This window comes from Micrasema longulum, unplaced genomic scaffold (assembly GCF_059751315.1).
Source record: "Micrasema longulum isolate JH-2025_06_02 unplaced genomic scaffold, ASM5975131v1 h1tg001025l, whole genome shotgun sequence".
Classification (NCBI taxonomy): Eukaryota; Metazoa; Arthropoda; class Insecta; order Trichoptera; family Brachycentridae; genus Micrasema; species Micrasema longulum.
In genome coordinates, this window is record NW_028278213.1 from 1 (window position 1) to 144,179 (window position 144,179).

Consider the following 144,179-nt stretch of genomic DNA (forward strand, 5'->3'; position numbering starts at 1 on the left):
GTTACCTTGGTATTATGATTTAAAAAAAATGTACTGTACTAATTTCCCAGAGTAATAATCCACCACCGGTTAATAGTCACCCATACGGACAAAAAAAATCTACGATTATAGACCACGAAGTTAGTTACAGTTTACAGCAATACAACGGGCCGTAGGTACGAGAATTTCAAAAGCAAACTGAAACCATCCGTTACACGTTTGTCGTTAAACTGGAAACCAAACCAAAACTTTAGAACGCTTTAGTTCTATGCAATAGAGCCAATGGGTTTCTATTTAATCGTGGGTGAATTATTATTCTGAGACTGAATCTATGTAAAGATAATATACCGCCTTCAAGAAGGATTCATACGTATGTACAAAAAATGACAGGTAGGTAGGAACTTCAGTATTCTGTCATTTTTGGTGATATATGGAAAAGTACAAACGAGTTATTTTATTTGAATTTGAGCAAAATAATTCTGGAATGGTTATTAAAATGTACCGAGATGAAACCAAATGGAATCTCTTTCAAGGAACGCAGAACCCACCCTCACTGGAGTCACATAATTCAATATCAGATTACATATTTACGTCGGTAGGTACACGAAGTAAGGGATTAATAGCATAATACAAGGAAGATTTCATTATAATGAACCATTAAAATTAACGTTCGTCATTATTTAAAATGATTAAACCTTACTTGAAAATTGAATAAAACAATGGAGCCTGAATTAATCACATATGAAATTTATCCGATCCCCATTATCGTTAATAATGGTCGTACATTAATAATGCTAGCAACCCTCAAACTTCCACCCGTTATTTGTTGGTGAACTTTTACAAGTATGTCACTTAATATCCGACGAAAACTTGTATAATCGCTGGCTTGTATGGGCGGGCACGCCATCAACTCTGAACCGTCAACACAGTTCAGAGGTCTAGAACAGTTTTTTCCTCCTTAAACGTGCGGTTTTCTTACATAACTACCCTTCTTGTTTGTTTGGGAAGGTGCGTCTTTACCTACTTGTGCGCTTCTCGAAGATCATTGGATTTAAATCCTCTCCTTAGAGTGAAGTCTAAAATATTGGCCTTTTCGAAGGAAATTTGAACCTTAATTTGTTTCACTAAGCTTGAACAAAGCTTAAACCTACATATTTTGAAAGAGCCTATAATTTATACAGTCGTTGTAAAATTATTTATAGGTTCTTGAATAATTACAAAGTAAATGTGATTTGAATATTAAAGGACTTGTCAATGAAATTACATAGACGAGGATCAGAATAAACCCACATAAGATAAATGAAATACCAAATAATTGAATACTATATAATATGAAAGGTACGATGAAATACTGTACCATAATGTACCTAAATGTATTATAATTATATATTTTTTTATTTTTTTTTACAATAAACATAGTAATAAAACAAAGTAAATATAAAAAATAAAGCACAATTACATATCAATGAAATACATATTCATAGAAAAATAGTAAACAAAAAATCCCACAACGGCATGGCCTGTTCGTGGGTATACAAGAAAATGTTAATGAATTTTTGCTCTTATAATAAATAATGGACAGTTATAATATTTTCGTATGACATAAGAAAGAAAAAATAAAATATCTTGTAAAAGATAATATGGTATTTTTTTATAGTACTTAAAAAAAGAAATGAAAAATATTTTTAAAAAACACAAAATTTTTATTTATTTATTTATTTTTTACTTTTATTAACAAAATTGATTCATAATCATTACCTTTCCGCTCCTAATGGTGCATGGGGCATTGCATTGGTAGACCAATTGAAGCGTATCCTAATCATTTTTGTTACAAGAAGGTGAGATGATCAGTCTTACGCTTCAGGTACCAGTCCTGGGACCCTTTTAAATAAATATTTCATGTAAACCATGTTTGGATCTTCATGTAACAAAAATAATCAAGATACGCTTCAATTGGTGTACCAGTGCAATGCCTCATGCACCATTAGGTGCGGAAAGGTAATGATGAATGAATTTTAAAAATAAAAGTAAAAATGAAATAATATTAAGAATACATTAAGGTACATTATGGTACAATATTTAATTGTACCTTTCAGGGTAGAAGAAGTAAGTAGAAGCTAGGTGGAAGTAAAATGGATTGTCTCACTCGTCCATACCAATATTGAATCTACTGCTCCACAAGTGTATGGCCTATGTTAGGTTTTTGTTATTTTCATTGTGTGTTTTGTAATATAAGTAATATAGATGTACATTGTACCTTGTTTTTAAAACTGTCTAAATATTTGTTAATTATCTTCGTTTTTTTAAGTAAGTCTTCTTTGTTTATTCTCAAATGTAATTTAAAAAAAGTATATTGTTAAGTGTCCTCGGCACGGAAAACCCCGGTAAGATCACTTTATTTTTATTATTAATTATAGTTTGGAAGCAAAAAATATGAATAAATAAATAAATATTTTCAAAAGTTACACATATTTTTTTAAGAAATAGATACTTATTTTATATTGACATCGATTCTGCCATAACATTTTTTTGGTAATTAAAAAACTAAATATTTCAATGTTTCCGATTCACCAAAATATTTCGATTAAGGAGTAACTTTTTTTAGTCACAAATACCCGTGCCGAAAATTGGTAAAATGAGAAATAAGTTGTGGTAGAGCAGGGTTCGAACCAGCCGATCCGCATTCTGCGTCACCACCCACGGCACCACAATCCGTCTCAATTTATATAATATTTATTTCAGTAAAGTTATTAAAATATTATTATAGTATTAATTGTCAAACAAAGATATGCAAAATAAATAATTCAAATAAATCGGATATAACATATGTTTTGATACATTTTTTATATATCAAATCTTCAGAAAGATAAATCATATGCCTTTTGTCAAGAACACTAGAATATAATGTTATCTCATCTTCATCTTTCCCTTTCCGCATCTAATGATACATAGGACACTGCATTGCTTCACCAATCGTAGTATTTCTTGATCATTTTCGATAAATAAAGGTAAGATGATCAGTCTAACGCTTCAGGTAGCAGTTTAGAGACTATGAAATATTCTAGTGAAAAAACACAATTTTAAGTAAATATTTAATAAATCCATCAACCATGTCAGGAATCGAACCCGAGACTTCATATATGGTAAACGCGCTGACCAACGAATCAATGACTCAACGAGCTCGAAATAATGTTAACAATGAGTTTATTTATAAAATAATAAAAACGCGAGTCAATTATTAAATACGCACGAGGAATTACATTTTTTTTTTTTATCATTTAACACAATCGACGGATTATTGTTATATTTTTATTTTAAAAGAACATATTTTTAATATAAAACTACGTAAACAAGATAATGTTGTTATAAAATTGAGTGGTTAGCAAGTTTTAAGCTTATCTATGAAGTTTTTGCTAGTCAAAAATTCTAAAAAGTTTCGGATTACATTAAAATATTATAAAATTGTCGTTGAAAAGTTGAAATGGAAATTTTTTCCAGGAAATAATCTATATTTCATATTTCACGCAATCTGTATTTCGATATGTTTTTTTCCCATTAGGGTGGAGAGTTCACCATTTGGCTTGTTCATAATCAAACGTAGAATGTAAACGGTTTAATTTTTTAGTTCGAAACAAAACAAAGTTTGAAATATACGAGGCACTAACAGCTCGAGTTCACAACAATGGCATTGAAATAGGAAAATAAAACATTTTGTGACAAAGTGTTCACAATATTTCCTTCATAAAGCAAAGAGTGTAAACTCGAACAGTTTTAGAAAATAAATCGAGCTTTTCTTAAAGCAAACTCTTAGAAATAAACCATTTTCCAAATCCTCAAAATTATACATTTTTCAGAAATCAACTTTAAAAGACATTTTTGAATTTATTTGTTTATTTTAAATTTGAAATAGTCATCTCTTTATGATCGTGCCACGAACTACATGAAAGATAAACGCTCGAATAATACGTCACTGGTTCTTAGATTTTACAATGTGCAATGTGTGTGTAATGTGCTATATCTTATTAATAATGCCGATACTCTGAACTCCAATACAAAATTAATACAACCACTCACCTTACTCTGGAATTTTCCAAACCTTAGTAGCAAGTTCCTTTCGCGGCAGTCTATATTGGATGTTGGATAAATAAGGCACCTGATCTTGATTAAGTAATGCACGCGACAAGACGGTGGGTTTAAAACCCCACTTAAACAATTAACTTGAAGAATAAACAAATACTGCACGGTGCAAGGATCTATAATTACTTATTGTAAAAACTTGAATATCTTTAAATGGCTGAGCGTATACTAAATTATATGCACTCGCGTTGACAGTTCGTACCTCGTTACCGAAGAAAGAAATGATAGTTACCCACATGGTGAGATTGTAACATTTTTAATAGAGTTGAGTAGGTAATTTTTAATTGACAACTAATCTACCTTTATTTAGTTGAGACATTTTTTAAATTTAATTCTTGGAGGAAAATTATGTTTTAAGTAGTAATAAGCAAATTATATTTTGTACTTAATACGGTATTATTCGCTCGATGTCGACAAAAATTATCGTGCGAGAATTGGCAGCTATTTGGCTTATTTATTTGGGATCTCCAGTGAAGTGAGGCAAGGCTGCGTCCTCGCCCCGTTTTTATTCATAACATTTTATCGACAAATTTTATCGTATGCAAATTAATGGCACCTGACCGAAGCATGAAGTTAACTCCTAAAGTGTTGCGACTTAAAGTACACATAAGATGCGTTTTTTTCTAAAAAATCTATTGATGCGGAAATTGTTGACAAACTGCAGGAAAACTTCAGTTATCTGGATCGTAATATTAAACCAAAAAGACCTAAATAATGTCTAACAAATCCTGTCTTGACCTTGATCAGACTCTATAGTAATGGGCGAAGGATTGAGCTTGACAGAAGAGATGGGCATTTCGTTTTTTTTTTATAAGATTAGCAGTAACAGTTACCGTTTTACAAATTAAGCTTGTAAAGGCGTTAAAAATCATTTAAGTGCAGTGTGCGACCTATCCCCCCATAAATGTTGAAAAACAATGGTTTAGTGAAATGCGGGTTATTTGCTCCTAGGTTTTTTAAGTTCTCAATTAAAGTATATAAAGTTTTTTATTTTGGCTTCTCATTTATTTTATCGCTTGAAACTTTTCGTTAAGAATAAAAAAAAACAAAAAAAAAATTACAGAACGTTTTTTCCGTTGCTCAATTTTTGGTGATTAAAAAACAGAAAATTACTCATTTTCTAAAACGTTTTAGAATTGTTTAATTTTTTATTTAACCCGTTTTAAAGGAACTTTATTTTATGGAAAAACATTGTTTTATTTTTTATTTTTAAAGAAATAACCCGCCAAGCCTTTATTTTGAGGCTTGTCAGTGGGTGAGGTAAAGAGGATATGGAAGAAGTTAATGAAAAATACACCACAATACCCAAACCAATTGAGAAAAAAATATTTCTTTGATTTTTTCTTGCAACTGGCGGGAAAAGAACCCGCGACTATTTTATTTGATTTATTTTAAAATATTTTTTAGCTTAAAACTTTTATTAAATGCAAAAAAATTTTATATTTCACCGAATGCCATTTCATTTATATGCTAATTTTTTAATAAAAAAAAAAAATTCAATTTTCATATTTTTGCTAAAACTAAAATCCCACCAAGCCACTTTCAGTAGATTTCATGCGTATATGTGTGAACACTTCTGCCTTGGGAGATAATAATACGATTTGGTAGGTATTGTGGATAAAGATTTGAAGTTTGAGTTTGAAGGGCGGAGCGCGGTACAGAGTGTGGCGGGCGTTGAATTTTTTGCGCGAGGCAAAATGTTTTTTTTAATCTACATTATTTAGTTTTTTTTTTTTAAACTATTAAATTTATTTAAGTGGACTGTTTTAGGTGTTTTAGGAGGGTAACTGTTTTAAAACAGCAGTTGCATATTTTTTTACCACCTCTACTAGACAACATTAAATAATTGGGAGATCACATAACTGAGGATGTTAGCATGCACAAAAAACCCACCTAGGATTTGCTGAAGAAACTTTTGATACGATGCACGCTATTTTGAGCTCTAGTACAGTATATACTCGGTCAAAACAAAATGCGGGTTATTTAACTTAAGTATAATTCCAGTACTCCTATATGTGTACAAATCTTGGAACCTTACCAAAACTCAAAACACTATACTTCTGAGTTTTGAGAGTAAGTACTTGAAGAGAAAGAAAGTTATAAAGAGGTTCAATTTTATAATTAACATTGAAGTCCAAGAACAGATGCAGAAACAGAACTGCAGAAACTGCTCTTAGAACAAGAGTTTTGATGGTGCGGCAGTAGACCTGGCCAGGACACATGCTGCGGATGCCTCAGGAGAGCCTTAACCCAAGTTGCCTATTATCGTTCCACACCTACGGACTTCCGCGGTCCTAAAAAGTCATCCATGACGATTTTTCGACTTTGGTCAGCAGAGAAAGCGAAAGTGCTGGCTAACGATAGGGTCTCCTGGAGGCGACTGGTGATGTCTACATGTTTCACTTAGGAGCAAACGTAGAAAAAGAAAATAAGAAAACGAAATTACAAAATTAAATTTGTTGCAACAAATTTAGAAATAATCTTCCTTATCTTGTAACTATTTATAAAGTTAAATGTGTAGTCTTTTCAGTTTTACAAATATTTATATATGAAAGTCTACAAACATGAAATTGAAACTAAAAACATTTGTTTTTGTCCAGATGGGCAGGTGAGGAGAGGGCAGGAGGCGTGAGGATGGCGGCATGGCGGGCGCGCTGTGCTGGCTGCTGTGGCCGCTGGTGCTGGTGCCTCTGTTGCTGCCGCGCGCCGCTGCAGGACCCCGCTACAGCTCGCGCATCGTGGACACGCAGTCAGGTCAGTACATGCAGGGCGGGAGGGCAGGGCGCCGTCTACAGCGGGCTGTAGTTGGAACTACAGTCTACCTGGAACGTTGGAACTTGCACAAAACGGGAAGGTAGAAAAAGGCTGGAGGCGTGAGGATGATAAATACGAATATGGGTATATAATAACGCCTAGGCATAGTTACAGAATAAGGAATGGTTTAGTCAAGATTCTTACTCATAAACCTCGCATAAAGTTATACTCGATGTAGAGCTAGAATAGCGATCATAGTGGTAGTAAAGTACTGGAATAAGTCTGCGATCTGTCATATGTCACAATTTTCAGTAGTAAAATGTATTGTTTAATATTTATCATGAATTTAAACAATCAACAACATTCTATCTTTTTAGAGATTTTAAAGTGAAATATCGTTTATACACGTAAAAATAAAATCAAATTTTCAAAACATTCAGATATTTTTTATTTAGCAGATGTTTTGGTAATGACCCTTTTTATATTTTGCAGTATTAATAATTAAATATATTTATTATGTTCATCGTTTCCTTTCCGCACCGAATGGTGCATAAGGCACTGCACTGGTACCTCGATCATTTTTTTCATTTTTTTTTACATGAAAGTAAGATTATAGGTAAGGAAAGAAGGACTATGAAATATTCTAGTGTTAAAATACATTTTTAAATAAATATTTCATGTCAACCATGTCAGTAATCGAACCAGAGACTCTTTGCATGGTTTGCGAATGCGTTGACCACTACACCACGAGGCCGACAACTTATATTACATAGTTAAATAAAAATAAATACACCCAATTGTCTAATTATTTATGAATGGCATGTTTCGGTATCTAACGTATCATTTTTATGACCAATGTCAATTTGTGCGTGGTGTAATATTTATGAATTAGCTTTTGCAATTATTAACATTGAATATTCTCTTTGAAAAGTTTCATGACACCCCAAAATATTGTTTATTTGAAGTTTATAAATAAATTTGTATCGTTATACATTTTGATCGACTTGGATTTATTTATTTATCAATATACACAGCACTTAGTGCCTTTTACTTTACAAAAATGATGTATTGTGTAGAATTAAACTCAATACAGTAGGTAGAAGGGGGAAAAAAAACACAAAAAGTTTATATTTACATATTATATCACAATGGTTTTATTCAATGAATACGCTAAAATATTGTGTAAAAAAAAAAAAAAAAATCATTAAAAGGAATAAAAAAATTTAAAAAAACATTAAAAGGAATATGAAAATTAAAAAGTACGAAATATGTTTTTTCATTTTTTAAAAAGCTATTTAAAAAATGACAGGTAGGTAAATCTTTAATCACAATTACATTGAAAAAAAAATACAGTATTTCGAAATCTAAGCTAAGGAAAAAAATGATTTTTTTTTAAAGTTTAAAATAAGAATCCGATAAACATAATATATGTTCACTAAAATATACAAAAACTAGATAAAAAGTAAAGAGAAAGCAATTAAAATTTTTAAAAAATGTTAAAGGTCCATAACTATAGCTTGAAAAATGTAAGTTACAGTTCACCATCTTTACTATAATTAAAAAGAGTTGATTTATATAAACTATACTTTATGTTAAATATATCAGCCACGTCAAAATAGTTATTGCCGAGTACATGAAGTCGATTCAGAATAACATTGTACGAGTATATCGTTCGCGAATTGTTGCAACTAAACGGAGGTACTTGACGAGTCATTCTTCCTGGTACCTTAAAGTTAATGAGCGCTAATAGATTTGAGCAGTCCCATGTAAAGTTAACAATCTTAAATAAATTCAATAAATCTATAATTTTTCTTCTCTTGGTTAGTTTTAACAAGTTCAAAGTATTTAATAAGAAATCATAGTTAATAAATTCACATCTGATTCCGAATTTTAAATTTTTCGTCAGTTACGCTTTGTTTAGTTTTTTTGTTTTGGTACTCATAATGAATAACGTATTAATGTTTGTAACAACACATACACACGCAATTTGTTCATATATGTACACAAAGTTTTGCGTTGTCAAAAAATAAACGAAGGAATAAGGAAAATCTAATATCTAAAATCTTTTTTAAAAATAAAATTTGCAAAAATCATTTTCTCAACGAAGCAATTAATTTCATCGTAAAGTTACACACATATTTTGGGTTCACACAGGTATGGTAGGCCTGAGGGCATTGAGCAAAACATTTCACTAAATAAGCTAACAAATTTACTGACATACTAAATTGTAAACAGTAATCATGTCACGTTAACCTTTTGAGTTAACATAACCTCATCTAAAATTGGATTAAATTCTGCGTTCAATTAAAATTTTGTTGGAAACAGTATTGCAATTAACATTTTGGAATATATTACATCAAATTTGATTGAAATAACATACGAATTCAATACGTTTTATGAACATTTCCAAAAAGTTTTAAATTAACGCGTAATCTTTTTATTTTTATCTTTATGATTGTCTAATGTCTAATAAACGTAAAAAGACACGATTAAAAAAAAAAGGCTCATTCCTTCAATCCTTCAAAGTAACTTTTTTATTACAATTTTAGACAAGGAATCAAAAAAACAAAAAGACAGAGTTAAATTATTTGTCATTTTTATAAAAAAACAACCTTTAATCTTGAATAGCCTTTTTGTTTCGCTTTGTTTATTGCGCTTGTTTTTGTGTCTATATAAAACTGGAATACAGAAGGAAATAAAATGTTGAAGTTCTTTAAATAATATTAAAACGGAATATTTCTTCAACAATGTTTGAGTATGTCCAAATACTTGCAGACTAGCTGGATTTCCTCCCTAGGAAGTAATTCATATTTAAATTTATTGCAACAAAGGGAACACATTTTTTAGAAGTAAATATGGAAGTCTAGGCATTTACAGGGCTTAAAACTTGTCATCGGATGGTTTAAGTGGCCATTTTACACACTGAGTAAATGCCCTGTAAATGCCTAGACTTCCATATTCCCTTCTCAAAAAGGTTTTCCCTCTCTGTTGTAATATTTCTTACAAATTTTAATAAAATCAATTTAAAATATATGGAATATTATTTTTTATAAGCGTTTTCAAAGGTCAAAGGGGATTTTCGTAGTTGTAATTACTTATTTTATAATATTGTTAATAAATAATACTAATAAGCCTGGCATTTTTTATAATTAACGTAATGTGTAGCGAAAAATAGGGAAATGTTAGGTTTTTTAAAAACATTTTTAAAGTAGTAAAGGTCTTTGAAATACTGTCCAGAAAATATTTTTTTTGCAAAATAGTGAATGTTGGAGTGTCTGTAAAATGGCCACTTAAACCAGCCATTGACAGGTCATAAGCCCTGTAAACGTCTGGGCTTCTATATTCCCTTCTTTATGGTATTTTCCATCCCTGTTGTAATTTGTTAATCTTAATGACTCCCGAGGGGGTAAAATCCAGTCTTTTGTCTACAAACATTTGGAAAAACTCAAATATTGTAATAAAACCAACTGGTCCAAGAAGAAGTTTAAAAATCGGGTAATTTTTTTCAGGCGTTTCCTAGTATGTGAAATAATTCAGTCAAATGAATCTCTTCACAGCAATAAAAGTTTCAGCTCTTTAACTTCCCTAAAATCAACAAATGGAAGAATTGAAGAAATATGGATGTTCAAACATAGGCAAAATGGTGAATGTTACAAAATGTGTAAAGTGGCCACTTAAACCAGCCATTGACAGATCATAAGCCTTGTAAATGCCTAGACTTCCATATTTCCTTCTTTAAGGTATTCTATTCTCTATCCCTGTTGTAATTTGTTAATTATTAGTAGCATAAAAAATATGATGAAATTTTTAATTTTTAATTAATTCAAAAACGGGGATTCCATTAGCCACGCCCTAATGCGTCACGATTTATGTTTATTTGTTCCTGCCATTTAAATTTGTCTAGAACATTGTCACAAATCTTGACGTCACAACTGTCAAGGCCAAACATGTTGCATTTTTCTAGCGACGTCTTTTAAAGTTCCTTTTTAAATTTAGGTATGAAAACCTTTCTCCACTAAATCCATAATTATTTTGAAAATACAATCACTTATTCTAAATCCATTTCATATATTTTTATCGGTAATCATAGTTTGTGATATTTCCCTATTAATTACATGTGAAAATTGAGTTACATCGAATTAAAAGTTTTAAAAACGTTTTTGACGAATCTAATAAAATAGTATAAAGTTGGGCGATCTTAAGTTTGAAATTATTGGCACCCAGGAGCTTTTGAAAAATAAATTAATACATCCCCTTCTCCAAAGGGTGTGGCATTTAAAGACCGCGACTGATTTTGACAGAGATGATAAAATAATAAAAAATATGATAAGGAAAACGTATGCCAAATTGTAAGGGGAAATCTTGTGAGAAAAAGGAAAATTCACGGTAGGAGGCGGGTGTCGACCATATTTCACATCCCTCGAGGCGGGAGTAGAGTTTATCCAAGCTAGATGTGCTAAAGAACATAAATCTCTTCATTATTTGAAGGGATGCCACATATATCAAACCCTTATTTTTTGACTTCATTCGTTAGTTTCGCAAAGAACGTGGACACATTAAATTGATATTTTCAAAACACCGCCGAAAAATTATTACAACGTTACATACTGGTAGCTTTTCTCCGGATCGTATGTAGAATTTAACATAAGTTTGGATCGCGGACTTGGAAATGCTATACGAATTGTCACAAAAACGTTATTAAGTGGCAATATGACCCTGAAAATTTATTACAACGTTACATACTGGTAGCTTTTTTCCTGACTGACGTAAGTATATACTTTTATTTCTATTGCTTTATAGTCAAATTAAAGAGATAATTTATATGCCAATATTTGCAGTTGATTGTAAATTATTTTAAGTTTGAAATGAGTCAACGTGGTGAATCAAAATAAAGATTTAAAAATCGTAATCGGGAAATTAGTTTATAAAAAAAAAAACAATTCTTTAAAATAATAATTTTATTTACAAATCAAGTTATTCTAAAACTTATGAGAATGTGTTGTGGGATAGCAATTTGATAAATAGGTATTTGAATATAATTTTGATTGGTTATTTTGTTGTATCGTGTTGTGAAGTGATGTATCGAGGAGCTATCTGGCGCATATCGCATTTATGGACATGGTATGGACAGAATTACATTCCTGTGGCATAGTGTGTATAGAGCAATGTATTTCTGCAAATCCATATGCGTCAGATTCTTTCCAACAGACCATTCTCCGACACGACCCAACAGTGTCTTAATTTTTTAACTTAACCGTAATTTATTTATTTTTTTTGTAAATTTTAACGTACACAAATTCATCGTGTAAATGAAATTTATTAATTTCACTATTGTGAAGCAGGTAGATCAAGTATCATATGCCTTTATTATTTAAAGCTAATTGTTTAGATATTTAACTGTAATAAACAATAATAAATAAACATTTAATACGCAGTTCTTTTCGTTAAAATAAATTCACACCCAGTTCTCGATAGTAAAGAGTTTGACGGTAAAAGATTGATCAATATTTAAACGATATTAGAAACACGAATTTCCTCTGCGGAAAAAACATATTTGTGAAAAGAGCAAAAATATTTTTGAGACAAATGTAAAAATAAACAGTGGTTGTGACGACCAAAATCGATAAATAGAAATAATAACAGTCTCGTAATACGGGGCTAAGTAAAATGAACATAAAAGTGGACGTTTGATAGTAAAAACGCGGTCGTGGTTCCTCGTAGTGCTAGAGGTCCGAAGTTCGAAGTTTGTCTTCGCTCTACAGCACTTGACCATAGTTTTTTCAAGAATAGTTATTTTCGATTAGTTAAAAATCGCATTGTTATTTACAACTTTAATATTTCGTTTTTAAGATTCCTCATTTTTTTAGAAAACTCCTAAATCAGTATATTTATACAAATGAGAGTATTATAAGCAAACTTAGAAATATATCTCCTCATAATCATCATTCCATGTCCGCTCCCTTGCTGCTAGTTCGAGCATATGGTAATAGCAATGAGTTATCATGCATCTCTTTCAGCTGGCAGCTTCTGTGCGTTCTGCCAAGTCAGATTCACGTCCCGTAGTTCTGACATTAACTGCCGACGAACACTCAGCAGCGGACGTCCATGACGTTGAGAACCTGATGCCTCGTAAAATAGGAAAGCGTGTTTAAGGCTCTTGGGAGGAATCCGCAGGACATGGCTGGACCTTTATGCAGGATTATATTGAGATGAAGACCATTAGGATTATAAAAAAGAACGGTGAAAGGACGCAAACTTGACGAACTCTGGTGGTAACCTCAAACCAATCTGTGACAACATCGTTAATTCTGATCCGGAATTCGCCACTAGAGTTAAGGTCTTTAATAAGTTTGGTTAGTTTTATAGGCATCCCATGTGCTTCTAGTATTTTCCAGAGAGTAGGTCTATGCGGACTATAAAATGCTTTTTCGTAATCTACGAAGCACAAAAACAATGAACTATGAAGTTTTTTGTTCTCGATACTTACTCGCAAATAAAACTTCTGAAAATGGGAATCGAGTGAAGATAAGTCCGTTTCGTATTGTGATGGTTGACGTATTTGCCTACAATTTTTGATGTTTCGGGTTCGATCTCTGTTAGTAGGATGTAAAAAAATAGTTTAAAAGGTGGTTTTACTCTGCAATATTTTATTGTCGCAGGACTGGAACACAAGCATTTGACTGATCATCTTATTTTCCATGTAATAATATTGGTAATGATGCAATTAGGGTACCGATGCAGTGCCCTATGAACCACTGGGAACAGATATGGAAAGAACGATAAAATTTATTGGATATGGTCACTACAAACCGTGGAAAAATAAAAAAATAAATATGGAAGAATGTTTATCTTAAGGAGAAAATGACAATGATATGAGTATTTTATCATTCATCTATAGTAAACATACTTTCCAGAATTTGTGTATCTGGGAAGTGTGTTTACTAGGGGTGGAAAGACAGAGAAAGATATTGAAAGGAGGGTGAGTGCCGGAAACAGGGTAAATATGAACCGGTGCACTGAAATCTAATTTGGAAATCAAATCGCAGGAGGCAAAACTAGTTGTTCACAATGGAGTTCCAGTGCCAATTCTAATGTATGGAAGCAAAATATAGAATTGGAAAAATAACGATGAAAGGTTAAATGCTGTCAAAATGCGAATTATCAGGCGAACGTGTGGTAAAACGATGTATGATACGTGCACAAATGTCGATATCCGTGAACTGTGTAAGGCAGAGATATGCATTATTGATGGAATCAAGAACAAGTTTGGACATGAAGAGCGAATGAACAGCAAAAAAAAACAGCTAAAAAAATCTACGATGAGAATGTTGACGAGTGCAGAAAACAAGGGAGACCGAGAAAGCCATGGTACGATCAAGTCCATCAAATACTTGAAGATGGACATCGAGAAGATGTATGAATGTAGAGGAAGCGAGGTCTTTATGCAAAGACAGAGTGACATGGCATTCTATCCTCTCTGCCTACCCCTACGGAGAAACGGCCTGATAGTTTGTTGTTGTTGTTGTCTGTAAAATTAAAATAATGAATTTTAAATGCACGATGATGTTTTGAAAATACCATTTTTTTAAAGTTGTTGTCTGTTTAATCATTATAACCATGCATTTTAATTTAAACAATAAATTTTACGGCTTTCCTTGAAAGAAAGTTAACGGAAATAAAACATTTCTACATATTTCTACAATGTATATTTACATAACACGTATTATACATGCACAGAAATATCAATAATAAATAATAAAGTTTATGAGATATCTCTACATGAGAGAGTGCGGGTATTATCCTTGGCTCTACCCGACCAAGTTTCTCCAGGGTATGCTTGGCTACAACAGTTTAGAGACTAGAAAGAATGTATTTGACTACACATTTTTATCAATTTATTGTTGCGCGGTATGATTGATAATTCTGATATTACGATGAGCATTGGTATGTTTGTTCCTGATAATTACCTAAGACAGCGTCAGCATAGATTGTTTCATATTCCGATATTCAGGACCAACCTGCCTGTTGGAAGGGCTACCGCTATGCTGAACAACATCGCTCAGGATATTGATCTGTTCCATGTATCCGAAGAGGTTTCCCGGAGCAGGATTCTCCTACTACTTTGACACGAGTCTCTTCCGTGTATTTTTTTTTCCTTTTTATAACATATACGTATTGAATATATGTTTGTAATGGAAATGTTATATTTTAAATAAATGAATTGAATAATAACAATCATTAATTTTTCAACTTTTCTTTCAATAAGGCCCTTAATCTTCCAGGCTAGCTGTTACAATTTCTTTCTTTTCATCACTTAACCGCAGTTAATTTGTAGTTAATTTTACTAGGGTGTCTCCTTAGAAGAACGTTTATGGGAGCTCCAAGTTTTATGTTCGGATGTTTGAGTAAATTACGGCAATCATGCACCATGATCTTCTTAATCCTCAGCACTCATCATTGAACTCCCACCGTAAAGTTTATTACGATTTTTTCCTCTCCGTTGTAAAAATAAAGAGAGCGATGATTATGAAATACACAGTATTTGTTTCACGATTTTTTGAACATTGAAAAAATCAATTCACTTAAGGATTCATAATAATGGGCCAAATGTATTTTTCATAACTTCCTTTCGAAACTACTTTCACTTGCTGACACGCCCCAAAATAGAGGCTCATTTGACGAAATGTTATTAAATATTTGTATAATACCACTTACCGACTTTTCTATGTCTACCGGTTTTGGGACGCACCGATCTCTTTGCTAGAACACCAATTGAACTTAAACACCAAACCTACTATACACCTTCACCTTTGTTAATATAAAAATACAAATATAAAACCAGCATGTCGATTTGAAACCACATGCTTTTAGTAGGCAACCATTATATGCATTATTATATAATTATTTTAGTTGCTGTAATTTTATTTTAAAAAACACTCAAATTTAAATTGAATATAAAAAATGTGATATTAAAATTTACAATGATCAATTAAGTTTTAAAAGATTTCCTGGGCCAGTTTTGCTATGGGAAGTTAAAAGTTCTTGTCAATTTTATCTAGAAAGCTAAATGAAATTTTTTGTATGAAAAATAGAATATGCTGATAATTTTATTTTCCAAACATGTTTTACTAAAAGCTTTAAATACTTTAAATTTTTATACGAATACACACTTTTCCGTACATAAACTTTAAATTCACTCTATACACAGTCAAAAATAACTCCCATTTGTTAACTTCCCATTGTAATCGGAGCCCTGGAGGGGTCTGGTTCACATGCTTTAAATAGAAGTTGAATGTTTTCCAGAGAAACAATGTGAAATATTCTGGTTTGTGTGTTGATATATAGAACTTTAATAAATATTTTTTTGCAGGGGCGATCCGTGGTATAATCCTGGAGCCTCACTCGCGGCACTTGGAGCCCGTGGAGGCTTTTCTAGGCGTGCCGTACGGGGCCGCGGGCCGCCTGCAGCCCCCTCGCGCGCCCCCGCCCTGGCACGGCACCCGCTTGGCCGACTCCTTCGGGCCTGTCTGTCCTCAACGGTACCCTGATGTCTCCAATAGGTGAGGATAACTGTACTTAACCTAATGAAACACAATATGCCAAGGCTACCAGCTTACTGAGAGCCACGTGGGGCAGCTTTTCTAGTTTGGCAAATAATTATTTTTCCTCGTTTGTGGGCGCAGCCAAGGAGACTTAAGTTCTCAGATATGGTGTATGGTATAGGATGGGCAAACTGTACCTAACCTAAAATCCCTTGCAGAGAAATAAATGAATTCTTAGATACTTGCATTGGACATGTTCTTTGGACATATTTCTGTCTGGAGAAAACTATTCTCCTAAGAAGAGTCAAAAGGACAAGGTCGCGTGGAAATCAACCGACAAGATGGAGCGGCCTAGTCACTGAATTATCAGAAACATCACTGACGAACACCTATAGAAAAGCACAAGACCATTCTAGATGGAGAGAGACTATGCACAGACGAGCCATGCCTGGAGTCAGGCGTAGTCACCATCCTCTGACATGAGGCAAATATTGAAGAGTGAGACTTGCATCTGCTGTCTAAACTGAACGGTTGTACGTCTGAGTTGCTGTTGTCCCTTCGACGGGAGGTGGAAACTCACAAAGCTAAAAAGTAGTCTAACTCAAGAGGCAAGACGGAGTTTTTATTGTTCTTTAGTTCCCGCTTTGTCTGCTCTGCTGATTTTACACAAAATTATACCTTCTGTTATTGTAAGGACAATTAGGGTTATTTGAGGGAATTTCGCGTGAGTTCGATAGGGTCAAGTGAGGATCTGTGTTAGGACTTTGCCAGTATTGTACGATAATCGTATCCCTCAACTGACAACTCGGCTGCAACAATTGTTTCATGTTAGTTTTCCACACACAAATAACAATATCTTTTCCCAGAATCTTAAATTATAACAACAACTTTTTTTCTGACATCGAAATATATTTTCTCACTTTACTACAACTATGAAAAAAATGCTAGAACCTTAATTAAAAAAAATAATTACTATTTTATCTAACTAGAGCCATTTAAAAAGGTTAAACATGATTTTTTTTTTGTATACTTTCATATAATTATTATATTTTATTTATTTTCTCTCGTTTGAAGGAAGGAAGGCTGATTTGAGGTTATTCCGTGTGCATCCACTGAAAGTATTTTTTAAAGACAGTCAACAAAAAAAAAAAAACATATTATGTTCTTTGTGAATTAAACGAAGTGGGTTTGCTTTTTCTTTTTTTTTGAGTTGTATTTACTTATATACAGAAAACTTTAATTGGCCTATAATTTTGGTTTATTACAATAAACAGTTTTTTTATTTGGCTATTGTTTCCTTTTAATAAATTAATTGAATAAAATAAAATAATTTAATGTACTATGTGCTATGGAATTATCAGATTTTTAAAAAGCAATTATAAATAAATAAGGGTCTATAAAACACTGTTGAGTAAAAAAAAAGATTGTTCTTATTAGTAGCATAATTTTTTTATTTTTATATTTATAATTTTAAATTCCCGCGAAAACGGTTCATCGCATTAGCCACAACCCTAATACGTCACGATTCAGTTATATTTGTTTGTTACCGTTTAAATTTAAATAAAACGTCGTAATAAATCTTAATATCACAATTTTCCAAGCCAAACATGTCGTGTTTTTGTGGATGCGTATTTAAACAATATTATTTTATAAATTTTAAACTTAAACATTTCTCCTCAATACCCACATTGATTTTGAAAATACGATTCATTTGTCTTAATCCATTTAACACATTTTTATCGGTCATTGTAGCTTGTGATTTTACTATTGTTTTTGTTTCGCTGATTGTTTGCCAATTTCGCTGTTTGTATTTAGGCTAATTTTCAAATGTTTCCTATAGGTAAAAGGGTTCTGTTTGATTTTTTATTTTGTTTTTATTACTAAGTTCCTCTTATTATCGAGGTGAAATCCGAGGAGTATAACCAAAAGCCCATTTGGAACTTACACTGTATTCCTTCACTGTCGCGCAGAAAAATTATAATAGAATAAACTGAATGTACTGATTATGTGAATTTGATCGATTACAAATTGACTAAACTACAGATAGGGGTACAATAAAAGCTTTTTAAGTTTCAATGATTTGTAATTTTTTTGATTTTATTTTTAATAAGCTACATATATAAGTTTAGCTAAACTAATTTAAAAAAATAAAACTATGATCAGTTTCGAGAAACGGGTTGGCGCTTTCATGAAATTTTTTTTATATGGGTCTCGATTACTCAGGACTTGTAAGGAAATTAAGAGATCTTTTATTGTCCGTACGGTAAAATCTAATCTTTAGGATAAAAATGTGGTAAAAAGTATCTTTGTAATATGTTCCTAAAACAAAATTATATGAATATTTTAATTTCATACAGAAAGGTAAATTTTACTTTATAACATGGGTGAGGAGAAGAGTACATGGAAATTTAGGCATTTACAGGGCTTACGATCTGCCATTTGCTGGTTTAAGAGACCACTCTATACACTGAGTAACATTCTAATGACAGTGGGTAAAGTGGTCACTAAATGGCTAGACTTTTATGTCTCCTTTTCAAAAATGTTGTATTTCTCTGTTAAAAGTTAATCGTAAGAACTTTCTAAAGAATCCACTCCATTGCTTGTCTACAAAAATTCAGTTAAACGCTAAATGTTTTTGAATATTACTTTGTAAAGATACCCCTTTGTAATACGGGCCCTGGAGCGTTTGCAGTCCTCCACCTCGGCGTCACCTAACTGGCCGACTCTCTGAGGCCCATATTTTTTCAGCTGTTCCTCGATATCTCGCATTAGGAGAGATTTTTTATCCACCCTAGAGGTTTGAATTTGAATTTTTGGTGAAAATGCATTTTTTGGGATTAAATAGTTGTATACTCTTAGGTATTAATTTTTTCAAGGTGATTCTAAACGAAAATATGAAATTTATTATTCATAGATGGCGCTTTTAATTTTTTTTATTGAAAAATGCCGTTTTTACGTTTATTTTTAATTGAAATTTTACAAAACTTGATTTGCGGAAACTTAACACCATATTGATTTACAATAACAATATAATTTCGGTCCTTTTCACAAAATGGTGTACAAAACAAAAAATAAGATAATTTATTTTTGGTTTTGTACATCATTTTGTAATTTTCGATAAAATTGTTGTAAATAACTTAAAAACATGGATGTAATAGATTGTGTTATCGTAAGAATGTGCCCTGAGGCTACAAAATGAATATAAATTGCATGAAAAAAATAACCCAACTTAATAACAATAAAAGAAATTAGGTGCACTTACGAATGTCAATCTGTCAAAATTTGAATGCTATTTTAAGCCAAATTATAAATTATAAATAGAAAAGATTTTCAGCAATTAGAAAACAAAAACCCAACATTATTATTTGATTTATTATAAAATAAAATATTAGAAAAATTACTTAGTTTACTAAGTAGAACTTATACTAGTAACATGACAGAGATTCGTCTCTTTAAGACTTAATATTTCATTTGTATGGGATAAATATAATGCAAGTTAAATTGAAATACTCGTAAGATCATTGTAAAGTGGCTGGTTTTTTTTCTTTGTCAAAAGAGTATAATCATGCAAATTTCTTTAAAAAATAAAACTTTTGCTACAATCTTATGTCTAAAATCAAAATTAGCTCGTTTCCAAAATACCCCGTAAAATTAAGATTAAATACACTTTGACTGAGTTTTCATCCCGCGATAAAAATGAAAAATTCAATGTAATCAAATTATTTTTACAACAAATTGAGTTGGGTCTCATTATAATTCTATCCATGCCAAAATATCTCATCAATCGCAGGGAAATGAAAGACTTATTTGAAAATTTCTCAAAACGTTTCGACGAAAAAATACCTAAAAAACGATCGAAAACGAAAATTCAACAATCATTGTTAAATGAGATGGCTTTTTATTGCGAATGGTAGATTATACCTTTGTTGTACCTGTAGTATATATTTAATACAACGTTTCTAAAGCTATTCACAATTTACTTTTAAAAAAAATATTTTGAAAAGCTTCGACTGATAAGTTATAAATATTTAAATGACTATTTTTATGTGATATTACGCCGTTTAATATAAGTTTTCAATAAAAAAGACGTTTTACTTGCTTAAAGCTTTTTAAGACAAATGTATTTACGAAATTATGAATCGTTGAAATAATAAGGAAGTTTAGTGGTTTTTTTATATTTTTTTATTTGTTTACAGACTGTTATACTAAGCCAAGATTTTTTTTGTTAATTTTTATATACCTATCGTATTATCAGCGCCATGATTTTTTAAAAGTTTTGTATTTCTGAAATAACTCCGCGTGTGACATCAGAGGTTCTTTTCCACATATTCTGGATCAGTTCTGCCCATTGGTCTATTGACAGCAAGCCAACCGGAAATCTTGCTAAACTCTTTTATAATTGGTTGATTCGTATGGACCAGTGCTGTCGTTCAATGGTGTTCGTTTTTATCAAAATATTTTTTAATATTTTTTTTGGCACATTTTCAGGAAAATTTGAAGTACAATTTAATGCTCCAATTTTTACCGCGCTCAAGTAAACATTTTTTGTATCCAATTTCCCGTAGGGCTAAAGTTCCTCATTGATTACGTGTTGTAACGGAATGATTCATTATGAATCAATAGTAAGTGTGCTTTTTGAAATAAGCTTGAATATAAAAAAGAACAAAGAATTTACAAAAAACAAATTCCCTTTAGAAAGGAGAGATTGATTAATTACAAAATAGAATAAAAACAATCCACTTGCAATAAATGTCACGACGTAATAATTTAATGAAATGGGATAGTATTATATGATGTCATCAATGTTCTGTATTTTGTTTTTGTTCAATTATTGGCTTTTAGTTATGGTTTTCCCGGTTCGACTTTTTATCTTTATTTTATTGCTGTAAAACAGCGTCTTTTCATTGGTTAATTATAAATGTATTTATTCAGAAATATAGACATAATACAACAATGAAATATATTTTATTTTAAAGACTTAAAATATATATTTATATTTACATAAACCATAACGTAAAAGAAAAAAAACATACTTGTGAACGTAAAGGGAAGTAACCTTAACAGGTTCCAGAAACCTGGATGAATAAAAAAAAAACATTATTACTAAATTATTTAAATCTAAAATATGAATTACAAAAAAAAAAAACAGTTTTATCAATAGGTGTTACATTAAAAAAGAATAACGTAAATAATGTTTTATCAGTTCTTTGAATATTTTGTATTTTTGACTGTACCTTTTATTTCCTTTGTTAATTTTACTATTCTTCTGTAAGTATAACGTACGTTACTAAACATATTTAGTAACATTATTTTACATATTTTTTGTACCCACTAAGTCTAGAGTTTTTTTGGTGGGTCAGAATTGCGTATTACATGTAAAATATATTTTTAAAATACCATTTAACATAATATTTACTATAGAGTACTAAGGACGTATTTTTTAGTATGATTTTTTTTACAATGGTTTTTGGGAGAATATTGAACAACTTTGGAATAACGCAATTAAATATTCACTCTCGAAAGACTTTTGTAATTCGGGAAAAGACCAAGAAATTCTAAGTTCTCAATCTAGTGTTTTGATTGTGGAAAACTCTTTTTTAATATTAAAGATCAATAAAATGATCAATTTCTAGGCACAAAGTTGTTTTACCGGCAGGACTACATAGATTTAAAAAATATATACCTAAGCCCATATGTTTCGCCTCACAGATTGCGTTATTTGGTACAATACCCCTTTACAGTCTCACCTGGAAATCATAAATTTTATCCATACTCTAATGGAAGGCGAGACCCCAAACACGCACTCCGTAAGATATAATCGATTCAATGAGCGAGATAGATAGTATATTATAACTTAATGTCTCGAAAAGTAATATACTTTTTGTTTCATAAATAATTTTAAACTAGTACTTAATCTGCCGCAGATTTCATCAAAATGAACATCCCAACTCTAAATTAAGAATGAAAAATTGATCTTAAATATTTAAGGTTATTGACAACATCCATAGAAAGAAAATTAGATTTATTTGATTCTATATTTGAATTTGAATAAAGGCAAAAATTTATGTGAGCTTGTATTTTGATTAAAAAATTTAATAAGTTATGTGTGGTGAAGAAACATTTTTTTTTAATTATTAAAATAAAGTCATGGCTTATTTTCACGTTTTCTGACTTAAATCAAAATTTACAAATAAACGTTCAATGAACTCAGATTAATTATTAAGTGCACTTGTGCACTAAATTTACATATAAAAATTGATTCATTATGAGTTCGTTAAAACGGAAGACATAAAATTATAAAAAAATTGTTTGATGACACGATTCCGCCTCGTCGCAGTTTCATTATAAAATAAGAAGTAAGTTAATCGATTCAGTATTTGAGGAATTTCCATTCTTTGATGATTAAATTTGTGATCAAAGGCTTGCGGATTAAGTTCAGGAAAAGCTAGTTAACTGATATACGGAAGCAAAAACACGTTGCTACTATTGAAATATTGTCAAAGTGAAAATGTTTGGAATTCGCTTATGTATGAAGTAACATAATTTCATAGCACACCTGTACTTTTATATAAGTGCGTAGGTAATTACTAATTTCTTTGAAGCGTTATTGGGTATATGCTTACAGGAAAGAAGTTGTTAGAATATAAGCTTTTGGGATACGAAATTAATATCCACAGCAACATACTGCATGTAGAGCATTTTCTTAAGTTAGTTATTTTCTTATATACCCATACTTTAATATTACTTGAACATGCTATAAGAAAGTTCATCGCTCCTAATTTTCAAGAATTTCTTGAATGTTTTAGCGGATGATATTACTTTTTCATAAGCGTACGTCTGAAACTTATGGAGGAATTCGGATTATAACCTAAGAACGCATATTTTGAAATGGGTTGTAGCTCTGTGGCTAGAATCGCGGATTCACGGATTAAAGATCTGAGGTTCGCACCCTGTTCTATCACAATTTGGTTACTATCAATTTTTTAATAAAGAAATATTTAAACTTTGTTGAAAATGGCCCCCAAAATTTAAACGTTCGGGTAAATCCTAAAAAGGTAAATGTTTTTTTTTTGTATTAAGAAAAACATTGATTGATTTGTGTGTAGAATGAAATTATTAATTTTAAATATATATTTTTTTATATTCAACATTATTAATTTTACATTAAAATCATTATAAAACATTAAGATTAACTAATTAAAATTACTCTTTCATCCTTTATTGTTAGTACATGATTATTTGGATGCATCGCGTCAAAGATTCATTGTCCCGTCTTCCGCACCTCTAAACTGACACGATTTTGATGTTTTTTTTTTTAAAGAGTACCAAAATAAAAAAAATATGCGTATTTTTCGTTTTTCAAAATTATTAGTTTTATTAACTTAATTAGATTAAAGACGACAGATAAAACTAGACGCTTTTTGGGTTTTTGGATGGTCCTAGCTCCCATAAGAAACATTTTATCAAAAGAGCAAAACAAAAAAGACACGCCATTGGTAAATATCAATTGAGTGTAAATAAAATCATTTCTTAAGGGTCATAATCCAAGGAGAAAATACGGAACTACGTTTGTATGACGAAAAGTAAAAAAACCTTTACTTCAAATGTAAAAAATATTTGTGTGAAGATAAGATTTTGGAATTTAAATGAAATATTAAAAAAAAAAAATGAAAATATGAAAAAAAATGCTCAAAAGTAATACGAATGCTGATGCCTGAGGATGCGGTGGTGGACCTAGCTTGAACACGTGCTACGTAATCTACGCATGCCTCAGGGGAACCCAAACCTAAGTTGCCTGTTCTTAAAACCCGTGGGCTCACACCGTCCTAGAATGCCGTCGATGACGATATTTCGACTTTATCTGGTGGAAATAAGGGGCGCTAGATTGACGTGGGGGAAGCGAGAGTGCCGGCTGGCGATAGGCTCTCCTGGAGGCAACTGGTGATGTCCTCATGCTCCAGTAAAAAGTGGACGGAAAAGAGAGAAAAAAACAAACAAAGCCAAATACTGTTTTTTTTTATTGGGATATTATTTTGTTTTAATCAAATGCATCGAATGTTATTATTTGCCTCATATTTTTACTTCAATTGATGCAGTTTGAAATAAACATTTTTTGATGCTTTTAAGTAGGTTTTTGAGAAAGGACGTGAACATTAATATTAATGAAAAAAAAAGCAATATTATCCATTTTGAATCTAGAAAAAAATGTCACAAAGTAGATGCTTACATAAATAATGAACGACAAACTGAAATTGAATATGTTAAATACTTAGGTCTAACAATAGACAGACAATTGACATGGACAAATTATATCAACAATTTAATTAGCAAAGTGGCGACTTTATCGAGTCTATTTTTTAAAATCAAAAACTTTGTTCCAATAAGAGAAAAAAAAAATGTATGAAGCCTATGTAAAAACTAAAATATGTTTTATGCAACTACTGTGGGGAACAGGAAATCAAAATGACATAAACAGACTACAAAGACAGCAAAATAAAATATTAAAGTTAGTGTATGATCTTCCCTATCTAACAGCAACTAAAGAACTTTTTGAACAAACTAAACAATTAAATGTAACTGAACTCTTTAAACTAGAATCTTAAAAATTTATTTATAAATTAACCACTGATGTGATTGCAGACGAAGAATTAAAACTTGAAAAAAACTGTAGTAAACATGAACACAATACGAATATCAGAAAAATATCATATGGAACCCTTTAAAACGAGAAAAGGACAATCGAGACTAATAAACCATGAACTGAAAATATATAATAAACCACCAGACAAAACTAAACAAAAGACTCAGACAACCTTTACAAAAGATGTTAAAAATATTATTATTAACAGTAGAATGTGAATTTAAAAAGTAAAAATATTTTGTTAAATGTATGTAACCCGTAAGGGTTTATCAATGAAAATTTAAATAATAAAAAACAAAAAAAAAAGAAAAATAGTTATACAACCAAAATAATGTCATAAAAATTCAACGACCTAATATTAAAAATATTAACATAGACTGGAAGAAAAATAGAATGGGGGAAAACTTTGAACTAATGCAAATGTTATGTCGTACAAGTACCTGAAAATTCCAAAACACTACGGAGATTTCCATTTTGAAAGGGATCTATTGTGCGTACAAATAGCGAGAGGCATTTGGTGCGGGTTGTGCGTTGTTCTTTTATCGTCAGAGTCAAATGACCATCCGAGGAAAAGTAGAGACGAGGAACACATTCTTCTTGAAGATATAAAACATTTCACCCCACTGCCCGAGGCGAGACTACCCAGACAAAGAATGCGGAAGGAAAGTTCCAGAAACGACTTTTCAGATTAAGTTGCTCATGTTCCGGGGAGCACTCGAATAATCCCGCGCTTAACGTGAGTTGAGTTACACTGATTTCGTTTTACGCACAACTGAAGGTCCGACTTTAGAGGGAGATTACGACTTGAATAATATAACTATACATCATGTAACTTTGCTTCTCTGACCGCTTTAAAGCTCTCATGGAACACGTTTTGCGTGGTATTAAATAATGTTTATTGCGCAACTTTGCGTTAAATATGACGGAAATTCTAATTGACTTGTTTGTCAATAATAAACACAAAGTTTTACATTTATTTTTTTTAATTATTAATATTTTCAAATAAAAGACTTTTTAAGAAAAAAAAATTTTTTTGAAAGAAATTACTTTTTGCTCAATTTTTTATTTTCTTGTTTCGTTGACTTTTATAAACAACCAAAATTAACTTTCGTCGATTAATTAAAATATGATTATACAGAAATTCAACCAAGTTATACAGAAAGCAGCCAGTCATAGACTAGTGAAACTGAGATAATGACACTTTTGTTAAAATGGGAGAAAAATCGAATCTACACAACAGTTTGAATGTTTTCGACTTTTGACAAATAATAATCAATGAATACATTAGTTTTTTGATATCACAAACAAGAATTTAATTACGTATCAGACTAGTTTTAATGATTTTTAGAGTACCGTAAAAAAAAAATGTGCTTTGGTTGTTTTCTGCAAATTGAGAAATGCCGTTTTTGTGATCGACACTATTTTCAGAAGGTGATTATAATAGTTTTTTGTACGAAAACGACCTGACAGTTTTAAGCAAAACATAGAATCGACTTGACTGCACTCGATAACACCAAAATGATTTTTTTCGAAATTGTGGACTGGCTGCTTTCTACACAACAACGTTTGATTGTTGTTGGTAAATTTATAAAAAAAAAAGTAGTTTCTGCAGATGACCACAATTACCTTTGTGTGTCTGTGATGTTACATTAGTCTACATACGATACAAGACTTGATATACATATGTCTCTTATGTTTTAAAATGATAATGTTTTTTTTTTAATCTTCAAATATACATTTTCACACTGGATTTGGAAAATTTGTACGACTATTCTGGATTTAAATTTAAAAAATGTTTATCCATATTACGCGAAGAATGAATGTGGCGTTAATAAAGCGATAAACATGTTAAAGAGAGCACGAAGATGGAACTCATAACAAAGAAGAAAGAAAGGCTGTTCTGTGGCTGGTGTTTATGTGAAACAGATTCAGTCGGTTATTGATAGTGATGACAGACACACGCATGTAAGACGAAAGGAGTATTTAAGATTTCAAATTTATTTTGTTAAATCAGGGCTTCTTAGCAGTCTCAAACCTAGGGATTGGTTTTCAGCAAAGTTCTGTATCTCGTCTTCCATTGGTCTTTATTTTCTACAGCCCTCTTCAATTCGCTAAATGTAGCTTAGTTTAATTTTTCGCACACTTGCTCTTAAAAATCCCGTCGGAGGCGCTTCAAATCAGAGCTAAATTATGTATATTTTTATGAGTTATGGAAAAGAAATTATTAAAAATTATTAGTTTTTGAAAAAATTGTTTGATATAAAATATCACATAATGTAAATAATATTGTAAGTTCTGCCCAACATGGCTTCATGTCGTCAAAATCGACTCTCTCTAACTTAATTTTATACGAAGACTATATTTCTAAATCGTTTTTATTGCAGAAGGAAGTTGATGTAAATACAGATTTCAGTAAGGCATTTGATAAGGTGAATCATAAGATTCTCGTACAAAAATTATCAATGTTTGGTGTAAGTGGTCCAATGCTGTGTTGGTTTAAAAATTATTTGACTGAGAGAACACTTACAGTGAAAATTTGTGATACTTTGTCAAATCCTTTTCTTGCTACTAGCGGGGTTCCACAGGGATCGCACCTGGGAAATATTTATAAATGATATAGTTGACATATTTGAAGAAATCGAAGTATTATTGTTTGCGGATGACATGAAGATTTTTAGGACTATTAAAAATGTTGATGATTGTGCTATATTGCAAAATAATTTCGATAAGTTATCTGTATGGTGTTCTATTAACAACCTTCAATTGCATATAAAAAATGCCATATCATGAGATTTTTCAGGATAAAAAATCCTATTTTATTTGACTACTCAATCGGTAACACCGCATTGGATTCAGTTACTGATATGCGGGATTTGGGTGTGATTTTTGATCAGAAATTGTCTTCTATCAGTCACATTAATGATATTAGTAGTAGATCTTTGAAGACGCTTGGGCTTATTTTGCGCATCACTGAGGACTTTAAAAATATAAACACTTTAAAAATTTTATACACCTCCTTGGTGAGAAGCATCTTGGAGTATAATTCTACAATATGAAGCCCTTATTATGCCTCTCACCAAATTACCATAGAAAGAGTTCAAAATACGTTTTTGAGATATGTTAATTTTAAATTAGGAATACGTAATGAATTTCTTAACTATGAATATTTATTTAATATATTCAATTTGATTAAATTAAGGGTCAGGAGAACTATTAATGATTTATTAGTTCTATTTAAAATCGTTAATTCAGTATTGGACAGACCTGAAATTTTGGCCCTCATTGGTTTTAAAGTACCAGTTAGAGTGACTAGGCTAGTACAACTTTATCACTGCAACAATCATATCTCAATATATTCTAGCAATTCAGTACTGAATCGTCTACATGCGCTGGGTAATAAAAATTCGAATTTGGGTGTCATATTGTTATTGAAATTTCCAGCTTATAAACAATTACTTGTAAAGCATTTTAGTGTGGAATAAATATTTTAATTATGTTCTTTCTAAGTATGCATTGGAAAAGTTGTTACTGTATATACTCCACTGTAAATACTTATGTATGTATGTAATGTAAAAGGTACTTGTACCGTTAATTCTTGAAAATAAAATAAATAAACAGTGTGTTTTCATGTTTTTTGCTTTCAAATGTCTCAATTATAGAATTTTCCGTCTTTTGCTTATGAAAACACGATGTTACATCACCGTTCGCAAAGTAATTATTTATTGCAGGTTGCAAAACGTTAGTTGCTCAAGTGACGTTGACATTAAATATTCAAATGAACTTATTTGACTTACTAATTAATAATTAGCAAATCTTGTTTGTATTTTATTAACACATAAAAAAAGTGATAGATTTAAAGTTTGTTAAAGATGAAAATCATATTCTTTGCGGTTTAATGGCTAAGATGCTTTACTCATACATCGAAGGTTCCAAATTTAATTCTCGGTGAATACACAAAAAATAAAATTTGATTTTTTAAAGCGTGGGGGTTTCGTGGTGTAATTAATCATTGTGATTGGCCCCCTGGCCTGTTGCAGAGTAAAAAACAATCCCTACAAACAAAACGTTGATTTTTACAACATACAAAAACTATTTTTGAGGTTAGACGAACTAAATAATAATGTTTTAATGATTACTTTAAAAATGTTTTTTTACTAATGTTTTTTTTAAATCAAATTGTTGTAGACGCTTCATGTGAGTAGGTACTAAATTTGAGCTTTTAAAGAAGTTTTGAAGGATTTTTACAGTAGATATGTTAATTTATCGATTAAAAAGGCCAACAACAAATCATGATAGGCACAGAAATGCCTTAATTTTAATATTGACTTCTTTAAAAATATCTGTGATTAGCAACAAACAAATGGTTTGATCTCCATAAAAAGAAAACAGTCACTCGATGGAAAAATCCGAAAATAATTTCTACGTCGCAAAGGGTTTAATTCTCCATACCTCTATTTCCAAATGTACATATTTCATATTCGGGGCAATAACAGAATTGTTATTGTAGGGGATAAATTCTATCTAACCTCAAGAATATCCGCCTAATATCTCCTTTGTAAGTCTCGCGAAGAACAATACTCCCTCGGTAGGTATTTGTTAGGGACTGGAGATACTATCTTGTCTTTTACTATTGTCTTCGGATGAATGCTTGTCCAGGTTTTGTATGAAACATTAGAAACAAGGTTGACATTTGCCAGATTCAGGAAATCTATTCAATCGTAGTTAGTTTTTTCGGAGGATTCGAGAAGGTGAATTGTTATTTCTCATTCGTTTTTGACAAATTTCACTCAGAATAACAATTAGAATGACAATGGAGTAACATGTTACTTGATAAATTAAATAAAGTGATATAAATATATCGTGAATTTTGGGGTAATGTATGATACGTTATTTTAAAAATATATGCCAACATTTTAAAGTATTTTTGCGGCAAATATTAAACGAGACAGTTATTTTTGTCAAAATGAAATAAAAAAGTTGGCAAGCATAAATATTTGGGTTATCATAATATTATAAAAGATACATTTGAAACACTTTTTAATAACAAAGGCAGAATACAAGTCACGTTTTAAGCGTGCGAAATATGCAAACTGACTATAAGTACTGTGGATGTAAATACTGGCATGTGGTAAAATGTTTAAAAAATACGAACGGTAAGAAAAAGAAGCAAAGTTTACTATAAAAAAAATAATATGTCATATTTAAACACAGATAATTATATCGAAACATGCGCGAAAATGCTAAATGTCTTGGCCGTAAGCACAATAAAGTCTTACAAGGATTAACATATTACAACAGAGATGAAGAACATTTAAGAAAAGGTAATATAGAAGTTTATGTCCATGAAGAAGTATAGGAATTGAAAAAATAACATTTTCAGGCGTTGCCTAGTATGTAGATGAAATAATTCAATTAGATGAATCTCACCTGCATAAATAAAAGTTTCAGCTCTTTAACTTCGCAAACATCAACAGATGAAAGAATTGAAGGAATATAGATGTTCAAATATAGGCAGAATGGTGAATGTTACACAGTGTGTAAAGTGGCCACTTAAACCAGCCACTGACAGGTCATAAGCCCTGTAGATGCCTAGATTTCTATATTACCTTTTCTTAAATGTTCTTCATCTCTGTTGTAATATCTTAATTATGTTAATATATACAGCTCCCCAGGGAGTTGAATCCAGTCCTTGTCTACAAAAATTTGGACAAACTGAAAATATTGTTCTTACAAGGATGTTAACATCTATTTTATAATAGTATATATGAAGAATATTACAAAGCCAATAAATAAATACGCGTATTTGTTTTGCGAAATTTTCAAATAACATGCATTTGTATTGAGTTAACCGGATAAATAATTATTCACTTAGTCATTAAAAATTATTTGTTCATATACCTATAACAAAGGTGTTTTTGTGCATAGTATAAAATACCCAACTCACACGTGGTCGGATAGTCTACTCCGTCTTAACAAACTGAGTTTATTTGCAGTAAATGAATTGTATTTTAAGATCATATTTGTACAAAATTTTACATCAGTTATAATCCCGAAGAGGTTTTGACAAAAAAAAAATCATCAAGGGACCGCAAAATAACAATATTAAAAACAAAACATTAAGAAGGTAATATTGTGTTTGTGTTTTAAACTTTAAACAAAAAACAAAATATTAACAATTCTTAGAAGTTTTTTTTAACTTTGTCTTGCAAATCTCTATCAACGACAATAATTTATTCAACGCCTCTTCAATTTGTGAGTCATTTTTACGTATTGCAAAAAATATCAAACTGTGTAAATGCTATCTGTTACTTAGAATTTGTACCAAACTTCATAGACTTCATTGGCCCTGTATGAATTTCGTTTTTTGATTTTGGTGATGATTGTAATGATTTAAATTTGTTGCAGGACAATGGCTCTCACAATGATGCCAAAAGCTCAGTATGAACAAGTTAAGAAGATGGTTCCATTACTCACCAACCAAAGCGAGGATTGTCTGAACCTCAACATCTATGTTCCTGGAAGTGGTAAGAAATACTTGTAATATTACCATAAGATACTTTTGATTGATTTGGTGTTTATTTTGTAGAACTCCATATTTAAACTTATAATATTAGAAATCAAACACGGATTTGTTATCTGTTATTTGTTATCACGGATTTGGATCTGTTCAGTAGACTGAAATCCGTGTTTGATTTATAATATTATAAGTTTTCATAAGATAATACTTCAATTATACGTGAGTGTCTTATTAAATTTTCGGTTAGTGGTTTTTATACGCCAAGATTGGAGCATCGATGAAACATAATGTCTGTATAAGATAATTATGATGATGGTTAGAAGTAGCTTTGTAAAATTATATCGATGACGTACAAGTTTGCTTAATTTTATCACAATGATTTGCGAGTATGAAAAATATTCCACTTTACTGTGTATACATAAGATAAGAGCATTCAATAAGATCGTAAGATGACATATCGTTGGCGCTACTATTGAAAAACCCATGTAATGTTTAGAAAGCACCAGCTTTCATATAATACGTGTCAAAATTTCTTAACAATATGTGGTTTAATTAAAAAGTTGTAGAACTAAATGTTATTAAATACTTGTGTACAACTACTTACCGACTTTTCTTTGCTTACCGTGTTGTAAAGTGGGTTTTGCATGTTGTTTTAATAGATGTCCCGACGAAGATACGGGTACGTCTCGAAATTGATGGGCATATAAAAGTCGCTAAGTAGTAATAAACAAACGTTCAATAACATTTAGTTGAATTTCTGACCCCAAAGTCAAGAGAAAATACGGGAATACGTTTGTATGTAGAAAAGTAAGACCGCGTTTCCACTTAAGATAAAACATAATTAAGTATACTTACAGAGCATCCTTCGAAATGATTTTACGTAACCATATAAAAAGGTTCGGTATTCTTAAACAAAACCATCGACCTATTAATATACATAGACGCACCCGTAACCCTATATTATTATGATACTAAACTCATGCCCAAACGCTCTGTCCTGTCCCACGCGTAAAAGTAGGAACCTAGGTACTTCATAATAATAATAATGATAATAATATTAATAATAATAATAATAATAATAGTAATAATAATAATAATAATAATAATAATAATAATAATAATAATAATAATAATAATGTTTGAATAATTTATATAGCGCCATTTTTGTGAAAATCACCTCAAGGGCGCTGTACAGTAAATAAATAAATATTTCAGCCCGTTTTGCAGCTACAGAACGCATGGACGGTTGGGATGATAGTTCCTTGTCTCCAATTACGATATATAGGAGCTAGATAACAGCACGTCTTGCAGCTACAGAGCGCATGGACAGTAAGAAATCTAGCCCCTATTTACATTTTTATTTTTAAACATTTTATTTGGCAATGAAGTTTAAAGTTTAAATGATATTTTAAAAAACGAAATAAAAAGCAAATTTATAAAAATAGAAGTTAGATTATAAGTCTTGCAGCTACTGAGCGTATGGACGGTTGAAATTTTTTGACCCCATTTACTAAATTTAGATATTGGATAGTTGATAACATTTACATAATATGATAGATAACATCACAAAAAGTCTTGCAGCTACAAAACGCATCGACAAATGGAATTCCAACAATATAAGAATGACTTTAAAAAGTTAACAATAACAAATAATAAAAAAACACAATAATAATAAGAAGAATTACAAATCGGAAAAAAAATCGTGTTCTAATATTGAATTTAAGTAGGTACCTAAGTACTAGTTTATGTTTGAATTCCAAAACATAAAATAATTAACTTTCAAATATACAATTCTTTTTCTAAATGTCAAACTCGGTTATTCTACCAACATGGTTGCAGTTTATGTAGGAATGCAATTTTCAAAAATGTATTAAATGTGAGTTAATATTATTTTATCATTACCGAAAACACATTAAAAATAAAAAATAAATGGTTTGAAATTATTAGGAATTTAAGTGAAGAATCTTATTGGAATCCATAATAAACGAATGTTGTTAATAAACATTAAAAAAAAACTTTTTTAATACACAAAAAAAACTACATCCTTCCATATTTTTTGTACATGCATTCTCGTCAAATGCAGCCCTGGTAAACGACGAATAAAACATTTACGCGCCTTATTTTTTTTCTGCTTAACAGATTGAAGGTTTTAAGCAACAACTATGCCCATAGCAAAGCTCATCATTTTGCTGAAAACCGAACGTAAATCATTCCTTTAGTTATTTAGGCTATTGAGGACACACATACAAACATTGCCTTTTATACATATAAGATTCTAAGAAGTTATTGAGCAATGTGTTATGATTAATATTTTGATGTTTGATGTTCGTTTACAGATTACTTCTGAGCATTGACTTGCGTAAATAGTAATTACAAATCACTTATGTGTATTAAACTATGTTTTTTGTTCCAACTGAAACGTTTTTAAAACAACTAGGATTAAATTTGTAATTCCAAATGGTATTTTTATTCCTAAAGATACACATTTAGTGTACAAGCGAACCTAAACGTTCAAGCTTTTAAGTAAAAATTCTCGATGGAAGTTCATTGTAAAAAAATAAAAGACGAGTGATACTCTAATCCACAAATTTGGGAAAACCAGTTTTACCAGTTTCATGAACTGGGTTTCCCGAATTTGTGGATTAAAGTATCACTTGTATTTCAAAAGCGAAAGCGCTTTTTGGTCAATTAATAAAATAGTTGAACTAAAACAAAAAGTTTGATTAATATTTTATATAAAAAATATTTTTATTTATTTTATTTTATTATCATAAACGGCAAATCTGCATTTTACTAAAAATTATAAAACTAACATATTTGGCTTAATATTTAAATGTATTTTTTTAAAAACATAAATTTCTTTATACTTTGGCGGCCTCTGTGGTGTAGTGGTCAAGACGCTTGACTCACGCACGGAAGGTTCCGGGTTCGATTCCCGGTGAGAACACAAAATTTAAAATGGGATTTTTCTCAAGCCTGGGTGTTCTGTGATGTAATTCACCGCTGTAATTGGGCCTCCTGGCCTGTTGTGGTGTAAAATAATAATAATATACCTTAGATTTATAAAAAAAAAATAAACCTAAAAGTTTTACAAGATTTATATTTAAAAAAAAAACCTAAAAAATATACACCATATTCAGTAGAAAATTAAAATAATTCAAGAATAAATGTAAAAAGCAAAATTGAATAATAAAAAATTCTACAGTAATACAACAAGAAAATCATAAGTACTGTTTCGTACAGCTGGGCAAAGTAAGCAAAAAACTGTATATTTTATGAAATGCATGAATAAATAAATATAATTACCATTCACCATCTTTAAAAAAGAGCAAAAGGTTAATTCTATAGGAACAATACCCTACACTAAATATATCAGATACGTGGGAATAACTATTGCCGAGTTCATGAAGTCTGTTTAATACGGCATTACAAGTATACACTGTCCGTGAGTTGTTGTTACAAAACGTTAATAATTTATGTGTATTTTCTAGCAAGTTTAACGTGGGAGAGTAGTCTTGTTAATTTCAAACAATACGTATTTTTTCGTATGCCCACTTCTTTATATAAAAAAGTTATTTTTTGCTTCCAAATATGTATTTTAATAAACAGGGTTGGGAAACTTTTTAAATGTTTAACGCATCTCCACAAAAAGTATTCTTTCTCGTTAACTCTTAAGATAAAAACAGAAATACCATTTTAACAAATATTTTTATTAGTACAAAAATAAGTAAGTTTATCACAAAGTATTGGAAATCGTCATTTCCGTATAGTTGTTAAAAGTCAATCAGCACGATTTTCTGTAACAAAAAGGGGCAAACGTAGAAAAATAAACGGAAAAGGCATTAAAAGTATTTTTTAACGTAAACATGTAACGCCATTTTATGTAAAGACGCCATTTTTATTTCAATGTTGTCTTAATGTTAATAGTAAAATAAGTGAATTATTTACAATTCGTTGGAAATGCCCATAAAATGTTTAATGATTCGCTAAATCATGAGAGGCCGTACCTATAAACTTGGAATAAATTTGTGCCCAGGGATAGCAGTAGAATAAGAAAGGCTGTGTGAAAAATAAACATCTAATAAGGTCATACTCAGCATAGAGCTGGAATAGCGTTTATAAAAACGTATTCAATGCTTACACCTGGCTTCGCGGTGATTTTCACCCCCTTTTTAATCGATGGGATAGGCCCGCGATCTGGCATTTATCAAAAATTTTGTAGTCAAATAGGTTGTATTTGTGTTAAATTTATACTTTTTTGTAAACACGCGTTCCTCTCAAAGATTATTTGAATCATCTCAATATTTATTGCGTATAGGCAAAATAGTGAATGTTACACAGTGTGTAAAGTGGCCACTTAAACCAGCCAATGACAGGTCATAAGCCCTGTAAATGCCAAGACTACCATATTCTCTTATTTAAGGTATTCTCCATCCCTGTAATTTGTTATTATTTATTTATTTATTAAATCATACAAAAAATATTTTTTTTGTACTCCCAGGACTTGTTAATCTTAATTACTCCCGAGGGGGTGAAATCCAGTCTTTTGTCTACGAACATTTGGACAAACTCAAATATTGTAATAAATATATTATTATTTATTTCAACATAGCATTTTTTTCTGTGATAATTATTCTGTCTTAACATGGACATACCCTAAAAAAATGAGATTGAATTTATAAATTGTGAATTAATTTAAAATCAATCAATTCAGAAATTAATTACCATTAACTACTAACAAGAAGGAAGTTAATTTAATAATTTATGTTGAATATGCATAAATTGTTTAAAGCATTAAACAAAGAAATTAATTTTGTATGAAATGTTGAGAAACTGCAAATAATAATTAAAAATAATATAAATTGATATAACGATTCTTTATTTGTATCGTAAAACAACAGACATATGTTTGGCAGTGTGAATATAATAATGTATAAGAATACATGAATGTCTAATGCCAATGTAGTACTATGTAAGTAGATATAAAGTTGAAGTTAAGGGCTGTGAGCTGTGACCCAATATAAGAGCTCACCGGAGGGTGTATCCGTTTTGCTCGCGGTGGGGTTTAAGCTGTCGTGATAGTTAATCGACACCTGGCGAGGGCGGGATGAGTTGATAATATTATGCAATGCTTATCCCGAGAAGACCTCTCCACCTGATTATGTATGCCACACGGAACTTAGTTAGGGCCCCTTCGAGCTGTACCTACATAATTCCCACACTTCAAGTCCGACGTTCAACTATTTGCAAGGTTCGAGGGATATATTTTATAATTTATTTGATATAGTGCAAAACTTGCGTGCCTCTATATTATTCGAGACTGCTTTCGCTTCATTTATTCTCTCTCTTACCTCCATATTTTCCATCACTCTATATTCTAGGCTTCATTTCTCTGGAAATAAGCTTTATGTAGTTTCTTCCTAATTTTCTTCGCGCAACATCTTACGAAGATTGAAGGAGCGCTGAAAGAGAAAAAACTTTTCCAGGGAATCACTCTTCCCTTCCACGGAATTAGGAAATGTTCTCACACATATTCCAAAGATCAACATATTTACTTAAACAAGTTTTTCGATGAAGATGCTTGAAATAGAAAAAATCGACATACACATAGACGTTTTAGTAGCCTTTGGGAAATGAAGGACAGTGTATAAATATGCTTTTATCGTGAAAGTTTCTAAATATTAACTAAATGTCATCATTTTATTTCCAAACATAATGGTGCATAAGACACTGCGTTGGTACACCGATCGCAGCGCATCTTGATCATTTTTGTCACATGAAGGTAAGATGATCAGTCTTACGCTTCAGCTGCCAGTCCAGTGACTATAGATGAATCGGGTTGTGGTCCTGTGGCTAGTGTTGCGGACTCACCCCAACTCGACTTTCATTTTACAACTCGTTGAAAATGGCCACCAAAATTGAAATATTTGTGTAAATTATAAGAACGCTAATATTTCTTTTTTTATTTTAAATAAAATATATATATATATTAGTGTAAAAATACTTTTTTAAATAAATATTTCAAGTCAACCATGACGGGAATCGAACCCGAGACTTCTTTGTGGTAGGCAAATGCGCTGACCACTTCACCACGAGGCTGACATAAATTTTTAATTTCTTACTTGCTTACTTATCGGGTCCGGACTTAAGACCTTGCTACTCCAGTGTGCAGCGACAGATATTGCCTTGTCAGTGGCCATCCTCGAATAATTATCATCACAAGTTAACTGGATTCGTAGACACCGCAGCAGATGAGGATCATCTTGCACCTCTCCACAATCGCAGTTCATGTCATCTCCCTCCAGAAAACCCCACCTCCTTTGTATTTGCACCTAGACACTCTTACTTTAGTCTATTGAGAACTTTCCACGTTGGGAAGTTCAACTTGTGGGCAGTGTTTGTGCCTTCAGATGGCATTATCCAAAGCTTATCACCAAGTTTCCCTCTCCACAGATCCTCTCTGATATTTTCTGCAGTGCAGAGGTCTCCAAGTCAATTGTGACTTTGAGGAAACTCCTTCTCGATCCCAGTCTCGGAGGAGACATTGGATGGTCGTAAAGGGAGTGTCTAGGGTCATGGGTCTGTTTGTGTCTCTCTTTTTTCTTTATAAGTTATGAAAAGTTTTATTTTATTTTGATCCATCTTGTGTCAATAAAACAAAACTTTTTTTTTACTACCTACTCGTATCATATTGTTAACGCTAGGGTGTGAATATATTTGAACTATGTATGTTTTTCTCATTGAGATATAATACAAAGAGATAACACTTCATACAAATTAGAGCTAAAAAATCATCCCTAAAGGAAATAGAATGCATCCCCAGCGGAGGGAGTAAGTGCTTGTTTGGCAAGCAAAACATGGAGTTCATTAAAAAGTACTGACTGTTTACATCGGTCTACTGTAAGTTCTTTTCAGTATGTCGCTCCTTTCCACATACGCGTTACCTTTGTTTGTCGTTTTGCTTAGCGCCCGATTAACTGAGTAGGACCGAGATAGGAGATAACTCAGAAATTGTAACATATTAATAAGACATTTTTTGACATTGAAATAGCTATTTTAAACAAGAATTGATTAAGATAAGAACATTACTTGCCGGTGAAAGGTTATACTATCGCTTTTCCAGATCAATTTGTGCAGTATCTTAGCGTACATATTGGCATTTTAGTAATTGTGAGGAGAAAAATAGCCGGAGAATTCTCGCAATAGGCTAAAATTTGTTGTATCAAACATATGCTAACTAACCGCAGGTTAAAAGACCATCTTTCGAACGCTCATGCTTACTCTAGTGACATATCTTAATAGTTTTTCTTTCATTTCCCTGTGGTGATATAATAGGTTTGGAAGATAAAAATAATCAAGTGATTAAACAATACATACATAAGGTTTCTGAGAATAATCTAGGCCAATTTCTTTATTGATAAAATATAAAACTTTTTAGTGAAATGAAATAAGATGAATATTTGAATTTGGATTACCTTCATCAGTTTTTATGCCCATTAAAATTATTTCGAACTAAACAAATTAGGCTTTAAAAATTAAATCGGGTTGTGGTCTCGACCAGACACACTACGAGTAGCTTGTGTTGCGGACTCACGGGGCAGAGGCCAGAAGATCAAACCCCACTGTATCTCAACTTGATTTCCGTTTTCTAAAAGTGAGTTATTTGCAACTCGTTGAAAATGGCCACCAAAATTGAAATATTTGTGTAAATTATAAGAAGAAAAAAAAGATAAAATACGTTTTACCCACACTTAGAGAATATCTTCGAAGAATATTTTTCTTTTAACCTTTATCAGCACCTAGGTGCACAACGCACTTAATTGCACAAAATGCAGCATATCTTACGGTGCGGAGATACGTAGGCTTTAGTTTAACCATTATTTTTTTTATTTAAATAAAATTGCGTCTTTATAATTTCCAAAATGTTTAAATTTAAATTCTATTCTCAAAAAAAAGTTTTTAAACAAAGTTGAAGTAAAGTGGGGTTCGAACCTTATACCCGTATGCAGAGACAAACCTTAAGGTGAGGAAAGTACATTCTATTGTCTTCACCTTCGGGTTATTCTCCGCATTTGAAATTAGAATGTACTTTCCTCACCTTAAGTTTTGTGGTGAGGAAAGTACATTCTATTGTCTTCACCTTTGGGTTATTCTCTGCATTTGAAATTAGAATGTACTTTCCTCACCTTAAGTTTTGTCTCTGCATACGGGTATTAGACTTCAAATTTGTGAGTCTGTTACACAACTACGGGACAAAACCCGGTTAAAAAGATTTGTTGTTTTATTTAAATTATATTAAAAGTAACCCTTAAAAAATAGTAGCCCATCTTGTACATCACAAGGAGTATTAAAATAAAGCAATAACACATAGAATAACGATGTTACACTGGTTCATGCCGTTATAACAAAAAGGGCGTAATTTCCAATGATCCTGAAATGTAAATTTTTGTTTTACATATTTGAAAAAAACCATAAACTTTATTTACTTTCGAAAATACTCAAATTACGTATATAAAAAAAAAGTAATTATCATGGTTTATTAACAAAAATAACATTGTCATTTTAAAAAAATATTGGCCGACATGAAATAATGTTGTAATATCAAGAGGAAAAGAGCTATTTCAGTGTCTTATATAAAAAGGCGTAAGTCTACAATTTATTTGTTGTCATATAAATTAAGGTCGAAATTTTATTTATTCAAAAATACTCCCGTTATATGCAAAAACAGTGTTATTTTTTATTTTATTTAAAAAAAATTCAAGTTACGTCTTCATTAAAGTTTCTTCTTCGGCAAATTACAATGCCAATATTTTAGAAAAAAAGGGATAAGCTCTTTTTATTTGTCCGTTTTAGAAATAGTATTAATTTTTAGAAAATCTAACATAATCAATAGCAAACGAGTGAAGGCGTATATAATAAAATAAACAAAAAAAACATAATCAATAGTTCAATAACACAAGTAAAACGGATAGAGAATTTACACTTTTATAACTTTGTAAGGCAATTTGGAATACAATTTAGTTTCAAACACTTTCACTTTGAAATTCACTAAGGTATGCGTTCGAGTCAAGACGAAGTGTGAAAAGACGATAGAAGTTTGGTGTAATCTATACCAAACGCGTTACAACTTGAAATAGAAGTCCACAAAATATATATTATAGGTACGCGTGTGTATGGAATTACGCAAGTTCAAATAAGTTTTCATCCAAGTAAAGGTTTCATATGTTAAAATAAGTGAAAAGTTGGTGTGGGATTGTTTAAAATGGATTACTTTCTTGACAGGTATTATTTTGTGAAAATAAAGTAGAAACTTATCTTACGTACTATTAACATGATTTAAATTTATTCAAAATAACTTGAAAAAAAAAAAATTAAATAAATAAGGGGTACATTGAACTATTTTTATTCCTACCATGTAAAGAACGCGGAAATATGACAATGTTTTTTCAAAATCAAAATGTGTTTACAAATTACAACACAGGTGAAAAAACTGTAAAAGAAGGGAATAAGTCTAAAGTGCATTATTTTATTGATCTTGGACTGGTGCCTGAATGGTATGAATGATCACGTAACTTCTTTCCTGTAACAAATGACCGAGATATACTGCGTGTGTTTTTCTAATGCAGTGATCTTTGCATCATATAAAATATGATTATTTTTCGAAAAAGTATTGTATTATTCTTCAAAATTTCAATCGTATTTTACAAAATGAACGTCGAAATAATTATTGCAATTTCACATACCACGATTAAATAATGCACTTATTATAATATCACTTTACTTTTCAGCATCTAGAGGTGTTTCACTATACGCGGACTGATTCTATGCACCATCGTTTGCGGATAGGGGTTAGATGATGATGATGATTTTATGGATACCCTTGACCGAAAATGCAGTCTGTCCGTTGGAAATATTAGAACCAACGTCGAATTCTATTCACCTCTGTCAAAGATTCTCAAAACAGTTCATAAAATCTCAGTAAACAGTACTGTCGATGTGTGGTTCCGCAAAGGCGAGCGAGCATCCAATAATCAAGCTGTGTTATCATTCCTGCGTTAATAATGACACATTTGATATGTCTGCCTAGATCTTTCCATGACCATGTCTACCATACTTTTGAATAGTTTCTAAGATTCTAAGGCTGTATTTTTTTTTAGTTTACGATTGTTTGGTTTAAATAAAATAATATTTATCACCATTATAAGCTCGACAGCCTACTCTACTCTTGTCGGTCTACTGCTGTTCTTCTCCAGTTCCTCGTTTCCAACATTATCGTATCCGTACTGATGCAGACCGTTCATTGCATTTGGGGCCTTCCTAGTCTTCGTCGTCCTTGTGGCACAGAGAGAGTTAGGCGTTTAATGGGGTTTTTGCCGTCCATTCCAATTATCTGTCAAGCCCACCTTGAGCGCTTCACCTTGATAAAGTTTACTACATCGGGTGCTCCATAGATTTTAATATACTACATGACGTTAAGGCCAATCTATCAGAGCTTTCATGAGCCTGTTGATTGGTTAAAAAAAATGAAAAAGGCTGATCTATAAACTAACCTATAATAAATAATTAAGAAACTCAACAATTCGTGATGTAGTGTAGTTTGTAATGTAATAGAGAAATATCACATACCACGAATACCAGTAAAAACATGTGAAATAAATTTAGAAAAGATAATTGTATTTTTAAAATCAATATCGAATAGGGAAGAATTGTTTTCTTTTATAATTTAAATAATTAGAAAATATGTCTTCACAAAAACGTTACATGTTTGGCCTTGACAATTGTGACGTCAAGATTCGTGATGATGTTCCATTTAAATTTAAACGATCAAAAACAAAGTTCAAAATTTAACCGAATCGGGACGTTTTAGGGGCGTGGCCAATACAATGAACAGTTTTCGCAAGAATTTGATATTATCAATAGAAAATATTTTTTATGCTAATAGTAAGTACAAATAGACTAATAAATACCGTCGGTCTCGTGGTGTAATCGTCAGTGAGTTTGCATACCATGCAAAAGGTCTCGGGTTAAATTCATCGGATTGATGTTTTCTTCTAAGGTAGAGATATTATTTTATTTGATTGCAAGTATTTAAAATGGAATGTCAAAAATAGGAAAGTGAGTGTTCTCGACACCTCTTTTTGATCGCGTTCAATCGAGGAAATAAAGCTGCAAAAGCTGATCGCGACATTTGGGATGTGTAATTTGGTGTTAACATAAATTTTGGCTTTTTTTTCCAAATTAAGAAAACAAGCGGACGTAATAAAAAATATACAATAAATTAGTCAATAATGATTTCTTCTTTATTATTTTACAGAAAATCAGTCACTAACTCACATCATCTTCACTGTGCTGCAAAAATTCGTGAGCAGCTTTGGCTTCTTTATTACCTCGATTGAACGCAAACAGAGAAAGGAGCCGAAAATACTCACTTTTGTCTGTTTGATATTCCATTTTAAAGGATAATAATCAAATAAAAAACGTAACGTATAGGCAAATACAACAACTAAAAGAACAGAAAATTTTCATTCGAATGACATGTAAATATATTTTTTAATGCTTTTGGAGCTCATTTTTAAATATGGAATAAAAACAGACACAAAACTTAATATATTGACAATACAATGCCAAACCTTTTTTGTGGTATTTGTTCAATTCACTGTTAAAATATGAAAAAAACACTTTATCGTCATAATAATTGCTGTGTTTTTAGAAAAAACTGAAGTTTGTGGTTTATCTCAAAAATATAAATTGTAGAGATTCTCAAGTGTTCTCCTAAGAATCAAAGAGTAAAACTGCATTCATAATTCAAAACAGCAAAATTTAAACTTACGACGGTGTACTTTTGGGAGTGGAATTTGTGATATGTTTATTTCGTACTTTGGAGACAGCTTTAAAATCCTCTGCATTCAAAAGATAACCATTTTGTTGCGTAAGGTATTCGAAATATACTTTTTCATTATGCTGAAACAGCAACACGGTACAAATCTGCTTTTTTGTTGCGAGAGCCGATTCCAGTAAAATCAACACAGTTCTGCCTTTTTAGCAAAAACAGATAGGTACAAGTACTTCCAACGGGTCTGAAAAAAATCCGGAGAAGATTAAATATTAATGTGAAAACGATGTGACACAATTCAAACATCATTTTACAAACAAACATTACTAATCAAATAAAAAGTTTTTGAGTATAGCAGGTGTTCATCGAAGATAAGGAAAAAGAAAAATCGATCGTGGTTTTTTATTTTATTTTATTAGGAACAAGCTGAACTCGGCGATGCTTTGATATTGATAGATTTGAGTTGATACTTGTATACATGAACACAATTGAAAGTTTGATTTCAATTATTGTATTTAGTTAAAATTAAATGATTACTCATACATTGATACCTTTGTGTTTCGGATTACATAAATTGTGAGGATATGCGTTGACAGGGAGTTTTGAATAACTATTGTGTGGCTGTAATGTTACACTAGTCAACATGGGGAACGAGACTTGATATATCTCTCTTATTTTTTTAAACGATGAACTCGTATTTTTTGAAATCTTCAAATGTACATTTTCACACTGGATTTGGAAAGCAGAATTTGTATGACTATGCTGGATGTAAATACAAAAAATATTTATCATTACTACGCGAAGAATGAATGTCCGCTAATTCAGAAACACATATGTATAAGAGAGAGCGCGAATATATAAATCATAACAAGGAAGACAGAGACGCTGTTCTATGGCGGGTGTTTTGTAAAACAGATTAAGTCTCCAGTCAGTTGATCACATTTAAGGGGGATGCACGCGCGTAACATGAGCGGGGTATTTATGATTTTTAATTTATTTTGCTACAACAGGGCTAAGTTTTATGTTTATTTCCATAAATTGTGAAAAAGGAATTATTGAACAGTATGTTTCAATGTTTTTTTAAATTTCAACTGTCTAAACTTTGGAATATTCCGTCTTTTACTAGAGGTAACACGATGTTACATCACTGCACGCAAATATATTATTGACGACAGTCTTTTAAGAGTTAATGGGTTTTTGAAAATTGTTTTTCTGTCACTGTCTTGCAGATGCCTCCCCGACACTGTGTAAAAAAGACAGCTGCATTTCGGACCTTTTATGCCTAACTATAATAGGCAACATTGACGTTTCGATGTCCCGTTTTCCGCACGTCAAAACTGACCCAATTTTGTTATTTTTTTAGACAAAACATGATATTTTTTTTTGTATGGGTACGTCTTGAATTTCTCAAAAATAGGTATCATACTTGTATGCCGTGCGCCCGAAGACAGCGGATAAAACTGGGCATTTTTACAGGTTTTTTAATGGTTCTAATTTCCATAGTAAACAATTCATCAGTAAAGCAAAAATTTTGAGACGCGGAAATGGTAAATATTTAAAGTGCCAAAACCCAGGGTGAAAATACGTTTTAATGAAGAAAAGTCAGACCGCGTTTCCTCTCAAGATAAAATATTATTAAGTATACTTACAACGTTTGTTTTATAATGTTTTTACGTAACCAAAAAAACGGGTTTAGTTTTCATAAATAGAGCAACTTTCCGTTAATAAGTAGGAACTTAGGTCTTTGTTTATGATTGAATTCCAAATCTTAAATTTAAGTATGTACCTAAATACTTGTTTGCGTTTGAATTCCAGAACATAAAATAATTACGTTTCAAATAAAGAATTTTGTTTGCAAATGTCAAACTCTGCCTTTCTCACCAAGAGGGGTGCATTTTTTTCTACATTTCACTGAAAACCAAACGTAAATTGATCCAGTAGTTATTCAGTCTATCTAGGACATACACACAAACATTGGCCTTATATAGATACAAACAGATGCATGGGTTACAATACTTATCTACAGATAAACAAAAAAAAAGACAATTCGTCATAAAGTTTGACATATGAGCAACGAGTCAACGTAGCAATGCGACAACGTGAATCGACGATTTTAATTACATAAACTCGTAATTAAATCATAAGCCATTACAACAATATTATGGATAACAAGTAAAAATCACAGAAATATCGAATAAAATATGTCAATGACATATTATTTTGTTAAAATTTCAATTGAAAAATAATATCATACACCGAAGATACGGTTGTTTTAGTTGAGTAAGTTAACTGGAGTAAATTTAGTGGATAAATTAGTAGTGGAGTAATAAATAAATTGAAATCATGGTTTGACAAAACTGTATTATCTTTAAATACGGAAAAGACAAAAATCATCAAATTTTTTATAAACAAAACAAATTTAGATTCATTAGTAAAATTAATTTATCACCAAAGTAATTGCAACAAAACTAACTGCGATCTTACACGTTCAGTACTTGATACAACAGATAAAATTAAATATTTCAGTGTATACATAGAACAAAAAATTAAAATGGAAAGACCATATTAATGAACTAGTTGAACGAATTAGAAAATGGATGTAAATATTTATTAGATTAAGGAATATTTTTAAAAATAAATAATTTAAAAAAAGCTTATTACTCAATTGTACAATTTTTGTTACAATATTATATTGTAGGGTGGAGTGGTTCATATGCCAATATATTAAACCCTCTTAAAATATTACAAATATTAATTTTTAAAAGAATTCGAAATATTTAAGGTTCATACAGTAGACACTTTTCATAAAATAAGATCTTTCATCCATATACATAGAAAATAAAAGAATGTGAGATGAATAAGTCACCCAGATACCAACATATTATTAAAGTTCCTAAATTCCACACAAGTCATGGTCAAATCATTGTCTTCAAAAGTGTAAAAAATTATACTTATCTTCCTAATGAACTAAAAACTATTAAAAGTATAACATATAAATAAATAAATTTAAAGTTAATCCAAATAAATTTTTTGAACACGTGTAAAAACATTAAATTTTAATTAGTATAAATATATTATTGTTTTATATTTTTTTCTCATGTACTCGTATTAAAAATATATAAACTCTTTTAATAAACAATAAGCAACAACAACAGTATAAGTCACTCTTCAAGCGCAAGAATTATACCCGTATGCAGAGACAAAACTTCAGGTGAGGAAAGTAAATTCTAATTTTAAATGCAGAGAATAATCCGAAGGTGAAGACAATAGAATGTACTTTCCTCACCTTAAGGTTTGTCTCTGCATACGGGTATTAGTCTCTTTTTTGGAGAATTACACTAATAACATTTACTAGACTAAGTTCATGCTTTTACCAGCTGAGACAGATTAAATGCTTACGCAAAAATTTGCCAGTTGATGCCGCTCGTCAATTAATAAATGCGTTTGTAGTGTCTAGAGTCGATTATTGTAATGGTATCTACACAGGTCTACCAATGAATAAAATGACTCGCCTACAGGCTGTATTAAATGCCGCAGCGAGACTTATTTTTGAAATCTCTAAATTCAGTCATATCAATCCACTACTTCGGGAATTGCACTGGCTACGTTTTCCACAGAGGGTGGAATACAAACTCTGTTGGCTTATGTATAAGTCACTGCACAACTCTGCTCCAGAATATCTAAGGGAACTCTGCATTCCAGATGAACTAGCTGACAGACGTCTTACGCTTAGATTAGCTACATCTACGTCGAAAGGAAAAGTTATTATACCTCTACGCAAACAGCGCACTAAATTCGGCGAACGTGCATTTGCGGTCGCAGGCCCTACGCCATGGAATGCTCTCCCAGTAGAAATCCGAAACTGTGAGAGTGAAGTGATGTTTCGTAAGAAATTTAAAACCCACTTGTTCTCTAAATCATTTGAATAAATTCTTAGCATGTGGTGGAAAAGTAATATGAAAAAGTACATTATTTTTCTTAAATTGAAAAGTTAAAATTAATTTAATATCTTTATATAATCACTTTGTTAGGCGCCCTTGAGGTATTATTATGAAAATGGCGCTTTTTAAGTTATCCATAATTATTATTATTATTATAGATGTGTAAAAGTAGTTATCTTTAGAATTTTTTTAAAAAATTGTCCCTTTTATGAAATTTATTATTCAAAATAAATATGCAAATTATTATGTATTTATTCAATAATATTTTTGAATAAGAAACGTAAATAATAAAAAATATTTAAGCCCATAGAAAAACATAATCAGTATTGAAAACATACAGACTGAATAAATAAAAAAAAAGATATTGGTAAATCGAATGAAAACACATAAAAAATAATAACATTTAAAAATATAGATGGTCGTGAAAGTAGAACAACGACGCATGTGATGTTACTTTTATTTTACATGAGAACGTTGGAACACAAATTATGAAATTAAACATTTTAAAACTCGATAAGAACAACAGTTTATCCTTTGATACTTAGGATTAGGTATACGATGTATTTTTTTAGTCAAATTTGAAATATAAAGCCGTCATAAAATCTTTTTAAGATCAAATAAAAAAAAGTCAATCTCGTCGTTGTTTTACGATCATGTCAAGATACTGTAAGGAGACATTGAAACTAACTAAACATTTTATATATTTTTTGTTTAGACCCGTCGAAAGTACACGTTATGTACTTTTATAATCGTTAAGTTAAATCAACTTTTTTATAAACGCATTAGCTAAAATTTTGACTAATATGGTTTATGTGTGTGTTGTAAACATAGTACTGGCCTTCCCTACGCATGTAGATGCTCATAATATCACTTAAATGGTATGGGTTGCGAGCTGGGCTAGTATCAATCGTATAAAGGCTTTCCTTCCATAAAATAACCCACAAATACCAAATTGGTCCCGACAATTGAAAATTTTGTCTTCTAGCGGACAACAAAGGGTCTCTATTCAAGAAATATTAGAAGAGAAGGACTATAATGAAATAAAGAAATAAATAAGATACAAAATTTGTGAGACTGGAAGGAAAAATAAAATATAAGAGAACACTAGATAACTGATCCCTTCACCCCGAATTCACCGTCTAATTCAGTCAAGAGCAAATAAGACCCCACCAAGAAAAGAAGTTGCTTACGAGTAGGCAAGTTTAATAAAATAATTACTTAAGTAACATTCTAAACAATAAACATGAGAAGCTATCTAAAGTGCTAAATTATATGAATTGCATGGCCATCGGAATCATGAAATAAAAGAATATTTTGGTAAAGAGTGTTTGTTATAAAAATAATGATAACATAATTATATTTAAATAACATGATCAATAATTCCAGGAAAACATTTCCTTTCAACCAATGAAGAATTCACATCAGAAGATACTAGTGAATAAAACCATAATATTGACAGTTGGGAGTTATACATTTGAAAATTGCATTAGTAAATATTTTTTAAACCAAATCAATATTCAAACTCAAATTTGCCAATAAAGAATACAGAAAATGTAGAAATTACATGAATGTAAATTAATCTGGAGTTTATTATATGAATAAAAGACGAGTGATACTTTATTTACAAATTTAAAATATCCAGAAACCAGTTTCATCGCCTTCACGACATCTTCGATTTGTGGATTAAAGTATCACTCGTTTTTGATTTATATTATAAATTACAATGAACTTCCATCAATAATTTTCACTTACAAACTTAGATGTTTTAATCTGGAGTAAAACATTCAACTCATACAAAAATGTAACAAGAGTTTATATTTTTTTTTTTCAAATAAATTAAAGAAAAAATTTGCACCCTAAAAATATAAATAATAATAAATAATAAACTGTCTTAAATCAAAGAAACTCTAAAAGATTATTGAATTATCTAAATTTATCAAATAAAATGTATTTTATAAATAAATAACGTTCAGATAGAAACTAAAATAATATCATCAATTTAGTTCTTCTAGTGCTTTTTTTTGTGAATTCAACATTTCATACATATTTTATAAATTATGTAGGAATTTATTCCTAGAGTTAAATTTCGCTTTCTAATCCTGTAGATGACTTCTTCCACGTCTCCTGGGTAATTATTAGTTAAATGGGTTTGCCTTCGAAAACGTCTAGAATATTGAGTGGAGATGGATTTTTTAAATGCAAATTATTATATCTTGTTGAATATTTGACACATATTGTGATAAATGCATTCGTCATCTCGCAGAGTAAATTATATACATAGTTTAATCTTCTAAATGTTAATATTTTGAGGAGTGCAATAATATGGTATAAAAGTGAAAGGTTGGGGCTAGGTTTTCACATGGATTAGTAGGGCCGGTTTAAATAAAAATTACACAAAATATATAAAAAATCGATCTTGAAGCTCGAGCGATAGCAAAAAATAAAATAACAAGGACTCACGTCAAGTTTTGACGCCCTACGGGTTGGTTTGGGCTTACATCTCCTGATTTGAGATGGCCACGATGCGGTAAAGATTTGGAGATCAGCTCTCCAAATTTTGATCTCCTTTGTCAACGGATTTTTTGAGAGAAAGAGAATCGTCCCGTTTGGTTGTTTAACCTTAGTTCGGAATTGAAATATCTGACAACATTGTGCCTTAAATAACAAAGCTAGTTGACATACCGTACCTACGAATAAGAACTTTTCGTTATAGTGCGTATAAAAAATAAATGCAAGTTAATAGTGGTACGGGTCTGAGGTTCAAACTTCGCTCTACAACAACTTGCTTTCCATTTTCTAACACAGTTATTTACGACTAAAAGAAAACGGTTCTAAAATGTAAATATGTGGGTAAATCATAATGATGTATATATTTTTAAAACAATTTAAATCATTATTCGATGAGTTGATTAACATATAACCACCTTTTTCAAAACAATAAAAAAACAAACAGTATTTGAGACGCTTATTTAAACATAAACAGAAAAGTTTATGTCAAATATTATACAACAATAGTATATTAAATATATTAAAGTAATAATGCTTTCAAAGAATCACTTAATTACCCCCCGGGCCCGGAGACATAGCTGTCTATGGAACTACCAACCAGCGGCCCCTGTTATAGTTTTAATTAAATTTAAATACATGTAATTCAAATACATTTTCATTATAAAACTTCATAAAATTATATATTTTACACCAGATTTTCTTATATGCATTCAAACAAAACTTATATTCTTATAATTGTTATTACCTTATATTTAAATGATTTTAATTTAAATTCTTTCATTTACATAATTATATAAAATCATGATTTACAACCCCTGCTTACACTTGTATATAACATAGAAATTTGTTTAGTCTCCCACCAGTCTGACGATGTCGGTCACGACGGAACCTGGTAACTGGTAAAAAAAATATTAAAAAAATATAAATGAAAGTTGAATAAAACTATAAAGTATTTTTATTATTATAATTATAGTTTTCTGTTAAGAGATTACCAAAACATTTGCATTTTCTTAAAAGTTTTCAAGTGTTCCATAAAATTGTAAAACAGGACCCCTAGAACGGAAATCTACCATGCCTACATAATATGTGAGAGTCGGCTTTAACATCATTTAAAAAAAAATAATATTGAAATAAAATAAATAAATAAATTAGCCATCGTTGTTCCATTTGCGAAAAGTTTTTTTGTTATCCACTAAACATATGAAGGAAATATGTTTATTCTCTTTCTGAATATTCTATGGGTAAAGTGATATAATAGTTGTGGGGAGGGAATGGCCTTTCTAGTTTTAAACGAGGGAAGAGAGATTTTTTCCGAAACTGTTAATATTTACCTTATACCCATATTGATATCGTGGATGTGGCAGCCGGGCCAGGTTGCGTACTGTGTACCAGTATGTCAATAAATTTAAATATTATTTTAAAAAAATGGTTGAACCCCTTTTTACATTTTCATGAGTCCCACAAGACTCTTATTTATACCCGTATTCAGAGACAATACTTAAGGTGAGGAAAGTACATTCTAATCTCATATGCAGAGAATAACCCGAAGGTGAAGACAATAGAATGTACTTTCCTCACCTTAAGTATTGTCTTTGAATACGGGTATTAGGTCCACATTTACTCCCCATTTTTATAAATGACATTACTACCGTGGTATTGCATTCACGAGTTCTGTTGTTTGCTGATGATTTTTAATGGATGATTGCCACCTTCTCCAGTCGGATTTAAATAATATATTTGATTGGAGAACTCAGAACCAAGTAAATTTTAATGTTTCTAAATGTTATGTTTTATCATATACAAGGGCATTAAAAACTTGTTTTATGCGGTATTGTATGGGAGTGTGTTCACTTAAGCAAACTGTCTCTGTCAAAGACCTGGGAGTTATGCTTGATGGCACTGTCTGTGACAATGGGCGAAAAATGTTAGGATTTGTTCTCCGAATAGCTAAGATGTTCTTGAATACTCGTGTTTTTAGGCTTCTTTATAACTCATTGATGCGAAGCAGACTTGAGTGTGGCTCTGATCTGGGCGCCCGACAAATTGAAGTGCTCTGTTATGCTGGAGATAGTTCAAAAGAAATTTCTGAGGTATCTTAACTTAAGGGAGTGCGGATACTATCTGTGGTTGTACCCGTCTGACTTCATATTGGGAATGCTTGGCTACAATAGTTTAGAAAAAAGAAGAAATGCATGCTTGCTTATGTATATTTTCAGATTAATCCGTGGTATTACGATCAACAGAGGTATAATTGAGGGTATTTTACTTTATGATCCTAATAAAAACCTTTAAATAGGCAGCTCAAGCTGTTTTATCTTCCTGCTTGCAGAACCAACTGAGCCAGTAGGAAGAGCAAAGTCTTTACTCAATCGTATCTCTTCAGATATCGACATCTTTCATATTAGTGAAAACAAGTTCAGAGAGGAAAGCATCCCTTTTCTATAATTGCGGGGTATTTTTATTTAACCATCTACGTATATTAAAATTTAAGTATAAATTTTTTCATTTTATGTATGCCTTGAAATATTATACAAATGTACATAAACTTATGTAAAATAAATAAATTGAAATTGAAAAATCATCGTTACACTGGTTAAAGCGAATAATTAAGTATGCAAAGACATTTTATATAAAAAAAAACATAATGTAAATGTATTAAGCTTTTTTTTAATATTACAAATGTTCAAATTAACGTTAGTTTAAAACAAAAGCATTTGAACTTTTGTATTTTGTTTGATTTAAAAAAATAAATCTTATAATTTACAGGAGCATTTAATTTTTTAACTTTTTTCGATTGGTCGTAGGTAATAGCACCAGAAAATGGAAACTAAGCTGTGTTAGATCTTTGTGATGGGAAACAAGCTTTAAGGATGTACATAGATTCAATGGAGCTGATTTTGAAACAGTAACAAATGTGATTTTACAAATAAAATAAATAAATGTCATGGTCAAGCACTTGTCAAGTTTTGCAAGTGAACAGCGTAATAAAAAACTTTGAAGTATTTTGGATAATCTTTTTAAAGATTCTTGCCATATTCGCTCTGATGTCCTTCATTCTTTTGATCATATCTTTTCTTCTGAGGCGTAAAATATTTCAGGAGGTTATGCCTTCTTTAACTCGCTTTAAGCTCTGCATGTTTTAAAGTTGCGAATTCAGTTATATAACTTCCTTAGACGAAATTTTTCTTTGAGGCAAAAAGGGCCTGCGAAATTGCCAGCGACAAAACTTGATTCAAATTGTGTTAAAGGGGAATTTCTGATTCGCCGAGACAATACAATTACAGTAATTCACAAACAAGCCATAATAAAATTTTCAATAAGAAAAACAGTCTGTGAACTCAGGAGGAAATTATTTTTGTAATAATGTTGGCATTTATAAGTTTATAACTTTGCTTTAAAATATACTTTTTATTTGAGTTTAATTTGTAGTAATTAACACTTCTCTATCAAACAAATTCACCCATTGTTTCTTTAATGATTAAGTATTGCCGTTTTTAACATTTTCCAAATAAATAACCCTTTTTTTATTTTGTATAACTATGCATTTGTGTTTTTGGAGTATTTTTTGGTCCTTCTACAACATTATCAATTATTATATTTTCTCAACTCAGCTGGGATGCAGTTTTTGTACTCATATTAAAAGTATTAAAACAGTATCTCATACTACGGAAAATTCTATTTAACAAGTGAATGGCTATTTTTTAATTTTAATTGTATTATTTTACTCTATTTTTTTACATTAAAAAAAATTCTTCAATCCATTTTTATCAGGTTTTGTTGAGTTTTTTTTCTTTTTAATAATATTTTTCAAAGCATCAAAAACTGAATAATATATATTAGTTTATACGTATTCAGTACTAAGTCTGTACTCTTTTATTTGATTATTAATTAAAACTAATGTCTGAGCACCCAATGCCAAACTATTATTGAATAGGTTATCGGGACAAAATATATTTAAATACATAGTTTTCTTTATAATGTATTAATATTGTAATAATGTGTATATTTTATTGAATTAAGACTGTCGTTGATGGCATAAGTGGTAAAGTTCCGTAAAGTATAGATAATGAGAGCTGATTTTTTTTTTACAGGTAACCGAGGTGTTGAAGCCCCCTATGCCGTGTTGGTATGGGTGCACGGAGACTCCTACGAGTGGGGCTCCGGTAATCCTTACGATGGCTCTGTTCTGGCCTCGCATGGACACGTCATCGTCATAACTCTCAACTTCAGACTCGGAATTCTAGGTAAGTCAAACGAAACTTAAGTTTGCTAATAACAATTTTAAAATATGCACATTTGAACAACAATGAAAAAGTATAATCTTTGTTCATTGATTTAAAAATTTATTGATCGTGTGGTTTCATCTCCCATCTTTGCTGATAAATCTTATGAAAAAATGACGAACCGTAGTAGATGGTTTAAAAAATACAGTAAATCATCAGTATTACTATTATTCTCCTGTTCTCACAGAGTTGTATATGTATAGTAAAATCCACTGAATTAAAATAGGAAATGCAGCATTCCTTGATCATTTGTTACATAAAGACAACATTTACAGTTCAACCAGTCTGTTGTCAAATATTTTAGTAAGAATACGGTTTAAATCAATATTTTAAAGCAAAGTTATCGTAAATTAAACTCAAATTTCGTGGACCGCCAAAAGCGCAAATTACTGAACCACGAATAAACATTTGTTTTTTGTACTTTATATTATTTAAAGTTATCTTTATTGGTATCATATTACCAAAAAACATAATTTTATATTATTAATATTTAAAGAATTAACTTTGTGGTCAAAAATTTAACTGCATGTTATAAAATATTTGTATAAAACCACTTATCGACTTTTCTATTTCTACCGGTTTCTATGTCTACTGGTTTTATTGGTGTCCTGACAAAGAGACGGGTACGTCTCAAAAACTGTAGACAAAGAAAAGTCGGTTAATGGTCATATACAAAAATTTAAAAGCATTTAGTAACATAATTTAATGCCATCTGAGACAAATTTTCTTGACTTTTATAGAACTTAACAATAAAACTCACGAACGTTGCTCAAAATAAAATTAAAGAAATCAAAGGAATTTTGTCAATTAAAATGAACAAGAGAAAGAGTATACATTTTAAATAAATACAAACTGAAATAAATCGAAGATTTAACATAAATTTACAATTAAATATAACATAACGCAAATAAAAAAAAAGCATAGCATCCATCATCGCGTATTGAAAAAACATCTTTTGAAAAGAGAAAGAATGAAAATACATTTAACTGAAAGAAGAATTTAAAGAGGGTGAAAGAAAACAATTATTTAATATAATCCGTCTAACCACTGAAGCATTTTAGAAAAAGAGGCTTTTATTACCCGACCCGAAGTAATAGGGGAAACGGAAGTTGTGTGAGGAAACAAATATTTTGATTTTATTTGTCCAGCTGATGACATTTTTTTTTTTTAATGGCCTTCAAACGTAATTTCAAATTAAAGTGAAAAATAAACTGGGTGCACAACATTTATTTGGGTTATACACAGTGAAAAATAAATTTAAAATAAAACAACACATTTAAGAAATGACAAAATTTATTTTATTTTTTATTAAGATTTACATACATACATATTTATATATATTAAAGAGAAGAGAAACAAGAAGAGAAAAAAATGTTAACAAATCACATATATTTATAGATTTTTTTCACATTTGCTATTCACAATTTATTGCCCAACTAGACAATAGCCAGTTCTAAGGGTAACTAATTGTGAATTTAATGGTTTGCTATAAAACATAGCAATTATAAAGTTATACAAAAGTAAAATTACACTTTTCATCAAAGAGAAATAAGAAATATACTTAATGTTGAATTCACTGGATAGCCTAGAGTACACATTTTTTTTCGTAGTCCTGTGCAGCAATTACCTTGGTTATATTGACTTAAAACGTATTAAATCTGTTTTTGGTTTTCAAAGAACAACATAACATTATGTTTCAGTGAAATTTATATTTCCCTTAACGTACTTTCAAGGGGGAGTACGTTAAGGGAGAGAATACCAGTCAAAATAAAATATGATCCTACTCCAAAATTTTTTAATACACGTGAATATTAAACAATTTTGGAGTAGGATAAAATATCTCAAAAATGCACGCAAAAATAAATAAAAAATGTTAAAAATAGTATTCATTTTAAAATCGTAAATAATGACGTCACTCATTATATCTACGTGTAGTATTTCCGGTTTCCGCTTTAAAGCCCCTGCAACGTTTTGACCATAGAAAAAAAGAGTATTATTTGACATTTCAACCAGAGATTATGTCAACTTTCTAGGTTTTTCTAAATCGAAACGTTCGTAAAAAAAACCTAAACATAGAAATGAGCAAATTATGATCAACTAAATGAAGTTATCTAAGCAATATTTCATAGATTCTTGTCAGGTCAGTGAAAGTAAGAACGCCAACCGTTTCATGACGTCACTACTGAAAAGTGACACACTGATTACAGTCATTTGGCGCGGTATTTGATAAATATAACTTTAAAATATCATATCTTTGTAAATAACGCACAAAAAAAAAAAAAAATACTTTTGCTTAGTTAAATAGTACGATAATAGAAAATAAATAAATTAGAAAACAGTGGAATTCCTCATTACTGTGGTTTAAATATAAATAAAATTGTGATTTACTTTGTCGGATCCAATATTTAAAATCAAGGAACTTTAGACTGATTGAGAAATTTGTGAATAGAGAGACCTGAACGCCATTTGGGCTTCTATTTATGATATTTTGATGTACTCCGAACATAGGCGCGTATTTGGTGTTACCAATAGTCTTCATAAAAATTCAACAAAATATATGACAAAAATGATAAAAAACATTTTAAAGAAGGGAATGTAGAAGTCTAGGTATTCACGGAGCTTAAATCTTGTAGTTGGCTAGTCTAAGTGGCCAATTTACACACTGCATAACTTTCATCATTCTGCTTATGTTTAAACATCTATTTTCTTTAAATTTTTTGATCTGTTGATCTTGCAAATGTTCTTGTAAATGCCTATGCGTCTATATTTCTTCCTCTAAAATGTTTTTCAACTCAAGGCAGGTGACACCATCATGTCAACTGCTCCCGGTTGCAGTAGAACTTTAACTTTTACTTACGGTAATTTTAAACACATATAATGTTTTATAAACATAGTCAGAAAGTTTTTTATTTAAAGAGTTGTAGTGAAACAATCAAATACACAGGTAAAAACAAAAAACATTGTACCAGTAGTTGACACAACAAAAAATGAATCAAGCTAAACCTCAAAGGTAAAATTTACAATGTAAAAGGAGTATTTAGTAATCTAATGTTTACATATTTAAATGATGTACTTAATATTTCTTAAGAAAACGTAAAAACATCATTTAAAAATCCACTTATTTATTTAAAATACATGCTTATTCACGACTTGTTTGACATGTGCTCTTGTTGACTACAGAAAAGAGGCATCCAGTATTCGCACATGTGCAGGTTAGACACCACGAAATAGTGTAAAAGTGTTTTTGTAACTGTCATTGGGGTGCAATTGACTACAAACTGTATTGAAGTTGAGAATTTTAACTACTCCATCACTGTCAACTATACTTACGTTACCCTTAGTACTCCCGAGTTATTATTTCAAGTAACTTCAATACCACTCTAGCATGCAACAATAACAAAAAACGGACTCTAAAATCAAGAGCTTCTAACCAAACCTTATTTATGAGGTTCTATTTCTAAACAATTACCCAAATGCGAACTGTACATAAACCTAGTACTAATACACAGTAAATTTATGATGATTATTAAAAAATATAAATAATATTAGTACAAAATAAATTTTGTTTAGTAAGAAATGTGGTTTCAGTTATTGCGAGATAAATTTTCTGTAACATTTTTCCTGTAAAAAAAATTAAGGCATTAAACCGCAATTAAACCTTTTCAAAGGATATAATCAATCATTGAAATAACCATAAGTACACTTACATTAACGCTGGTTGGCTATATCTGAATTTAAATAGGGGTTGAACGCTAGAGGGTTTGTATTTATACATGGGTAAACAATTTACATAAGTCATGTTTATAAGGGAAATGTTTTTCACTGAAAATTTTATTAATAGTACATCAGAAACATCAGTGTTCAAATCGTTTGAGAAATATAATTTGAAAACTAACGGTCATTAAAAAAACAGTATTTACAAATTATACAGAATACATTTTATAATAATGAAATCCGACAAGTATAACAACACGATTATTGGATGATTCGAAAGAATTTGACATCGTTCAAAGTAATTCGTTTTTATTTCCATAGCACTGAACTTCCTCATTGATAAAATTAATAAAATTTAAATACGATGTTATTCAATATTTGTATATAACCACTTACCGACTTTTTTATGTCTACCGGTTTCGATACGTACCCGTCTCTTCATCAGGACACCAATTAAACCAACATGCAAAACCCACTATACACCTTCATCATAGTTTTTGCAAAAAAGTATTGAACCAATGCATGTCGTATTGGTTTTATATTTTTGTGCAACAACTGTGGTAAAGGTGTATAGTAGGTTTTGCATGTTGGTTTAATTGGTGTCCTGACGAAGAGACGGGTACGTCTCGAAACCGGTAGATAGAGAAAAGTCGGTAAGTGGTTATTTACAAATATTGAATAGCATTAAGTTAAATGTTTGACCACAAAGTTAATGCTTCAAATAGTAATAATATAAATATCATGGTTTACTTTGCTAACGTGGTACGAATTAATGACGAAAGTACGTACGTTCAAACAAATAAATATAAAATATATGCGCCAAATACGCGGTAATTATTCGTATTCAGTAAATTCGGCGTTATTTTGTATGTTCGGTATTCGGCATAATATTCGGTAGAATTACTAAATAATTTGCCGAATATTAAACTACTTATGGTGGACACATACTAGGCCAGCAAATGGGACCGCATGCAAGCGGAAGTGTGTGACTTTATCAAAAGCTATCTTTTAAGCGTTTTAATGGCTAAATCAAATAACTACCCCGTTGACTCAGGGGTCAAAAATTCGGAAGCATGCGCTTCCATTTTCTCTCCACTTTGTGCCTTGTCTTAAATAATATTGACTTTTGATATTTTTTTATGAAGGCAATCCATCCTAATAAAGCTTGTTAATAATAAACATAAAATAAAGTTATGTATTCGATATTTGTTTAAAGTTTGAAGTTATTAACGTTCATTTCGCCTGGCGCCTATCGAAACTGTCTAAACTTGTTGAGCGCAAAAACCACATGTGTAATGAACTAAATAATTTGGCCGAATATTCGGTTCAGTAAGCACTAAACCAAATAATGTTCGTATTCAGTTTGGTTCAAAAAATTCGTATTCGGCGCATCTCAAGTATATGGTTACAAGAAATGACACACAATTGATATTTGGCGTGGTCTAATAAATAATAAAATAAAGAAACCGAAAATTTTTGTGTTCAAAAGTACACATAGTAGAAAAGTAAACAAAACCAAGAATAATATTATTATAGCAATTAGAAAAAGATGCATGAAATTGCAATATGTTCATAAGAAAGAATAACGATATTTGACATATAACCTTTATATAATTTACCAAACTCAGGGTAAAATCTCATCTCCCATCCACTATCAAAGATGTTTCTATAATGTAATATAATGATCATTGTGCACTGCTGTGATTATTTCTGTAAATTATTATTTTTTTGTAAAAGGTTCTTTGAACCGTTGATGTATAAATAAATAAATACATTTCTTTGTTTAAATCACATCTGAAGAAACATCTCCTTTCTCTTCCTTAACACTTTGTATCCCGGAACCGTGTAAACACGTGATTATATAAGCACGCGTTGTGTCCCGATCCCGTGTTTTCACGTGGTTTACCAGCGGTCTATAAAAGTGCATTTTTTGACATCTAGTGACTTTTATTAGTTATTTTTCGCTGCTGGTAAACCACGTAAAAACACGGGACCGAGACACAACGTGTGGTTATTGTAATCACGTGTTTATACGGCTCCAGGATGCAAATCACAAAAAAGGAGTGAAACCCTGTACATGTGCGACCATTGCAATGTGGCTCTCCGTAAAGGTCAATGTTGGCAAATTATCATATAAAAATGATCTGTTAAATTGTTTTAAATAAATATGAGATGTTTCAATTGATTCAATCAAGTATTTTCATAATTATGATACTTTTAGAAACCCCTCACAAGGCATGAAATTTCACAAAAATGGGCCGGGCACAGGGTAAATTCGATGTGTATTCGGCCGGTACTCAAAGTGTTAATCTATACTCCTTTTTTCTTTTCTCTTTATGTATTGATTTGAGATAATTGAAATACAGGAAAACGTCGTTTTGCGCTGGTTTGATTTAAGCCGATATACAATTATGCCGGTTGGTGCCGGTGAGGGATTCCCCGGTTCGGCCGACTCTAGACGACAGTAGGCGCCGCGATTCTAATAGCAGACACATCTTTACACGTTGTTTTATTCTATTACCGTGTACGCGAGCAGCCTATTGTGAGTGTGAAATTGTTTCCGAGTTAGTTTTAGTTTTGTTTTTAAGAAAAATGTGTTATTATATTTTTTATTTTATTATTATTAAAATTTATATTCAAATATTTTTAGTGTATTCTATGATTCTGCAAGGAAAGAAGCAACAATCAAAGCAAATGAAATTGGATGCTTTTTAAAAAAAATGTGAGAATTTAATTTAGTACTGACAAACTGGTGAGTTAGTATTTATTATAAAAAAAACATTATTTTTTATAATAAATACTAACTCACCAGTTCTCGAAATTACTATTTGTTTTGTAAACAAATTTAAAATGTATTTATTATATACATTTATAATTTATTTGGAATATATATAAAACATGTATTAAATAAACGTGCTAGATTGTTCTTAGAATTTTGCCACGAAACCTAACCTTCCATTATATCTGTGTTTATTTTACGCCGATTTTTTTTACTCCAGTGTCTTTCGGAACGGAACCCCGGCGTAAGACGACGTTTACCTGTACACATATTGTTATTTATATTTTTGTGTATCTTTAGTTGTTTTTTATTTTATTTTCTATTGAATACGTTTTGAAACTTAAACTATTTAATTAACACTTTTATTTTATTGGTTGGTTGAAAAAATTGCAATTAGGCAATAAACCCGCCTATGTGCAATTTTTATTACGCACAAAAAATTAAAGGAATAAATACAATTGGACAATATAAGCAGTAAAATTTAACAAGAATCGCAGATTATGTCATTGAAATTTTAAAAGAGTAACTCATTTATTGGCATTACTTGTTTTTAGGTGTGATTGAAATCGATAGGAAGAGCCACGGTCTTAAAGATTTTCGGGTATGTGGTGGAAGCGCTCACACCACTGGTGGAAACAGCTAAAATTGTATGTAAGGATATGGCGTTCCTTTCTTTTAACCTAACTTGACGAGGAAATGGCGTGATTTTGGCAGTGGCAAAACAAAAAAAAAAAAACAAAAAAAAAAAAACAAAACAAAGAACAAAACAACTTTAAAATATAAGTGTATTTAGTTTTTTTTCAGTAAATGATAACATCCAGCATTAAAATTAGTCGAAAAAATCTAAACATTGCAAAAATTTGACTTGGCCGCATTTCACAGTATGCTCACAAAATATTTATAAGCAATACTGAAAACTTTATATAAGAGAGAAAATGGTAGTTTTTTAGTATCCAAATATCGACGCGTATAAAAAAATACATTTTACTTAAACATACAGTTTGACAGATTTACGTAAATAGAATACATTTTTACTCAACGTATTGAATTTATCAGTGCGGTGGTAGGTGTTGTTAGTTTCAATATGGGTCAGGACTTTGGGAAAATATTCCTTACCCCATAATATTATTTAAGAAATTTACTCTTACGTCAATCATAAGAACGCAAAACACTTTATCTTCGAGTTTCGCTCGTTGAAAATAATTTATGAGATGGTTTTTCCCTACACAGTGATAAGGAGCGTCTTTTGAATTCAATAAAACGATCAATTTAATGGGACTTTTATTATTTTTATTAGAGAGTTAATACTTTGATAACTTTTGTTTGTCTTTTCTTAGCACAAGACAAAAAATGACACAAGTTTAGCTGGATTCAGGTTCAGAATAGGGAAATATCACATACTACGAATACCGATAAAAATATATGAAATGGATTAAGAATAATTGATTGTATTTTAGAAATCAATATTGATATTGTGGAAAAATGTTTTCAAATAAAATTTTTAAAAATAACTTTAAAATAAAATACGTCGCTAGAAAAACGCAAAATGTTTGGCCTTGACAGTTGCGATGTCAAGATTTGTGACAATGTTCTAAACAAATTTGAATGGGCAGAAACAAATAAACAAGGATCATGTTGTATTAGGGGCGTAGCCAATGGAATGACCGTTTTTGCGGAAATTAATTTTTTTTTCATTTCAAACATTTTTTTTATTTTTTATTCTATTAATAATTAGCGAAAATATTTTTTTTTACAGGACAGTATTTTATAGACCTTTATTACTCTGAAAAAAATCCTGATATTTTCCTTTTATTAATAATACGAGTATATTGTTCTCTAGTCGAAATGCCACCACGCATTAGTCGGATTGTCAATATACTCAACCTCATCTGTTATCCAACAAAAACAACAACAAACCATCACGCTGTTTCCCCGTAAGGGTAGGCACAGATGACAGAACGCTACATCACTATATTGCATACAGATCTCGTTTCATACATCTTCTCATGCACAAGCGCCGATTATTCCGACTTTTTACATGTCCATCTTTAAGCATTTGTTGGATTTGGTCATGCCGTGCTTTCTCTGTCTTCCTCTATTTCTGCATCGATCAACATTTGCATTGTTAATATTTGTAGCTGTTATTTGGCTGTCCATTTGGTCTACATGTACACACTAATGCAGAGTTCTTTTTTTGATTTTCTCGATAGTGCTTATCTTAGCCTAAAATAATGTACGGATCTCAATATTTGCGCATCTATCGTACATAGTTTTACCACACATTCACCTGAGAGATCGCATTTCAACAGCATTCAGCCTACTTTTATCTCTGTTTTTCTAAGTTCATACTTCGCTTTCATACATCAGGGTCAGGATCAGGACTCCATTGTGAACAGCTAATTTCATTAAACAAACATTTATTTGCCGTTGATTTAAGTGAACCATTCACTTTGTTCCCGGCACTCACCTTCCTTTCAATATATTTCTCAGTCATTCCATCCCTAGTAAATATATTTTCCAGATACACGAATTCCTCTACTTGTTTTAATAAAACCCCATTCATAGTTATTTCACATTAAGTAGTATGACTTGAAAGAAATGAAAGTATTTTCATTTTTTTCAAATACCATCACATTCGATTTATCGACATTCATCAGCAAATCGTTTCCCTTGCATACATTGTAGATCTTTGTTTCCGAGAATTGCAGTTCATCTTTGTTGTTAGCAAGAAACATGGCACCGTTAGCATACAAAAGACAACTGAAAGTTAAATCACCCATTTTTGCTCCCATTCTTAAGCCTTTCAGTTCTTTCATACGGTTATCGATAAACTCGTTTAACAGCCATAGTGACATCACACATCCCTGTTTGACTCCTCTATGAATATTCAACCACGATGTCAATGATCCATTTACCCTAACCCATGCTGTGCTGTTTTTATACAGAGAAGCAAAAGCCTGTGTCAGGTTTTCTTTCACTCTATACTCCGATAACATCTGCCTTAATTTTTATCTGTCAACTCTATCAAACGCTTTTTACAGATCGTCAAATGCGCAGAAATAAATTTATCTGTCTTGTTTCGTAAAGCAAACATTTCATCCAAACATCCTCTTCTATTAATTTTTTATTTTATTTTTATATTTATTTATGACAAAATACAAGGTTTTTAAACTTTACATATTACATTTTATTAGGGGAGGGTGGGGCATGATGGGGCCTTTTAGGTAATACGTCGATAAAACGCGTTTCTTTTATAAATCCTTTAAAAAAATATACTTTTGAAAACTTTGATCTTTAATCTAACAAACGTGTTACAAAAAAACTAAAAATAAGATAAAAAACTAGTGAAATAAATCAATTAAAAACAGTCGTAATTATCCTGTCTTGCCCCACTAGTGGGGAAAGATGGGGTACCACCTACTGCGGTTCGCAACTAGGACATACAAGGATGGTGTCTTGTTTTTTTTCGTCTACTCCAGCGCATGAACAGTGTGCCCAGCTCAAGCACATTTGATACGCTATCCAGCCTTTATTTGACTCAACGTATGACCTTCTACAAAACAGGCACTCTGTATCATCTTAGTCATTTATAGAAAAAGAGTTACGTCTTGATCGTTTCGATGGCTACTTCATTTTCATTAAGAACTATATGTTTAGGACCCAAAATAATCTTCACTTATCTTATCCTGTTATTATTTTGCCTGGCCAACATAACTTTTTGCTCCAAAGTAGTTTGAGGAATTGAATAAAATCTTGCAGCTAGTTTATATCCTTTTCTCCCTTCTAAAATGTCTTCTATATCTCGATTCATGCATTACTTTGACCAACTCCCCTCTTGGTCTTGTTCAAACGTAGTTTCGGACCATATTCTGCTTACACAAAGAAAATAAAACCTGTTACTACATTGTGTTCAAGCAATGACGTAAGATGGGGTACCGATACCCTGTCTTGCCCCTTTTACTATGCTTGTTAACAACGCTTATTGTTTACGAAATACAATTTCTCTGGAAATAATTGATGAACTTGCTGTAAATGACAATACTTTGAGCTTGTAAAGCGACCTTAAGCCAGTTAAAATCACGATATGCTTCATTTTATGTCACAAGCAGCAAAACTCGATAAAATAACATAAAATTTGCGAAAAACACGTTTAGTATCGTTGCGTATTGGAGCGTGCACACATGTCCGTTGCAATTGCATCATTGGTGGGGGATCTAAGGAGAGCATCAAATGGCGTTATGTGCTCGGAGCTACTCGGCAGATTTCGGCTTTTATCGCAGGGCCCCATCTTTCCCCACTACCCCATCATGCCCCACCTTTTCCTACATATTTGTTAATCCCACACTTTATCCTTAGTAACTTTTCTTACTCTCTCAATCAGTATTCTTCCATACATTTTTCCAACAACGCTCAAGAGGCTAATAGCTTTATAATTTCCGCATTTCACCCTTAAACATTTTCCCTTGTATAGAACCTTTCTTCAGTCAAAAGGAGTGTATTCTTTCTTTAAAGAAAAAAATACACATCGGTAAAAAAGCTTGTTCTGCCATACAAAAATCATTTCACCACCTGCCTTTATTAACTCTGTAGCAACATTATCAAAACCTTGCGCTTCTACATTCTTCATTTATATGGCAGCACTTCTTATTTCTTCTACTCTTATCTCTGTCGTACCATCATCTGCATTTAAACTTATTTAAGAAGGTTCTGCAGTGTTTATATTTCCTGCATGTGTTTAATATATCTCCTCACAGTGTTCTTTACATTTTGTTTTTATGCCACTACCATTCGTCACCATTTTCCATCTTTTCTTTTTATTATCTACTGTCATTTATCCGCTTTCATTACTGTTTTAGGAATTTTTTACCGCTTTCCAGAATATTTCTTATTTTCTTGGAAGTTCTCGGTCATTTTGATTCCCTCTCTTTCTTTCAACAATTTATTTTGTTCACTAACACCTTGTTTCACTCTCTTCTTGCATTCATTTTATACATTTTTTTTACTCAGCATATCAGCTAATAGCCGCTTTATTAACTGTTAGCAGATTTAAATATGCTTCTTTCTATTTTTGAACATTTTTTTTTATTCCATCGTCTCACTATACATCACCATTTCTTCTTATTTGTTTCGTTATACAGCATACTTTCGTCATTGATTCACACCTACCGTTTTTCAATCTTTCCCACATAGCATTAATACTTTTATTTTTCACACGTAAATCTATCAGTCTGCGATTTACGGCCCTTTCAAAATGATCTTTTATCCAATTATTTTGGATTTTTTTAACTTCGACTCAAGAAAGGGCCTGTACTTTGCGGGTCTTGGGGCGCCATCCTTGAAACAGGATTACTCTTGATACTATCAAGAAATGATCTGTTTCCTTTCGGATCCTCTGTAGACCCGTAAATCAGCTGTCACAGGCTTCAATCTAGAGTCAATGACTGAGATTGGAGACTGTTGAACGACCAGTAATAATATAATTAATTCGTCGAGTACGAGTATATGTTCATAATAATATACCTTAATGCTTTATGTAATAAATAACTGTATCAATTACAAAAAAAACAACAAAGGTGATTTATCGAAACGAGGAAATGTCTTTAAATAAAAGTGAAGTTGAATTTTTTTCCCCGTTGATTATATTTAAATTATTTTTCATTTTCAATAAGAAAATATCTCACACTACGAATACCGATAAAAATATATGAAATGGATTAGGAAAATTCACAGTATTTTCAAAACCCATGTGTTATATTGTGGAGACATGTTTTCATACATAAATTTAAAAAATAAATTATTTTTAAAAAATGACCAGAAAAATGCGACATGTTTGGCCATCAAACCAATCAATTATCAAAATTGAGACGGGAAGATTCGTGATGATTCTCTAAAAAAATTTAAGCGGTGACAAACAAAATTCTAAATTAATTACGCATGACGTATTAAGGGCGTGGCCAATGCAATGACCGTTTTCGCGGGAATCCAAATGAAAAAAATATTTTTATTATATTATTTATAAGTGGTAAAAAAATATTTATTTGCTTGACAGTATTCAATAGATCGTTTTTTAAAATTGTGAAAAAAAAGTCATATTTCTCCATTATAACTTTGAATGGACTAAGTCCGTTAATAAATAAATAAATAAAATTTTCGCGGCATATTGTCATTTCGATTAATAATTTGGACTAATTACGTCAGTAAAAAGGGGAGAAAAGAAGTTTTATACTTTATTTTAGACATCTGGATTTAATGACTCTTTTCCCTCTCTCATTTCCTTGAGAATTATTGTATAAGATGTTTTTCATTTTTGATATAAATAAATAATATTACAGGCTTAGAACAAAAAGAGGGACAGTAGTGGTTTTCGTTCTACTCAGAATGGACCCATTTTTCCGTATTTTCGTTAGTCACTACTCATCACTTTTACCCTTCCGATTCATTATATGGTTTCTGTTTCAAATCCTTCACCTTGAATAATGAGTGCACCTAAAAAAAAATTTTTGCTGAGCTTTCAATTAAACATATTTAAACCATTTACAAAATCGCTCTATTCGAATACGATAAGCCAAATTGAAAAAAAACTTTTTACTTTTAATAAAACAATATATTTATTGGTTAAATTACAAAACTCGTTTAAATGTAAGTAGGATAATGTAAAATTGCTTTACAATTTTTTTTGCAATTGAATATCGTTACGTAAAGTTAATTATGAGTTTTGTCTGTGTAAAATAATTAATTTGACTTAAACAATGGACCGTTTCATTTGTATTGTAAGCATCATTGTGAATCATATTATTTTAATATTTGATGAAAAGCTTGAAGTCATTGTATTATCAACTATAATTTGATTTTAAAATAGAAACCATTGATTTCTTGTAACAAAGTAACACACGCTTTTGGTTTTACCGACAGATATTGATTTAGTTGCTTAGAAGGAACTATCTTAGTCGTTTTTTTATTCATGAAAGATTTCGTATTTCATAGATGGCTGGAAAATTGGTTTTAATGAACCATAGCATATTTGAAATTCTATACTGATGTAATTATTTTAATGAACAGTATAAAAAACAACAGTGAAGTTTTCTTTAAAATTATTGGCAATTTAAAGACGAAAAAAAAACATATTTCAAAATTATTAAAATTATTGCATAATGAAAAAAGCAACAAATCTGAAACTCTTTGATGTCAAATCTTTAATTATTTTTTAAAATTGTCGTTTTTTAATTATTTTATAACTCATTATGCAAATATTAGTAAAATAAAAATGTTCACTAAAATTATTATTTGCATAATTTTGAATAAGTTAATTAAAATATTTATAGAAAAATGTTTGAATATGTTCAAGTAAGACGTGAATTATTATCATAAATTACTCGTAATCATTTGATTGCGTACTCAATTCATCCATTGATTATTAAATTTGATTTGTTTGTGGTTTCTTGGTAAAATATCCTGAATCCTAAAATATTGATGTTTCTGGCAGATAAGCAATTGTCAGATTTAATATTGCCTAAAGCAGTCAATGTTTCAATATAATATTTGTCCTTCGAGTTACAGAAAACACTTTGGAATAATATCAAATAATATTTCATCTATTGGGTATTGATTCAGATATTTGTAAGACACAGAAAATAATTTGTCATTGATGATATTTAAAAAAAAAATTATTTAAAAGGTTTTAAATTTTAAAAAAATATCAATTCAGTAAAATGTATTCATACGCATAAAATCAATACTAAAAATCCTCAATATATTTTGCATATTCAAAATCTCAAAACGTATTTTTTTTTATGAAAACCGTGTTCCAATATTTCAGAGTGACCTAAAATATAATTTAGTGTACATCGCATAGGATTTATTAAAATTGTAGAGAGAATCAAATTATCTTTAATAAAATAATAAATTATAAACTTAATTGTTGGTACGTTGCAAAACTAATTTTACGTACTTGTTTAGAGAGAAAAGGTTTTTTGAAGTTTTTAAACAAGCAGTGAATAATAAATGAAAAAATGTTTACGCTTTATAAGATGCATATTTAGTAAACTATATCATGCTATCGGATATGCGTTAATATTAAAAATCTGCCAAAAATAAAAATTAAACATATTAAAATTACTTCTTTGAAATGTTTCATTTAAAAAAAACGTATCAGACTATTCTGTTCATATACATTTGGTTAGTTTCTGGTTTGGAGTAGTTAAAATTTTTCGAGATAAGTCAGGACTTTTTTGTTGTTTTGTATACCACTTTTATTGTTATTTTTATTATTTGATAAAATAGGACAAAATAAAAATCAAAAAGACATAGAATGTTATAACAATGAAGTGTAAAACGTTAGGAATAATAAAGCTCAGCTTTTTTAGTAAAAGTTGTATTTAAAACAAATGAATTATTATTCTAAAATTAAATAAAATCGACCATTTAAAGTTGAATGCATTTAAGCGAGTTATTTAGCGCAATATTTATGTCCACATTATCTACACATTTAAGGTTGTAAAATTTATTGAATTTGGTAGTGAATTTTATGAGGGAAGTGTGTATTTTGATTTTCGTCCAATCAAAAGACGCGTGCAAAAGTTTGGTTATACTATATGTAACAAAGGTAACCGAGTGAAATAATTTTCGGGCAGAATACTACGGATCGGAAAATAAAATTTCAACTCATGCCCAGATCAAATATAGTGTTTGGCCAGACCTCGAAACTTCAAAGGAATATTCCTCATGATAAACTTTAAAAAAACTCCTTACAATTTTATCCAAAAACATTTTTTCCCATAATTTGAAAATGGAATAAATTTTTCATTTCCCGGACTAGTATCTTTTCCAAAAACCCCAACACCTTCCCTACAAAAAAAAGGTAAAAAACGTAACTGCTTAATGAAACGATACGCACCGGCGCAGACGAGGGAAGCGGCTGGATAGGAGAGGAGTTGTGGTTTGTAGAAGGATTGCAAGTCCGAGAAATTAAGCATTTGCTCCATTTAAAAAAACTAAATTTTCGTAAAAAAATTAGTTTTTGAAAAAAAAAAAAGATTTTTTTAATATGTTTATTATCTATTTATTTAACTTTTTGTACATAATTTTATTTGTACATTGGCGGGCTTATTGCCTCCAACTTTCTTCCAACCAACCAATAAAATCAAAGTTTTATTTTTATAATTCAAGTTACAGAACATATTCAATAGAAAAAAAAACATTAAAAAGCTAAAGATATATAAAAATAGAAATAAACGTATGTGTTTATAAATTACCTTAAATTGATACTATTACTCAATGGGAAAAAGGAAAAAAGAGGAAAAAGGAAAGGAGGAGAGATTAAGGAAGAGAAAGAAGATGTTTCTTTAGACGTGATTTAAACAGAGATAATGTAGTAACATCTTTGATGGTGGATGGGTGATGATTTCACAGTCGAGCCGCATGAACACTAAATGGTTGACCATGAGGAATATTCCTCTGAAGTTTTACGGTCTGGTACTGAAACATCGTTTATAAGGAAAGTGAGCTTAAAAGGTAAACCGAAGTATTCGATCACAAAAAAAGTTGACCTATTTGAAATTCAATTAAATTTTGTACCAAAAATCTTTACGAACTAATGAAAACGAATTTTTTGGATCGTTTAACCTTATACCCTGTAATTAATTAGTAATTTTGCAAATTTAACTTATACCATTAACATACTACAAACACTTCGGAAAACAAATTTCTCATCACGTTTGCAGAATAAGTTTATTACTAGCAATTCACTATTTATTTATTTTGTTTAAACGTATGATTATGTATGTCGAAGTTTAACTAATTTTGTTGATACAAAATTAGCTCTTACAAATGAAAGGCAAACATAATGTTCTCAGGATCTGGCATATCAGAAACAACTATTAGTTTAGGTGAACAAACAGAACATTCGTGATATTGATCAAATAATATAAACCTATAAGTGCCTAGCTACTGATTCCAATAGCAAAATAATATGGATTACGAGAGTAAAAGTAATTCAAGTTTAATAATATAATCATGCACTAACTACTAACGAGTGAAGAAAACTTGTTCTAGGAATAACATTGAAGTAACAATTGGATTGAACTCAATAAAAAAAAAATAAAAAAAAAAAAATCATTAAGAGCTTTTTTATTTGTTCATTATTCCTCATAAAGCAAGCCTGTACCAAATCAATACATTTAAAGAATTTTTCGTATTTTTAAATTTAATTAATTTATAAACAAAAATCGTTCATATTTTGGAAATATCTTTATTAAAATGAAAGTCCCTCGCATTTGAAAATAGTGTTTGATGATTTGAAAAAATAACTATTCACGTTCTTACGATTTACCAAAATATTTAGATTTTGGTGCCATTTTCAAAGAGTTGTACATAGCGCACTTTTAGATAACGGGAATCAAAGAGAGGAAGAGTAGGGTTCGAACCTTCAATCTGTGAGTCCGCAATACTTTTATTTTTTTTCAATACTATTACTATACTTTTATTTTTTTAATAAAACATTTTTTTTTTCTTTACCCATGCTACTTAAAAAAAAGTTAAATGTATTTTTTCTTATTTAAAGTTGAACCATGTTAAAAGAAAATAAAACGCATTTGTAAAAAAAAACAAGGCTTAGGTTATTACCGGTTAAACCAGAGCTGGTATTTATTTTTCACGTAGGTATATAAAAAAACACGGATATACTATTTTTTATTTATTTCGCCATTTTTAAACGAGTCTTGTGTCAAAATGACAAGAAAGTACGAAACTTATCTAAACAGATATAATAAAAAATATTTCAAAGTAATTCAAAAAAGAAAACAAGATTGTAGGTGTTTATGACTGGTCATTGCAGGGTAAAAGTTGCTTTTTTATACTGCAACATTCACAAATTTGCCTCTGTTAAAATTTTTATTTTTGACATTTATGTTGTAGGCACTGTATTTTACAACCTAGGAAGTTTATAAATATTGAAAGATATTATAACACATAAACGTAAAACATATTGTTGTTTTAATAAAATGAGAGAAAAAAAGAAATCATTGATCGATTAAAATAGCAAAAACGTATAAAATCAATAATATCCTTAAAAGAAATATAATATAATATTTCTCATTTATGCTGTCAGATAAATTGAACTGAGTTTTATTTTCTACTTAAGCGAAGATATTTAAGTACCTACTAAGTTTCCATGACAACAGAGAGGTTCTAAATCTTATAAATTAATCGATCAGTTCATTTTATATTGAAATTGCTAAGCCGAAACAAATCAAAGACAAAATTTTGTAGCTAGGGTTCCTTAATCCCCCAGATAAGTTTCGACCTTTTAGATTATAAATAATAATATTTATACAGACCACAAATTGCCAAAATTTTTCAAGTCAAAGCCGCATGTGATCGAATGCTCAAATGATCATCAATCTTCTAAATAAATGACCCAATATTTTCGATTGAAAAACACATTGTTGTCATTAATGGATTAATGGGTACGTTTTCCGTTATGGTGATCTGTAATTTATTGTTTTTTTTTTGCCACTGAATTTTATGTAAAGAATATTAATTTCATGACTCAGAGATTATGGTTGGGTTATAAAGATTGTATCTAAAAAAATGTCTCCATAAAGTTTTAAAAAAACCATGAAGTATAAAAAATACTGGATCGAATCTTCCAGGATGTTTATCAAAATCAGCAGATAGAGAAAGTTTTTGGGAATACGCACAAACTGATAAAGAAAAGTACACAAAATGAAAAAATATGCTGTATATTATATAACGCCCACATAACACATGTTCTCCTCTACGGATACGAATCGTGACACTAGGGCCAAAAACATCAAAATACTTAGGAATTAGAAATTACAAAATAGTTTTGAGAATAGGTGTCTCAGAGAAATCTTAGGTGTGCAATAATTTGACTTTGTAAGGAACGAAGTAATAAGAAAATGGATACATCAAACTCCGGTGACAACTGTCACCCAGCGGAGGCAGTACGGTCGGCTGGGCTGGCATTTTTGTGGAAAATTACCTCAAGGGCGCACATCAATTCATAATCATCATCATTGCATGTCCACTGTTCAAACGAAGCATATGGTATCCACATAACTTTCAGGCCCCTCGTTTAGCTACCAGCTCCTGTGAATCCTTCTAAGTTAGATTCATGTAGTTCTGTCATGAACTTCCAACGAATAGTTTTTGAAAGCCCCACCTACTTATCCGGATCCATTTTAAAAGTCTTGTGACTTCTTTTTAGATACGCACACTGTAAAAAAAATATTTTTTAGCTATAATGAACGGTAAACGATTTATTTTCTAAAAAAATCCTTGTTGACAAAAGATTCGGGTTTCATTTTTTAATTTACCATTACTGTTTTCAATGCCGCTATCGTCGTCCAATAACCTAAGTATATAGTCAATTTGTCTGCCACCTTCAATCCAATTTTCCCAATTCTGATGGTGCGGCGGTAGGGTATGTTAGTTCACGAACAGTCAGTAGTAGACGTCTAAAACGCGAGATCCAGATACCTTCAAAGTGGAGAAGTGTCGAAGGCTTTCAGCAGGCATGCATTAATGGGTAAGTCCACCATATTGCCTCCGCTTGATGACAGTTATCGCCGGAAGTAGATAGTGCGTTTCTTAAACTATTTATAAATCGTTTATGGGAACTTAACCATAAAAAAAAGTCATTTTTAAATCTTGAGGATTGGTTTTCAAAAACCGTTTTTGTCCACCGTCTGAATATCTATATCGTGAGCGTACTAAGAAAATTGACCAACTCAAATCTTTGATAAAAATAAATAAAAAAACACCACAAAATTATTTCGAAAGCAAACGCCGCAGTCATTATGATTATTTGCGAGTAAACCTGTGTTTAATGATTTTGTTATAACATTAAAATTATTGAAAATTTGCCATAAATATTAATTTTGCCTGCAATTAGATGAGACAAGAGAAGTAAACAGAAGAAGGTTATTCCAAAAAACTTTTTGAGAAATATTAATAGAGAGTTAAGCAATTTAGGACAGTCAATTCAACCAAAAACAATTTTTAATACATAAATTATATCAGTTATTTTGCGACGTTTTTGCAAAGGATGATGTTTTTGACATATTTGAATGTATTGTTGGATTAAAAATCAAGTTCTAACTGGAAACACATGTACTTGACAAGTTTCTTTTGTATATTGTATATAATATGGCTACATGTTGGAAGCCTTTTTACGAACGAAGCCGTTTGGTGATATGGCTGGCCAATATATTGTAAAGGGCAAGACCAACAGCCGTGAGGTTGCCTGCTGCATAGTCAGCTCGGACAAGATCGGGTTGTGACCCTGTGGCTAGTGTCTCGGACTCACGGACCAAAGTTCCGTGGTTCAAATCTCACTTTACTCCAACTTGATTCCATTTTCTAATAGTGAGTTATTTACAACTCGATATTAAACGCCGTGCATCGGAAGAACACACTACATTTTTATCTTGGCATTTTGTGTCGCCGACCACCAGCTCTCCGCTAGTGTTTACTATTATAAATTCCTTCTGTACAAAGTAATAAGATTTAACTCGTGTGTAACTGCCTTACAAGTAACTTTAATTGGTATCCATCTTTTTAATTTAACCTCAAGTCAACCAACGCGCACCCGTCCTATAATGTATTCAGGCTACAATGACAACTCAGCTGTGACACTTGCATTACATTTTGTGTGTGTATGGGACAATGTGGATTAGGTTGTTGAGGGTTGGAGCTTCTACCCCAGTTAAAGATTGGCAGAAGACACGAGGTTGCTGTTTGAATGCGTATTTATTACGTGGTGAATAAGATACAGCACTTGGTTGTGTAGCGCGAGTGTTACGTCGATGATAGGTCAAAGAGATTACACTTGAACTACATGCTGGAACTGGGTGACTGCGTCGAGCTGGACTGAACGAATTGAACTGCTGGGCGTTACCGCGCCCTGTGGTCTCTTTATAGGCTACGTTCCTTTGTGGTTCATATCTCGATGGTAGGGATGGTGTTAATGTACTGCAAGATGCTCTTATCTTTCTGTGCAATACGGTTAGAGTTGCATAATATGTTTTATTTGATTCCATAGAAAATGATGATTAACTTCATCGGTTATTGAACTATAATTTCAGGTGAATTATTGAGCACGTATGTCATTGATCAATGGACTATCCACCCCACAAATGTATTTATTAATATGTGATATTTTCTTGTAGGATTCTTGAGGTCTCGTCCGGTAAACAGGCCGGGTATAACGGGGGGCAACCTCGCCCTGCGGGATTTGTGCGCTGCCCTCCGGTGGGCCAAGCACAACATACAGAGCTTTGGGGGGGACCCTACTCGCCTCACCCTACTGGGGCACGCTCAGGGCGCAGCGCTAGCGCACATGCTGCTCCTCACTACAGAAGCTAGAGGTTAACAATAACACATTTTGGGCATATTCTATGGAAACAATATTAGGATAAAAACCATTTTGAAAACAAATATAATCGAGTATTTCCTATTTGATTCATGTTTAATTCAACAATTTTTTAATACTTGAAAGCTCAGGTATTTGTGAAGCAAACTTATCGTCGGCACTTTGTACACTATGTTATATCAACTTGAGGTAGATTGAGGCTATTCAGATCACTTTATATGTGTCCATTAAAAAAATAAAAACTAATACTTTTGAAAAAAACCTATTATTAAATATTAAACGTTTGACATTTTAACATAACATATATTTATTAATTAACACGTAAAGTACACAAAAAAAAAAAAATTTCGAATACCTCTTTACTGATCCGAATCATCACTCATACGAATATATGTGGTGATTTGAATCAGCAGTAGGGTTACTCGGATCAAACCCAATAAAATAGTTAAAAAATAAAATAACATAAATGATTAATAAATATATTTAAAAAAAATAACAAAAATAATAAATAAATAAAGAAGAAGAAAAAAATAAAATAACATCGTAAGTATTCGAATTCAAAGCTAATGAATAAATTATTAGGGTGTGGTGACAAATTACATTATTTTTCTTAAACTAAAAAGTTAAAATTAAATTTATATCTTTATATAATCACTTTGTGAAGCGCCTTTGAGGTATTAAATTACGAAAATGGCGCTATATAAGTTATTCAAAATAATAATAATTATCATTATCTAATGAACATATTATGATACTAATTTACCCACATTCTGGGTTACATATCGCACAAATGAAAACATTATTCAACCTTTTTTTGTTATGATATTTCTCGTGGCACCACTTTTTTCAAGCAAAACACTGAATCCAATCCTTATTTGGAAGATGCACAAAAACTTCATTGCATTAAACGCAAAACTATTATCTTGAAGCCCCAGCCAACAGAGAAGCAGTAAACGAAGATTTTTTTAGTCTCCTGTGGTAGTTTTTCCTCTGAATTGTGATTTTGTGCGGTTTTTGGAGAGATAATTTTTTATCTACTTGGCGTTAGAAACTTATATTTATCAAAAAAAACATTAGAACCTAAGAAATTCATTTTAATTTTTTTCACTTTGCCTTAATACATAATATTGTAAAACTTTGTTTTTTTTTTTAGCATACAAAAATTAAAATATAAATCATCAAGTCCTACTGAACTGCATAAAATGCAGTTCGTCATCAGGTACTTTGCAGAAAAACACTAAGAATGCAGATAATAATATTACATCAGCCTTTTATTTGATATCTAACTTATTTGATATAAACAAAGATCGATTCTTAGTTATCAAACCACGCAAACTGCGATACTTGTTTTTTTTTATTTTAGAGCATCCAATAAATAGCGGTTCAACTTTGATTTTTTTCCATTATTATTTTGAAACAATATTCAAGATACAGACAATTTTCTTAGGTTGATCCGAATAATCCTATTAATCCGAATAGCCTCGGTTTATCCTACTACCGTTTAAGAGTTTTTTCCTTTAAATAAAATTACCAGAGGTAAGAAATGTGTTGTTACAAAATAGGCAAACCGGGAAATATTGCACAGTAAGTAAATCAGTTAAAACTGTCAAGACATATTGAAAATCGGCAAATGCCTGGATATCAAGACATCCATTTATTATCTTTTTAAAATAAACCTTTCGAATTTGCTGGTGTGTAATCTTGACAAATTTCCCAAAGGGTTAAATCTATTACCCACTTGTCTATAAATAATTTGAATATACTAAAAACGTCAATGTTTTTTTAATTGTTGATTGGGTAAGATGAAAATCTAGAAAATACGTGTGTACATTGTACGTGCCTGTTAACATTACTTTTTGGATCGGAAAACGGATATCAAAAGAAAAAGACAATTAGTTTTATTAAAATCTTAACGGTTAAACGAGAGTTTATTTTAAATAAAAATACTTAAAAAACGAGTTTTTAGGTGTTTAAATTTTCTAAGGCATATTTTTTTCCCCAGGTCTCTTCCAACGACTGATTTTATTTAGTGGAAGCGCCCTTAGTCCGTGGGCGTTAGTTCGCAACCCCGACTCCCTGCGCAATACAGTTTCAGAACAGCTTGGCTGTTCCGTCGACACCGACCCAAAGAAAGAGGAAGAAGACATAGAGCCGTGCTTGCGCAACAAACCATTAGACGCTTTACTCGATGTGAGAATTGAAGGAGAGAAGTTCATGTCTCGCTGGGGACCCCACATTCCGATAGAACCAGGAATCTCCGATCTTCTACACAGCATGGAATCGAGTGAAAGTTTTGTGAAGTGTGATCTGATGCTCGGTGTCGCTTCTACCGAGAGTTTTTATGACTTTAGTGCCACGGACATTCAGTACGGATTTGAAGAAGACTATAGGAATAGAGTGTTAAGGACTTTTGTTCGCAATGCGTATGTTTACCACCTGAACGAGATTTACGCGGCTGTGAGGAACGAGTATACGGACTGGGAAAAGCCGATACAGCATCCCATCAATATAAGGGATTCTACAATGGAAGCCCTGAGTGATGGCCACACGGCTGCGCCATTGTTGCGTTTGGCTGAACTTCACGCCCGAAGAGGCGCAACAACTTTCCTAGTTCATTTTGCTTACCAAACCAAGGAAGGAGACTATCCTCAGGTAAAAATCAAACAATGTACATAATTCTGAATTGCAGCCATACGAATAATGTTTTTTGCCTTTTTTTATAGATATTATTTTGGTTGTGAATATTTGATTTCTACAAAATGTTTTTAGCAAAATAGAGTTTCTGTATAATGATATTTATTTTACAATAACCGTTAACCCGTTTAAGGATAGAAGGTTTTTTTTTTCTTAAAGTAAAGTTATTGTATGAGAACGTTGTATAGGGTTAAAGCACCAATGAATGACCGTTTAAGGTTCAGCTTGTAGTGAAATCCACATTAAAGGTATACATTTCATTATTTAAGCGTACCAAATAAAAGAAAATAAAAACACAATAATTTTTCTAAGTGCTTTTACTTTTTTATTGAAATACGAATATTACAATTAAAATTAATATTACTCTAAAAAAATAGCAGAATCACCAGTGAATGACCACTACTACCCCAGTAAAAATAAAACTCAGATTTAGTTACATCATAACATTATAAAACATATTGGAATATGGATATATTCAAAGAATTGCACTAGAAATAGCATCAAATAAAACATTTAACACACTTTTCCTTATAAAAACACTATCAATCTCAGAACATTAACGGGAAGACGCACTATTACCTTCACAGTTCAAAACTGATAGATTTGTTTCTTACCAAAAGATGTGTCCGCCTACTGCTTTTGTCATAGTTTCTAGTGATGAAAGTTTTTTTACGAGACACATGTGGCAATTCTAATTATATTGTGTTTTATCAACCAATAGTCATTCACTGGGGGGTGGTTATTTACTGGTGCTTTGACCATAATGTTTTAAAAATATGTTTACTTAATACCATGAGATTTAAAGTAGGAAAATCAAATGCCGTCAAATTGCTGATAAAATTTTCCAACAAACGTTTTGTAGAAATGAAAAATTTACAATTAAATATCATTAATATTATATTAAAATGCTTGTATCTATTTTTTTTAAAAAACAAAAAGGATAGTTTTTTCTTTAATAACTTTTCTGTTAAATTTAGTATCTTCAAACCAGTAGAACGAATTTTATTCACATAATATATCTTTATGTGCGTACTAAAGTACTTTAGTTTTAGTTTAAATTTAGTTTAAATTTTGAAAGGCGTTATATGCCGGTCGAAAGGTATTTATATTCTAGTTTGACAACAACGTTGAACTTTATTTTTGCCAGGAATACCTTAGAAAATTATTGTTTTATCTCACGAAATTTTTTTTTAAGGACGTAGTTTCGAAAAAAAGGCGTTTTAAAATGCCAAAATTGTACCTTTTATCAGACTGCCTTAAAATCTAAACCAAAAAAAAATAAAATTGGAATGTATTCCTTAACTGGGTAGGTACAAAGTTTGTTTCCTAATTTATTAGCAAGGGTCGTGGTAACAATGGGAAGTTAACAGAGTTTTTGTTGATTGTCTGTAAGTCAAATATTTAGCAACGCAGCGTATGAATCCCAAGTTGAAAAAACGGTTCATCTTTTGAAGCAATCCACGAATCAATCCGATTTTTTGCTTTTCCATAAGACCGAAAGTGCTGTGCAACGTCTGGAGAATACGGCGGGTGGGGTAGGATTTACTATTTTAACGTTTTTAAGTATGTCATGACCACTTTCGTAACATGGAGTCGAGCATTGTAATGCTGCAAAATCACTTTATCTTGTCTTTCGTTTAATTTTGAAAATTTCCAAGCTTCTAAATTATTCCCGTAGTTTTGAAGCATTTTGAAATTATTTGTTGAGTCACTCCCAATGACACGAGTCTTCTTCATGTTATGCCTTTAATTTTGCATTTATGAAAATTTTATCTATTCCAGAAGTGTTGAAATCACTCACGACATGTTCTTTCACTAATAGGGCCTCACAATAGTATTTTAGAGCATTAGATGAGCCTCGGTCGCAGATTTCTTCACATTGAAGCAGAAAATTAAAACCTCCCGCAAATTGCGAAAATTCGGCCCGGAAACTAACATTTACAATTGAGTAAAGCTTTATGATGCAGATACAAATTAACTAATGTTTCTATAAGGTTATGTTTACAAATACCCAAGTTTATGTAAAACGTGTATGATCTATTTATTTAGACCATTACTTACCGCTAAAGCCATCTACAGGAAAACAGAGGAAGCTTAGTTATATCCTAGGAATTAGTCGGTGACCCTTACCCGGCAGGATAAGTTTTGATGATTTAATGGTGTAAAGAAAGTAAAAAATAATGATTGAAAAAATATATTATTTACATTACCAGCAATTCTTGTTTCAACATCTAATAAATCTTTTATTTCCAACATTATTATTTGTGATAATACCCCAATAAAAAAGGATTTTCTTTTGTTTAACTAGACATTGTAATTTTCATCTGAATAAAATAGATATTTCGCCTTTGATTATGATTTTGCAGATCTTGTTAACAATTTTCGTAGATTAATATTTCATTATTATTATAACTTTTTACAAAGCGATAAATGCCAACACCGATTCAAAGCTTTGATCAATCTTTGAAGCCTGATTTAGAAAATGGCGAACTAGTTCTATTGAGCGTTGATTTAGGTTTTCGAAGCGACCAGAATTCAATCAATTAATTGCTGTGGCATTTGCCCTTATATCAATCAAATTGATCTCGACAAGAACTAATGCTAGAAACAGAGAGAATATTTCGCTAAACATTTTGGACATATTTTCAGATAAAATTAATTAATGTAGTTTGTTACGAACATTTATTAAATGTCCTTAAATACGAATTTCCTAATTGTATTTTTTTATCGACCTAAATATAACTGTTGATTCTAAAAATGTCTTTAGTTCAATCATCACTCCAAACTATTCCGTCTCGTTTTTTAATGATCCAATTAAGTCATATAAAAAAAAAAACAATTATTCCTAAGTCAATATTACGTTGAAAATAACTGTTTTTTTGTAAGGATTTCTTTGACTGATTATTTTCAATTTCAATCCAATTATATGCTAAGTTACGAACCTTTATAGGAAAAAAATCTAGTTTTTACAGTTGTTGCCTGGTTGATTTAAAACGTTTATTTTGATCACGTTGATTATATGATATTTAGTTTGGAGGTTTAATTTAAAAATAAAAACAGTTCTGTTCATGACGTAACGTAATGAAAAACAAAACGTTGATTACTCCGAAAGTAATTATAGTTATAATTATATTTGTTAAATTGAGCCTTGTAATTTAATTTATAAACAAGTGTTTATAATTCGAAAACTACAAAAAAATATCCATAGAAACCTTTTATGCTTTGTGACCTCTAATGCCCTGTAAATGACCTCTTAGGCCCTGTTAATGACCAGACTTTTTCATATTCTGTAATAATTTCTTTATATAAGTTGAAACAACTCCGGCGGCCTCCGTGGTGTAGTGGTCAAGACGCTTGATTCACGCACGGAAGGATCCGGGTTCGATTCCCGGTTACAACACAAAAATTAAAAATGTGATTTTTATCAAACCTGGGTGCTCTGTGATGTAATTCACCACTGTAATTAGGCCTCCTGGCCTGTTGTGGTGCAAAAAAATAAATGTTAAAAAAAAAAAAAAATGTAACTGTGTTAATGTAATAGTTGTATGTACAATATTCTGAAAGGATTGAATCTTGTATGATTTTAAAAGAAATTATTTATGAAACTCAAATATTGTGGTTTAATAAAAGCATTGTCATTAACGACAAGCAAATTTTTTATTTTCATTTAATTTTGGCATTTTGTAATTAAATAATATTTTTTCACACTAATATTGCAAAACCTTTTAAACCCTTTTTCGTGTTTTGGAAAATATGTATTACAAAAATACGCTTCAAGTTTACTTTTTCTTAGAAATAAATCTTCTAAATTACGGCTTTCTCGTCTATATCGTAACACTTTTCAAACTTTAATAAATTAAATAGCCTTCGCCAGTGACAAGTAGGTACCAACTATGTGCGTGGGAGACTTTTTATAATAGAAAAGAGATTTTATTGTTCATTCATTGTTCAGTAGGTCCAATAAAATCTTATTAAAAACAGGGTTAAGATCTATGAATAAATTATTCAAAGTAAACTAAAATGAAAGCAAGTGAGTTTTTTTTAATACATCAAGTTACGGATTTAAATAATGATTAAAGTATTAACATATTAAACTTTTTTTCTTTAAGCAGTTTAATTTTAAAATTTGATCGATTGAAAAAGAGCTTTATCAAAATCTACTAATTAATAAAATAATGTAAATCAAATTAATTTAGAATTATTATTACTACTCGTTTTGTTTTAAAAAAAAGTGTTTTTAAAATTACTAAAAATGAATTAAATAATGACTTAAAATTAATAATCAAAAAGTTTAACGAGTTATTAACAACTTATTTTGGGACATTGTTTATTTTTATTGTTATTTGAGACAGATAAATTACAAAGCACCCTTTTTGTGAAAATCACTTTAAAGGCGCTGTACAATAAATAAATATATCAGTACGTCTTGCAGCTATAAAGCGCATGAGTGATTTTTGGGGCAAGAGCAGTGATTTTTTACACACTTTAGATATTTACCATTGACGTGTCCCTAATGTTTCATTTAAAAAAAAAAAAAGTTTATTATTGGAACTAGAACCATCCAAAAACCCGTAAAAAAGCACCATTTTAGCTGCTGTCTTTGGGCACACGGTATACAAATAGAAATATTTTTAAGAGACTTTTAAAATAAAAATATTGAATATAATAAGTATAAATAGTTTTGTTTTTAACATATTTTATCGGCTGTGTTCAAGTGAACGGTTTCAAACTACAATTTCGATCAAAGTTGTTTTATTAGTTTTAATGTGTTTTTAACCAATTACGTGGGACTTATCCATATGACGGTAAAAATATATGGCCAATAAGTGTTTTCAGTATGAATATTTTTGCCAGTATGTGTACAAAATCTGTGTTTTGTAAAATTGTGGATTGAAGGTTTTTTAAATAAAAAAATAATGAAAACCGCAACCCTTACCGCAAATCTTATCAGAAACGGTTTTGCATACATCGTGATTTGAATTCCTCAGCGCCTGGGTAGTGTGAGGGGCGAACCCGTTCCCTACTCCCTGGGACTGCCCCTCGTGGGGGGCCTTCCCCGCTTCCCGGCCAACTACAGCCGCCAGGACGGGGCCATGGCGGAGGCCACGCTGTCTCTGCTGGTCACCTTCGCCAAGACGGGGGACCCCAACCCGCGCCCGGGGGACTCCGCCCCCCCGCAGTACGCGGACTACGGGAGGGAGAGGACCCGGTATAAGGATATCGCGTGGGCGCCCTACGACCTGGCCACGCAGCAGTACCTATGGCTAGGTAAAATACAGCTTTTCTAAATTATGTGCTATTCTACTTTTTACCCACGTTACGTATACCATAAATGATTTCCCTATTTGTATCCGGGGATTGTACGCTAGTCGTGTATAAAATTTATTTTTATAAATGGTATTATTAATTTTTGTTGTAAACAGAGCAGTGCTATGAATTCTGAAACCGTTTTACATCTCACCAAACAAAAATAAAGGCACTAGTTGCAAAATTAGAAATCTCTACTTAAGGAGTTACTCGGCCTTTATTACAATAGGATGTTTATAGCGTTATCTTCAATTAAGAAATAAAGCGTCTTTCAAAAATAATTAATAAGGGTCTATGAAATGCTGTCCAGTAAAAAAAAATATTTTTGTAAGTAGCATAGACAATATTTTTAAATTCCCTCAAAAAACGCTTCATTGCATTAGTCATGCCCCCAATACGTCACGATTAGGTTAAATTAGTACCGTCGTTGATCACCATTTGAATAGACCGTCGGCGTCGTATATTTTACGAATCATGACGTCACGATTGTCAAGGCCAATTTTTTCGCGTTGAATGCGTATTTGTTAGCAATTTTATTTGAAAAATTTTAAATGAAAACATTTTTCCACGGTATTAAATTTTTTTCATATTTTTTCAGATATTTTTGTATTTATTCGTAGTTTGTGATATTCCCTATTATCTGTGAAGTAAAATATAATTTTCAGTACATAAATGTTTTTATTTGTATGAATATTGAAAGTATCATTGTCAGAAGCCTGTAATTGAACATGTATAAAAATATGAAATTTTAAATATTTATTTTTTAGAGACTATTGAAGATAACTCTGGTATCTTCCCATTGAAATACGGTCCCCGAAGATGCCTAATTAAGTGAAAGTGGTCGTTGGTCATCAACAAAATAATAAAACAGAAACGAGGAATTTTACTCTTATTTTCATCAAAATCGTTACGTTTGTTTTGTATTTCTGACATTATTTAAAAAAAAATATGAACTACAATAAAAATAAATATTTAAGGAATTATTTACACTTGCGCATTGTTAAGAAACAAAAGATTTGAATCGCAAATAATTGGTTCATAAATAACTGTTCTCGCGCCATTTGTTGCAAATGCGATTAAAAAACGTTTTTATTTTGATGTATTAAGAAGACGAAAACAAGTCAATCAACAACAAAATGATTTGTATTGACAATATATATTTTTATAATTATTTCTTGATATTTTTTTTACTTTGGGATAAGATATGTGTTTTTACAAATACAAGCAAATATTGGTGTTTTATTTGAAATAATCAAATGTGTATGTGGTTGACACGCTGACGTAATGAATTTTGTTGACGCGACAAGGACAAATAAAACATTTATGAGATTTTAACTATTCAGACGGGACTTGTTGAGGACGTAGATACCAAAATGATTAAGTCAGCATTTAAAATACACGTTTAAAGCACATTTATTATTCCGAGCTTATTTATTGCAAGCGAAATAAATCTCGCTCGAGGAAATTGCTCACCTCCGTTCTGATAATCTTTTTAGCGAATCTTCCTCTCCTTGTAAGAAAAACAAGGATTTCCTCTTCAGCGGTACTTATAAATTTACAGCCCAAATCTGGACGTGTCTTTAGTTTCCTTATTCAATTACCGGACAGGGCGAAAAACGTGTGAAATCTTTTTCCTAAAGTAACGAAAGTTTCCCCCTTATAATGTAAACGCAGCTTTTACACAGGCCATAAATCTCTTCACCTGTCGATGTTTTCAGGCCTATCCTGATTCATTCCCCCCCCTCCTTTCGCCGCCGTATTGATTTCAACAAAGAGCGGCCACATTTATTTTTCATTGTATATTTAATATTGAAACATTGCCTCGATCACTGGTTCCCAAACTTACAAGAAAAAAATGAAAACGTTTAGGGTTCTTCATCATCATCATCGTTCCCTTTCCGCACCTAATGGTGCATTGTTACACCTATTGCAGCGTATCTTGATCATTTTTGCTACACGAAGGTTAGATGATCAGTCTAACGCTTCGGAAACTATGAAATATTTTAGTGTAAAATCATCCTCATGAATAAATATTTCAAATCAACCATGTCGGGAGTCGAACCCGAGACCTCTAGCATGGTAGGCAAATACGCTGACCACTTAATTAAAATGTGATGACTACGTATGAATCAAACCATGCAAACTAATTCTATAGGAACATTAACTTCTAAGAAATATGGAAAATAACTCAATTTCGAAAGATAATTAGACATGTATTGTCATATATTTAAATTTGACATGAGCGTGGTCAAGAAAATGATTTCGGATGATATTTTAGGGCGAAGGTAGTGCATTTCTGGAGCTTAAGAGAAAGAGGGGTCTGACTTTTCTTCATTCGAACGTTTTCTTGTATTTTCTCCCTGGATGACGGAATTAAAGCAGTGATTTTTTTGTATACCATATATGTATGTTTTCCTTTTTTTTCTGTACCGTTTTTCTTTTTAGATATTTTTTTTCGTATGGGAGCTAGGATTATCCAAAAACCCGGAAAAACGTATAATTTTATCTTCCATTTTCAGACGTACGGTAGATAAATATGAAAAATACTTTTTTTAAAAAAAAATGTACTAATATAGAAAATTTGATTAAAAAAAAAAAACAACAAAATCGGTTCAGTTTTGAGGTGCGGAAAACCAGCCAAGAAACGTCGATTTTAACTACACAAAATCAGTTCGATATGCAGAAATATTTGCGAGAGAGTGACGAAAAAAAGGTCAAACTGCTATTCATTAAATTTTTCAATCCCCGCTTTTCCTTTTAAGCTTTTGCTTAGTAACTCTTAATGGCAACAAACTCAATCCAAGTGTATATTCCTTTTTTTTCTTCCTTTATTAGGGCCATCTACCAAAACATGATAACATCTGCCAAAAACAAGTAAGATTAATTTGAAATAAACACAAGAACAATACAAACAGAAAGGAATAACAATATAGATACAAACAATAGACGACAAAAATATATGTACAAGAATAAAAAATGTATATCTCATTATTACAATATTATTATTCAAAATTAAATTTTGAGTGTATATAGGTACTGATTAATAACGTAAAATTTAAATCCTAATATTTTTTGAAATTATTATTTGTTTTGATTTGTTTTATTATTGAAATTGTCTTTTAATAAATAAATTATTTAAAAACAAGTGTTAGTATGAAATGAAAGAGAGAAGTAAGCTCTTTTATAGATTATAATATTTTCACGACGTAACAATCAGAAGCGAATTTCATTAAATTAAAGTATTTAAAAAATATATTTTAACCCGAAAGGACCCGGAAATTCAGTTAACCTAAAAAATGAACAATGAAAAATAAATAATCTAAATATTTAATTTTATTGCTCTACTTTTCTATCTCCAAGGTCCAAAAACTAAAAGGAACAATCCGGAGCGGGCAATAAGCTCTGTCCAAGAAAGAGTTACCAGCAATAAAAGTAAAATCAACGAGCTATGAGGCAATTGCCAAACATTGATATAACAGTGTTTTTTAGCAGAGTTTTGCTAATGAAACCATAGATTTTATAGAAGAGTTTTTAATTCAAAAATAATTATAAAAAAACAATGTAAAAAAAATCTCCGTTCGCGATAGCTAATACCCTATTCTCAAGCCCCGTTATTGACCCTTAACTTGAGAACCAGTTGCCTGGATTGTAAATGTTTGCTCTCACGCTTAGCCATTTTTCTCTCGTGAAGAGAGGTTTAATTCAACAGATATATTTCGTATTCCCCACGGGAATGGTTAATATGAGCCTCTATTAGACCGCTGACATATATTTTAATAATTTAAAGTTAGTTTAATGAATATTATGTATTTAATAGCCTGTAATGTCAGCTAAAACATAAACATAATATTAGATCGTGTAATTGTTTACTGTGCACCTTATTTTAAATATATTTATCTACAAATGCCAATTATATCATGAATAAAAAATAGTAAATTAATAATATTTTTGAAATATACGATTTATTATTTATCGATAATAAGAAAAAATTCCATATAATTATAATTTCAGACAATTTATTTGAGTAGTTTTTTTAGGAATTTTACCAAACGTACTGTAGGAACTAGAGAATAGAGTGACAACCTTCTCTGGTCCCCACGGAACGATCAATCTGTTATTTAGTGATAGACATCGCGCCAGAAATGGAAAACATTTTTAGAAAGGAATATTCTAGACATATAAACTATTATTTGCTGGTTTAATATATCACTGAAACTTTCATCACTGCCATATTTGGACATGCATATTTCTTTGATTCTCTCACCCGCTAATATTAAATGTTATTGAGGGGTTGTACAATCAAAATATTTGTAGAACAGAAGTCTTTTTGGTGCACCTAAGAAACGAGATTTTTTCTAGGAACCGAAAATTACGGTTTTATTAAATCGAAATAAGCAGGTGTTTGGGAAATGAAAAAAACAGAATTTTCTCTCAAACTAAGACGGAAAAAAAGAAAATGATTCAGCAATAATTTTATCAGATTACCGTAAATATTTCATACTTGGAATACGATATTTTGGTATTTTTATAAGGAATATTATTGCAAGAGAGAAGTTTTTATTATGTCATCTAAAATAAATTTTATAACGCTACAAAGTAAATCTTAAATATTAAAACAGGCTATTAAAATACTATTTATTCATATTTAATTGGAAGTCAACGTAGAAAAAAATCATGTGTTTTTAAGACGAATGATTAATTAATTTCATTTCATTTCTTTTCGTTTCGATTCGTTTCTTTTCGTTTGGTTTCGTTTCTTTTTGTTTCCTTTAGTTTCGTATCTTTTTATTTTGTCATGTTTCGTATTTTTTCATTTTGTTCTGTTTCGTATCTTTTCATTTTGTTCTGTTTCGTATCTTTTTAGTTCATTTCGTTTCATATTATTTATTGTCTTAAGTTTTTTTTTTTAAAACCTAGGATTTGTGGATATTTGTCTATGCAATTCCACATGGATAAAATCTTCAATAACATAATTATGCAGAACGGATAGAATTTTATATTTGATATTTAAGTGTTTTTTTCAAGAATAAAATAACCTCACCTAATTTTTAACATTCGACGCTTTTGCTGCATAAAAATAAACAGATAAAGCAGTTGAAAATGAAAGGATGTTCAAACATAGGCAAAAAGGTCAATTTTAGAGTAAAACCATTTAAATAAACAGATATATCCATGTCCGGGTGAAATGAAAAATAAAGCTTTGCATTTAAAATAGATCCAACATTTTGAACGAGTGTTTTCGAATCGATGGATTCTTCCGTCCAAAGTCCGTGTAAAGAATTTTAACAGATCATTTGTAAATGAGTTATTGGTAATCCAACCTCTAAAATCATAACTCCTCCAAAGATCTCGAGCAAGGGAGTGGGAGGGAAAGAGTTGCTGCTATTATGCCGATGGTTTTTTTTAAGGCAGTGTTTAAAAATTATTAGAATTTCAATCAATTAAGGTAGATTTCTCCCGAAAACATCTACCGATAAATCGGTAGAGTTGGCAACGGTGCAAATAAGTGCGATTTTTGTCTCGAAATCTGGTTCCTGATGCTCGAGATTTTGACTGAAAAAAGGTTTTCGTCTGTCCACATCCACCTTACTTTCCAGATCTAATGCCATGCGACTTTTAGCTCTTCCTAAAATTAAAAACTTTGCTTAAATGATCCCAATAATGGAATCAATGGAGTGAGCTTGTGCAAACGGAATTCCGCCAGAAATGAGGAACTCGATGAGAGTTTTTTGCTATCAGACGATAAATTTTAAACTCAAAATTACATATTTAAAAAAAGGTGCGATTATTCTTATAATATTTAAATAAATCTACTATTTAATGTAAAAAATGTTTAGCCACAAACTAAGATGAAAAATCTCCATTATTTTATTTTTCTTTAAGTTTTTGTATTTTGTTTGTCTCGTATCTCCAAAAATATTGCTGGTATAAAAAAATACGAAGTAATATTTTTACATATGATTCTAAACAATTTAATTAGTAAGTAAAATGTTTTTCGCTAGAGCCGATAGTTTTAGAGATAGTTGTGAAAAACCATGAAAAGCAACCTTTTAACCTCCCCCCCACCCTTAGCAGACCCCCACTATCGGGGACTTTTAGTATGTTATGCAGTAGATACCAACAAACAACCATGCGAAGTTTTAAAATTCTGGGCTTTTTCCCCTCAGAAAGTCTAATTTGCCTGGGCTAACAAATTATAATACATATTATGCATTACATTTCTAGAAGTTACTACAACTAAGATTTATAAAGAAACCAAGCAAGTTTAATATCCTTGTAACTAAATATATCACAATATTTAAGCCAAAAAACGTTTCTCACGCAAATAAAATAAATATATAAAAACGCTTAAAAGAACGGAAGAAGTAGTAAATATAGGTCTAAGGTAGATAAGGTCATTAACATCACATGATACGCAGGCGATGAAACCATAGTGGTTTTGGCAAATCCTGATGAAATAAAGGCACACACGAGTAAAGCTTTTAAAACAAGTGGTATAGTATTATATATTCTAGAAACAAGGTATACAAGACTCATCTGACCAAATGATTTTGTCAATGGATACTATATTTTACTGTTGTGATATTTATTTATTTATACTTTTACGTTGTTTGTACTCTTTTTTTTCTACAGAATAATGTTCCCTCACTGGGGTGGGGTGTTCCATGCCGAGGGAAATATTTTACAAAATGTGAAACATGCCTTGAATTAGCTATTTAACAAAGTTAATATAATATTAACAACCCAAAAAACGTAATTAATCCAATTAACCTAATTATCATTAACATAATAAACAATAAAAATCAATAATAATCATAAAAAACATAACCAATTTATATTTATTTATACTTTTACATTGTTTGTATTCTTTTTTTATAAAGAATAATGTTCCCTCACTGGGGTGTCCCGTGCCGAGGGAAATATTTGACAAAATGTGAAACATGCCTAAGATTAGCTATTCAACAAAGTTAACAAAATAATAACAATAAAAAAACGTAATTAAACCAATTAACCTTATAATAATTAACACAATAAAAAACTAAAATATTCACAATAAACAAAACTAATTTATATAGATCAATTTTAAAAAAAATCAAAAACAGTGCATGCATTTTACATATTTGGCTTGATCCACTCATCGATCCGTGCGCAACCCACCTCCACTATCCATTTCTTAATAGCAATTTTATATTTTGAGAACTTACTAATTGTCTTTATAGATAATGGAAGTACCTAGATTGAATCAATAATAAAAGTTCCTCATTCAAATGATGTATTGTAGCTTAATGTCGTGAATTATCTTGTACTAGGTGCAAAACCGAAGATGAAAAGTCACTACCGCGGCCATAAAATGGCACTGTGGCTTAATCTAATCCCGCAACTTCATCAGCCGGGGGCTTCTGATGTTTCCATGAGGCACCATCACTTCAGGGAGAGAGATCCTCACTTCTATACGGGTAAGAGAAACGGAGATCAGACGGGGGCTTTTGATGTTTCCACAAGGAACCATCACTTCAGGGAGAGTTAACCTCACTTGTACGAGTATATAGGTTAGAGAGATAGTGAATCAGGTAATTCCTTATTTTTTTAAACGTAAATATGCATTTGCATTCATCATCTTGTTATTTATTGTATGGAGTACTTTGATGCAAATTTGACGTATTATTAAGAAAAGGTAAAGACTTTAAAGTAATCCAAATCATTCTGAACGAAAAAATAGGTGTAACTGCCTAGTAAACAATTCACAAAGTTCATATATTTTTTTGAATGCCGATTATTTGGTATATTTTCATAGGTCCAGTTCGTCCCGAGTCTTACACGCTGATGTTCGCAAGGGCAGAGTTAGGATTTACTGGAGAAAGAGTAGACCCAACAGAGTGTGAACCATCAGTAGAGGAATTGGAAGAACTGGGCGTGGATTTGGGGTTAGACGATACTCCAATTCCCCCAGAACAAGAGAGAGATTTATTGCAGAAGTTGGCTAACAAACATTTTTACAGGTAAGTAATTCTCTTGTAAATACGATCCTTAGGACTAAAAAAATTAAAAATATAATACTTATTTATTTTATATGAACAAGTCCTCTATATGTACGTAATAAATCCATTTACAAACGGTTCCCAAAATTTTCTGATAAAGTGTCATTGATCAGAATAGCGACTAATGTAAAATAAGTGACATTTCAAACTACATATATAGTTTGGTTTGAATTTTTGAAAACTCTTTCTGATATGGCAAATAGTACAACCGTTATTTTAAAGCTTCAGTTATCTTTTTTATGAGTATCAAACTATATTTTGTAAAAATTTAAAGATTTTAAATTACTATCGTGATCTGATGACGTACACTTTACATAATTTATACCATCTACTTAGAAATTAGCAGCAAAGCTGTTTAATTACATATGTTTGGAGGGCGATAACTATGTAACTAACGGGAACCCGTCACAATATAATAATATACTGCCGGTATATTTACGAGTTTATATCTTTAGAAAGTGTTCGATACGGTCAACCATAATACACTGTTATAAATATGAGAACACACCAGCATCAAGTGATTGAAGTTGCTTAGTTTGATTGGATAACAATCAAGTAACTTGATGGGATCACATGTGGTGTACCACATGGTTAGTTCTCGAGCCACTGCTGTTGATGATATTATAAATTGAAGTATAAAAGCTGTAGCTTGAGTGTATTTAAACTGAAGTTAGAAATACAACAGAAAAGTCTTGTCTTAATCATGATGAAAAAAAAAGTACGGATGGAAATATTGGATTTGTGGAAGACCGAGTGATGAATTCTGCAGCAGGACAACGCGCCAGCTCACAATGCCCTATCTGTAAAGTTTTTAGCGGACAAGCTTATTTTTGTGCTTAATGATCTTCAGTATTTGCCAAATGTTACACCGTCAGACTCCTTCCTTCTTGTCTTTAAAAGTCAAAACTGCATCGAAGGAAACATGTTTTTTGTCAGTTGAAGAGTAAAAACAAAAAAGCAGAATTGCTGAAGAGGCTGATAATTGATGAGCTACAGAATTATTTTGAAAACTAGAAGACACGTATACAGCTGCATATCAATAAGCGAAGAGAGTTGAAGGGAATGAAAGTTAAATATATATATTTTTGGCAATAAATCACGTATTAAATTCCAGTCTCGTTATTTAATTGCCACATTTCGAATAAATTTATTTTTTGCATAAATTTGACAGAAAAAAAATTGGGAAAATTTTAATTTAATTTATTAATATCTGCGTATAAAGAAAACGTTTTTTACAAAACTTCAATGTCAATGAAGAAGGTAGTTAATATTCATCAAATATTACATTTTGGATCGTTATAATGTAGCAAACTCTGAATTAATATTTAGTCAAGCTTTTGCAAGTTAAGCAGGTTGCAATATAGCGACAAGTACAGAAAATTGTGTTAAAATTTAATGTAGTAATTAGGGTTTCTAGAAGTTTACTTTTCAAACAAAAGTTTGGTTGAAACATCTACGTAGCGCACTGGGACATATATAGAACAAAATATGCATAAGTGTTTCATATAAATATTGAGTTGATCACGTGTGTACCAACAAAATACATTTAACTTATTTCTGGTGTTAGTGGTATATTTATATTTGGATAATTTATAAAGCGCCGTTTTTGTGAAAATCACCTCAAAGGCGCTGTACAATAAATAAATATCCCATCACGTCTTGCAGCTACAGAGCGCATGGACGGTTGGAACTCTAGACCTCATTTACTAAATTTAGATATTTGATAACATTTACCTATTAAAACTAGATTTGGTCGTCTTGCAGCTACGAAGTGCATGGACGAGTGAAATTCTGGCAACTTAAAATTATCAATAAATTTACAAAAATAATTTAGCATAATAGTAAATATGTTTAGTAGTGTTCGTGCTAAAAAGTAAACAATAAAAAACTAAACAGATAAAGCACTTCAACACTATGGATAACATAAGAGATAAAAATATCCGAAGGGTAGCTTTCGTACATTTTTATTTATTTTTATTATATTTTTATTATTTTAGTCACTTTTGTAGTATCGCACATGTGCAAACGTATGTTGTTTGCTAAATTCCTAGAAGATGGTCCGGTCCACGTGTATTTGCCGGAGGGGGCAAAAAGCCTATTGTTCCAACGACTTTGTTTCCATTTTAGTCTGCATTATTTCGTTTTATAATGAGTATGAAATTCCCGCTCAATTAAGTAATTTAGTTACATAGAGGTTTGTTTATTACCGTTCAAAATGTTGTATAATTCGATTTGTGTTTTTTTATTTGCAGTCAAATTTATTTAAAAATAAAACTTCTATGTTTCTAGAAGTATAGTCAAATTTAAAACAAGTTTGAATAGCAATTTACTGGTATAAATTTTATTTTATGTAAAAATACTATTAAATAAGGTCTTAAATGCAAAAATACACACAGGCTTTTTTAAAAAAGCGATTTAGCTAAAAAAATATATAAAAATAATTGTATAATTTACAGAAAAAATCTTGCACAGAACAGTTTTAAAACTGACTGCTGCTAAAGTAGCGCATTGCAAATAAGATAGCGATGGCATTCCATGCGACATTATTTAAATAGAGAACGCCACCATATTGGATTTCGTTGAAATTCTCGGTTCTGATTGGCGTAGATAAAGTAGCGTCTTTAGTATAATAAATTGGAAAGACCGTGGGAAAATGTTTGAAAACGAATGGTATTTATTAATTTAATTATTCAGGTTTAAAATATGAAAACACTAAAAACGTTTTTTCAATAATTTTACAATACTATTTAAGCCCTTGTTGGATCGAACATTTGGCTACCTTGCATTAGAGCCCCGAATACGAAGAAAAAACTTCTTTTTTTTTTTTTGAAAAATGCGAATATTTGTACAAAAAATGAAGTATTTCTTGCAGAAGGATGTTATTAAACATATAACAATTGGGGCTCAGGTCACGGGTTTGACTCAAAAGGTTAAAAAAAATAATTTTTAAATTAAATTGTTTTTAAAAGAAAATTAAAAAATATTTTTGATGCTAAAAACAACAAGACTAAAAAAACATGAAACGTAGAATAAGTATGAATAAATAAAAACAACTTGTAGAGATTTAATTCTTGAACTAAACTGTTCTAAAATAAACAACGATAATCAACGAAATTTTATTGTTTTGAATAACGAATTTATTCTTCAGTAATAAAAAAAAATCTAGAGCAATTCCAAATCAGAGATTGTATAATAGATTTCTTGGTTATTAATTGTTAGTAAAAGACACGATCGATTGCTTTAGTGCTTCATTGAATACTTACATTACATATGCTAATATTAGTGGGAAATCAATGTATGACAGGGTTAAGAATCAAGCAAACGTCGATATCTGAGACGAATGGGGATAAAGGCAATTGAAAAGATTAAGAAGAGGTCACTAAGGTGATTTAGTCATGTAGAACGTAGATGACGAATTAATGGTAAAACAGATGTATAAATATGGCTTTAATGAACGGTAACATAAGACGAGGACGTCCAAAAAAGACATGGTATGATCAGATAAACCAAAGTCTCAAATATGGTTATGTCAAAAGCAGAGACAATTGAAATACATGTATGATAAGATGGATGCATGAAGACGTAAGAAGCTAGGAATGTATGTCAGGATAGACGTATGTGGCGGTCTATCCTTTCTGTCACCTTTTTGGAGAGATTGCGTGATTGTAGTAGTTAATTAATAAAATAGTACAAATATTGTTCATCATCTTATTAAAAGTATTCCATATTTTTTATTTCGTATATAGTATTCCAAATTGTAAAATACAACAAATTATATTTATTCATATAGCCTTATGGACTTTAAATTTGAACTGTGTCACAACCGTTGCTATATGCAGCTTTATATGAAGTCTGTCTACTTTTTTCTGTAATACTGCCCTAGACGTCGGAAAAGAAGCGAATCACACATGGCATGAAAACTCAGAAAAATTCAATCTGCATCGTGTTTAACTTTTGTTATAAATACGCGTGTTAGGTGTATTATTAATAATGGAATTTCTTGTAGTACAAGCATAATACTATGTTCGCAAAAAAATCAGTTTAAAAATTTCAACAGCTATACTGCAGCATTGGGAGTAACAGTTGGAGTGGGATGTTTTCTGCTAATTCTCAACATGCTTATCTTCTTTGTCATCTACTACCAGAGAGGAAGGGGTAAAAAAAGGAAAACAAGAAGCAGGAAGAGTTCCACTCAGTCGATATCGGACGGTAAGTCCATTCATGATTGATGTGCATCATGATGATTCCGAGGCTTTTCATGTTGATTTATTAAACAGTATAAAATGTTAAAAATCAAAATGACGTAAGATTATTTTTTAAAACCTATTCTTTATTTTATTAATTCACAGTAGTTTTTGAACGCAATAGTATTATTAGATAAAATATAACAGCTCTTAACATATAAACCTCTTATGCTGTTTGTTTTTATTGCATTTTTTTAATGTACTCACTTCAAAATATACTGACTGTCATGTATCATGTATAATGTCTAATTACTTTAATTTTGATTAAAAATTAAGAGAAGCAAAATGTAAAAATACGTTTATTTAAAAAATGGCGATCAATAAAAATATCTAATGGAATTGAGTTTAATAAAATATTACATTTTTCATGAAGAAAAATATCCGTTATTTTTTTTTTTTACATAAAATAGTACTTTTACATTTAGCTTCAGGGAATGTTTTTTAATACATTGTGAATTTTCCGTTATCTTATAAAGCTTTTGTGTTTTAAATAACAATTTTTAAAAAATCAGGAGCATAAACAATTATGAAGATCTTTTGAATCAATTAGTATAAACTTGTTATATATTATTAAATTATAATTTATTCCGATAAAATATTTTTTTAATAGCTCATGGAAAATATTCATCGGTTTTCTGATAGATGCTTTCAGACTTTGTTGTACCTACAAAGTAAAACGGTAAAAAGTACAATTTAACTAAGGTGTTATATTGTTGACATTTAAAGGCAAGAATTAAAATATATAAGAATAAAAAAACATTCTCAAATGCAAAAAAAAACATTTAAAAAAAAATATTTTTTTTTTATTCATAATGCATATAGATTATTCTAAAAATTACATACATCTACATTTTTTACATGTGGGGTAATGTTATATTTTTTAATGTCGATGAAATTGGCAAAATAATGAAAATGCGTTCTTTCTAATGTTTAATAATATTTGATAGGTTTAGAAAAAGGCCAATCTGAGGACGAAAGCGAAGAGATTCAAAGTTCAGCACACATTCCACCAACATACCGCCCAAAAAGTACTTCTAAAGCTCAAGTAAGTATTTTTTTACAAATGCTCTTTAAAAATACATACCTAGAGCTATAAGCCAATATTATTCAAAATAAAGCATCAGATATTAAAATTTATTTTTTCGAATTCCGTCAACGTGAACGCGAGTATTCGAACCGGCTGTAGACATTTCTTTGAAGAAAACCTTTTTGATCTTAAAACTTGAAATTCTCATATTCGTTTTATATGAATGTTAAGAAATTACGCCTTCTTTGAGATGTTTACCATATTTTTATTGATAAATATTATTTACGGAAAATACAAATGGCAGAACTCACGCGCTTTTAAACATCATTTGGATTGTGTTTTCGTAAACGTTTGCGAGTTTCATAAAGATGAAAAAAAAATCTTCCGTATTTAAAAATGAAAAAAATATGTTTATATATCAATTAAACCTTAATCACTTTGAATTAAAATAGTGATCGCATATTTTTATGTGTTAAAGCCAATTTTAAATGAATTTTCTAATTATTACCATATTATCAATTTGAGTATTTATTTTTATACAAATCATACCACAATTTTAACGATTCAAAAATGTAATATTTAACACTTTTGTAAAATTTGATTTTGTAAAAAGTCTTTAAAGCAGTGACCGCGCGGATGAGGAATAAAGTTTTTTTGTGAAATATGTAAAACCAATATTCTGGACGAGTACTTTCGACTCGATGGCTATAACGAAAATAGGTCCGCCTCGTAGTTTAGTGGTTGGCGCGTTCGCATTCCAGGCTTAAAGTCCTATGTTCGATGCCTGGCAGGGTGAGCATGATGCATTGATTTATAGAAAAAAATAGCGCCTTACCTTCTATGCAATAAAAATAATCTAGATACGCTGCAATTGGACTATAAATGCAGACCCCTATGAACCGCTGGGTAAACTATAAATAAATTATGATGATGAAATCAGTAGGTTTTCATCGATATTTTTATTTGATATAATTTTGAATTTTGTTTTTTTATAATACAGTTTGGTATAATGCTTAGTATAGAAATATATGATTTATACGTTCAATACTTTCAAAAATATGTTTTCATGTGAACGATTCCTCAATTGGAAAGAATTATATTATTACTTAGTGGAAATAAACCTAGTTACTAATACAAACGTTGTCTTTTTCATGAGTTTTTAAAATGACTTATAAGAAAGAGGTTCCTTAATAAAGAAATCTTTGAGTAGTTCGAAAAAAGCGCGTTAAGTTTGAAAACAGAAGCTTCATTAGCAAAAAATAAAAGCGGAAATTGAATTTTAAAAGATTAAGACTTGAATATTACTTTTTCTTACTTTCAGTTTGTTGTGTTTTTGGAAATATGAATCTTAATTTGTTGTGTAATTTCTTCGAAGTTCTTTGTTCTCTTTTTGAAAACCATTTACGGAGACCTCACTGTGAGACAGATTTCAAATTTGAGTTTTTTTGTGTCACCTTCCGAAGCATTTTTTTTCGGATTTAATTTCTGCGCCTCTGGGGGAATTCGGGCAAAGCAATAAAAAGGAAAGACGGGAATATTTGTGATGGACGTTTTTGCGTAATACGTAATTATTTCGGTGTGAATTGTTTCCATAACGACTTTTTTGGCAAATTCATTTATGCCATGCAAAAGCGATTTCTGGGATAATTACTCTGCTCATCATATTAAAGACAAACAGATAGAAATGATTTTATTAAGAAATAGGTAAAAGTTTTTTTTTTTGAGGAAACGTAAAAAAGTTCAGTAGATAGGTCGTCTAAAAGGTGGTCGGCTTGCAAAAGGTCATGCTGTTTTGGATTTCGTATATGTTGCATGTTCCTAAGGCCTCATTAAAAATCCTAGATTGCTAATTTGGAGAGACCACTATTTACGTTTTTTGCTCAAATGTTTTTTACTCGTGCGTTGTACAATTTTTTCAATTAAAAAAAAGAGTAAACAACATTACCGACAATTAAAAAAAACGTGTTTTTCTACACCTTGTACTTACTGAAAAACAGACCTTTAATAAAAACATAGTGTCCTTCAAATCAATTTAAAGACAATGTGACTTTGTAACTTATTGTATTGTGGCCTAATTATGGGTGAGTGTAAAAAATGTTAATGAAAATACTTACATTTAAGTTCACTTGGTTCCATATGAAATTTAATTTTTATCGTTTCTAATTACTAACGAAAAATATTAATTATCTTTATTTTCCTCGGCGATTATCTGATCGGTAATTGAAACCGATTGTTCTTCTATGTCATAGTTGTTTGCAATAATCTTAGAAAGATTTGGGCGAGATTGTCCACAACAAATTTTATAATACAATAATGTAAACTAGTCTTTCTGCAGCCTCAGTCTCAGGCATAACACTTTCGTACATTGACAAAACATAATCTTCAAGAGCAAATCTGGTCCATTGCTTTTTGTTATTTTAATTGGAGTCAGCTTTACCAGCCTGCCATGCAGTCCTAATCAAAAAAATTTTTTTTCCTCTCTATGTTTGGACTTAATGATATTTGCGCAATGAGTGATATCAGGCAGTATCTTGAGTTGCCGGCAGTCTAGCAACGTGAAACTTCATTTTAGTCACAGACTTTTGGAAAAACCTCATTTGGCAATGAGAAAACCACATTCTGCAGTAATCTTCAGTACTGACGCGAGCACAGGATTGCCAAATTCGAAAACTTGGATTTTTAATTAGGCTTAAATGCAGACAACAAACCGAAAATCCAAAACAGCATGACCCTTAGCAAGATAAAATGTACTTGATCTTTAGATTTAAAAATAATATTTTGTTAAGGACGTATAAAACGTTTACGTTTTTTACAGCGAATAGATTTGAATAAATATTTTAAGATCAGACTTTTTATAAAAAAATAGCTCACTTAACCAAAAAGAGTAACAATAAAGTACCAATTGCGATGGAGTACATTTTTATAACTTTTAATATAATTTTTAATTTTTTATTGTTTTTTTAAAAACGCGGATAAATAAATATTTTTAACAAATTTTAGAATAACATCATCAAACTGACCGCACCCAATAGTGCATAGAGCACTGCAATAGTTTACTTAATGTAACGTATATTGAACATTTGCAACAAAAAAACAGCTTTGTGTTCAGGCGCTAGTCCAGGAACATGAAATATGGCAGTATATCAGGATACCTAACGCGGAACCTTGAGCATAGAAGGCCAAGGCGCCAACCATTGCACTACAAGGCGAATTTATCACTTCTCGATATCCTTATTCAGGATTTTTACCTGAAGGCAGTTATCGAGTCGAAAATGAAAAATCAGTATGAGTCAAGTGTCTTAGCCACTACACCACGGAGCCACACACAGACCTGTATTCTTGAAAAAAAATGCCCTTTTGTTGGTTGTGAAAATATTGAAACACTAACAATCGTTTCTGCGAGCAAAAAAGTTCGATAATTTGTCACATTGCCATTGGTACAAGTTAATCATGACTGTTTTTTTTTTCTAGGTGCCGCTAGGGAGCGCGGAGGCCTGCGGGGGGAGCGGCGGAGCGGGGCCGGGGGCGGGGGCGGGGAGTTTACTTCGACCTACTAAAAAACGCGTACAAATTCAAGAGATTTCGGTATAGGAGACATCGGATAACGCGGAAACTCACTCCAAAAGATATTTGATTTTGGGAATGCGAATGAGATGTAAAATATGTTTTGTAAAATAACTTTTATTTCAATGGATGATTTCGGAGATTTTTCTATCAAAGTTAAACTTTACCTAGAATACAAGGATGATCCTGTTACTTGTAACACTGTAAAAATATATTATACTTACTCTCTGATATCTTGTATGTATTCAAAATCGTAACGTGTAAAAAGTAAACAAAAATATACATATTCCATTAAGACATTATCAAGGCTTTCATTACTTTTCCAATAATCCCACTTGTAAATAAAAAATAAAGAAAACACCCTGTTCTAAAACCACTTTAGTTTATTTAAAAACGATACTCGTTTCGGAAAACACAGATCCTGCCATCTACATGTGTTATTAAAAACTAAATAAAAATATACAGGAATAAAAAATCTAGATACTGACAGGGGTGTGAGGCAGTGGCGAATGGTGATTTTATTTACAGGTAAGCTATAAAAAAATAAACTTATAATTAGAAATCAAACACTGATTTGAGTCTACTGAACACTTTATTTTATTTTTACAAATATAAACATATTCACAATACATACTTGTATGTCAATAAATACTTACTTTGTTATATTTTCCCCGAAATTTAAATATAAATACCTAAATTCCCCATTACCTATTAAACACTTAGCCTCACCCTTAACCATTGGTTTTTCCCTCAATTATGATTAATGTACATGCTATAGTTCATAAGATTATTTTTATTTTCTACTTAAGTACCTTGAATTATATAACTATATAAGGACATTCAATCCAAATAATCTTCTCATTCGTTTGAAAATACCCTAATAAGGCGAAACAATTGTCACGAAGTTTTTATTTTTATATGTTTATATTTGTAAAAATATAATAAAGTGTTCAGTAGACTCAAATCAGTGTTTGATTTCTAATTATAAGTTTAAATATGGAGTTCTACAAAATAAACACCAAATCAATCAATCAATATAAAAAAATATCTTATATTTGTACCTACAAAGGAGGTACATAATATAATGTAAGTAATATATACTATAAATTGATATTTTCTGTGGTTCTGTATGATACAACAACTGTCATCCATGAAATCAACTCAAACGATGTAACTTCGTGATATATTACATTATATAGATATATTATCCATTACTTTAATATATAATTCAATAAAAAATAAATAAAAAATACCTTTATGAATTCAGTCGATATTAGGTATTCAATTGAAATGTCAACTGGCCGCATTGTTCTAGTTATTAAAAGTGCTAAAAACGGCCGCGTAGAGCGCTATATATCCTGCAATATGACGCATGAAAGTAATTATGGTCTTTTGTCAAAAGTACCATTTCAAAGAAAAATACTCCTTAAGAAACAATATTTGAAATACTGTTTTCCAAATCAAGAATTTTCAAATAATGTATGTAATCTGCAAGTGTAATCTAGGAGAAAAAACCCGCACTGGGGTTAATACATTCAAAATATAGTATACTAATGTGTATGAAACAAAAAATCAGATGTTCATCCGGTGACAGTACAGTTGTTATTGGACCGGAGAGAAAAATTTTGTACCCGCAGGAGGATAATTACAACGTTTTCACTAGGGCTCAGTAGGCAGCAATAAGTTTAACACAGCAATCAAGTAAATGTGAAATACACAATAAACATAGTACATACCCCGCAACCAGTTGGAGTTGATTTTTTGAAGGGAAGCAATTTATGGTAATAAACATGTAAATATAAAAATTTGCTTGCTTAAAGAATTTTAAATAAAAAAAGTAAAAGCACATATTTGGCATCACACATGTTTTATTTTAACTAATTAATTATTTAGAAATAAATATTCATTATCACCATTTTTTGTGGCAATTATAACCAAATTTCAAGTGAAATAAAAAAAATTCTTCCATGTTTACGCAAACTCAACGTAATGATATTTTTTGAAAAAAATGAAGATCATGTGTATTAATTAACTCAACGTTAATTTATACATTGTACGCATAAACATAAGACTAGAAGGTCAAAATAAGGGAAAAAGCATCAAAGTAAATGCATTGAATTATTTTAATGTATAAGACATGAAAAGTGAAATTAATTTCTTAGAATTTTAATTAAATCGAACAAACCACACATCTTTACGATAAGATTAGAAAAATAAAAGCAGAGTCTGCTAAAAGGTAAGTACTCTGAAATGATATTATGCTGGTTACAAGTAAAAGGCCGAAGGATCGAGGATGCGACAGGGGTAAGTAATTATACAAAAAGGTATGTAATAATATTCATTTTTGCTCCCCAAAATTCTATCAGTCCTTTTGAACACTCGATTTCATTTTAAAGACAGAGTGCTTTCATATTGGCTTCGATCATGTAGAATAATTTTTGTTTAAAATGAAAACATCGTTAACTATAGATTTCATAACTCGCAAGTAAAATTTAAGTAAATCTTAATTATTGTGGAAGGGCGTATGTCGGTTTTCGATATTTTTACTCATGTCTTTTCGTCTTTCGATCTTTACTTTTCGCCCAGTTGTAAAGCTCCGTTAACCCTTATCTTGGCAATATATCCTATAAGATTATGGCTTCTATTCGAGACTTGAGACTTTCGAAATTTCAAGAGTTTCAAGACATTTTCAATATCGAGACTCTCGAGATGCTAGTATTGAGACCGGCATCAAGATCCAAAACGCTCCATAGGAAGTAGAAAACGCGTTGCTAGCACGTAATATACATACCCATTAAAAAATATAACGATGACAATAACATGAAAATACAAGTAAAATTTTACAATCTCAGTGCTAACGCAGGCAGCCCCAACAATCCAAATTACTTTTGGGGTTCCACAAGGCAGCGTTCTGGGACCAATCCTATTTTTGGACTACAAACACTCTCTTTGCGAAATAAATAATGCCAAAAAAATGATTTCGTTTGCCAATAACAAGGTTGTGTTATCTGAGAGTAGTAACTGGAACTCTGTCTTTCTGAAAGCAAACATTGCAAAATAATGGCTAGATAATAATATTTTCACACTTAATATACATAAAATGAAATATCTGACATTTTGTACAAATAACAGTACACTACCAGCGTTTTATTTAGGAATGTACTCTGATAAAGTTTACCACCTTCTGCAACGGGTTGATTTCATAAAATGCCTTGGTGTTATCATTGATAGAAATTTGCAATGGAAGACTCAGGTCCGGTCATTTGACTCTCGGTTCAGAAAGCTGTGCCATGTTTTCTGCTCTTTTAGAGACATTCTAAATATTGGCAATCTCAGAAGTGTGTACTTTGCTCTGTTTTAATCCACTGTGACCTATGGAATAGTTGGCTGGGGAGGTTGTGCGGCATCCATCTTAAAACCTCTCATAATTTCACAGAAATCGTACCCTCTACATACCTTTCAGAACAATTGTTCCAATACACGAAGGTGATGGATATGAGACAACTGTACCTAAAAGAAGCACTTACACACTTCTGGTGGAACAATAAGAAGATATCTCATTAAAATATTCATACAAGGTTTTCCCAACATACGAAATATGTCAAACCTAAAACCCGTATGACTTTTGCTCAGAGACATATCTCTTTTATCGCACCAAAAGTGTTTTATATTTTGAAAGAGCGTATTAAGCTCTCAAGAATAAAAACTAATTCAAGAGAAAAGTTAAGAACTGGATTTTCCTTAGATGAAGGGATTTGAATGGGAAACTTGACGATTTTCAGATTTGAGTTTACCTGTTTACTATTTTGATGTGCCGTGTACTTCTTTTTTAACAGTATTTACTATGTTTCTGAACCAATATAACATTTGTGGCGATATACTCGTATGTCTGTGTCAACTTATTACTCGTTCCACCTCAACACAGGAGTTTTAGTCCCATGGAGTTGGAACTTATGTATCGAAAAATGTGTAATAAACTACTTATTAGTAAATAAATAAAAAAATGAATAAATGAAATTAATAAATAAAGCATAAAACACATCCGTCAGGTCAAAACTGCATTTTTTTAGTTAGACTGAGGCCGGATCAGCGCGGCACTGCTTAATGTATGCTTAAGTTGAACACATTTTCAGAATGATGGCTGCTGGTTGCGAGCCGACTTCACCATTTACTACTTGTTGATTTCTGTTATGTAATTTTAGTAAGGCTTTTGCGATCTGTATTTAGAGATGTGGGGAAAGTTGGTTAGTATGTTTTGTATTCATTTTGATAAAAAGTTACATTAAAAGTATGCTACGATGTGATTTATTTACTACGTGCATTGTATATATTTAAACACTAGATGCGGCACTAAGCACCCGCCTTGTATTCCATTCAACTCAAGTTCCGGAACTTAACTTGTAGACAGTAAATGAGAAGCAGCGTAAAAAAAGCGCGACATACAGCTTTTAATTCACAGTAAACAGGTATGGACAGTTAGTCTTTTTTACAATACTACGTGTTTTGCACGGCATTGTTGACGCGGCAACGCTCATTTTTCAGAAAATAATTTCAAAGTATCGTTTTATGAAGCAACATCTCTATTTAAATATACTTTAGGGACTACATGCTTTATTTTTTTATTCGAATTATCGTTAGTATTGCATATAAAAAAAAAATTCATATATATACACATACATATTTAATAATAGTAATAACGTGAATGAAACAGATTTAAAGAATAAGAAAAAAAAAAGTTGAATAAAAATATTTTAGAAGGTATAAAAAATAATAATAAACAAACACATTAAATGACATCTTATAACTTAACAGTCATACAACGAGTATCTATGAGAAATCTTCTATATTTCGTATGGGAGAAATAAAAAAAGTCTGCGTGACCGGAGAGAACGGTATTATAATAATGACACGCTCTAAAGAAAAAAAACATTTTCCTTGAGTTAGTCCTAGGTATCGGCAAATTGAATGTAGTTGGAGTGATTTGGATTTAAGAATATAATATAATAAACATACAACATCCTACTGTGTCACAGTTGGATTGTTATTTTAGATGAAAAAGGCTAGCCAAATTACAAAACGGTTTAGTTTTGTAAAAGGGACCAATCGACGATTAGCCATGTTATCAGCATTTTACAATTTGGCTACCTACGTTCAGCCGCAATGTAAATTGGCAAAGACTTAAAAGATTTAAGGCGTTTTATCGTGACCAATATATTATATGCTCTTTTAAAAATAAAACAAGTTTTTCATTTCGTTATTAATTGTTTCATTAAAATAAGTAGGACATAATATATCAAACATAACCTAACCGAACTTCATGTAACACATCAAAACACACAAATTGTTCCGTTGTTATACACATGTCATTAGATTGTGGGGGATTTTCTTTTTTATAATAAGGCTTATTGGCTTTATTTTTCAAGTCATATTTTTACTCCCAGTAGTATTGAGTGGATGTTCATTTTTCATCTGAACCCATGGTCACCTTTTTATTATATGATAAACAATATGGCTGATCGTTTGATCTGCTAGAATGAATAAAGGTATATACCATTCAATGTGGTGTGTGCTTATTAAGCCAAAATGCAATTTTTACAATTAAGAGCCTATTTTTAATTTGGCTTGTTTATGTATTCCAGCTAAAATGACAATCTGGCTGCAATATAAATATAAAATAAACGTTTGATTTGCACCATTGATTTATTTATTATAACAGTGTTGATGTTGTGTTTTCGGGCGAAACAAATAATTTCAAAAGCGTCGCGTCGCAAAGTGTTTTGTTGCAGCCGTGATGAATAATTGTGTTAAAAACATTGAGATATAATATAAAGAGATAACACTCCATACAAATCCGAGCTTAATACCCGTATGCAGAGACAAAACTTAAGGTGAGAAAAGTACATTCCAATTTCAAATGATGCAGAGAATAACCCGAAGGTGAAGACAATAGAATGTACTTTCGTCACCTTAAGGTTTGTCTATGCATACGGGTATAAGAGTCGTCCCCAAAGGACAGGAATTGACCAGCGGAGATAGCGAGTACCGTCACGTCGACTTTGACAAGCAAAACAAGTAGTACTGTAAAAAGCACGGACTGTTTTCATCGGTCTACTGTAAGTTTAATTAAGTACATCGGTTCATTCCGCATACGCGTCACCTTTGTTTGTAGTTTCGCTTTACGCCCAATTAACTGAGTAGGACCGAGATAGGAGATAACTCAGGAATTGTAACATATTATTAAGACGTTTTTTGACAGTAAAATAGCTATTTTAAACAAGTATTGATTAAGATAAGAACATTACTTGCCGGTGAAAGGTAAAAACATCGCTTTTCCAGATCAATTTGTGCAGTATCTTAGCGTACGTTTAGTCATTTCGAGGAGAAAAGTAGCTGGTGAACGCTCGCAACAGACTAAAGTCCGTTTTATCAAACGTAGACTAATTGGCCGCAGGTTGAGGGGACTTACGTATTTCGAACGCTTATGTTTACTCTAGTTATAAACATCAATAGGTATATTACAATATAAACTTATCTTTCTTCAATGAATTCCTAAATTTATTTTTTTTACCTGAAAATCATGTCCGTAGTGTCTAAAAAATAAAAAATAAAAGCATGATGCAAGGTTTTGCGATAAAAAAACGATTACGATTAAATTGAAAATTAATTGTTGTTTATAAGAAAATTACAATTTTTGAAGTTTCAAGAGAAACTTTCACATTTAATATGTTGCTAGATAAAATATGAAAATAAACTATAATGCAAAAACATTTTTATAACACAAAAATAAACACTTTAAACTCAACCATAGGGCGGCAATGAGCCAATGAATACAACAAAGTAATCACAAATAAATAATATATGTACTTTAGTATGCAATCATTAGTAAACGCATAAATTAGTCAGAACAATTATGTATGCAAACTGATTATCTTAGTATAGTTTCATGACCTCATCGTTCAAAACATTTGATGTGAAATTATAGCAACCAGCTTTTATGAAGAGAAACAGTGTGCGTGGTTTTTACATTAAACTTTGTTCATATCGTTATTTATTCTCGAGTTTGAGGAGTTCTATTTTTTTTTTTCATTTCTTTTAATTAAATTTGTTTGAGTAAAAAAATACTTTGATACAGTTTACAATATGAAAACAAAGTATTAAAATATTGTTATAAATTTTACATCACAAATATTGACATTGTTACTGAAGTACGTTGGCAATTAAGCTGTTTCATTTCATATCACTGATTTAAAGAGTTCGATTTTTTACAATAAAATGAATTTACAGAAAATACAAAAAGGGTGAAATTAATGCTTTGTTAAATTAAAAAAACTTTCACGCTTATTTTTATGTTTTTTTAAATGCAAATCTTCTTAACTAAGAGAGATTATAAATTTGAAAACACAATTTCCCGACACAAGATTATTTAACGAATACGATACAAGGAGAAAGAATTTATTTTGATCAAATTAATTAGTTCATTAAAAAAGTTGGTGGAAAAAATGTTCAGGAAACTTTAAAGAAGAAAGTTGTGAATACAAAAGGACTTTATTTTATCAGCAGACTTGCTAATAACTTCAAGTAACTTAATATACGGAAAAATACTGCCTGATAAGACTGGAAAAGAAATTTCACCGAGGCTTCCAGAAAAGTTAGCGCGTTTAGGTATTTTGTAGAACAATTCAAAATGCATTTATAAATAAACAATCGTCAGTATTTGTCAAATAAAAACTGATTATGAAATAAAAACGGGTTATGGTTGTTGAGGGTTGGAGCTCCTACCTTAGTTGGAGGTAGACAGAAAACACGATGTTGGTGTTCCAAGGTTCATTTATTACATGGCGAAAAAACATACGAAATTTTGACGGAATACGAGAGTAATGGCAATAATGAGTTGAAGTGACTGCACTTGGACTACATACTGAACTGAGTGACTGCGTTAAGCTGATTTGGTTGAGCTGACTCTTTGGGCTAACTTGCTTGGGCGGACTGGACGTTACTACGCCCCCTGGTTTCCTTATAGGCCACGTTCCTTTGTTTTTCATATCTTCATGACTTGAATATATTGCAGGACGTCGCTTTTATGTAGGACGATTTATATGCAATACTCTTAGTCTTGCAGAAAATGTATCCTATTAAATAAAAAATAATGAATGGCTTATTTGGTCGATGTTTTATATTTCATGTCGAATCCTTTATTTTAATAGGTGATTTAACCAAGATACAAACTAGAAAACATACAATTTGAAAGCATTCGTCGATACAATTTTACATGTATTATATAATTACACAAGATATATTTATGAATTAATATGTAATAAATATTTTTGAATATTTTTATTTTTTATATACATGATTTGTGCAATAAAAAATAAGTTGTTCGTGTGTATTTATTAAATAAGATTTATTCCGAAGAGATTGTACTTACGTGTCATTGATCAATGCATAAAAAAATAAGTTTTTCATGTGTACTTATAAAATAAGATTTATTCCTAAGAGATTGTACTTATGTGTCATTGATCAATGCATAAAAAAAATAAGTAGTTCGTGTGTACTTATTAAATAAGATTTATTCCTAAGAGATTGTTCTTATGTGTCATTGATCAATGCATAAAAAAAATAAGTCGTTCGTGTGTACTTATTAAATAAGATTTATTCCTAAGAGATTGTACTTATGTGTCATTGATCAATATACTATGATTCCCATAACTGTATTAATAAATAGGTAGTTGAAGTTAACACAGATGCTGTATAATGCGGGATAGGCAAAAAAAAAATTCATCTGTACATTAAAAACATAATCATAAAAGAACTGTATAAAACAAATATAAAAACAAAAACAAAAAATCTAATTTTAAGATACAATTCTATGAAAACAAATCACTTGAGTTTAAAGATAAAGTTGTTCGATCCTTTGATCTCCAGAGGTGCGATTCTAAACGCTTTCGTATTTTACCTAGGTACTAATTTTACGATAGCAAAGTTTTTTACACCATCTAGAGAGCGTTCAAAATGGCACAGATAATAAGTTTAGAAGGAGGTAGGAAAACGATTCAGGAAAAAAAAATGAACAAAAATAAATTAAAGTTAGTGTAGTAAGAACATAAAATAATGTTGCATCCGTAACAGTTGTCAAGTAAGGAGAATTTTTCATATGAAGAGGTAGCTCATTTAAAGTCTGGCATACTAAACAGAATAGGAATCGCTAAAAAATGGCGTGGAAAGCGTTCTCTTACGTTGAGTTAATATTGTAGGTACTGTTATTATAGAAAGCGTCGATGTATATTACTATATATATAATAGTGCAATATCACATACTACGAATATCGATAAAAATATATTAAACGGATTTAGAAAAATTAATTGTATTTTTAAAATCAATATAAATTATTTTGAGAAATATTTTTATTCATAACTTTAAAAAATAAATTACTACAAATGTGTCCCTAAACCACGACACGTTTGGCCTTGATAATTGTAAAGTCAAGATTCGTTACGAGGTTCTATCTCAATTTAAACCTTCACATGCAAAGTTCAAAATTTACATGAATCGTGAATTGAAAATTGTAAATTAAAAATATTTTTTATGCTACTAGTAAGGTGTAAGATATATTTTTTTACTCGACAGTATTTCATAGACCCCTGTTAATTTAAAATAGAAAAAAGTGATATTTCCCTATTCTGAAATCATTACGAATGTTTAAAAAGTCTTAAAAGTTTTCCCTCTCTGTTGCAACAAATTTAGATCTCTAGGGAAAAAATCCTGCCAGTCTACAAACATTTGGACATATTTAAAACATCATTGGTTAAACTTATTATAAAATTAATAAATATCGATTGACTATAATATCCAATGTGATAAATACAAAATAAAACACAGGAATACATGGTAAAATAGAAGACGTGTTGCCATTAGCGATTTCTTAAAACCTGACCAAAAACAATAAAAAAATACAACAACAATAAAAATATCAAAAAATTTAAAAAATACAAATTTAAAAAAATTATAATAAAAAAATTAAGAAAACCACAAATAACCACAAAGTTAGGGCTTCAAATTTAAAATTAAAATTTATTCAGTTACATCTTCCAAATATTCATTAATAGTACAAAAACTTAATTGAATTAAAAAATATTTTAAGGCTCGAGTCTAAAAATGGATTGCTAAAAAAACTAGACAGGAAGCTGAGGAATATTTTTCATATATCAGCATATAATATAAGTTTCTTCCTTTCTTGTTTTATTGATTTAGGTATGTTTTAGAATATTTTTTCATAATTTTTGAATTTTTACACAACAATTGATATGAAAGTATGTACAACTATGTATAAAATAAATAATATACCGACACTCCGGAACGTGCCTGTGGGCCAGTGGAGTGGCTACATCCATAGAAAAATTGAAATTATATTGTATATACCTATCGTAAAAACATTTTATTCTGCAAACTACGTATTTAAGTTTTTTATATTGGATTAAATAAATATATAAATTTATAAGTAACTGGTATGAGAAAAACTAAATTTAAAAAAATGTTCTCCGGTGTTGCCTATTAGGTTGAAAAAATCAGTCAACCTTACATCCATTAATAAAGGTTTCAGCTTCTTCACTTCACAAAAGTCAAAAGATGGTAGATATGAGGAAATGTGGATATTTTAGCATGGGTAGAATGGTAACCGTTACACACCGTGTAAAGTGGCCATTTTAACCTTCTATATTCCCTCGCAGTAAAATGAAACAATTATACTAATTATTAAAGTGATGCTCAGTTTGTAACATTTGAAATCGTAATGTTTGGTTTTGGGTAATATTGTTCCTTCCGAAATAATGAAACCAATGTGGCATGCAGGTTTGACAGTAAATAAAGGGAGTGTAACTTTTCATCTGCGTAAATGGCATCAGCATAAAATCGGAGTGTTTTGTTTGAAATCAACGAATGAAATAAAATGCCACATAAATTTAACACAAAGTGCCTACTGTGGTGTAAAGGAAACGGGCGGGGTCACGATACGCCATTTTCTGAAAGGAATTGGCGGCAAGCTGATGTTTGGCGGGATTTAAACTAAGTAAAAATAGTACTTAAGATAATAGATAAGTGCGTAGAAGCTTAAATCACAGCTAAACATTAATATAACAGTTTGTATAACTAGCGATGATGTAACTTTTATCCAGAATAAAGTACGATGAAAATAGTGGTAAATATAAATTGTATAACGAAAACGATATTTATTAGATAATACTTTTAATCAATTATAAGCGTAAACATGGTTTATGACTTGTCACTGGCCGGTTTAAATAATAACACATGTAACATGATATTTAATCCATACTAATAGTATAAATGCGAAAGTCTGTACGTGTTTGTTTTTAAACTAAAAATCAAACCAAAAACTTGGAACGCTTTTGTTCTATGCGAATCGTTCTTTGGCGAATTTTTACTTTGAGTTGTATATAGATATTTACTATCATTTATTGAAATGTTTGACAACACAATCATTTAAATATTTATTTAAAGATTGAGATATACCTTAATTATAACAATAAAAATACTGCAAGAAAGTTTTTTTCACTTTATTTACAATTTACAAGTAAAAGTTGGGGTTGTCAATCATGATTATAGAAATAAAATCAATATAATTATTCTTTCAGTCAGAATCCTATCCAGACCATCTGCCGTATCCGTAGCACCTATCTGTAGAATATTGCTAAACATCCAGTTTTTTAAATGATTTCTTCCAGAATAAATATCTCCTGCTTATACGGGGCGGATTGCAATCACAGTAGTTTAATCCCCACAAGCTTAAACCAAAAGAACGTGACGACAAAACCGTTAAATTATAAGGTCTAATACATTAATTTAAAAATTCAAATAGTGTGTTGACCTTTTTTTACTATCTTGCACGCGTGCATTGTGCATTCTACGACCGACGAGGGCTTTGGTGTAATAATATATATTTTTTTATGTTTATTTGTCATTGTTATTTTTCTGTCAAAATATTTTTCAGATAATGTTCTATTATTGCCATGGTAAATAAACCTTTGATTTTTTCACTAAGACAGTGCTTTTAAAATAATTAAAAATTTAAATGATTTTTTAAGATAAAATTTTTCAATTTCTTTAAATGTTTAATTTTCGAATATAGGTACCGAATTCGTGAAATATATTACTTATTATTTGCCGACAAAATTAAAATGACTTCATAGTAAATTTTATGATTTATTGATTAAAGGATATTTATAGATAAGAACCTTAAATTTATTTAATTTTTCATCATCATTATTCCCTTTCCACTCCAAATGGTGTATAAGACACTGCATCGGTACATCAATTGCAGCGGATCTTGATCATTATTTCTTACATGTTTTACATCTGAGCATGTTTTTCATTCTTTATTTCAATTTTTAATTACTCTTACAAATTTTCTTCATTTTTAATATTATTTCTATTTATAAATACTCACTTCAAACTACAAACTTTAAAATATCTTTTTTTTCATTAAAATTTTTATTTTTAAACAACTTTCATTTATGTTTTTCTTTTTCCTTCTCTTTTTTATACTTTCATAATTAACCTTACATATAATTGCTTTATAATATGGAAACTTTACTGGTCCATTAGAATTAAGTCTAATTTGTGTAAAATATTAAACGTGTAACTGTACTGTATGTTTCCTAAATAAAATAAAAAAAAAAAAAAAAAAAAAGTAAGACGATCAGTGCTTCAAGTGATCGCCAACTGTTGCCCGCTTGTGTTACAAAAATATGGAAATAATTATACATAACATAAGAATTGGTTTAGTCTCCCACCTGTCTGACGATGTCAGTCACGTCAAAACCCGGTCACTGGTGAAAATGACATAAACAAATACAGTATTTTTATTATTACAGTTAAAATGCAGTTTCACAAATAAATAAATCGATCACGGCTTGATGTTTTTTAAATTAAAACAGTGAACTATTTTTTGGGTACGGGATTTATTGCCTTTAATTTTCCATACAATCTTTTCCCTTGATTTTTTTTGGCAGTCGTTTTACACATGCCCGAATAAAACGAGTTTTTGTCTCACTTTTCGCCTCGCATCCCTTTCTTGTATTAATATCCCCATTTCTCACACGCTCTTAAACGACATGCCGCACAATTTGACCACATTTACACGATACTTAACCTACTTTCAACCCTCCAGAAAGACTAACCGTTAATTAGATGAGAGTATTTAAGATAAAACTAAACTAATTACCTAAAACTACTTATTTTTCAACATGGACAATATTATCGAATAAAAAATTATTAAATTGGTAATATTTAAGAATTAAAGATCATTCCAGATAAATCAAAATTATAAAGTGAATATTTGAAGCACTAACTTCGTGGTTATTCATTATAATAAAATAAATAAAACAACTTTGTTTTTAACCACTGTTTTTTTTTGCCACCGACCGGTTTTAAAGCAAACAAGCTTCTTCGTCAAGGTAACGTTACGTAACGTAGTTACGTAAACCTTGACGAAGAAGCATGTTTGCTTTGAAACCGGTCTGTGTAAAATACTTTGTGTTATATGATTTATAAATAAAAAAATAAAATACAACAGAAACAGAAAAAGCATTTTGAAAAATCTCGGAGATAAATCACCAATACAATAGAATGTTTACCAATGTGTCGCAAGTAAAAGAGTAACCAAATATATAATTGTCTCATACTCTTTTCGTCTTAATCTCGAGAATATACGTTTATTTAGGAGCGAGAGAGACAATTTTACGCCTGAAAAGCAAATTTGCCAGCACTTCTGCCAGACGCCAGTTAGTAGCTCTCCGAGTTTTGTTAGAGGTGGTTTTTACTTTTTACGCTCACGCTACGAGCATGGGCTAATATTTTTTTGATGTTTTTAGCACTTAAGCTCGAGTTTCCTAGGACAGCGGTGCCCGTATTTTAACGGCCGTAGTGAACATTGATGCGGTTGACAGCCGTCGTAACGGTGACTAGAGAGTGGTTTCCTATAAAAATGGTGTTGATAACACCGTTAAAAAATGAAACCACTCTCTAGTCACCACTACGACGGCTGTCCACCGCATCACCGTTCACTACGGCCGTTAAGATACGGGCACCGCTGTCCTAGGAAACCCTAGCTTTAGATTAAAAATAAAATCACTTTTGACTTCAACTATTTATAAATGATTTTAACAATTGCCCATGAATATTACAATTTTCCGATAGAACATTGTTTGTATGTGTAATGACTACACAGCACTGTCACGCGCAGATTTTTTTGACACAGCTTACTGCCTACTTACTTAGGAAACGTAAACGTGGTATGCGCAAATGGCCCGTAGCAAATATGCCAGCCATTTTTATTTGTTGTCGTCATAACTACGTAAGTACATACTATGGTTATTTTAGATGATTATTTTTTTATATTTGTTTTTTTTAATAAAAAATAAGTATAAGAACTCTTATAATTAGCCCAAATATTTCAATTTTGGTGGCCATTTTCAAGGAGTTGTAAATAACTCACCATTAGAAAATGGAAATCAATTTTGGGTAGAGTGCCACTGCTCGACAAAGGGTACATTTTTTACTTAAGTCTAGGCATTATCGAGGTTTTATACTACCGTGTTTTGTGGAAATTGTCTTATAAGTAAACACCAGTATGTAGCACTTAACTAAAAAAATATTCATGATTCCTAAAAAAACATTTGAAAAATACAATTTCGGATAACTTTAAATTGTAAAACTAAAAGCTTTTAACGGAATTTCCCAAACTTTACGATTTCAACAATATTTTTAGAGGATTCAACCAGTAGTTTAATAAATGGAAGATATCTTCAAACTTTATCCATCAAGTCCGGGAAAAGTTTCATTGTTCCGGGATTCTGTAAACTCATCATGGTAAAATAAGGACAATTTGGAGAAAGCCAATTAATAATAATCGTGCATAAAATAAAATATTGAAATTGAAACTATTAATACAGAATCGCATTAAAACAAAAAAAAAATCGAAGAAATATGTACGTTTGTTTAAGCATGTTTATGAGGAAAATGGTGAATGTAATTAAGCGTGTAAAATAATCACTGAAACCAGGCAATAACATTTTCTTATTCTCAAAAATATTTTCCATCTCTATTCAAAATATCAAATACTGTTGATAAAATCTGTGGCGGATTATATTAAGTACCGGCCTGTATCTATAAACACATTCAAACAAGTGTCAAATCATCCTATCCTTTTAAATCCTATGGCCCTTGTTTTGATTTCCCGAGTTCCTGACATCACTTCCTTCCCGGTGGCAAGGCAAGAAAAAACGCTACTTTTATTAATATCGCGATGTATCGTAATGAATTTATTTTATTTATTTATTGATGACATTATACATATATTTGTAAGGACAGAGACACAGTTTATAGCGACACAATCAGGAACGACCCATGTCTGTGAACTTGCTCCGACTCGCTAGAAATCCGTGTTGAGTCAGGGTACTTGTAATGCATTAATAACCATATATTCACACACATATATACATATATATTCGCACATACATATTTATATTATATTTTATACATACATATACATATATATTAAGTTTATACACATCATTGATACTTTATACATTACCCTTTACATTTATAAATACATATTATTTATTTACCAGTTAGTCCACATTTGATCGCAGAAATCCATTAATTAGATATAAAAAACCACATTATCAAAATCGATCTAAGATAAAGTGCTCAGATTAATTAAAATAACTTAAAGTGATAATAAAACGATCGAGTGCTATCCTGGAACAAGAACCGAATGAAAGATAACGTTAATCTTTTTCTTTTTTTAAATTCCTGGATTGAGACATTTATTAGAATGAATATCAAAAACCAAACGAGCACACATCAACATTTTTCAGGAAAATATATCCGTTGTTTTCAGTTCCGTGACATGGAAGGAATAACACGTACTATGCATACAAAACTTTAAAAAAGACTCTGATTATGTGCAACAAATCCTGTCCTGACCCTGATCAGCCTCTCTTTAATAATGGTCAGAGAATTGAGAAAGTTGACAGCTTTAAATACTTAAAGGTGCACATAACTGAGAATGCATAAAGAGCTCGATACCCAATTAGGAATTGCTGGAACAACTTTTAACATAAAGCGTGTTGTATGGAACTCTAGTCTATACTCGGTCAAAACGAAATGCCGATTAATGCTGATAATGCCAGTTCTCCTATATGGCTGCAAATTTTGGCACCTTACCAAAGCTCAAAACACCAAACTTCTGAGTTTTGAGAGTAAGTGCTTGAGAAGAATATTAGGTATAAGGTGGTTCAATTTTATAACTAACATTGAAGTCCGAGAACTGATGCAACAGCCTCCTATAACGAGCGTCTTGAAGATGCGGCGGTGGACCTGGTTTGGACACGTGCTGCGCATCTCTCAGGAGAACCTTAACCTAAATTGCCCTTTCTTTAAACCTGCGGGATCACGCCGTCCTGGAAGGCCGCCAATGACGATCCTTTGACTTTATTCGACGGAATTAAGGGGCGCTGGATTGACATAAGAAGAAGCGAGAGTGCTGGCTGGTGATTGGGTCTCCTGGAGGCAATTAGTGATGTCCACATGCTCCACTTAGGAGCGGACGTGGAAAAGAAGAAGATGCACACAAAATATTTTCGATTTAAACAGTTATGAAGCATTAACGAAAAAAGGAGTTTGATCAGTTTCCTATTCCGCTTCCTCTTCCAAAGGCGAGAATTCAGAAAATCTCATTCTTATGTAGAAAAATTATTAGCATGCATGGTATAGGAATATGTATTTTTCAGGTTTTTTTATTTTTAAATAAGCAAAAATTACGATGAAAGGCTATTATTACCTTTTAGGTGCGACGTCCGTCGGATACATTTTAAAAACGCATATTTTGAATAACAGTAGAACTCCAACTATCTGAATCCATTGGAACCGGACTCCTTTCGAATTATTTGATTTTCTCCGAAAAAAGGGGCTTTTTTAATTGATAGCTGTATGTTCTCGTATGTTGAAAATAGGAAAAAAAACATTTTGAAGAAAAAGAGCTTTTAAAATTATTAAACGAAATGGCAAAACTTTTACATGTTAAGCGTAGTTCCAAGTGCTGTACATTAGTACAATATGTACGTACCGTTTGTCGGCCTTGGCCAAGAGGTCTCGGGGACGATATCCGACATAGTGAATATGAAATATTATTTTAAAATGTTTTTTCACATTATAATGTTTCATAGTCGCTGAAATGGTACCTAAAGCGTAAGACTTATCATCTTACCTTCTTCCAAGAAAAAAATTAAGATCCGCTGCGATTGGTGCATTAATGTAGTGCCCTATGCACAAGGTGCGGAAAGGGAATGATGATAATGGTGATAATGATGATGTACGTACCGTAAACAGTAATAATTTTGCGAATCGCATTACGTTTCCGACTTAATCTTTTATAATAAAATTCTGAAAGTGAGTCGAATAATCAGCAACTCGGATTCGGATAATTGAAGTTCTTCTGCTTCTGAAAATGAGACACTGTACTCTATGTACTTAAATCTAGCAATAGCAAAGCATTGCCGGGTTAAGTTCGTACATTTATAAATATTATAACACATGAATATATAAAGTATGGAATAAAAATAAAGTAAATTCAATACAAAAATACAATACAGAAAATTTATTTCAAAACACATGGTGCAACAAAATCAAGATCATGTTTCAAAAATTGTCAATTGATTCTTAAATGTTTTCATAATTCAATTGAGTAATGTTCTTCTTCTTCCTCCTCTTGTTCTAGGTCATATGACCTGTTTGTGACGGTGGGCTATCCTGGGATGATGATATTCAGCTGTCGATCCATCTTTTTGGCGACCTTCCTAGACTTCTTCTGCTGCAGGGGTTTTCAGAATAAATAATTTTCGCAAGCGTCGTATCTTCCATAAATTTAGCACATATTAGCAATTTTGAAAATAAAAATAAAATAATATAATGAAATAATAGTTTAATCATTAGTATCAATCCTTTTATTGGAATGATGTAAAATGGTGTTTCAAATAACTGACCCTTAAAATGGAAACTTTGGGTAATGTGTTATTAATCCCTAATACCTACTCAACATGAATCGATTTGATTAAAAATTCTTCCCAATTTTATTCCATCCTAAAACGCTTCCGATCGATAGTAATAAAGTACGTGTTTTCGGGTATCTTTTTTGCTCAGCTGTTAAAGTATTTTCTCATAAATCATTCCGTCCGACAAAATTGAGTATTGGCACGGTTTATTCGTTGACATTAGCAAGTTTTTATTGTCATGGTTTTCTGTGACATAAATATGTAATGACAGCGCTTAAAATTCCACCAATTTGTTTTCCATTGTAAAAAAAACAAGTGCTTTTCAAAATGATATTTAAATTTAAATAAGTAATGTTAGAAAATATAAGTATATAACCACTTACCAAATTTTGTGTCTGCTGGTTTTAAGACGTACCTGAGAGTACGGCTCTTTTCGTCAAGACCATGGATGTAAAATACCGTAATTTACGACATTATATGGTAATTTTTGGTAAGAAAAGAAGATGACGTATTAATTTTTATTTTTCGAAGATATAACAAATACGAGTAGCTTTGTTTTAGGACAAGTTACACGACAGTGAAAACCAAGTTTAGATCCATTGGGTGGTTGTTGAGATTTAGTGTAAGTATGGGTTGTTCAAGGTCATTCAGTATGTACTTTTTCCACTTTTTTTGATAAAAAAGGAAATTATGTTTTAAAACTGAACAGGATCGGTCGACATAGGGTCCTAAGTAAAACCTTGAGTTTGTGACCTTGAACGACCACCACTTGTGCCGCAATGCTGATAAAATAGTTCTTAAAATCAGTTTTTCGTGTATAATTACGGTCTTGTAGATTTTGTAGAAAAAAAAATAAACGGAAGTCTGAGAAAATATAACTTACTTAAAATCGTTTCATTTTTTTTTGTAGGACTAATTCTTTCCAAGATACACGTTTAAATATCAAATACATTTTTATCAAAATAGCGGAAAAGCGGTATTTGCACTAACATTTTACTAATTATTTGATAGTTGACCAACCTTAAGTCATCATCATCGTCATCATTTCATGTTCGCTACCTAGTTGGGGCATATGATGTTCACAAAGATGCCAGCTCCTGTGTATCCTCACAAGGTAAGTGGTCGGTAAATAGTTAAAATCTTTGACCGTAAAGTTAACTATTTTTATCAATATAAATTAATTTAATTGTAATTAATAATATTTTAGGTTTTTCTAAATGTTTGTAGGCAAAAGATAAGTTATTGAAATTAACAAATAACATGAAATCCAGTCTTTTGTTAGCTAACTAAAAAACAACAAAATCCAAGTGAATTATCTGCTTGATAAAAAAAGTCTTCTCATATATAAAACCAAATGTGCTCATAAAAATATACAAATACCATATCAGACAATCATAGAATCCCTATTTTGTTAAGGATGTCAAGTTGTTGGACAGAATCCAAAGACGAGCTACAAAGTTGTCGCCAGTCTCACAATGCTGCAGGAACGGCGAAAAAGGGTTGACCTGAAAAAGACATACAATATACTTAACTTTCACTAAAGCTACCTAAATTTGGATCCCATAATTAAACAAAAACAAGATGCTCCTCTTTGAAGCCACAGTCTGAGACTAAAGAAACCGAGATCAAAATCACGGACAATCAAATCCACGGAAGCATTTCCTGAGCAATAGGGTTGTTGGTGATGGGAATAAGCTGCCGCAAGAGCTGATCTCAATATGTAGTCTTAAAAGGTTTTGAAAATATTTTTAATACAGGAGTTACTTATTTTTGCCTGGCTTATTATGTACGAGGCTTATTTTGACTATAAAGTTATTGCTTGGACCCCTGACTTACAATCTGTCAAAACTGTTATTTGCTTTTACCGGTTTGGTAATTTTTTAACAGATAAACTAGAGCTCTTCTGATTGCAAATATTTTCGCCTGAAAAACAGAGCAGAATTCATTAGTTTAAGTTTTACCTTTCTTGCCGGCAGCTCTCTCATGCTTTCAAAGGGTACAAATGCTGCACCTACCTTACCGTTTAAGAGACTGCCGTCAGTAAAAAAATTCAACTCTACTAGTCTCAAAAGGTTAAAAAATGGACTAGATTTGTTTCGAAAAAGTTAAAGTTTGCCAATTGGTATAAGCATATCAAATTGAAACTGCTAACTTAAAATGAATATAATAATATTAATTATAATTTTGTTGAGTAAACCAATTGGTGCAAGAAGAAAAAAAAAACAAAACTGTTTTAAGGGGCTGCCTTGTATGTAAAATAATTCAATCAGATAAATCTTATCATAACAATATAGGTTTCAGCTTTTTAATTTAATTAAAATCAACAGATGTAAAAATTTAAACCTTTTGAATTTATTTACTAATGGTAAACTATTAGTCATATATAAATGACAGAAAAAAAGAAAGCAAACTACGAGGTGAATACTTATTATGCTCAGTCACGCAGTGGCGCAGTTGGTTTGACCACCAATTGCGAAATTGACGTTGCGGGTTCGATTCCCGCCAGTTGCAAGAAAAATATCCAAGAAATGTATTTTTGTCTTCCATATATATCCTTTCTTTCTAATCTGCTAAAAAGCCGCTGAATTAGAAGCTTGGCAGGTTATCCATAAAAAAAAGTTTATGTAATTATGTTTGTGAATAAATAGGTGGTCAATCAACAATATATGGAATATGTTCAAATATTTGTATCTGAGTAGCAGAAGCTTGCGGTGAGGTTTTGGATTAGAGTAGCAGTCATTTGGTACTTGGTGCATAGGTAAAATGTGTGCCTACAACTCATACAGAAATTTAAATTAATTTTAATTTAAAAGCCATTACATGCGATTAAAAGAGTTATATTTCATAGTTCAATATCATAATGCTATCGCGTTAACCGATTTCAGTGATAAATTTGTTATTAAGCCGTCACAATACATAGGAAATAAACCTGGATGTGTTTGTTAGGATTGGTTCCACAGATATAAAAGATCTCTTTTTGCGCATGCGAAATAAAATTAAACTTCTATCTTGGGGGACCACCTTAAAATAAGTAAAATACATACGCAGTTTTATATTCCAGAAACACATAGAGCGCAGTGTATTTTATACCATTCAGAAAGTAGTGTGTCGGTTTGTCACAGAATTATTAATGAATAAACCCATTTAAATCACTACGATTAAAAAGACAAATAAAAAAAAAAATATATATATTAAAAAAAACATCCTATCTGTTTTTTAGTATGTGCACTCTTGTCAAATGCAACCCTGGTGGTTACGCCATATTACTCTATGTGTGTAAAGCACATTGACTAGGATGAGGCGTTCAAATTTATTTGCTACCTACTGGGTCCTGGTTAAAATGTTGCAATGCCTACCGTGGGTACCATATTGTCCCGGCCCCATAATAACAGCGACAACAACTGAACTGATCGTGCGTGCATGTGCTTTTGATATTCTCAACGCCGTCGCGAAAAAGTTATTATGTAAGATAACGCATCCTGCGAACCCGACCATTTAGACCGTCCTGCCAATAGGCAAGTGAAGCGATCACCTAGTAGGTCGATGAATAAAACATTTACGCCTATATTTTTTTCCTACCGATTAAATTTAAGATTTAAAGAGCAGTAAAAATGACAATCGTAAAGCCCATCATTTTGAAAAAAAAACCGCACGTAAATCGGTCTAGAAGTTGTTTTGTCTATACATATAAGAACATGGCCTTTTATATATATATAGTTTCTCAAAAATGCTCTGTATTTCTGTTGAAATTTTTCAGGAAGTTAATACATGATAATCGACTAGTGGTTATGTAATCATGATACAAACATTTTCAAATTATTAATTGGATACAGAATAGAAGCTCTAGAAGGTCATAATGAAATATGGTGTAACCAAATTTAATTGCGTGTTTTGTACGAAATATGTCGATTTCATTTCAATTTAATTTAATCATTTCAAATTGTGTCAGAGAATCATGATACCATTTTCAATTTGTTAAAATAATTATGTTATTTAATGTAGGTATATTTTATCTCCAAAATTGCCATGGCAAATGGTATGCTTTTATGAATAATTTGACCCGTCACAAACACAGAAAAGGTTTATTCCGAATGCAAAAAATATGCCCAAAACTGAAATACTTCGATATAGTTTTAATGTTTATGTTGAACAATAAATAAATTTAACGTTGTTGATATTTTGCATATATATTTGTATTTTATTTAAACTTTTCACATTAAAAATTTTATGCACGTACTCAAAATTCGGGAAAAATGTAAAATCAGTTTTTTTACAGGGATTTAAGAAAAAAAAAAATCTTTTAGGAACATTAAAAAAATATCAAATGTTTAAAACAAAAAAAAAGTTAAATATTTTCAATGTAGTTCTTTTAAGAAACTAAACATAAAATAATAAACAAATAGCACTGTTTTTAGCAACAAAAAAAAGCATTTTGAATTAAACTGAATTTTGATTGAATTGCGAGTTAATATTTTTTTTTATTAAATTGGCCATTCCTAAACTATTTTAAAGACTTGTATATGACAAATAATTTTTTAAATAAAACACGCAGTATGACCAGTTTTTCATGATTTTTCTCTCGGAAAATCAATTCTGATAAATCTTATGATTTACCAATATTAAATCATTATTGCTTTGCATAAAAAATACCTTCTTCTTGCGGTGCCTTATCAGGTCCCCTCGACGTTGGCGATCGCCACAGCGAAAACACTTCGGTCCCGCGCTTCTTTGAGGCCAGGACAACTGCTTGTTGGATGTACTCGCCATAGTGATTCCTATGAAAAGATGACCAGAGGGGTTTCCCGTTGCCTTCTCTGGTGATTTTTTTTGTTGGAGTTGCTTTACCTTAGCTGGTTGGTTCTGGTTTGGAGGTGCCAGAAACTAGCCATTTATCCTCTCGTTATCTGCTGTGATCACACCGCTATGAGTGTTATCCCATTGCCGGGTTCGCTACGTGGACGCTAACGAGTTGGACTAGTTAGTAGTGTTTTCGGTGGAATGCAACTGGGCATTCGTAGCATTTAATAGAATCACATCCTCCGGCAAGATGTGACTCACTGCAACCCTACTGGCGGTTCAAACCCTAAAAAAATTCCAGTAGATTCCATCTACATTGATTTAAGTAAAGCTTTTGACAAGGTGTATTATAAAATTTTAGTAAAGAAATTCCATTTTTTAGGAGTGAGAGAGTTTACTGAATTTGTTTCAAAGCAATATAACTGGAAGACAAAGTAGTGTCATTTTGTGTCAATTTGTGTACCTGGGAAGTATGTTTACTGGGGACGGAAAGGCCGAGAAAGATATTGAAAGGAGGGTGAGTGCCGGGAACAGGGTGATCGGCGCACTAAAATCTACTTTGGCAAACAAATGTTTATCGCAGGAGGCTAAACTAGCAGTTCACAACGGAGTTCTAGTTCCAACTCTAATGTATGGAAGCGAAGTATGGAATTGGGAAAATAATGATGAAAGTAGGTTGAATGCTGTCGAAATGCGATCCCTCAGGCAAATGTGTGGTAAAACGATGTATGATAGGTGCACAAATGTCGAGATCCGTGAAGTGTGTAAGGCTGAGACATGCATTATTGACAGAATCAAGAAAGGGGTGCTGCGTTGGTTTGGACATGTAGAGCGAATGGATAGCGTAAAAACGACTAAAAGGATCTACGATGCAAATGTTGATGGATGCAGAAAACGAGGAAGACCGAGAAAGACATGGCACGATCAAGTCCATCAAATACTTAAAGATGGACATGTCAAAAGTAGGAATAATCGGCGTGCGTGCATGAAAAGATGTATGAATGTAGAGGAAGCGAGGTCTGTATGCCAAGATAGAGTGTTATGGCGTTCTATCCCCTCTGCTTACCCCAAACGGGGAAACGGCGTGATGGTTTGTTGTTGTTAAAGTAGTGTCAAATCACTGTATTAAGAAACAATTCAACTGCTCATTAGTAAGGAGTAGAATTTAATACAAGTCTTGGATTTGATCACCCTATTATAAAATTTATTTTCATGCTTTAGAAAGAGTGTAAAATAAAATATTGCGCTTTATAAATTGTAAATTAAAAATACCAGTAGAATCCTTAAACTATGATTTCCTTAGAATTGAAATAAGATTACTTAAATTCTCAGACCGTAGAGTTATATCTGATTTGTTTTTTTAAATTAAAATATTGAAATAATTAATTGACAACCCTAATTTTCTTGAACTGATTCAAATTCGAATATCTGGTAAGTACAAGAAGCATAGAAATATTTTTTTTCAACAATAATTATTATTCACAAACTAACTTCAATATGCACTCACTTATACCTAAGTGTGGTAATAAGTTTGACCAAATATTTGATATTTTTAATACGAACTCTGTTATTCAATAAAGTCTCGTTTTATAGAATAGTAATAAATTTTAATTGTTTTTTTTATTATTCAATTTATTTTTTTTCATTAACATTATTGCTTTAATGCAAATAAATATTGCAATTTTTAACCACTTCATTTTATTTTTTAATTTAAAAAAAAAATAATTTGATGTAATCCTCAACATCAAATAGTAACATTATTATTTTTTATTTAACAAATGTTACGTTTCTATCTTACAGTGGCAATTCTATTTTGTATACTATTTTCTTATTTTTTTTATTTTTCTCCCAATTCATTTAGTTTTAATTATACCTTAAAATAACATATTTCGTTTTATGTGAAACATTATAATTTGTTCACTGCGGTGAATTTTTTTGTGTTTATTTTTTTGTGAAAGGTTCTTTGAACTGTTGATGAATAAATAAATAAAATCTGCATTTGCTAGGAAGAAATGAATGCGGATACAGAGACGAAAATACAATTGACAGACGAGTGTTGTCCAGTCAAACGAACTGCAGTAAAGATAAGAATCCTACCTTTTTATTTCAGGAAGGATTTAGAGAATGCGGCAAATCTCCCCAAATCCTCTCTAGATATTTGCTGCGGGTAACAGAAAACGAGAAAATACACATATTTACCACTGTCAAGACGCGTGAGTACATTTATACAATTCGAAACATTGCGAACAGATCAAAAAGCAAATCTTGATGTTGTCATTTATTATAAAACTATTGGACCCGAAAGGCCTAAATGTTAGCTTGCCTGCTATTAGCTGGTTCAGCATACGTTTTTTCGATATTAGAATTTTCGATAAACTATATACTAAGTGACGTTTGACATTGAGTTTGACATTTCAATCTTTTCATTTCGTCATTGTGTGATTTGCTGTTGCCCAAAGCAAAATGAAAAAAAAAAAGTGCAATGTCACCAGCCATGTATATAATTCTTCTGTACGCGTGATAAATGTTTAATATTTAAATATTGAATTAAAAAAGGTACCTTGGTACTTTTTTATGGTTGAATTCCAAAATATAAAAGAAATATATTTTAAATACAGAATTGTTTGAAAATTTCAAACTTTGCTCTTTAACAACAGGGGTGCTCTTCATGTACACTTTTCCCAACGTACGTATAATGAATAAAGCAGTTGTACTGCATCTATGCAAAATTAAATTATTTTGAAATATAAAGTTTTAAGAATTTTGTAAACTGTGTAATGAATCAGATTAAAAAATAAACAGATGCATAATCAATATAAGTAAACAGTGATATTGAGATATTAAACAATTTACTTTTATGTGATAAAAAAATTATTACCAATATTGAACATTTTCCCTGAATTTTGATATTTAACACATTTTTTACTTTTTCAAACAGCAGTCGTTCACGGAAAGTTTGTTACAAAAAGAAGTTTGAACGGGAAACAGTATAAAATACCTTCTCTTTAGTGTGAAAAAGTGATATAAACTTTTCAAATGTCATTGACATCAATCTTTTATTTAAAGAGTTCACCGGTATGGGGCTTCATGTCAGAAATAGGCTCTTCAAGCTCTGAAATATTTACAATAGTCTCCAAAAACGAATCCATATAAATAAATGTTTGAATTTTGTTCCTGCGATGCATAATAACGTTCGACAAGTCTAATAAATATGCATATCTGTCACAAAACTTGTGATTTTAGTATAATTGCTATTCAACTTTTATTAAAAGCCATGAATGTGTTTTTAAGATTTAGAAAAAAAAAATTTTTCAGCAGTATGGAAAAATTTTGGAAAAAAATTACGTTTCAAATGTTCAAGGCTATTGATGGGGTGATTCAGTATTATTCACAATTAATTGAGAGAATAAAAGACGCATGCATAACCCGTTTATCTGTAATCATTGTAAAAAATCCACATAAATTATTAAATTGAATTATTATTTAATTATCATGTGCTTAACATTTTTCTCAAATTTAAAAATACAAAATTTAAATCATGTTTTGGATTTGAATATTTCTACGATATTGCCTGAAAAAGTGAACCTCTCTTTATTCAAATCTCAAAGTTATGTGGTAAAAATTCTTCTGGAAACGATACTGTAAGGTTGTGTATTTAAAAAAAAAAATTGAAGTCGCTTATTTTTTTGCCTTAAATATTATGTACAAGGCTTATATGAACTGCAAAAGATATGTTCCTTCTAATTTCTCTGACTGTGAGGATCTGGTGGAATAATCGGCTGTGGCCTTGTTAAGAAACTTATTTGCATTTGTTTTAAGAAGAGAAAACCACAAAAAACTCATTCAGGAGAAGCCGGACTATTGACAGGCATCAACAGACCTTCCGTTGTACTTCGAGAGCGATCGGCATTTTGTGTCATATTTTTATTTATTTCAACAATTACCTTTACTATTTTTACCATGTATGAATTACCTCATGCGATAAATCCTTATGGTTTATTACTATAACGATATCTTCTAGATCCTCATACAGACTTTTACATTGTGCCTCTAGTTGCATTCGCTAATAGTTGAAAATAGGACAATGCATCAACAAATGAGGGACATCTTGGGGTGTCTTGTCATCACTTGATCATCTCTTGATTTCTGAGAGCTAAAAATGATTGTAAGGTTGTGTTATATTAATCCTAAGAAAATAACTGTTCTGACCAATTTTCCACTAAATATATATAATACCTACCTGTTCTTTCAATTTTCTAGCGCACTCCACGCGTAACAAAAATGTCGATAACAACATAAATATTGTAGTACTAATTGAACCTCAACAAGTGAAGTGCTTAACAAATCTTCCATCAATTCCAGCATACAATTAGACAGCTCCATACAAGCTGTGCCAGCGTCTCACGACTACGAGCTTCACCCGCCAAGTCCCAACACACGTCAGGCCTCATCATCACCGGGTTAGTGGAGTTGCGCAACTTTCCTTCCTCAACCATACAGTACACTCTAAATTTTCCTCTTCCTAGGTTGAGGTATTCTGCACACCTCGTCCACTCCTCATCAATAACCGTATGTTATATACGACGATTTGTTGTATGACGACTTGTATATGTTTAAGTGCACATATTTTAGATTTTGTAAATAATATGTAGGTGTAATTTGTAAAGTATCATCATAAATATCAATGTGTTACCATAACATCTGTACTCATAAATGAAAAACATTAAGGTTTATTTTCATAAAAAAATATTGAAATGCCGAAAATGGATATTTCTTACTTTCAAAACTAATAAATATTACAATCTCTTCTTTAGACTATAAACTTAATAAAATCAACTTTTCATAATATTTTTTTATGTAAGGATTCTTATTATTTTTGTGCCATAGGATGTGACCAAGATAGGAGATCTTACGGACCTCACCCCAGGAACTCTACATTGATATAATGCTATAATGCTGTAATGCATTACAAGGATAGCAAGTAAAAATAATTTTTTCTTAATTATGCTTTTTAACAGTACAAAGATAGCCATATTTTACTGTACAACAAAGAAAACTTAATAAAAATATATTCACGAAAGTAGTGCACTAACCTGAGCGGTACGAGTGTTTCCGAAAGCCCCGTGGATCAACTGAGTTGGCAGAAATGGCGAGTGCAGTGACGCCATATACGATCGAATAATGTAAATTTTTCAAAATCGATTATGTTGATTTGACGTTGGTTATATATCTATGGTCAAGCAAAAGACGATATACTGTTTTGAAATACAGGTATTTAAAAATAAACATTTAACACATACCTAGTTTAATTATCTATATCCGATAATTTGTGAAAATGTTCATATGGTTTAAGCCTGTTATAATTAATTATCAAAAAAAAAACCGGATTGTAGTCCCGTAGTAGTTTTGTATTGTATCGTGATAGTATTGGGTAGATTCACGGACCAAAGGTCCGAGGTTCAAATCCTACTCTACCACAACTCGATTTCCATTTTTCCAGCATAAGTTATTCACGAATTTCAGGAAATGGTCTGAAAATTTAAACATTTGAAGAAATAATCGGAACTCATGTACTTCTGTTTAAAAAATTTAAAAATGAATTAGTTTTGCACGTATTAACATTAAATTTAGTATTTTGTGTAGACTCATGTGACATATAGCTACAAAAGTGTTAAATTATACATATATCTTTGTTTTATATATCCCTTTGGTGATAACACCTAAATTATAATAATTTCTCTATCCACACTCAGTGGTGCATATGGCACTGCTTTGGTGGTCTTATTGCAGCGTATCTAGATCAGTTTTGTAAAATAAAATTGAAGGGGACCAGTCTTACGCTAATTAGCTATCATTATTTTTACACTTCAGTTGTCAGCAATTATTTTTGCATGAAACCATCTTTAAATCATTTATAATATCACATCCACCCTGCCAGGAATCAAACTCGGCAACTCAAACATAATAGGCAAATATCTACCTTATTTCTCAATTTAAGATTTTTATTGCAAAGTAGCCATTTAGTTAAAAACACTTGTCCAGGGTTCTGATTCTATTCCACTCACAAAATTGTATTCTTCTGTACTCAACCTGTGAACTTCGACCACGGTTTTATTTTAATTTTTAGAGGTGAGGGTCAGTCTTATGTAGGCTCTTGACGTCACTGCGGCCTGTAAAGATCTATTGTGATGGGTCCTCGTGACTAGTTCTTGCCCTCCAAATTCAGATCTATAAAAAGCCTGGCTTCTTTGTGGAAGGCAAGAGTTCTCAATTTGATTGATCTTCAAGCCCAGAGCCGTAAAATATCAAACTATTAGGTAGGGGGTGAGCTCTTTAACATCTTCAGGTTTAATCAGTGGTCCCCCGAGGATAAAACTCCTTTTATGATGTGAAGAATCACGTCCACATGGAATGTGTATAGATGTTTCCTCACCTGCGCTGCAGAACTAACCAACCCATCAACTGAAACAAGTCTGTTCTTATTTTTTTACACCTCAGCAGGCTCAGCATACGCAAACTTAAAAAAATACAAACATTTTTTATGTCCTCACCGGGAATTATCCCCAGAATCTTACGTGCATGAGTCAGCGTTTAAACCACTACGCCACGGATGATGCGAAGTTTGTTAAAAAATATTTCCGCCAAAGAATCAAAAATAATTAATCCATCAATTTATTTCATAAACACAAACATGAACACAAATTAACAAAATATTTTTTCTGTTGTTTGTTATGGCGAGAATAGATAACACAGACGAAGTATTGTGTGATGTGGTATAGCAACATATTCGTACGGATCTATCTGTTCTTATGCGGGCTAAAAGTTGTTCTAAGGATCTGATATGTTGCGGTACATAATAAATTCTAACTTATGTGAAAATCTAAGTCAATATAGATAATGTAATATAATCATTATATCCCCAAAAACATACGCACTGGCAGAACTTGATGGATATTACGCATTTAAACAAAGTTGTACATTTATACTGTTAATCATAATTGTTATAGAAAATATATTTCCAGCGTTGTAAAATGTTAAAAAGTTTTTAAAATAATATCAAAATCCACGTTTTCTTTAAAATAAAAGATGACTAGCTAGGCAGGTAAGATATTATATGTTGTAAAAAACGTTTAATTAATAAAAAACTTTATTTTATTTTTGTGTTATTATATAAGTTTGCGGTACCTTTTACTTGTATTTTTTGTACATACCTAAGATGGTATTTTGCACATCGATAATGTACAAAAGAAAAAAAATACAATTAGAGAGTTTAAAAAATAAACTTAAAATTAAAAAAATATAGCTAACATTCTAGAAAAAAAATAGAAACTAATTTGGTTATTAACGGCAACAGTTACAGCTCACTAAAATAGATGAATACAAATAAATTCCTAACACCTTGTTCCCTTTATTGACGAATTTTCATAAATTTAAAACTGCCTTGATTAAAAAGAAATATTTACAAATCTTTTCTCAGTTAATATAGACGCTAAATTTAACATAAATATGTGTCGAGTTTTATAGATAAAAATAAATTTCAACGAATGGAAGTAGGTACCTTTATAGGTATTGAAAAGTTTTTTTATAGATGTTAACTTCGTAATAGATAAGTAAAGGCTCAAGAAAATGGCCTTGATTTAGAAGGGAAGTATGTTCACTCACACAGCTACAGATACAGTGTCGTGTAGGCACAAAGGCAACCAATTCACTTTATTAAGCATACAATTGCCCGCCTCTGGGGATTGTGACCGTATTTGTCCCATCAAGGACGCGAATATGGTAGGCGGGCGGAACTCAAAATATAGAAAAAGATTTGAATTTACAAGTTAACATATCACCACAAGGGATTTTAGGGTGTGGTGATTTACGTATCTACATGGAATTATTACAAAATCTACTGCGAAGGAGGAACGAAAATTAAACGCTTAAATTACAAAAAAATAAATATAGATAGGAAAATCAACACTTTTTTAAATACAAATGTCCAAATTCCTGGGAAGACTTTTTTATTGGACTATGTGAAAAAAAAAATTCAAAATCAGCTTGAAAGTTCTCTCTGGGGAAACCTACTTTTAAGAGAAATGGAAGTGTACAAAATTTAATTTTTATTTTCACCTGTCTCACATTTTTTTAAATTCTTCAATGGTAATTGATTGCTGATTGCTTCAGATAATTTTTTTATTTTAATTTTTTTATCTGTAAACTTCATTTTATGGGAAAGCACATTAAACAATTAGGCAGACAAATAATCCTTGCACCTTTGACCAAATATTGTGTTAAAGGGAGGAATGTTAAGAATGATATTATTTCTTGCTCTTGTTATATATTCATGTCTCTGAAGGGGAATGACGATGTCCGTCTTTAAATCTGTCTAGCAAAATAATTTATTTGTGCATGAGGCATAGGCACACAAAAGGGATTTCAGCTTTTTCATAGGGTGTTTTTAATTTGTACAACTTTAAATTCAAATAATCGTTAGAATAAAATTGCTTTATTGTGTTTTAAATAATAAAAATACACAACAGTTTAAAAAAATATATCTGACAAATGAGTCGTCTATTTTCAAAACCCGTTATCTCCTTTTGTCTGCCATAGGAAGATAGCGGGTTATAGAAATGAACGACTTAAATGTCCTCCGCGACTGACAGATTCATAGCGTATTCTGTAGGACCAATTTTTGGTCACTTTTTCCAACTAATCTTGGGTTATTTTAGAAATGGTGCTTGTTTTATAGGATATTTCAGAAATGCTTCAAGAGTTGTTTGTTTGTTTTCATTGATAAAATATATTCGTTTAAAAGAATAACCCGCTAAGCCTCTTTTAATCTTGTCGGCAGGTGGGATAGAGGGGATATGGAAGGAGGTAATGAAAAATACACTGCAACACCCAGACCAATTGAGAAAAAAATCTTTCTTACATTTTTTTTTCTTGCAAGTGGCGGAAATCGAACCCGGGACGCCAGTTTTACAATTGGCTGTCTAACCAACTGCGCCACGGCGTCTGTTTGCGGGAAGGTAATTCACCATACAGCAGAACGTACCAATGAGAACCTGTGACATAAAGGGCGGAGTAATTTCAAAATTACAATGCTTCGAGCGCTGATAATAATATGCTAAGTAAAAATATTTGAGTTTCTAAGTCTTTTAAAAAATATATATTAAAAAAAACCGCAAAACTTCCATTTTTAATGGCCTTTTCTTCTTCTCTTTTTAGTTTTTTTGGCTTTTCCACCTTTCAATTAGGTGTTCTAAAATACTATTTGAAGAAATAATTTTATCGCCCAACTTGTTTCCAATCCATAGTATCGCGTAGAGTTTTATACGTTTGGTGGACTGATCACCGATTTTTATTATTTAAAATTAATCGTTACAACCTGAAGATTATATTAACACCCAATGATGGGTAACTCTGAATTCCTGGTTGAGTTCTTATTAATATTTAACTCGTGCATTGCGTTGAAACAAAAACGATTTAATTACTTAAATACTGAAGTATAAAGTTTTCATTAAAATTATTGGAGAAACCAATACTCAAAGTATGCAAATTATATGTAATAAATACAACAATTAAAAATACGATTGTCTGCTTAAGTAAATAGTTGAGTCATATCCTCACCAATTACTTAAGAACTCGAGGAGTAGGATCACTTCAGATTATTTTGATTTTCAGTTATGTTGATGACATATTTTCAAATATTGTTGATGAAGGCATAAGCCGTGTGAATGCTTAAACGTTCGTATTGTCTTATTAAAAAGGTTTTTTATTTGCGTTAAAGTATATGTTGACAATGGTTATTTTTAATTTTAAAAAGGTTTTGAAATTAGGCAGAATTGAAAACAATTCACATCATTATTGAGGCTTTTAAAAATGGTTTACTACTGTAAACAGAAAAGTACGAAGGTTCTAGGGCTACTATTGTGCATGTGGTTTTAAATTTAACTCTTGATAGTTTCAAAATCAAAAAAATTCGGTGTTCGATGTTGTTCGAAATGTATCGACATATACATATTTATTAGATTAAGGAATATTTTGAAAATCAATCATTAAAAAATGACTTATTACTCAATTATACAATCATTATTACTATATGGTATTATTGAATGGGGGGGTGCATATGCCCATACATTAAATCTTCTTAAAATAATACAAAAAATAATTATTAAAGTAATTTTATAGAAACCCCCAACATTCAATACGGAAATTCTATATAAATTATTTAAAGTTTATGCTCAATGTTATTCATAAAATAAATTCCATTCAAGTTTACAAAGAAGAAGCAATATAAGAGTTTGAGATGAATAAGTCACTCAGATACCAAAATAATACTAAAATCCCCAAATTTCACACAAGTAGTGGTCAAAATTGCTTTGTATTTAAAAAAAAAAAATTTTAGTTTAGTTTATTAGTTTCAAAAATTACAATAATCTCCCCAATAACTAAAAACTATTAAAACTAATATATCAATAAATAAATTCATCATCGGTAAATTTAAAAAAAAAAATTTAACTCGTGTAAAATACCATTCTTATTACTGTATTATTTTATCTTGTTTTTTTTTTAAACCGTATAAGTTTTTTTTTACTAATTTACTAAATTATGTAAATTCTAAAAACTAAATAACGATAACAGTGTAAGTCACTTTCCAAGCACAAGATCGGGTCTCTTTTTTTGGAGAGTTACAGTTATAAAATTTACCAGAAATATAAAAGTAGATTCGTATAAAAAACCACGTATCATTTATAAAAATATAATGATTAATAAAAAAAAATAAAAAAAGAATATTGGCAAAATAAAAAATATGACGGTTGAAAAGATCCGTATACTTTTAGAAAAGCATAGTCCCCGTTTATAAATATTTGGTAACATTAAAGTTTTAATATATGTAGGAGATGTGAAGAGTGATCAAAGATATTACAAAATATTGTTAAATATTTGGATATAATAATTATCTTTATCTACCGGTTTCTACCAGCCCCTCCCTTTTTTTTACACTATTTCTCTAGCAACATCAAACAATTTCCTAACCTCATCATTGCATGTAAGGGTTGCCTACTAAATGCATGGAATATTGGTTTTATATTTTTGTGCCACAACTATGGTGAAGGTGTATAGTTTTGAATGTTGTTTTAATTGGTGTCCTGATGAAGAGGCGGGTATGTCTCAAAACCGGTAGACACAAAAAAATCGGTAAGTGGTTACGTACAGTTATAAAGTAACACTTAGTTCATTATTATCAATTCTGAAAAGTATAAAGCAAGTTGACATAAATAATTTTAACAAATGGATATTTACGTAGATAAAGTAGCGTTGTTGTGTACAATTGGCTGATTTAATTTAAGTAATTATAAACGGCTCACAATTGTTTAACAAACAAACGTAAAATTACTCACTAATCACTGAGTTTTGAAATATTTACTTATTCCATGAAATGCAAACAATACAATTGTTTGCCAAAAGCTGTTTAGAGTATGTCCTCATGCTACAATAGATTTAAATTTCAACTTAGACTGATTTCCAATAACCATGTTTGCTATTGTAGCTTACTGATAATTTAATATAATACAATAGAGATAATAATTTAGAGTAGGGAATAGTAGAGTCTAGACATTTACATGCCATATGACCTGTTATTGGCGGGTTTAAATTGCCACTTTACACACTGTGCGACATTCACCTATGTTGGAACATGCACGTTTATTCAATTCCACCATCTGTTTCTTTTTGTGAAGTTTAAGAGCTGAAAAATTTATTGGTGCGAGTGAGATTTATCTGACTGAATTATTTCACATACTAGGCAAACCTTGAAAGCGATGTGAGAATTATGTATATGTATCGCATGTTGTAATGTATTTGTTGGGTATGTTTTATATATGCATGTAAATGTGCGTACGCATGTCTGTATATGTAAACGTTATATATGAGTGCATGGATGACTGAGTGTGCTTCAGTATTTTCATTTATTTAAAAAAAAAAAGACTCCATGGAGCCCGCAAACGTTAACGATTATTCTTTTCTTACTTAAGTTTTTTTATCACATTTGATGTTTACATCTTTTACTAAATTTATTAAAAAATAATTGTTTTTTTATGTGAGAAAATTTATATTTTTAATACTTATTATGTATGAATGTATGTTTTCTGAATAAAACTAAATTAAAAAGATAAAGCCTTATTTTTAAATAGATAAATATTAAATATTATCGGCCAAAAAACTGAATGGTAAGTATAATTTATTTAACATGAATAGTTAGAATTTTCGAACAAATTCGCAGAGAGAAAACACATTTAAAACTTTTAAGATTACAAGAAATCTTAGATTTTTTTTCTTTTGAAAGTATAAATGAACAGCGGTACCAGAAATGAGAAAAGTCGGCTTTGACATTTTAATAAGAGAGGCATAAGAACCTTGGCTTAAGTTTTACTTGACCGTGGAGGTAACCGAACCTCAAAGGAATTATTTTTGAGTGGAAAAGCCGAGGACATTCCAACAGAATTAGTATATTTTCATCAAATATAAAATGCTAATTCTCCCAGAACGTAGGGTCATATTAATAAAGGAATTTCAAAGAACCAAAGTCCCATAGAACAAGTTTAAAAGTCATTTGCATGTTTTATCCATCTCTCCAGAAGGCAATTCAAAATATCAAATTATTTTTTAGACCATTTCAAAGTTCATGACTTTGTACTTTAATTTAGCGTGGTTAATTTAGTAACATTCTTAATTCAGGTAAAATTGAAACATAAATGAGTAAATTCATTCAGGTGGTTCAATGTTGCATCTATAGTATTGAAATAAAAGTATTGTTACTGGAAATAAAACGAAGGGATGTATCAACAATTTTCCTCTTTCTAATTCTGTTTTTGTTATTACCGCGCTTAAACATAAAAAAAGCAAAATAAAAAGAATGTTTTCATGTTCTTTTAATTTTTACTTGAATTATATAGTTAAGTTTGATCAGTAAAACACGAAATAATTTATATTTGACGTTTTTTCGAAACAACATACAGTGATATACATTTAAAATTATAAAATAAATTATACATATTTAAATAATAAAAAAAAGAAAATTCATAAATGCATCGTCCCAACGTGAACTTATTTTCACATAATGTGTCTTGTAAACAGCATAATATTTATAAAATAAATTTCTTTGGAAATCAAATGAAATGAAATGAGTGACTGTTTTAGTATAAAAGCTTAAATGTTTGCTTTTACGCAAATGGGTTCCAGGTTTAATTCTCGCTGAAATCACAATCAAACACTTACATGTCATGTTTTTATAATTTTAGAAACTGCGTACATTATCTAAGAACATTTTTTTTAACGTTGTAGAGTTTACCGAAGCGAGATTGATTTACAAAATAGTATAATAATGTTTTTTATCAAATATTAACTTTAAAAATCAAGTGATTAAAAAATATAATAATTTTTTTAAATTCTTTAAATTAAATAATTATAATATATTTTCAGAGTTTTAAGCGTCTAGTTTGTATAAAACGGAACACTATGTGTGACCGTTACTTCTTTTATTTCTCCAACAGTCTTTGTTTTGTGTTCAGATCAACGACATTTTGGTGATATGCTAATTCTTCGCTTCTTTTTACCTTGACCTGTGCAGTTGTATTGATGCGAAAATGCTTTTTTACGTGAATTCACCCCCCCCAATCTTTTCCCGAAATCATTTTTGTGGTTTTGGGAAAAAAGTGAAGAGGATTTTCTTTTTTTTTATTTCTGTTAGGTCTGAGTGGCATTCTCAGCATTTGTTCTTTCATCTCCAAAGAGCTTTGTGTAATCTTCAACCTTTGGAGGTTCTTTTTATTGAGGGCTAATTCTAAACTTTACCCAAGTCTCTTACAAAGCATGAATAAAAACATATGTGATATTTTTTGTCATTTATGTCTTTAATAAAAAAAAAAATCTGTCTGTTGACTTTTGTGAAGTATAGGAGCGGAAATCTTTATCATGTGAGTAAGATTTTTCCGGCTGAACAAACTCAAAATATAAAATGCGCATTCACAGCAATTATGAAGTTCAAGCTGTACTCTGCTGACATCTGCTAAAAAAAAATTAATTCTGAGAATATTGCTAGCGTTTGCTCTCCATGAACAATAAAAAAGGAGACTTGCCTTACTATGGATATAATACGACAATTTATAATGTTTTATTATATGTAAATATGCGTATATTTTCACTTACAGACTTTTGTATGTCTACTGGTTGGTTTTGAGACGTACATACTTCTTCGCCAGGATACCAATTAAACTAACATGCTAAACTCTCTTTATACCTTCACCATAGTTATTACATAAAATTATAAAACCGATATGCCGATTCAAAACTACATGTTTTTAGTAGGCAACCCTTATATGCACTGATTAGTTTATGAAATGTTTGATGTTGTGGGAGAAATAGTGGAGCGTGAGTTGAATAAGTAAAAGGTGACCATTACAATGGAACATCGTATAATGGGCTATATTGAAAGGTTGTTTGATTATTGATTAAAGGGACATTATTTTTCTAAAACTTTCTAATGTGAAATATTTCGATGTTATTTACTATTAAACCTTTATTTGTATGGAAAATTTTAACTCATGTATCTTTATTACAGTCATGAAAAAAATTTGTTGGGTGATTTGCGAATTTGCAAAGACACAAAGTTCAAGTTGGTGACGGACTGTGAATGTCAAGTGAAGAACCAGTATTAAGCGGCGTTTCGCAAGGGATCTGAAGGTACTTAGTCCATTTCTCTTTACACTCTTTACTACAGATTTACCGGCAATCATACATTCAAAGTTTTTTTTTTTGCCTTTTTTCAAGACCTAAACAGTATTCATAAATAGATCAAGAAATGTCTTCTAACACTCGATGTTAATAAATCCTAAGTTGTTCATATCGGGTCAATAATACCCAAATTTAAATAAAGTCTGAATGATGAAGATTTGGAATTTGTTAAGCAATAAAAAGACCTCGGAATAACAATTGCAATTGATTTACAATGAGAATATTGCATATTAATAGAATATAATTTATTTTTTTACTTGAAAATAAAAGCTTGTACATATTATATAACACCGAATATGCTACTAAAAATATACAAATCCAATCTTAAATCAACCCTTAATTACGAGGCTTAGATATAGAATCCCTATTTTGTTAAGGATATCAACTTGTAAGAAAGAGTCCAAAGACGAGTTACAAAGTTGTCGCCAAGGCTGTAACGGCTTCCTTATGTAGAGAAACTGGAAACTCTCGATCTCACAACGCTGCAGGAACGGCGAGAAAGGGGTGACCTGATAGAGACATACAAGACTGTCAACTGTCATTATAGCTGCTCAAATCGCATCCCATGTTCAAGCTCAAACAAGATTCTCGTCCGAGGCCACAGTCCCAGGCCGGAGAAAACCAGATTCTCAACCCACGGAAGCATTTCCTGAGCAATAGGGTGGCAGGGTTGACCTAAACGTGTAGTCTCAATGGGTTAAAAAATGGACTTGATTTGTTTCAGAAAAAATGAAATGAGTCAACAACTAAAGACAAAACAAAGGTAGGCAGAGAAGATAGAACATCATAACACTCTATCTTGACATACAAACCTCGCTTCTTCTACATTCTTACATCTTCTCATGCACGCACCTGATTATTCCTACTTTTGACATGTCCATCTTCAAGTATTTGATGGACTTGATCGTGCCATGTCTTTCTCAGTCTTCCTCGTTATCTGCATCTATCAACATTTGCATCGTATATCTTTTTAGCCGTTCTTTCGCTGTCCATTCGCTCTACATGTCGAAACTAACGAAGCACCCCTTTCTTGATTCTGTCGATAATGCATGTTTCAGCCACTTACACTTCACGGATCTCAACATTTGTGCAAAAACTAAATTTCATAAAAATAGATTAAAGCATTTAAACATTAAGCTCCTATTTTAAAATGAATAGCATAATAACATTAGGGGAGGCATTAATTTGAAATTCTATATGGGACAATGAGGAAATAAAAAAATTGAAAATTGCAATTCATGTTTTTGTTAACATAATATACTAGGATAAATATTGCATATTAAAAAATAGTATTTGTGTATATAAAAAACCAGAAAAATAAAAAAAATATGCCTTCGAAATTTCAAAACTTGTTTGGAATATGAGTATATATTATAAGGTATTATTTTATTGATCGGCGCGCGTGCATAAAAAAATGTATGAATGTAGATGAAACAAATTTTGTATGCAAAAGCAGAGTAATATGGCGTTCTATCCTCTCTACTTACTCGTATGGATAAACGGCGTGATGGTTATTTTAATTACATCTTGTGGTTTCTGGCTTATTTTTGAAATAGGTTTTTTTTTTAGCATCTAATATTGAATCGGTTTATAATGTTTCTTTGTGATTTTTATTTTTTCTTTATTTGATTTCTGTTATATCATTTTGCTTCTTCTTTAAATTATTTGTTAATATAATATTTATGATTTCCGTTGTTCTAAATTTTAATTACAAACGTATCGCTTTATTTTTTTCCCGAATTATGGCACTACCACGGTGATTTTTTTGCATACAAAATCTAAAAAACCTCTGAGAGTGCTCAGTTTTATCTGTTGTCTTCGGACATTCGGCAGACAAATATGATTAATAGTTTTGAATAACGAAAAGGTGCTAACACAGTAAATAAAACTTCAATACTTTTCCATTTTAGGGGTGCGGAAAACGGAACAGCGAATAGCCAGGCAAAATTAGTCCAACGTGCAGTTATCTTTTTTGCATAATACCGGAGAGGCATTTGCAAGAGAGTGACAGAAAAACAATTTTAAAATACCTTTTCATCAACATGATAGACCCAGACACCGCCTATTTTCTTAAGGCCATAAAAAATGAAAAGTAAATACTGAGTTAAATAACTTAATTAAAGTTTACTCCAAACAAATAGCAGCGATGAAATTCAAAGTCTAAAAAATACACATTAAAATGGTGGTATCTCCTCTCGTACATATGACATCTGTCTTTCCGGACTGTCAGCGAGTTTGTATAACGAACCTAATGATAATCCGGTCGCCTTTGTTGGTAGCGGATAGAAAAGAGATTTCCATTTCATAAATTGATCATCTCGATGGTTTTTTAGCTTCAATTTAGATTTATGTGTGTCAACTCCGGACATAAGGATTCAAATTGATTTGATTAATGTTTGACTTCATTAATTGTTTTTTGAAATTCATTTATCTAGACGGTATGATTTCAGTATTCATTATTTTCGTTTTAATTAGCCAATTGACAGGCTTTAAAAACTTCTAACGAATAGGCATTTTAGATAAAGAAAGCAATGTTTATTTTATCTAACATTATAATTAAACATATAAAGTGATGAATAGTGTATTTCAGAATAACAAGCCATGGCATCATCGTGAAAGTAGTGAAAAAACTGCCCCTATGTAAATATTTGTCTGAAAGACAGTAACAGTGGTTTTTCACTTGAATATTTTATAGTCCCCGTTGCTCAATCATAGATTGATGTTTATAAACGTGGTAACAACCGACTCAAAGAAAGTTTCTCAGCACGATTATTTATCATTTTAGCGATTTCAACGGAAAATCGATTAAAATTTTTTGTTCTGGAATATTATAATTTTTAATAATGCCACACTTCAATTGCGTGCACCTTATATAAAACGTCAACATTCAAAATATTTACGTTTTGTCACGTGTATAATCTTTGGTTAAATATTTGTTAATATTTTTTGGCAATATCGAATAATTATATTATTTAAAGATGAAAAATATTCCAAAACTGTAATCAAAAGAAAAGAAAAAAATGTATAAATTTACAACCTGTTTTTCTGAAGTTCGCCATTCACCTGTTAAAAGTTTTTTTTTTAAATCTGGAGTGAAATAACGTCAACCGAGCTCAAAGTGGATACTAAATGCTCGCTGCATGGAGATCAGTGAACAGCTATTTTTAATGAACTCTTCGATAAGGCCATGGATTCAAGTGAAAATTGCATAACTCCATATTTTAAACGACACTCTTGTTACCTTTTACTCTCACTACACCTCTTGCTACGTCAATCTGAAACCGGGGTGACCTTTCTGCCCCACCGTATACAGAAAACATTTTAACTTAATACATAAACAGTAAAATTAATAAATATTGTAATTTTCTTGATAATCAATTAAACAAATTAAGAAAATCATGTAGAACAATCTGTTTTTGTGTGGTTACAATTAAAAGGAAAATCACATATTGCGATTACCGAACAAAATTTATGAAATGGATTTGGAATAATTAATTGTATTTTAAAAATCAATATGGATTTTGGAGAAAAATATTTTCATACATAAATGTAAAAAAGAAACTCAATAAATATATGTTAGTAGAAAAACGCGACGTGTTTGGCCTTGGTTGTGACGTCAAGATTCATGAAATTGTTCTACACAAATTTCAACGGCAGGAACAAATAAACATAGATCATGACGTATTAGGGGTGTGGCCCATGGAATCACAGTTTTTGCGGGAATTCAAAATTACAAATTTAAAATAAATTTTTATGCCACAAATAATAAACGAATTTATTTTTTTTACTGGACAGTATTTCATAGACCTTAATTACTTTTAAAATGGAAAAAAAAGTGATATTTCCTTATTGTATAGAATTATTCATTTTTCGTTTTTTGGTAAAGAAATGTTTTAAAGTATAGTGAAATTCCAAAAAATATTAATATATTTTTATTAATATTAGCAACGTCGTTTTGAAGGCAACCAGAATCAATGCAGGTCGGAGAGGGTCTTAAAGAAGGAAGATTTAGTTACTCGGTCGTTGGCACCGTGTTGCGCCTGTGTGTTGGGAGGCCTGGCACCTGGAGTTGGATGTGTCTTGTGTTGCAAGTGCCCATAATAATTTTAAAAACTGTTTAATTACAGTTTTCATCTATATTTATAGATTTAATTTTCTTTTTCGATGAATATAGTTATAAGCAATGTTTTGAATAAATAAAATTAAAAAAATATATTAGAATATTTTATGAAAAGTTATTTTATTGTTAAATGATTCAAAATTTAAAAATCCATCAGTTTGATTGGATATCAAATCAAAAACACCTATTTATCTGCTCAGTTTTAAGAGAAGAGGTTAAGGAAGAGGAACGAAAAAAAACATTTTGAAAGGATAGACAAGTAATTTGTCGACTAAAAGACATCACTTATTTTTTAAAAAACATTTTGACTTATAGAGTCATACAGGCACTGAGCCCTACAGAATATGAATGGGGAGCATGTTAAGGTTTAGTGTTCCTCTGTGAGTAGGTGCTAGTGCATAAGATACACATTTAAGTTTTGTATTTAGAACTACCCACAGAGGCAAGGCAGAGGAAATTGTTTTTCATTCTCTTAGTGCGCTTTATCTTGCTCAACTAGCTCACCAATTTTCACTCACCAATAGTGGTCCCCATTTTGACAGTCTCTGCAGTATCAGAGTCATCTTGCATTTACACCCATCTCCACCAAATAACTACCAACCGAGAAGCTACGCGTTTTAATATACAGTTCGTCGCTACGCAAACCGATCAAAGAAACCCTACCATTTTGAATCTACATTAAATATATTTATAAATATAAACATTAGTTGCGCTTTTCGAAGAAAATTAACACTAAACCAATAAAAAAAGGCATGCTTATTCTTATTCTTAAAGCTGAGAGTCAGTGTTATACAAGCTACTGACGTCACTGCGACTTGTAAAGATTTATTGTGACGAGTCCGTGAATAGTTCTCCTCCTCGAAGCCCTGATTTTAAAAACACCTTGCCTACTGCGCGGAAGGCGATAGTTTTCTCGAAATCTCCCCCTCTAATTGCCGATCCGTAATGTATGGAGCTATAAGGAAAGGGGCGAGCTCTTTAACATCCTCAGGTATAACCAGTGGTCCCCCGAGGATGCGACTGTTTTTATGATGTAAATCATCACAAATACATGGAATGTGTACATTTTAAAAATATTTTTTTATTAATCAATATATTTCTTAAATGGTACATGTATTTTTTTATTCTATACTAATCTACTTTTATACATCTAGGTAATGTTATAGCTGTAATCCTCCAAAAAAGAGACTAACTCTTGTGCTTGGATAGTGACGGTTATAGTTATTTATTTATTAAAATTTATTTAATGTTGAATAAACGGTACATGAGAAGAAAAAAAACATTGAGAATGTAAAAGGAAAAACAGAAAATAATAAAACATTCATACTAATTAAAATTGAATGCAACTTTTTACACTAAAAATTTATTTATATTCTCTTTGTATCTATTTATTGATGTATTAGTTTTAATAGTTTTAAGTTCATTAGAGAGATTATTGTAATTTTAGAAACCTTCAAAGACACAGCTATTTAAACCATGACTTGTGTGGAATTTAGGGATTTTTATATTATTTTGGTATCTGAGTGACTTATTCATCTCAAATTCTTTTATTTTTTCTTTTTTATAAATTTGCAAAATAAAAATTAATTTATTATTTTTACTTTTATTTTTAATTTACATTGAAAGGTCAACTCACCTAACCGGATCCATCTTAAAGGTCTTGAGATCTCTTTTCAGATCCGCACATGGCAAAAACAATTTTTCTTAGCTGAAATGAACGGTATTTTTTTTTTCCACACCTTTTTTTTAAATTAACATTTACTGTTTTCAATGCTTTTATCACCGTCAGAGCAACCTTGGTATATGTAATGTGTATAAGTGTTTCCTCATCTGCACTGCAGAACTTACATCTATGTTTCGGCAAGGTTCATTCTAGTAAGTTGTTTGTTCAATCTGCAGTGCCCTGTAAGGGCTCTTGTGGACAACCCTTACTTGATTTCGGCTGAGTTTTATTAATTCTAAGGCCAAATAAAGAGGAATGCAAAAGAATATGTTTTTTACATCACTTTTAAAAAAAATGGAAAATGAAACAAAAATGCAAGGAAAGGAAAGAAAAATAAAAAGACGATAATGTTTAATATCTGTGTATGTAATTAAAATATTGTAATGAAATAATGACTTTAAAAAAAACTGTCTTGGTAAAAAGCCCCTAAAATAGAGGTTTAGCTGGTTATTCCTTTAAAAATTTAATTAGGTTTAATTTATCATACCCTTTAATTTATTTAAAAATAAATTAAGACATATTATTTCTGGCTGCGATACGATCCCACTAACTATTTAATGATGCTCACTCCTGAACACTTACTCCCACGCTAATACACATAAACACACATCTACACTTACTCTCATACAAATACACATATACACATCCTTTTGTTGTAAAAAAAATCAATAAAATGTATGATTTTTATTTAGAAACTTTGCTGGTCTGTCTTTAAACTGTATTTTTAAAAAATGTTATTATTTCATTGTCAACTGTTTGTTTCTTTAAAATACATAAATAAATAAATCTTTCCGATA

General features: G+C 30.9%; 1 protein-coding gene across 1 annotated transcript; it reads left to right on the top strand.

Annotated features, from left to right (window-relative positions):
* The first annotated feature begins 6,714 nt into the window (after positions 1–6,714).
* Positions 6,715–100,195, top strand: LOC148277489 (neuroligin-1-like). Its single transcript, XM_088232827.1, has 12 exons — positions 6,715–6,870; positions 16,241–16,430; positions 31,459–31,577; positions 53,944–54,096; positions 74,818–75,015; positions 77,023–77,672; positions 82,703–82,982; positions 90,332–90,478; positions 90,817–91,021; positions 95,118–95,269; positions 96,252–96,349; positions 99,803–100,195. The coding sequence occupies exons 1-12, from the start codon at positions 6,759–6,761 to the stop codon at positions 99,920–99,922; spliced, it is 2,424 nt and encodes an 807-aa protein (XP_088088953.1). The 5' UTR covers positions 6,715–6,758; the 3' UTR covers positions 99,923–100,195.
* Positions 100,196–144,179: the final 43,984 nt, after the last annotated feature.

Coding starts and splice junctions, on each gene's coding strand:
- LOC148277489 (XM_088232827.1), top strand. CDS start 6,759: ATGGCGGGCGCGCTGTGCTGGCTGCTGTGGCCGCTGGTGCTGGTGCCT. Junction 54,097..74,817: donor CTTCAGACTCGGAATTCTAG/GTAAGTCAAACG, acceptor ATTTTCTTGTAG/GATTCTTGAGGTCTCGTCCG. Junction 82,983..90,331: donor GCAGCAGTACCTATGGCTAG/GTAAAATACAGC, acceptor ATCTTGTACTAG/GTGCAAAACCGAAGATGAAA.